This window comes from Tamandua tetradactyla, chromosome 4 (assembly GCF_023851605.1).
Source record: "Tamandua tetradactyla isolate mTamTet1 chromosome 4, mTamTet1.pri, whole genome shotgun sequence".
Lineage (NCBI taxonomy): Eukaryota > Metazoa > Chordata > Mammalia > Pilosa > Myrmecophagidae > Tamandua > Tamandua tetradactyla.
In genome coordinates this window covers 62,722,071-62,866,249 of record NC_135330.1, presented here as the reverse complement: position 1 = coordinate 62,866,249, position 144,179 = coordinate 62,722,071, and the positions used below count along the sequence as shown (strand labels likewise).

The 144,179-nt window shown below is 38.6% G+C and overlaps 1 protein-coding gene, 1 non-coding gene and 1 pseudogene across 7 annotated transcripts; 1 reads left to right on the top strand and 2 right to left on the bottom strand.

Annotated features, from left to right (window-relative positions):
* The first annotated feature begins 50,410 nt into the window (after positions 1–50,410).
* Positions 50,411–110,989, top strand: LOC143680933 (voltage-gated delayed rectifier potassium channel KCNH1-like). Of its 6 annotated transcripts, XR_013174257.1 has the most exons (7): positions 50,411–59,626; positions 61,664–61,765; positions 84,101–84,224; positions 87,768–87,860; positions 87,956–88,051; positions 91,010–91,157; positions 110,479–110,989. XR_013174257.1 is itself a non-coding variant. In XM_077157539.1 (6 exons), the coding sequence occupies exons 2-6, from the start codon at positions 59,614–59,616 to the stop codon at positions 110,643–110,645; spliced, it is 513 nt and encodes a 170-aa protein (XP_077013654.1). In that variant the 5' UTR covers positions 50,411–50,974; positions 51,159–59,613; the 3' UTR covers positions 110,646–110,989. The 6 variants fall into 6 exon arrangements, 5 of the variants coding, with proteins under 5 accessions (XP_077013654.1, XP_077013655.1, XP_077013653.1 ...); XM_077157539.1 differs by lacking the exons at positions 87,956–88,051; positions 91,010–91,157 and having other exon boundaries at positions 50,411–50,974; positions 51,159–59,626; positions 87,768–87,874; XM_077157540.1 differs by lacking the exons at positions 87,956–88,051; positions 91,010–91,157 and having other exon boundaries at positions 50,411–51,269; positions 52,520–59,626; positions 87,768–87,874.
* Positions 104,256–105,096, bottom strand: LOC143679192 (large ribosomal subunit protein uL18 pseudogene; annotated as a pseudogene).
* A 12,338-nt stretch (positions 110,990–123,327) lies between the features above and the next one.
* LOC143681796 (U6 spliceosomal RNA) lies at positions 123,328–123,434 on the bottom strand. Its single transcript, XR_013174855.1, has one exon. It is a non-coding gene; the product is annotated as a U6 spliceosomal RNA (small nuclear RNA).
* Between the last annotated feature and the right edge of the window lie 20,745 nt (positions 123,435–144,179).

Sequence of the window (144,179 nt, the reverse complement as noted above, 5' to 3'; positions counted from 1 at the left end):
GCAGTAAAAAGAAATAAAACAGTAACAGAAAAAGAAAGATTATACATAGCATACCCCTTACCCTTCACTTTCATTTATCACTAGGATTTCAAACTATATTTATTTTAGCATTTGTTCCCCCTATTATTTATTTTTATTCCATATGTTCTACTCATTTCTTGACAAGGTAGATATAAGGAGCATCAGACAGAAGGTTTTCACAATCACACAGTCACATTGTGAAAGCTATGTCATTATACAGTCATCTTTAAGAAACATGGCTACTGGAGCACAGCTCTACATTTTCTGACAGTTCCCTCCAGCCTCTCCACTATGTCTTGAATAAGAAGGTGATATCTACTTAATGTGCAAGAATAATCTCCAGGATAACCTCTTGACTCTGGTTGGAATCTCTCAGCCATTGACACTTTATTTTTTCTCATTTCTCTCTTCCCCCTTTTGGTCAAGAAAGTTTTCTCAATCCCCTGATGCTGAGTCTCAGCTCATTCTAGGATTTCTGTCCCATGTTGCCAGGAAGGTCCACACCCGCGGGAATCATGTCCCACGTAGACAGTGGGAGGGCTGTGAGTTTGCTTGTTGTGTCGGCTGAGATAGAGAAGCCACATCTGAGCAACAAAAAAGGTTCTCTTGCAGGTGACTCTTAGGCCTAATTTTGAGTAGGCTTAGCCTATCCTTTGAGGGGTTAAATTTCATATGAATAACCCCCCAAATTGAGGGCTCAGCCTATTGCTTTGGTTGTCCCCACTGAGAAGCTGCATTCTAAACCAATAAACAGTACTGCCTCAAAAACATGGTGGAAGAACTTTATCACTTGCTTTGAGCAGACTGGATAGGGCTCCAGCCCTGTATATATAAAATAGTTTGCTCAGATACCAAACTTGGATATTTCAGTACATGCTTTATATAAGTGAAAATTTAAGGGAACTCCTGAAATCAGCTATTTCTTCACCACCTCTGACTCAAAACTAGGATTCTAAATTATCAAAGATATGATCTTTTCTTACCTTTGTTGAATAAACGACTAAAGCAAGAATATCCTAAATTGATGTTCATAGAAATAGTAACCTTTTGTCTTTGAAGTTGAGTTAGAGAACTGTTAGTAAAAAGTGTGCCTGTTATTGAGCTGTAAGATCATTTTCAGAAGATTGGATGGCTGTTGGATGGATCTGGCTGTGAGCAGCCTGGCATGCTGCCATCTCTGTTGTTTCAGGTCTCTCAGGCAGCTGCAGAGCTTCAGCAGTACTGCGTGCAGAATACCTGTAAGTATGGCCTGCTGGTTGGGGGGCCAGCCAAGAGCAACCCCTTCTGAGAGCCCAGATCCTGTGCTTTACTCTGAAAATTGGTAAGTGACAACCCATGCCATCTTGAGGCCATCACAAGTCTTCCTATAGGATTTGGGAAACTGACTTGAACATCTGCTCACTTGGGCAATTGTTGGCTCACTTGTTGTTAATTAAAATTAACAAAACAAAGCAACAAAATGTACAACTCTCCCAGAAAAGCCCCTTTTCTATAATTACCTTGCCTGTAGAACATAACCTAATCAGGAGAGGCTCAATTCTCTTTGGCACTAACTCATGAGATGTTTATACCTAACTCATTGTGGTTGAGCTCTTTACCTGAGCTGGCTGGCTGTAATTTCTTGACTTTAATCTCAACTTCTGAATCCGGATACTGAATCAGAATTGATTTGCTACTTGGTGCTATCAACTAGTCTTGGGACTAAAGATTTCTCAGACAGGCCTCGAGACTTGTTTCCACTACCAGCTGTGATTTTTTTTTTTTATCAAAGCCTTTCAGAATATAACTTTGTGTTTTAATGGAAGAAGAAATGTAGCTACTTGGGGGAAAGTCAGAATAGGGTTAAAAACCTTTAAAAATTGATTATTGAAATGAAAATGCATTTTGATGGCATGTTAGAAATTTTAAGGGTTAAAATGCCTTGTATTGGAGTCACATTCACATTTTTGCTATTTTTTTTAAAGGGGACATAGGAATAGATTATTGAACTCTTTGGGGGCCAACATATTTCAAATTGAGTATATAGTACATCATCATGTTAGGTTCCTTGTCACATAGTTTTCAAAGGAAACTGTTCATATTAAAAAGAAAAGAAATAATCCTACTATTAGGTACTATTGTAACTTTTAATGGAAAATGTCCACATTTATGGTACTAAAATAATGTTTTTATGTTGGCATATCACTTTTCATTTTATAAAGCACTTTCATGGATGTGGTGTGGATGTTTTGTGTATTAATCTATCACTTTCTACTCTGAGACTACTAAAGTACTCTATGAAATGATGCATAGTAAATTTTATGACTAAATCTTACTAAAGTTAAAATCTCCCAAAGTAGAAGTAGAAGAAGTTCATGGAGGAATGCCTTCAAGCACAAAGTGAGTGGCTGTCTCCAAGTTTCAAGAAAACTCTTTTCCTGTGGCCTGGTCCTATAGCCACAATTCTACAAAAACTGATATGTTTCTGCTCAAATAAGGAAAGTGGGTGAAAGGCTGGATCCTTTAAATAATAATGACCTGGTTCTTTTGGTAAAGTGCTTTATACTTAAACAAAAATCCTACCACCAAATATACCAAAGTACATCTCTTTCCTAAGTGTTTCTATACCTGGAATACCATATATATTTTATTTACTGGATGTTTACATTTTAGGAAGGAAAACATTTTTGTTTTTAAAAATTGAATAATTGTAATTTGTTGTTCCTAAAATATTTATACTGTAATAAAATTTATCTCATAAATTTAGTTTCTACATGAAGATAAGCAACTATGAACTTGAGGGGAAGAATAGGCTTTACTAATCAAATGGTGTCTTGACTTCTAAATGAGAAGACTGTTTTATTTTTAATCTCTCTCTCTTTTTCGGGGGAGGGTGCATGGTCTGGGAATCAAACCCGGATCTCCTGCATAGAAGGCAAGCATTCTACCACTGAATCACCTTTGCACCCAAGACAGTTTTATTTTTAAACACTAAACATGGAGCTGTTTCAGCAAACTTTTTTTGGAAAGATTAGTATTGTGTTATGTATGAAGTTGCCCCATCCTGTGCATAAAGCAGATTTGCTCTTTGTCTTCTTAAGCTCCTCTCTTTTATAATTGTGCTTTAACAAATACTACATTATTTCATGTCTTTAATAAATATTTAAAATGTAACCTACATTCAAATGGTTAAAAACAAAGTATTGCGAAAATATAGACTCAAATAATTCTTAATGTTACAGTGTTTTATTTTGATGATGTGCCTTTCAGTTTTATTGGGACACTTTTTAAAAGGATACTTTATTTGGTATGTAATAATCTCTGAAGAGCTTGGAAATAAAATTTCTGCTTACTTCATCATTATCTGCACAGGGAAATTTTGTCTTAAGGCTTCATGGATTTTTGTTTGCTTGTGAGAATTGAGTGCTGGAAATGGGGAGTGAAATTTTTGTTTTTTAAGTTCTGGTAGAATTGTGTAATGCCATTGATGGTATAATGTGGATGGATTGTATGGTGTGTGACTGTATCTCAATATGATTGCATTTAGAATCAAAACAAAAACTAGATGCATGTATAACATACAGAAATGCCTCAAAAAGAATGAAGTCAAACCAACCAACTTCAGGCCCCTAAACTTGCATGTCAGGAAGCAGAATGACAGTTTTCCCCAGGAGAGCATGCTCTTAAGTGGTCTAGGAGAAAAATGGATAAGGAAGGTCTTCTAGCAGACAGGGCTGGCGTGTCATAGAGAGCAGTGGGTCTGGGTTTCTTCCAGAGACTAGAATCAGTACTTTATCAAGGGACCTCCCCTGACCCCAGGGGCATACATCTGCACAGCTGCATGGCTGAATTTCAGAATAACTATAGACCAATGACTGCTGTCTGTCTCTCATCCTTTCCTTTTCTGAATGGGAGTGTGTTTATTGAGGTTATGTCCTTGCTCTACTCTTGTGGACCCTATGTTTATATGGTCTGGGTGGGAGAAATGGAAATAGATGGCTAAAAATTCATAGATCACTAGGCTGAGGAGCTGCATCTAGGCCTGAGGAGAAAAATAAGCATTACCTGGTAATCCTGGGCTTTGAGTTGATGGAATTTGGGTTTGTCTCTCTTGAGGTAGGAGTAAGTGTGTTCTGTTCTGTGGATGAATGAAATTGGATATTTGGTGACCAGATGGTCCATTGTGACAGAGATTCTTTCTCTTCACCAAACCTCATTTCTCCTTTGATCTTTCTCCCAGTCTTTAGGGATGTTTGGACTGTGCCCATTCTAACTTTTTCATGTTGAAAAGGGGTATCACCAGTATAGAATGGGGGATGGAACGAGCGGATGTTCTTGGAGAGTCTGGCCCCTCTGGGTTTCTGGATGTATCTGGCCTAAGAACCATCTGGAGGTTATAGGTTTCTGGAGAGTAAACTAAGTGCATGTAACTTTTTTAGAATCTCAGATAGTGCCTCAGGTGTTCTTTAGGGTTAATGGGAATGGTTTTGGTTGGGGTTTGGCAAACTGTGGCAACTAGCAATATGTAGCTGAAGTTTCAGTAAGAGTAGCCTCCAAAGTAGTCTCTCAACTCTATTTGAACTCTTAGCCATTGATACCTTATTTTGTTACATTCCTTTTCCCCCTTTTGGTCAGGAAGGTATTATATATATATATATCACATTTTGTTTCTCTGTTTATCTATTGTTGGACACTGTGCTATTTTGAAACTGTTATGTACTCCAGAAAAGCCATGTTCTTTTCCTAATTCATCTTGTGGGCCCAAACCTGTTGTTTAGGGTGGAAACCTTTGATTAGATTGTTTCCATGGAGACATTACAGAGAAGAAACAAAAATAGTGAATAAACATTTGAAACAATATTCAACCTCAGTATTTAAGCAAAAGTTTTTTCCCCTATCAGACTGGAAAAATTTTTGAAAATCCATAGTGCTTAGTGTTGGCATATTGAAGAAAAAGACACCTTCCTATATTGTTGTACATCTTTTTTTAGATATATTATAGATTTACAGAAAAATTATGCAGGATATGGAGTTCTTATTTACCTCATATACCCTCCTCCCATGTACAATTGTCCCTTTTGTTAACACTTTTCATTAATGTGATGCTTTTGTTACAATTGATGACACAATATTATTATTATTATACAATTATCCATAGTTCATAGTTTACCTTAGGGTTCACTGTATTATACAGTTTCATGGTCTTAAAAAATTTTTGTTCTGGTAACTTATATACAACCTAAAATTTCACCCTTTTAACCCCTTTCAGATATAAAATTCTCTGATGTTAACTGCATTCTCAGTTACTTGCCATAATGCTCTACTTCCATCAGACATCCTCTCTCTCTCTCTCTCTCTCTCTCTCTCTCTCTCTCTCTCCCCCCCCTCCCTCCCTTCTCTCTTCTCTCACATACACACACACACACAAAGGGAGGATTCCAATCATAAGATGGGAATACTAGTTCAGTACTTTTTCTAAGGTATACATATCAGGATCTCTTTCTCTCTCCTAGGAGATTTTGATTTCCATTATATGTTACCAGGATATTAGAAATCTGTTCTTTTGAAAGTTACTCAGGAGATTCTGGTGATACACCAGGTTTAGGAACTGCCCACTGAACAATATGGACTTCAGGACACCCACACCACTGACCTATGACCTCTGAGAATCCCTGCATCCTCTGAGAGCCATTCAAAGGCATCAACTGCAGTTGCTTGCATGTGTTTTCTTTCTGTCATTATTTCAGCTTCAGTGGAGGCGAGCAGGACACATCTGCTTACAGGCATAGCTGCTAGGTTGACAGAGCTGCAACTTCTTTTTTTTTTTTAACATGGGCAGGCACCGGGAATCGAACCTGGGTCCTCTGGCATGGCAGGCAAGCATTCTTACCTGCTGAGCCACCATGGCTTGCCCGAGCTGCAACTTCTTTGCAGGGAAACCAAGAAGGTAAGATGAACAGGGAAGGGAAATTGAATACAGTAAAATTCTATTCTTCTTTTAAGAACTGGAACCACATTTCCTCATTCACATACACTAGGTATAAGGAGTGGAAGTGCAAGTTGACAACTGATTATGGAAATCTTACCAAGAAGTGTTTGAGTTTCTGTAGAATTTATAGCCAGACTGATATGTTTTAATTTCCAGGCAGGCACTAATTCTTATGGCTACTGCAGGCCCTGCTCACTCTTTCCTGTGATAATGGAATAATAATAGCTACTATTTATTGGCAGCTGCTGTGTGCTGAGCACAACTTCAGCACTTTCTCTACTGAAAGTGTTTCTGTCTTATTTATTCTTCTTGACAACTCTAAGACCTGTTTTCCTCATGTTACAGAAGAAACTGAGGTTCAGAGAGATTAAATAACTTACTCGAGGCTAGACACCAAATAAATTACAGTGCTAAGATTGAGACCCAGGCTTTATGACTCTAAAACGTATCCTGAAGGCAATACAGAGTATAAACTCAGCCCACCTACCTGGCTCAACTCCCAGCTGTGCATCCTTGGTCAAATTGTTTAACCTCTCTGCATCTCAGTTCTCTCATCTGAAATAGGTGGTTGTTGAGAGGATTCAATGATAAATATAAAGAAGAAAACTTAGAATGATGCCTGCACATGGTGAGTTCTGAGTAACTGTTAACAATGGTAATAATAATATTATTATTATAATTATCTCTTTTGCTTCCTTTAGGTGTTCCATACATTTGTCTTATTGTACATTGGGAAGCTTGAACTTTTGGGTAAATAATGTAAACTTTCTGTGTCTCCATTTCTTCCTTTATAAAATGGGGATAGTTGTACTTATCTCTTGGGTTGTTGTGAAGATTTAGTGAGATAATACATAGAAAGGTTCAGAACAGTGCATGGCATGAAATAAGAATGCACCAGTTATCAGTTACTGCTATTACTTCCATTCTTCAGATTTCCTTGGAATCCTGCTCAAATGAACCACCTAATTGTTCTTTATTTCCTTTGCCTCTTCCCCATTCAGTCCCAAAGCTCCTTGAATATCTTTCAATTCAGAATCTCTCATCTTAGTATAAGGCACAGCACATTGCAGTTGCTCAATATCCATTGACTAGATGAATGGACAGCGTTATAGACTAAAACCTGAACACAGTGCTTCATTCACAATGAGTTGTTTAAAATTCGACATTGTAAAAGCATTTAATTTGTAGGTCTTACATTCGCTATGAATGATAGGTATCAGACTTGCTTTTCTGTGGTACCACTCCTTTACTATCTAATGTGTGTTGGACTCTTCTTTTAGTTTCTTGGGTCATTCTAATAATTGGACACTTTTTCTATAATGCTGCAGTGAATTTCAGCCATGTGATCATCTCCGTGATCTTAGGCTCATAGCTCTGGTGTTTGACTTTAAGTTTGAAAGATACCCTCTCTAGTATATTAACTTCCCTCATCAAAAAGATTATCTGTAATTTAAGTTTACTCTCTGACAGGAATTCTAGATTTAGAATAACCTATAATTCTCTGGACAAGATAAGTCCTGAAACCTAGAGAGCTCAGCCTCTCCAGAACATCAGTTAGATCTACCTCCCTACCCCTTATTTTTGACATCCCTTTCCAACATGAAAAAGTTAGAATGGGCATACCACAAATACCCCCAAGGAGTGGGAGAGAGATCAAAGGTGATAGTGGAGTTATATAGAGAAGTTAGGGTTTAACAAGCAAGTATGGTTGCTGAACCATTATATTGCTATTTCTTTTAGGCTCCAGCATCTTAGAGCAGTTAGAAGTAAAAACCTAAAATTGTGGAATTATAACCCATACCAAACTCTGAAATCTGTTCTCTAACTAATTGTTGTGATGTACTTTGAAATTTATTGCTTTTCTGTATATACATTATTTTTTACAAAAAAGGAAAAGAAAAGTTGATTGTGATGATAAAAAAATATTATTCCTTCTAGCCTCCAATGTTCTGGAGCAGCTAGAAGGAAAAATCTGAGATGATGGTATGGTAGTTCATTACAGACTCTGGGATCTGTCCTGTAATTGCTTGTTGAAGAGTGTTTTGAAACTATTGCTATTTTTCTTTTTGCTTTGTATATATGCTACATTATACAATTTAAAAGTTGAAAAAAATGACATATAATGTTTTGGGTGTGAATTTCTTTTGCTAGGATGGTGTTAATGGATTGAATTGTATCCTCCCAAAAGTTATTTTGAAGTCCTAATTCCCAGAATCTCAGAATGAGAACTTATTTAGAAATAGGGCCATTACAGATGGAATTAGATAAATTAAAATGAGATCATACTGGAGTATGGCAGACCCTTAATCCAATATGACTTATGTCCTTATAAGAAGGAGAGAGGTGACACAGATGGACACAGAAAGAGGAGAGAGCACCATCAAATGACTGAGGAAAAGATTGAAGCCCAAAGATTGCTGGCAACCTACCAGAAGCTTGGAATAGACAAGGAAGGATTCTCCCCTACAGATTTCAGACTTTTAGCCTCCAAAACTGTGATATAATAAATTTCCACTGATTTAAGCTACCCAGTTAGTGGTTCATTGTTACAGCAGCTATGGGAAACTAAGACAAATTGTATGTATTTATGAATGGTGATTTGGAGCTATCCTGGAAAAAAAAAAACAACCATGTTCTTAAACATAATCCGTTCCTGCTGATGTGAACCATTGGAAGTAGGACCTTCTAATGAGTTTACTTCCGGTAACGTGTGGCTCAGGATGGATCTTAGTCCTATTATTGAAGGCCTTATAGGGAAGGTCACAGAGAGAAAAGAGACATGGAAGGAGCAGCCAGAAGTTAAAGTCAGAGGGACCCAGAAGAGAAAGGAGAGGCTGCCATGTGCATGCCATGTGACAGAGAAGCCAAGGACCAAAGATCACCTGTAGCCCATCCCAGAACACCAGTCTTCAAGGAGAAATCATTGCCTTGATGATGCCTTGATTTCGACTTCTCCTATCCTCAGAACCATGAGCCAGTAAATCCCCATTGTTTAAGTGAAAGCATTGCTTGGTGTTGGCTTTAGCAATGAGGAAACTAAAACGTGTATCTATGTATATGAAAGGTATGCATTCTTTCGGGTTTCTTTATGAATTCTATGAATATTTATTTAAAATGTATAGACACTGAATGTTCTCAAAACAGACAGATTCACTTTTTTATCAGGACATAAAAAGTCAAGTGTTTAGATATAGTTCTAAGTAAGGTAGAACCAAAAAGACACTGTTTTAACAACAACAAAAATGTATTGCCTTGCATTTTTAGATGAGATAATTATGATTACTATTAATTCATGATAATTGAGAGCAAGTTATTTCAAACTAAAGAAATCTAGGGGAAATGTATATAGAGGATATGCTGTTACTATTAGTAATTATTCTCAGGCTGGAAAACACATGTATACTTTTTTACAAATAAATTCCAAATCATATTTTATTGACTGGCCATACTGATTTATGGATCCTAAAGGTTTTCAAGCATGAATCTTAATCTTTCCAGGTGCGTTGGAGAATGCATTTTGCTTTTCAAGTTTGATGGTGTGTAATCAAATCCTATTACTCTACTATTTAAAACCCATCAATGATTTTCTGTTGCTCTTTGATAGAATAAACCTTTAACATGGCTAGCAAGACCTAACATGATCACCCAGTTAACCTCTCCCAACACATCTCTATCCAGGTCTCTTCTCACACTTAAGACTAAGTTGCAACACCTCTTGGCTTTCCATTTCCTTAGCCTGTAATACACCCCTTACAGAATGACCCTGATAAACTGGTAGTCCCTTCAGGTCTCAATTTAATTCTCAGTTCTTTCTCCCATCCCAGCATTTCTGTTATTAATCTTCTCACCCATTCTTCTAATTCTGTATCATAAAAGATCTGGAAACTATGATGGCAAAGCACAGACTCCCTTGGTCTTTCTCAGGTTGCAAGGGAGTGGAGGGGCAGGAAGCAGCACATGGAAGGGACAGTCGTGCATTAACAAATTTGGTTCGTTCCATCACGTAAACGACTGGGAACTCTGCTCCAGTTAAAAACAAAGCTGTTTGTTTCTCTTCCTGAATACTTTAGCTAGTGTCATGTTTCCTGCAATGGGCGCATGCAAGAGTCTCTGGGTTTGGTAGATTGAATTATGTACCCCAGCAAAGGCATGTTCTTCAACTTAATCCATATTCCTGTATAAACAGGACCTTTTGAAGATGTTATTTTCAGTTAAGTTGTGACCAAATGAATTGGGAATGGATCTTAATCCATGTTCCTGGAGGCCCTATAAGAAGAAGAAACCGGAAGCCAGAAGTCGGAGAAAGCCACAGGTAGGATCTGGAAGCTGGAAATCAGTGGAAACCAGAAGAGCAAATACATGGAAAAAGAAATCGCCATGTGACAAGGAGGCAAAGATGCAAGCCAAGAAACCCCAAGAATTGTGGCAACCCAACACCAGAACTCTATAGTAATTTCAGGGAGAAAGCATGGGCTTGTTAACTGAGTTGATTTTGTACTTTTAGCCTCTGAAATTGTGAAAGAATAAACTCCTGTTGTTAAGCCATTTTGTGATAACAGCTCTAGGACACTGGGTCTAAGAATCTAGTTTTTTCTCTTGGATGAGCTATTTTTCTGTTCTTAGACATGGTTGTAATGTTTCAAAATATCTGAGCCCAAGTGGCGCTAAGAATTAATGAGAAATCTTAAAGTAATTGAAAAGACAACTGAATGATTGCCATCTATGAATTTATGATCATTCCTAAGGCACTGCAATCAGAGGTGTGCTGGGAAATATGTAACAATCAGCCCTCTTGGGGAGAAGAAGAAGCCTTTATTTACAGTGTTTACAATTTCTGTGCTATAAATACTTCCACCATAACCAATTTCATGTGCTGTAACACAGCAATATGTAGCATTTCCTCTAGACAGTTAAAGTAGATGCAAATAATCTCAAGACTATAAATAATAGCAATGTGTAGTAAAATAATTAGGAAGTGAAAAGTTTTTAGTATTTAATATATTTTTTTAAATATAATTTGTTTTATTATAATTTTTTTTTCTAATTTTTATTATTTTTTTTATTAATTAAAAAAATTAACTAACACAACAATAGAAATCAATCCATTCTACATATGCAATCAGTAATTCTTAATATCATCACATAGGTGTATGGTCATCATTTCTCAGTACATATGCATCGATTTAGAGAAAGAAATAGCACTACAACAGAAAAAGAAATAAAGTGATAACACAGAGAGAAAACACAAATAAAAATAAAAAGTACAAAAATATATGAGAAAAAAAAACAAAACAAACAAAAAAAAAACTATAGATCAGATGCAGCTTCATTCAGCGTTCCAAGATAATTACATTACAATTAGGCAGTATTGTGCTGACCATTTTTTTTTTTTAGACGTCATACCATTCTACATATGCAATCAGTAATTCTTAACATCATCACATAGATGCATGATCATCGTTTCTTAGTACATTTGCATCGGTTTAGAAGAACTAGCATTATAACAGAAAAAGATATAGAATGTTAATATAGAGAAAAAAAATAAAAGTAATAATAATAAGAACAAAACAAACAAAACAAAACAAAACAAAAACCTATTGCTCGGATGCAGCTTCGTTCAGTATTTTAACATGATTACTTTACAATTAGGTATTATTGTACTGTCCATTTTTGAGTTTTTGTATCTAGTCCTATTGCACCGTCTGTATTCCATCAGCTCCGATTACCCATTATCTTACCCTTTTTCTAACTCCTGCTGAACTCTGTTACCAATGACATATTCCAAGTTTATTCTCGAGTGTCGATTCACATCATTGGGACCATACAGTATTTGTCTTTTAGCTTTTGGCTAGACTCACTCAGCATAATGTTTTCTAGGTCCATCCATGTTAATACATGCTTCATAAGTTTATCCTGTCTTAACGCTGCATAATATTCCATCGTACGTATATACCACAGTTTGTTTAGCCACTCGTCTGTTGATGGACATTTTGGCTGTTTCCATCTCTTTGCAATTGTAAATAACGCTGCTATAAACATTGGTGTGCAAATGTCTGTTTGAGTTTTTGCCCTTAATTCCTTTGAGTAGATTCCCAGCAATGGTATTGCTGGATCGTATGGCAACTCTATATTCAGCTTTTTGAGGAACCGCCAAACTGCTTTCCACAGTGGTTGCACCATTTGACATTCCCACCAACAGTGGATAAGTGTGCCTCTTTCTCCGCATCCTCTCCAGCACTTGTCATTTTCTGTTTTGTTGATAATGGCCATTCTGGTGGGTGTGAGATGATATCTCATTGTGGTTTTGATTTGCATTTCTCTAATGGCCAGGGACATTGAGCATCTCTTCATGTGTCTTTTGGCCATTTGTATTTCCTCCTCTGAGAGGTGTCTATTCAAGTCTTTTTCCCATTTTGTAATTGGGTTGGCTATCTTTTTGTTGTTGAGTTGAACAATCTCATTATAAATTCTGGATACTAGACCTTTATCTGATATGTCGTTTCCAAATATTGATTCCCATTGTGTAGGCTGTCTTTCTACTTTCTTGATGAAGTTCTTTGATGCACAAAAGTGTTTAATTTTGAGGAGTTCCCATTTATTTATTTCCTTCTTCAGTGCTCTTGCTTTAGGTGTAAGGTCCATAAAACCGCCTCCAATTGTAAGATTCATAAGATATCTCCCTACATTTTCCTCTAACTGTTCTATGGTCTTAGACCTAATGTTTAGATCTTTGATCCATTTTGAGTTAACTTTTGTGTAGGGTGTGAGATATGGGTCTTCTTTCATTCTTTTGCATATGGATATCCAGTTCTCTAGGCACCATTTATTGAAGAGACTGTTCTGTCCCAGGTGAGTTGGCTTGACTCCCTTATCAAAGATTAAATGACCATAGATGAGAGGGTCTATATCTGAGCACTCTATTCGATTCCATTTGTCGATATATCTATCTTTATGCCAATACCATGCTGTTTTGACCACTGTGGCTTCATAATATGCCTTAAAGTCTGGCAGCGCAAGACCTCCAGCTTCGTTTTTTTTCCTCAAGATGTTTTTAGCAATTCGGGGCACCCTGCCCTTCCAGATAAATTTGCTTATTGGTTTTTCTATTTCTGAAAAATAAGTTGTTGGGATTTTGATTGGTATTGCATTGAATCTGTAAATCAATTTAGGTAGGATTGACATCTTAACTATATTTAGTCTTCCAATCCATGAACACGGTATGCCCTTCCATCTGTTTAGGTCTTCTGTGATTTCTTTTAGCAGTTTTTTGTAGTTTTCTTTGTATAGGTCTTTTGTCTCTTTAGTTAAATTTATTCCTAGGTATTTTATTCTTTTAGTTGCAATTGTAAATGGGATTCGTTTCTCGATTTCCCCCTCCGCTTGTTCATTGCTAGTGTATAGAAATGCTACAGATTTTTGAGTGTTGATCTTGTAACCTGCTACTTTGCTGTACTCATTTATTAGCTCTAGTAGTTTTGTTGTGGATTTTTCCGGGTTTTCGACGTATAGTATCATATCGTCTGCAAACAGTGATAGTTTTACTTCTTCCTTTCCAATTTTGATGCCTGGTATTTCTTTTTCTTGTCTAATTGCTCTGGCTAGAACCTCCAACACAATGTTGAATAATAGTGGTGATAGTGGACATCCTTGTCTTGTTCCTGATCTTAGGGGGAACGTTTTCAATTTTTCCCCATTAAGGATGATATTAGCTGTGGGTTTTTCATATATTCCCTCTATCATTTTAAGGAAGTTCCCTTGTATTCCTATCCTTTGAAGTGTTTTCAACAGGAAAGGATGTTGAATCTTGTCAAATGCCTTCTCTGCATCAATTGAGATGATCATGTGATTTTTCTGCTTTAATTTGTTGATATGGTGTATTACATTAATTGATTTTCTTATGTTGAACCATCCTTGCATACCTGGGATGAATCCTACTTGGTCATGATGAATAATTCTTTTAATGTGTTGTTGGATACGATTTGCTAGAATTTTATTGAGGATTTTTGCATCAATATTCATTAGAGAGATCGGCCTGTAGTTTTCTTTTTTTGTAATATCTTTGCCTGGTTTTGGTATGAGGGTAATGTTGGCTTCATAGAATGAGTTAGGTAGTTTTCCCTCCACTTCGATTTTTTTGAAGAGTTTGAGGAGAGTTGGTACTAATTCTTTCTGGAATGTTTGATAGAATTCACATGTGAAGCCGTCTGGTCCTGGACTTTTCTTTTTAGGAAGCTTTTGAATGACTGCTTCGATTTCTTTACTTGTGATTGGTTTGTTGAGATCATCTATCTCTTCTTGAGTCAAAGTTGGTTGTTCATGTCTTTCCAGGAACCCGTCCATTTCCTCTAAATTGTTGTATTTATTAGCGTAAAGTTGTTCATAGTATCCTGTTATTACCTCCTTTATTTCTGTGAGGTCAGTAGTTATGTCTCCTCTTCCATTTCTGATCTTATTTATTTGCATCCTCTCTCTTCTTCTTTTTGTCAATCTTGCTAAGGGCCCATCAATCTTATTGATTTTCTCATAGAACCAACTTCTGGCCTTATTGATTTTCTCTATTGTTTTCATGTTTTCAATTTCATTTATTTGTGCTCTAATCTTTGTTATTTCTTTCCTTTTGCTTGCTTTGGGGTTAGCTTGCTGTTCTTTCTCCAGTTCTTCCAAATGGATAGTTAATTCCTGAATTTTTGCCTTTTCTTCTTTTCTGATATAGGCATTTAGAGCAATAAATTTCCCTCTTAGCACTGCCTTTGCTGCGTCCCATAAGTTTTGATATGTTGTGTTTTCATTTTCATTCGCCTCGAGGTATTTGCTAATTTCTCTAGCAATTTCTTCTTTGACCCACTCGTTGTTTAAGAGTGTGTTGTTGAGCCTCCACGTATTTGTGAATTTTCTGGCACTCTGCCTATTATTGATTTCCAACATCATTCCTTTATGGTCCGAGAAAGTGTTGTGTAAGATTTCAATCTTTTTAAATTTGTTAAGACTTGCTTTGTGACCCAGCATATGGTCTATTTTTGAGAATGATCCATGAGCACTTGAGAAAAAGGTGTATCCTGCTGTTGTGGGATGTAATGTCCTATAAATGTCTATTAAGTCTAGTTCATTTATAGTAATATTCAGATTCTCTATTTCTTTGTTGATCTTCTGTCTAGATGTTCTGTCCCTTGATGAGAGTGGTGAGTTGAAGTCTCCAACTATTATAGTATATGAGTCTATTTCCCTTTTCAGTGTTTGCAGTGTATTCCTCACGTATTTTGGGGCATTCTGGTTCGGTGCGTAAATATTTATGATTGCTATGTCTTCTTGTTTAATTGTTCCTTTTATTAGTATATAGTGTCCTTCTTTGTCTCTTTTAACTGCTTTACATTTGAAGTCTAATTTGTTGGATATTAGTATAGCCACTCCTGCTCTTTTCTGGTTGTTATTTGCATGAAATATCTTTTCCCAACCTTTCACTTTCAACCTATGTTTATCTTTGGGTCTAAGATGTGTTTCCTGTAGACAGCATATAGAAGGATCCTGTTTTTTAATCCATTCTGCCAATCTATGTCTTTTGATTGGGGAATTCAGTCCATTGACATTTAGTGTTATTACTGTTTGGATAATATTTTCCTCTAACATTTTGCCTTTTGTATTATATATATCATATCTGATTTTCCTTCTTTCTACACTCTTTTCCATATCTCTCTCTTCTGTCTTTTTGTATCTGACTCTAATGCTCCCTTTAGTATTTCTTGCAGAGCTGGTCTCTTGGTCACGAATTCTTTCAGTGACTTTTTGTCTGAGAATGTTTTAATTTCTCCCTCATTTTTGAAGGATAATTTTGCTGGATATAGGAGTCTTGGTTGGCAGTTTTTCTCTTTTAGTATTTTAAATATATCATCCCACTGTCTTCTAGCTTCCATGGTTTCTGCTGAGAAATCTACACATAGTCTTATTGGGTTTCCCTTGTATGTGATGGATTGTTTTTCTCTTGCTGCTTTCAAGATCCTCTCTTTCTCATTGACCTCTGACATTCTAACTAGTAAGTGTCTTTGAGAACGCCTATTTGGGTCTAATCTCTTTGGGGTGCGCTGCACTTCTTGGATCTGTAATTTTAGGTCTCTCATAAGAGTTGGGAAATTTTCAGTGAAAATTTCTTCCATTAGTTTTTCTCCTCCTTTTCCCTTCTCTTCTCCTTCTGGGACACCCACAACACGTATATTTGTGAGGTTCATATTATCCTTGAGTTCCCTGATACCCTGTTCAAATTTCTCCATTCTTTTCCCTATAGTTTCTGTTTCTTTTTGGAATTCAGATGTTCCATCCTCCAATTCACTAATTCTATCTTCTGTCTCTTTAAATCTATCATTGTAACTATCCATTATTTTTTCTATGTTTGCTACTTTATCCTTCACTTCCATAAGTTCTGCGATTTGTTTTTTCAGTTTTTCTATTTCTTCTTTATGTTCAGCCCATGTCCTCTTCATGTCCTCCCTCAATTTATCGATTTCATTTTTGAAGAGGTTTTCCATTTCTGTTCGTATATTCAGGATTAGTTGTCTCAGCTCTTGTGTCTCATTTGAGCTATTGGTTTGTTCCTTTGACTGGGCCATATTCTCAATCTTTTGAGCGTGGACAGTTATCTTCTGCTGCTGGCGTCTGGGCATTTATTCAGGTTCCTCTGGGTGTTGGACCCAGCAAGGTTGTAAGATTTTTCTGTGAAATCTCTGGGATCTGTTTTTCTTATCTTGCCCAGTACGTGGCGCACGTGGCACATGTTTGTCTCAAGTGTTTGGAATGGGTCTCCCCCAGTCACCGATCTCCGTGGCCTGGGGCTTTCGGATCCAAATCTCTCCGTTGGTTCAGGGGCCGCGCGTGGTGGGGGCGTCAGCTGCCGCGGCTTGAGGGGACCCTGTGGCTGGTTGCGGGCCGCAGCAGGCCTGGGGGATTCCCCACCGGACCAGGAAGCCTCCCGTGGTGGGGGGGGCTTCCGCGGCTTGGATAGCCCTCCTATCTGAGACTCGTATCCGCGGACTCGAAGCAGAGACTCGAAGCCGCCCGCAAAAGAGGGGTGCCACCTGCCTCGGCTTGGGAAACTTGCTTCTCCAATACTCTCAGCCGGCCCGGAAAGGGGGGAGGGAGTAGCTCGGACCCCCGCAGCTGCCGCTGATCGGGAGATCGCACGCCGCTCGGGGGTCTCACTGCAGCCGAGTCTCGCAGTCAGTCTAGCCAGCCCAGACTTTGGATAGCCCTCTGATCCGGGACTCGTAGCCGCGGACTTAACGCCGAGACTCGAAGCCGCCCGCAAAAGAAGGGCGCCGCCTGCCTCGGCTTGGGGAACTTACTTCTCCGATACTCTCAGCCGGCCCGGGAAGGAGGGAGGGATTAGCTCGGACCGCCGCAGCTGCGGCCGCTCGGGGGTCTCGTCGCAGCCAAGACTCGGAATCAGACTTGCCAGCTCAGACTTTGGATAGCCCTCTGATCTGAGACTTGTAGTCGCGGACTCGAAGCCGCCCGCAAAAGTGTGGCGCCGGCCGCCTTGGCTGGGAAGCTTGTCTCTCCGAGTCTCTCAGCCAGCCCCGGAAGGAGGGAGGGATTAGCTCGGACCGCTGCAGCTGCGGCTGCTCGGGAAATCGCCCGCCGCTCGGGGATCTCACTCACCGCAGCTGAGTTTCGCAGTCAGACTAGCCAGCCCAGTCTTGGTTACGCTGTGTGTCCATTCCCTGCTGTAGCCCCGGGAGTTGTTTTGTACTGTTTCTGTTCACCTATTAGTTGATTTGGAGTCGGAGGAACTAAGACGTATGTACCTTACTAAGACGCCATCTTGGATCTCCACCATTTGTTTTATTATAATTTAACTTAATTTGGAATAATGGCTATATTTAACAACTGGCTTGAAAAATTCATAAAAGTTTAACAATCAACTCTCATAAGCTGGTATGAACCATCTTCAGCACACCGCTGAATACCATTTTCTCCCATTAGCATGAAACTTATATTCACATTGAAATTCAGCTAACATGAAACTCATTCTCCTAAATGCATCTTTAGGAAATTAATTTGTATGTAAAGGTAAAGTTGCCAGTTAGGAACTATAGCTATTGCATAAAAGTTTAAAAGATTGAGAGATATTACACTGATTCTTTTCTCACCGTCAGACTATTTTTTGTTTGTTTCAGTTTGTTTTTCCCTGTGAAAGGAATACATACTCGCTTAATCACTTATGGAAGCATATATGTAATTGTTGACAGTCCTGTTATTCCAAGTGCCCCACAGCATCATCATTATTATCTGGGAGCTTATTAGAAATGCAGAATTAACCTTCTGAATCAGATTCTGCATTCTAACATGATCCCCAGATGATCTAAATGTATAATAAGTTTTAAGAAGCACTGACTTAGAATGAGTGTAAGATTAAAGTCAGCCAAATATGGCTCTAGAACAACACTCTCTAACAGAATATTTTGCAATATTGGAAATGTTCCATATCACTCCTGTCCCAAATATTAGTCATTAACCACATATGGCTATTGAGCATTTGGAATGTAGCTAGTGCCACTGAGGAGGGTGCCCCTTGAGTATTCAGCAGAGTACTGCTTGGCACATGTGTATGAGAAATTACCCAGGTTGGAGAAAGAACCACCCAAGAGGATTAGAGAGAATGGTACATGGCAGTAGCACAGACCCAGAAATAGCATTTGTTCTATAAGGCAAATTACAAAATTTCATAATTCAGAGGCACTGGTAGGGTACTCAGAAGGATCTTGCTTTAGTGGTGGAAAATAATTAGCTCTAGACTATGTGATACTCTGTTCCCACCTAACAGGCCTTAAAAGCAAGACCCAAAAGGATGAAATAATTTCCAAGTAATTTACCTGCATCCTAGAAAAAGTGTAAGAATATTTATAGAATATAAAATTATCCAACACCCAAGAAGCTAAAGTTGACAATGTCTTGTATCCAGTCAAAGATTATTAGGTATGCAAAGAAGCAGGAAAGTACTATTCATACTGAAGATATAAAGTAAATCAATCATAATGACCCAGAACTGGACACAGATATTAGAATTAGCAGGCAAGATGTTAAAAGTTACTTTAAAGTCTTTCCACATGTTCAAAAAGTTAAATAGAGTTATGGAAGATATTTTAAAAGACTCAAACCAACCTGTGAGAAAAAACTATATTGATAGAAATAATTGAATGAATAGAAAAATGAGGAGAAAGGAAAATTCTTCCTTACAGTAGAATTCGTTAATAAATGTAGAAAGAATTATGGAAGTAGAAAATCTTACTACATACCACAGTGGTAAGTGTTTCAAGTAGCATCAGTGACTTATACAGTCTCAGAGTATCTCCCCATGATATACTTACTAATTACAAAGAGAAAAATAAGCGGAAAACTACCCTGGATGGGATTAACAATAGATTGTACATTAGAGAGGAAAGGATTAGTGAATTTAAGATAGCAATAGAAAACATTCAAAATGAAACAGAGAAAAAAGAATTGAAAAATGCAAAAAGGGCAATGAGCTGTGGGGCAATTTCAAGTGGCCTAATATACATGTAATTGGATTGTCTACAGAAGGAGAAGGGAGAGAAACTGTTTGAAGAAATAATGGCCAAATATTTTTGAAATTTGATGAAAGTTATATAGCCACAGGTCCAAGAAGATAAATGAATCTAAAACCTGAAGAAGATGATATCAAGGTATAGCATAATCAAATATCTCAAAACCAGTGATACGCCTCTGTAGTCTCCTTTAAGCTGAACAGTTGCTTAGTCTGTCTTTGCCTTTCATAATCTTGATACTTTTGAAGAATATTGGTCAGTTATTTTATAGAACGTTCCTCAATTTAGTTTTGTCTGAGGTTTCTTCATTATTAAATTGGGATTATGCATTTCAGCAAAAATACTACAGTAGTGATGGTGTGCTCTTCTCCCTGTACCATATCAGTAGATATACTTATTACTGGTGATGGTAACTTTCATCATATAGTTTAAGGTAGAGTCATCCTTCTGGTTTCTCTGCTGTAAAATTATTATTTTTCTCCTTGTAATTAATAAGTATATTATGGGGAGATACTCTGAGACTGTATAAGTCACTGATGTTACTTGAAACACCACTGTGGTGTGTACTAAGATTTTCTATTTCCATAATTCTTTCTACATTTATTAACAAATTCTACTGTAAGGAAGAATTTTCCTTTCTCCTCATCTTCTTATTTGTTCAATTATTTCTATTAATCTAGACTCAAGGATATTTGCCTTATTGTATGACTTATATTCTGTTACTATCATTATTTGTTTTATTGCTCAGCCTATTTTTTGTCTTTTAAATTTGTGTCTTGTGTCTTTTGAATTTCATATCATGTCTGTGTATTAGATATTTTAAAAAATGCAGTTAAATAAAAGTCATGCCACAGCAACAAAAAACTAGTGATAAAGAGAAAATCTGAAAAACAGCTAGAGAAAAAAGATACACAGAGAAACAAAGATAAATAACATCCGATTTCTCTTTGCAAACAGTGGAAATAAGACAGCGGAGTCTAAATTATCTGAAAGAGAAAAAAATCTTTACTGAAAGAAAAAAGTCCCATCACCTAGAATGCTATACCCGATAGAAATATTTTTCAAAAATGAGACAAAACAAAGGCCTTATCAGATATACAAAAGTTTAAAGTATTCATCAACAGCAGACCTTCACTACAAGACGTGTTAAAGAACATCTTTCTTACAGAAGGAAAATGACATCAAATGAAAGACAGATCTAGATAAAGGAATGATGAGCATGAGAAATAGTAACCTCATGGGTAAATACATAAGATTTTCTATTATTATTTTAATCTTTTTAAAAGATAACTCGGAGGGGTGTGCGAGGGTAGTTCAGTGGTAGAATTCTCACCTGCCATGCAGGAGACCTGGGTTCGATTCCTGGTGCATGCGCTTCCCCCAAAGCAAAACAAGCAAGCAAAACAAACAAAAATTCAACAAATGGTGCTGCAATAATGGGATACTCGCATAGAAGAATAATGAAATGTGACCCCACCATACAGCATACAAAAAAAAAACCCAAAACAATAACTGCTGTTTAAGCAAAAACAATGTGTTGTGGGGTTTATAACATGTAAATGTATATATATGTAAAATGTATGACAATAAGAAGAAATAATATCAATTCTACATAAATTCTTCCACAAATTTACAGAGAAAGGAATGTTTTCCAATTAATGTTATAAGGCTAGCTTTACTCTGATACTAAAACCAAAGGCATTATAAGACAATAAAACTACAGATCTCTTGTGTACAGAGAAACAACATTTCTAAAATCTCTCATCAATACTCTTATTCCTATTCCATTGTCATATCTTTTGCCTGCACTGATATTAGGGTCTTCTAGTTGGTCTTTCTCTGCCTCTCCTCTTCTCTCTCCTATTCATTCTACATACCCTTGCCAGCTCAATCTCCCTGAAACATATTTTGATCATGCCCTGGCTCTATAGAAAAATCTCCAATGGATTCATACATACTAAATATGTATGAAGTGGAAGAATTGTTACAATATAAACAGAGAAAATCTCCCTACTACCAGGCTACTTAGGCAAAGTGTCCAAAGGTGACATGTCATTGCTGTGAGCTTCTCCCACCTATTAAGGGTCATAAGAATACTTCTGGCCCTTAATATCCAACTTATCTTCTCTGATATCAGGTTGGTCTGTAATAACATGAAAATAACAATAGCTAACATTTACTGATGATGCTCTCTGTGCCAACAATTGATTAAATACTTTGCATGAATTAACGCATCTGTAAAATTGGGATAATAGTACTTGCCTCAGAGTGTTATGAGGATTCAGTGAGCTGCTTTATATAAAGTGCTGTATACAGTGTGGCAAATGTTAAGTGCTATATAAGTCATAGCTATTACATTACTGTAATTATTATTATTAAATTACTGTTGCAGCTTAATCCTTGTAATTCTTTTAACGAAGTAATTGTCTCCCTTTTATATATGAAAAAAGAGGCACAGAGAGGTTAGTAACTTGCCCAAGATCATACAACGAGTACGGTTTAGAGCTGGACCTCAAATTGGATTCTGTATTTATTCTATAGATATTCTCTGCCACTGTGCTGACCAGACTCCAAAAGGAGATTATTTTTTTTTGCCATTATACTGCAATACTGAACTACTTTTAAATCAACTGAGTTTGTCATAGTGTCCTGATATATGTTGATCTCCAAAAAAAGTGCTTTTGATTAAGAAAAATGGTCTTTCCATGAACCATTTTGGGAAAATGTCGATGTTCCCTAGGAATTATTCACACATCATTTCCCATTTTTCCCTGCTCTAATGCTAAAGTATGATTTCTTAAATTCTGACGATATGTGAGAAGCTAATTTTAGACTTCCCCTCTATGCTACAAACGAGAAGCTTGAAACAATGAATCAGTGATCCAACAGCTGCATGGCCTTATCCCTATTACAAAATCCCTATTGCTTTCTTTCCTGGGTCTTATCAGTTTATTATTAATGTCCCCATGCAAAATAATTTTTCCCATCCATAAAATAAGATGCTCTATAATTTGCCATTCTTCTGCTGTTGCTCCCCCATCCCTGACTCAGCATGCCATTCTCCTTCAAGTCATTTCCTAATTTCCAGTCATGGATATATTGCCAACTAGCTACCTCAGCAGCTCTCCATCATCTTCAAGGCCAAATTGAAACTGTTTATGCAGTGTTATGTAATCTGCTGTCAGCTGTAGATCCATTACCCATTGAGCTTTAAATAAGATCATCTCAGATATTAGGAAATCTGAGGGCCTTGCCAAGATTTCTGTCCCTGGAGGGAGCATCTTTTGCATTGGCACCCCTTCTTCTGGGCTCTGGTTTTATTGGGTAATATCCCTTCATCAAGTCAGAGATGTAATTCTGCCCCTTCTTAAGTTCTTTGAACAATGAAAGAATCCCCTAGAATCTGCCCATAAAATTAGCTGACACAGAACTAATTTTGAGTGGTCCACATTTAACAAATTCAAGTGACATCACACTGAGTATTGAGTCCCTGTTTTGAAATGTATTTTCAGCCACCCCAACATTAAAAATTCTAGCTGGTCCTTGAACTTCCCCTGGTCTCCAACTACATAGCATATTCCCTTTTCTCTTCTTCCCCTCCTATTCCAGGAGCTAAAAAACAAAAGACTTTGTTTCAGGAAGATCATTTTAGCTGTCCCCCAAAATGTTTACATTGGCCTCTGCTGACATCCATGCTCTGTGGTCTATCACCAAGTAACATTACAATTATTGTCTCAAAAAATTATTGTGACCTCCATAAGAGGAAATACATTTTTCACCTTCATTACATCACCAAGCTCATTTTGACCTAACTTTTACCTATCCTTCCAGCCTCATCTCCCCATTATTCCATGAGCTTCTTCTGCTACCAACATACTGTGCTTTTGTTATTGCTATATTTCTAAAACATGCCATTGCTCCATCCATCTGGAAGCCTCTCTTACACTCTAATTAAAGGATATATACATATAAATGGGATTATCATGACTCTTGTACAAATATAAAATGAACACATGCCAAAGATTCTATTTAACTCTATTAATGAGGGAATAGGAAAAATGTTACAACTGGTTCAACAGAGAATCCAAAGAGCATATATATCTATATCTGTCATCTATCTATCTATCTATCTATCTATCTATCTATCTATCTATCTATCTATCTATCTATCTATCATCTATCTATCTATCTATCTCTTATCAGGAACACTGAAATGAATTTTCTGCATAGATGGAAAACTGGCTCTTACACAGTAAAGGGAGAGAAATCAATTGAATCTCCATCAGAAAAATTCATTTGCATGTCTCTGAACAATAATAATTTATATCTACAACTTACAGAATTGTAAATAGCTCAAGGACAATGAAAGGCACAAAGACCGCATAGAATCAAATAACCTGGAAGGGAAATAGACGCTGCTTATTATTTTTTTTAACTTTTTTATTGTATAGTTTAACATATACAAAGCAAAGAAATAAAAAAGCAGTAGTTTTCAAAGAACTCTTCAACAAGTAAGTTACAAGACAGATCCCAGAGTTTGTCATGGGCTACCATACCATCCTCTCATATTTTTCCTTCTAGCTGCTCCAGAATATAGGAGGGTAGAGGGTTTAAATATTTTTTCGTTGTCACAATTGACTTTTTCTCCTTGTTCTTTTTGTGAAAAATAACATATATACAAAAAAGCTATAAATTTCAAAGCCCAGCACCACAGTTAGTTGTAGAACGTATTTCAGAGTTTGATATGGGTTACAATTCCACAATTTTAGGTGTTTACTTCCAGCTGCTCTAAAATACTGGAGACTAAAAGAGATATCAATTTAATCATTCAGCATTCATATTCATTTGTTAAATTCTGTCTTCTCTAACTCCACCATTACCTTTGATCTTTCCATTCCTCTCTTTAGGGGAGTTTGGGTTATGGCCATTCTAAATTTTTCATATTGGAAGGGCCTGTTACTAATATAGGGTAGGGAGATGGAACTATCTGATGTTCTGGAGAGGCTGGGCTAGCTTTCAGGACTTATCTGGACCAGGAGGTTATAGGTTCTGGAAAGTTACTCTAGTGCCTGGAACCCTTGTGGAATCTTATATATTGCCCTAGATGTTTAGGATTGGCTGGAATGGCCCTGGTTGGGGATTGGCTGGTTATGATAGGTAGCAAGGTCTAACTGAAGCTTGCATCAGAGCAACCTCCAGAGTAGCCTCTTGACTGCATTTGAACTCTCTCTGCCACTGATACTTTTATTAATTACACTTCTTTTCCCAATTTTGGTCAGGATGGAGTTGTTGATCCCACAGTGACAGGTCTGGATTCATCCTTTGGAGTCATCTCCCACGTCACCAGGGAACTTTCATCCCTGAACGTCATGTCCCACATAGGGGGGAGGGCAATTATTTCACTTGCAGAGTTGGGCTTAGAGAGATGAGGCCACATCTGAGCAATAACAGAGGTCCTCCAGAAGTAACTCTTAGGCATGCCTATAGGTAGTCTAAGCTTCTCTGCTACATACATAAGCTTCACAAAAGTAAGCCTCATGATCAAGGGCATGGCCTATTGATTTGGATGTCCCTAAGGATGTCCACAGTATCAGTAGATTCCCTCATGGTAAAGTTTAATAGTTCCATATTCTTTCTCTCATCCCTCAGGGGACTTTGCCAATACTTTTTGATTATCTGCTCAATATACTCTAGGATATATCCAAGCATTAAAATAATCTATACAGGATTAAAGGAACTCTTTCTTATTCTATGCTCCCTGTGTTTCAATTATTCAAATGGGCTGTATCGATAGGTTGAATCAGATTATGCTCTACAGAAAATTTCAGTTCCAGACCAAATAAAACCTTCTTCCATTGTTCTCAAAGAGCATGTGTGGTTCTAAAATATAGACACTATCTTTCTTACCGCTATGTTCTGAATTACTTTAACCCCAACTCTTCAGCTTCGTTGTTATCTCTAATATCAGGTTATATATATAAAACAGCCTCTCAAAATCCAGAAATAATAATTATCACTCCAGACTTAAAGTGTCTGCTCTAAAAGCTTGCAATCTAGGCCCCTGTTTTCTTATAAGCATTTTCTAAAGGTGACCATACCATTCTCATTCTTTTGTTTCTGACTTATTTTGTCTCACCAAATGTCCCACATGTTCATTCACATCGTTGCAAGCCTCCCGACTTTGTTCTTTTTTGTAGCTGCACAACCTTCGTCCATAAGTATACACCGTCATTCGCCAATCTACTTCTCCGTCAGTGCATCCTTCAGCCACCTGCATTCATCGGGCGTCATGTAGAGGGCCCAAAGTCCACAGTCCATCAATATTCTCAATTTTAGATAATTTCTTTGTTCCCAAGAGAAAGCAAACCAATAAACACGCCCTCACCAAATAGGAAATCGAAACTTCCTCTTAACTTTTGTCCCTTATGCCATTATTTACTTCTGCTGCTGCTGTGGTAGTGCTGTAGTTTCCTTTTGAATATAGCTCATAGCATGCAAGAGCAGTTTTCCCCCATACCCTGGACTTAAACATTCTCTGTACAAGGATCATATCTTTGAAGTAATTCTTGCAAGAACTAATTCATATTTCTAGTGTGAGTCAGTGAGACATGTAGGTCTATACAACCCCTTTCAATCTTGTTCTTCTTCAGTATGGTGCTATTACTTAATGACTACTAGAGAGCTACCTTCACTCCTATCTATTCCCTTACATTGGAATTCAACCTCATTAGCTAACGGTTCACCCATCTCTAGCTTCTATGTATCTCTAAGTCCCCTATATTCTGTATTATAAGCCTCTGATTATACCTTTATGCTGGTCATAAAAGTGGAATCATACAGATTCTCTCCCTTTGTGTCTGGCTAATTTCACTCACCATTATGTTCTCAAGGCTCATTCATCTCGTCATGCACTTCAGGTCGTCATTTTGTCTTACTGCTGCATAATATTCCATCATATGTATAGACCACATTTTGTTGATTCACTCATTTGTTGATGGGCATTTGTTTTGTTCCATCTTTTGGCAATTGTGAATAATGCTGCCATGAAAATTGGTGTGCAAATGTCTGTTTGTGTCATTGCTTTAATCTTTTCTGGGTATATACCAAGTAGTGCTATTGCTGGGTCATAGGGCAACTCGATATTTAGTTTCCTAAGGAACTGTGAAACAGTCTTCCATAGTGGCTGCACCATTATAACATTCCCACCAGCAGTGCATAAGTGTCCCAGTTTCTCCACATCCTCTCCAACATTTATAGTTTCCTGTTTAATAGCAGCCATTCTTATAGGTGTGAGGTGGTATCTCATTGTAGTCTTGATCTGCATTTCCCTTATAGCCAAATAAAATGAGCATCTCTTCATGTCCTTTTGAGCCATCTGTGTTTGTGCTTCAGAAAAATGCCTATTCATATTTTTAGCCCATTTTATAATTGGGTTTGTTGCTCTTTTGTTGTTGAGTTGTATGATTTCTTTGTATATACAGGAAATCAAACCTTTGTCCAATATGTTATTTGTAAATATTTTCTCTCATTGAGTTGGCTGCCTCTTCCTTTTTTTGACAAAGTCTTTTGAGGTGGAGAAGGATTTGACTTTGAGGAGTTCCCATTTATCTATTTTTTCTTTTGTTGCTTGTGCTTTGGGTGTAAAGTTTAGGAAGCAACCTCTTATTACTAGGTCTTGAAGGTGTTTCCCTATATTTTCTTCTAGAAGTTTTATGGTGCTAGTGCTTACATTTAGGTGTTTTATGCACTTTGAGTTACTTTTTCATAGGGTGTAAGATAGGGGTCCTCTTTCATTCTCTTGGCTATTGATACCCAGTTCTCCCATGCCCAATAATTGAAAAGACTCTTTGTCCCAGTTCAGAGGATTTGGGGGGCCTTGTCAAAAGACCCCCACAGATTTGTGGTCTATTTCTGCACTCTCAATTAAATTCCATTGGTCAATGCTTCTGTCTTTGTGCTAATACCATGCTGTTTTGATCACTGTGGCTTTATAATAAGTTTTAAAGTCAGAAAGTGTTAATCCTCCCACTTTGTTCTTCTATTTTAAGATGCTTTTAGCATTTGAATTTGGTAGTGAGCTTTTCCAAATCTTCAAAGTAGGTTGTTAGAATTTTGCTTGGTACTGTGTTGAATCTGTAGATCAATTTGGGGAGAATTGACATCTTGACTATATTTAGCCTTCCTATCCATGAGCAGGGAATGTCTTTCCACCTATTAAGATCTCCTTTGATTTCTTTTAGCAATGTTATACAATTTTCTGTGTACAAGTCCTTTATGTCTCTAGTTAACTTCATTCCTAAGTACTTGATTCTTTTACTTGCTTTTTTGAATGGAATTTTTTCCTTAACTGACTCCTCAGCCAGGTCATTGCTTGTATATAGGACTGTTACTAATTTTTGCACATTAATTTTATATCCCACCACCTTGCTGGATTTGTTTATTACCTCAAGTAACTTTGCTGTAGATTTCTCAGGATCTTCCAAGTATATTCATATCATCTGCAAATAACGAGAGTTTTACTTCTTCCTTTCCAATTTGAATGCCTTTTATTTCTTTGTCCTGCCTGATTGCTCTAGCTAAATCTTCTATCACAATGTTGAATAACAGTGGTGACAGTGGGCATCCTTGTCTTGTTCCTGATATTAGGGGGAAAGCTTTCAGTCTCTTTCCATTGAGTACGATGCTGGCTATCAGTTTTTCATATATTCCCTTTATCATATTGAGGCAGTTACCTTTGATTCCTATCTTTTGGAGTGTTTTTATCAGAAAAGGATGCTGAATTTTGTCAAATTTGTTTTCAGCATCAGTCAAGGTGGTCATGTGATTTTTCCCGTTCATTTTGTTAATGTGCTGTATTACATTAATTGAGTTCCTTTCTCCTCAATTTTTTTGAAAAGTTTGAGGAGGATTGGTGTTAGTTCTTTCAGGAATGTTTGATAAAATTCCCCTTTGAAGTCATCTGGTCCTGGGCTTTTCTTTGTAGGAAGATTTTTGATGACTGATTGAATCTCTTTGCTTGCGATTGGTTTGTTGAGATCTTCTCTTTCTTCCTGAGTCAATGTAGCTTGTTTGTGTGTCTCATGAATTTTTCCATTTCATCTTAGTTGTCTAGTTTGTTGGTGTTGAGTTGTTCATAGTATCCTCCTATGATTCTTTTATTTCTTCAGGGTCTGTGGTAATGCACCCCTTCTCATTTCTAATTTTGCTTATTTGCATCCTCCTTCTTTTTTTCTTTGTCAGTCTTGCTAGTGGCCCATCAATTTTATTGATTTTCTCAAAGAACCAACTTTTAGTTTTGTTGATTCTATTGTTCTTTTTTTCTCCCATTCATTTATCTCTGCTTTAATCTTTGTTATTTCTCTTCTATTTGCTTTGGGGTTAGTTTGCTGTTCTTTCTCAAGTTCCCCCAGGTGAGCAGTTAAGTTCTCGATTTTTGCTCTTTCTTGTTTTTTAATATAGGCATTTAGGGCAATAAAATTTCTTCTCAGTTCTGATAAGTTGTATTCTCATGTCCATTCACCTCCAGATAGCTACTGATTTCTCTAGCAATTTTTTCTTTGACCCACTGGTTGTTTAAGAGTGAGTTAGTTAATCTCCATGTATTTGTGAATGTTCTCCTTCTTTGGTGGTTATTGAGATCCAGTGTCGTCCCATTGTGATCAGAGAAAGTTCTATAAATAATTTCAGTGTTTTTAAATTTATGAAGAACTGCTTTGTGCCCCAGCATATGATCTATCCTAGAGAATGTTCCTTGAGCACTAGAGAAGAATGTATATCCTTGTGCTTTGGGGTGCAGTGACCTATATATATGTGTTAGTTCTAATTCATTTATCAGGTTATTTAACTTCTCTATTTCCTTGGTGATCTTCTGTCTGGTTGTTCTCTCTATAGAGCAGAGTGGTATATTGAAATCTCCTATTATTATTGTTGAAACATCTATTGCTCCCTTCAGTTTTACCAATGCCTGTCTCATGTACTTTGGAGCTTAAATATTTACGATTGTTATATCTTCTTGGTGAAGTGACCCTTTAATTAGTATATAGTGTCCTTCTTTGTCTCTTTTGATGTCTTTACCTTTAAAGTCTATTTTGTCTGATATTAGCATAGCTACTCCTGCTTTCTTATGGCTGCAATTTACATGGGAAATCTTTTTCCATCCTTTCACTTTCAATCTATTTGTATCCTTGTGTCTAAGATGAGTCTCTTGTAAGCAGCATATAGCTGGATTATGTTTCTTAATCCATTCTGCCAATCTGTATCTTCTAATTGGTAAGTTTAGTCTATTAACATTCAAGGTTATTACTGAAAAGGAGGTTATTACTGAAAATCTTATTTTTAAATTTTATTTGTCATATCTATATATTCTTTTCCCTCTTTCTCTTTATATTCTTTAAATTACCATTAGTGGTACTCTTCAATTCTGTGCCCTCCTCCAGACCTCCCTCTACTGTCTTTTTTCTTCAGCTGGCAGAACTCCTTTTAGTAGTTCTTGTATGGCTGGTCTCTTGTTGACAAATTCTTTCAGGACTTCTTTGTCTGTGAAAACTTTAATCTCTCCCTCAGTTTTATTTATTTATATATTTATTTGCGTGGGCAGGCACTGGGTCTCCTTCAGTTTTTTTCTTCTTCTTCATCTGTTCCCTCAGTTTTGAAGGACAGTTTGGCTGGGTACAGAATTCTTGACTGGAAATCTTTCCCCTTCAGTGTTTTGAATATATCATACCTCTGCCTTCTCGATTTCCCTTGTGTGTAATAGATTGTTTTCCTCTTACCACTTTCAGGATTTTCTGCTTCTCTTCAACAGTTGACAAACTGATTAGTATGTGCCCTGGGGAAGGCCTATTTGGTTTTAATCTGTTTTGAGTCACTGGCCTTCTTTGACTTGTACATTTATGTCCTTTATGAGGGTTGGGAAGTTTTCCCCCATTATATCTTCAACTACTCTTCCTAGCCCTTTACTCCTCTCTTCTTCTGGCCCACCAGTGATTCTTATGTTTGCATGCTTTGTTTTGTCTATCATGTCCCTGAGATCCAGTTCAATTTTTTCCATCTTATTTACTATTTGCTGTTTTGAGTCTTCACAGTCAATTATTCTGTCCTCTAGATCATTGATTCTTTCTTCTGCCTTTTCAAATCTGGTGTTGTGTGCCTCTAGTATGTTTTTTATTTGGTCAACAGAGTCTTTAATCTCTGTGATTTCCAATGTTTTTCTATTTATTCTTTCAAATTCCTCTTTATGCTCTTCTACTTTTTTCTTGACCTCCTTTATGTCATTTGCCATCCCACTCACTTTATTACATAGAGTTTTATGAACATCTTTGATTAGTTATTCCAATGTCTGTGTTTCCTCTGGTGGTTTAATTTGCTCATTAAGCGGGGTTATATCTGTCTGCATTGTGATATGCTTATTGATCTTCTGCTGACTTCACGTCATGTAAATATCTTGATTGATTTACTTTGGGAGTTGATTTCTTTCAGTAGTCTAAGGCCTTGTGTTTGTGGGATGGTTGTACAGCAGGTACAGCGGGTATGGGGTGGAGCACTCAGTGCAGTGATTTGTTTCAGGGCAGGTATAGGCACAGGTTGGGGATGTTACACTGATACTTGTGAATGTGGGCACCCAGTGGCCAGGGAGGATGTAGCTGTGCAGATGCACCAGTCTGGGGGGCATAACCCTGGTGTGCTCTGGTCTATAACAAGTAGTTATAGAACAGATTATAAGTTTGGTGTGGATTATAGTTCCACAATTTTTATTTTTTCTTCTAGCTGCACCAAGATACTGGAGACCAAAATAGATATCAATATAATGATTCAGCAGTCACACTTATTTGTTAAATTATATCTTCTCTGTTACACTCCTCTTTTTTATGAAAAATAATATATTTATTAATTATATTATTTAATTATAAATAAAATATAATTAATATATATATATAAAAAGGAAAAAATTTCAAAGCACATTGCACAATTAGTTGTAGAACAGATCTCAGATTTTGGTATGGGTTACAATTCTACAATTTTAGCTTTTTACTTCTAGCTGTTCTAAGGTACTAGAGCGTAAAAAGAAAGTCAATATAATGATTCAGCACTCACACTCATTTATTAAATCCTACCTTCTCTGTATAACTCCATCATCATCTTTGATCTTTCTCCCACTCTTTAGGGGTATTTGGACTATGCCCATTCTAATTTTTTCATGTTCTAAGGGGCTGCTGATAATATGGAATGGGGAATGGAACTAGTTGATATTCTGGAAAGGCTGGCCCCTCTGAATTTCAGGACCCATCTGGAGATTGTAGGCTTCTGGAAAATTATCTTAGCACATAGAACCTTTGTATAATCTTATATAATGCCCTAGGTATTCTTTAGGATTGGCAGGATTGGTTTTTGTTGGGGTCTGGCAAATTATGGTAGGTGGCAATGTCTAAATGAAGCTTGCAAAAGGGTGACCTCCAGAGTAGCCTCTCAACTCTATTTGAAATCTCTCAGCTACTGATACCTTATTTGTTACACTTCTTTTTTCCCTTTTGGTCAGGATGTCATTGTTGATCCCATGGTGCCAGGGTTAGGCTCATCACTGGAAGTCATCACCCACACTGCCAGGGAGACTTTCATGCCTGGATGTCATAGCCCATGTAGGGGGGACAGCAATGGTTTCACTTGCAGAGTTGGACTTAGAGAGAGAGGCCACATCTGAGCAGCAAAAGAGGTCCTCTGGAGGTGTTTCTTAGACATACCTATGGGTAGGCTAAGCTTCTCTGCTACATATATAAGTTTCACAAGAGAAAGCCTCATGATCAAGGCCTTGGCCTATTGATTTGGGTGTTCTAGTTTGCTAGCTGCTGGCATACCAGAAACAGAATGGCTTTTTAAAAGGGAAATTTAATAAGCTTCTAGTTTACAGTTCTAAGTCCAAGAAAATGTCCCAATTAAAGCAAGTCTATAGAAATTTCCAATCAAAGGCATCCAGAAAAGATACCTTGATTAAAAGAAGACCAATGAAATTCAGGTTTCTATCTCAAGTGGAAAAGCACATGGTGAACTTGGCTAGGGATTCTCTCTTGTCTGGAAAGGCACGTGGTGAACATGGCATCATTTGCTAGCTTTCTTTCCTGGCTTCCTGTTTCATGAAGCTCCCCAGGAGGCATTTTCCTTTTTCATTTCCAAAAGTTGTAGGCTGATAGACTCTCTGCTTCTCATGGCTACATTGTTCTGCTCTCTCAGAATCTCCTGCTTTCTCCAAAATGTTTCCTCTTTTATAGGATTCTAGTAAAGTAATCAAGACCCACCTAGAATGGGTGGAGACATGTCTCTGCCTAATCCAATTTCACAACCACTCTTGATTAAATCACATTTCTAGGAAGATAATCTAATTAAAGCTTCAAATATACAGTACTGAATAGGGATTAGAAGAAATGGCTGCCTTTACACAGTGGGATTAGGATTAAAACGGCTTTTCTAGGGTACATACATCCTTTCAAACTGGCACAGGTGTCCCTAATGTTTGACACAGTATCAGGGGTTTCATCAGTGGTAAAGTTTAATAGTTCCATATTTTTTCTCCCATCCCTCAATGGACTTTGGCAATACTTTTTGAATATCTGCTTAATATACTCTGGGATGTTTCCAGGCACATTGAGATGTACAGGATTAAAGGCTCTCATTCTTATTCTGGGCTCCCTTTGTCTGGATTGTTCAAATGATCTATCCAGACAGGTTGAGTTAGATTATGTGCTACAGAAAATTTAGGTTCTGTACAAAATAAACCTTTCTTCCTTTGGTCTCCAAGTGTAGATTTTGAGGGTCTGTTTTATATATGTTTTTAACCTGGTATTTAGAGATAAGAACGAGAAATAACAATTACCACTCTGGACTAAATGTGACTACTATATAAGTTTACAATCTAAGCCCCAATTTTCTTATAAGTATTTTCTAAATGATATTATACAACATTTGCTCTTTTGTTTCTGTCCTTATTTTGCCTCACTAGGTGTCCCACAAGTTTATTCACATCGCTGCATGCCTCACAACTGCCTTTCTTTTTTTTAAATTTGTTTTTATTATTAAACCAAAACAACAGACACACATGAACATTCTTAACATACAAACGTTCCGTGCATGGTGTACAATCAGTGGCTCACAGTATCATCACATAGCAATATATTCAACACCATATCATTTTTTAGAACATTTGCATCACTCCAGAAAAAGAGATGAAAAGAAAGAAGAAAATGTTCATACATGCCATACCCCTTTCCCCTCCCTCTCATTGACCACTAGTATTTCCATCTATCTAATATTTTAACCTTTGTTTCCCCTATTTTTTTTCTATACCCCTTACTACTCCCTTTCATTGTTCACTAGCATTTCAGTCTACTCAATTTATTTTAACATTTGTTCCCCTATTATTTATTTATTTTTAATCCATATTTTTTTACTCAACTGTAATACTGTAGATAAAAGCATTAGACACAAGGTTTTCATACTTACATAGTCACATTGTGAAAAATGTATCATTATATATTCATCTTCAAGAAACCTGGCTACTGGAATATAGCTCTACATTTTCAGGCACTTCCCTCTAGGCTCTCTAATACACCTAGTTTAAAAAGGGAATATCTATAAAATGCATAAGAATAACCTCCAGGGTAATCTTTTGACTCCATTTGAAATCTCTCAGCCACTGACACTTTATTTTATCTCATTTCTCTCTTTCCCCTTTCAGCTAAGAAGGTTTTCTCAATCCCTTGATGTTGAGTCCCAGCTAATTTTAGGATTTCTGTCCCAAATAGAGAGGGGGAGGGTGGTAAGTTTGCTTGCTGTGTTGGCTGAGAGAGAGATAAGCCACATTTGAGCAACAAAAAGTTTTCTGGGGGTGATTCTTAGGCCTAATTTTAAGTAGGCTTAGTCTACCCTTTGCGGGGATAAGTTTCATATGAACAATCCCCAAAATTGAGGGTTCAACCTATTGATTAGGTTGCCCCACTACTTGCAGGAATATCAGGAATTCTCCAAATGGGGAAATTGAATTTTCCCCTTTTCGAGCCATTCCCCCAAGGGGGCTTTGTAAATGCTTTTTTATTCACCGTTCAAATCAATTGTCTATCTTTCCCTCTGGTTTCATTTGTGCCCCCAGCCCTCCTCCCTCTATCATTCTCACATTCAGCTTCATTGAGCGTACTAACATTATTGTGCCACAATCAGGCAGTATTGTGCTATCCATTTCTGAATTTTTACAATCGGTCCTGTTGCACAATCTGTATCCCTTCAGCTCTGATTACCCAAAATCTACCCTATTTCTATCCCCTGATGGCCTCTGTTCTTACTGAAATTCTCCAAGTTCATTTATTAATGCTAGTTCATATCAGTGAGACCATACAGTATTTGTCCTTTTGTTTCAGGCTAATCTCACTCAGCATAATGTCCCCAAGGTCCATCTGCATTGTTACATGCTTCATGACTTTATTCTGTACTACAGCTGAGTAATATTCCATTGTATGTATATACCACAGCTTGTTTAGCCACTTGTCTGTTGATGGACATTTGGGCTGTTTCCACCTTTTGGCAATTGTAAATGATGCTGCCATAAACACTGGTGTGCAAATGTCGGTCGTGTCCTTGCCCTCATGTCCTCTGAATAGATACCTAGCAATGGTATTTGCCAGATCATATGGCAGTTCTATATTTAGCTTCCTGAGGAACTGCCAAACTGCCTTCCATAGCAGTTGTACCATTTGACATTCCCACCAACAATGGATAAGTGTGTCTCTTTCTCCACATCCTCTCTAACACTTGTCATTTTCTGTTTTACTGATAATGGCCATTCTGGTGGGTGTAAGATAATATTTCATTGTGGTTTTGATTTGCATTTCCCTAATAGCTGGTGAAGTTGAGCACCTTTTCATATGCCTTTTAGTCATTTGTAATTCCGTTCATGTCTTGCCCGTTTTGTAATTGGGTTGTTTTTTTTGTTTTTGAGTTGAACAATCTCTTTATATATTCTGAAAACTAGACCCTTATCTGATATATTGTTTCCAAATATTGTCTTCCATGGTGTAGGCTGCTTTTTACTTTCTTTTTTTTTTTTTTTTTTTTTTTAAGAGAGAGGGAGGAAGGGAAGGAAAGACAGAGAAGGAAGGAAGGATAGAAGGAAGGGAAACATCTTTAAACATTTTCTTGTTTTTTTTTATTATATTTTGTTTGTTTGTTTGTTTTTTACATGGGCTGGGGCCGGGAATCGAACCGGGGTCCTCCGGCATAGCAGGCAAGCACTCTTGCCCGCTGAGCCACCGCGGCCCGCCCAGCTTTTTACTTTCTTGACAGAGTTCTTTGATGCACAAAAGTGTTTAATTTTGAGGAGTTCCCATTTATCTCTTTCTTCAATGCTCGTGCTTTGGGTGTAAGGTCTAGGAACCACCTCCTATTATAAGATTTATAAGATATTTCCTTACATTTTTTTCTAAAAGTTATATGGCTTTAGATCTAATGTTTAGGTCTTTGATCCATTTTGAGTTAATTTTTGTATAGGATGTGAGATATGGATCCTCTTTCATTCTTTTGCGCGTGGATATCCATTCTCCAAGCACCATTTATTGAAGAGGCTGTTCTATCCCAGGTGAGTTGGCTTGACTGCCTTATCAAAGACCAATTGTCCATAGATGAGAAGGTCTATAGCTGAACACTCTATTCTATTCCATTGGTCAGTATATCTATCTCTATGCCAGTACCATGCTGTTTTGACCACTGTAGCTTAGTAATACATTTTAAAGTCAGGCTGTGAGATCTCTGACTTCATGTTTCTTTCTCAGGATATTTTTAGCTATTTGGGGCACTCTGCCCTTCCAGATATATTTGATTATTGGTTTTTCTTTTTCTGAAAAAGTAAGTTGTTGGGATTTTAGTTGGTATTGCATTGAATTTATAAATCAATTTAGGTGAGAATTGACATCTTAACTATATTTAGTCTTCCAATTCATGAACACGGTATGTCCTGCCATTTATTTAGGTCTTCTGTGATTTCTTTTTAGCAATTTCTTGTAGTTTTCTTTGAATAAGTCTTTTTGTATCCTCAGTTAAATTTATTCCTAAATATTTTATTCTTTTGGTTGCAATTATAAATGGATTTTTTTTCTTGATTTCCTCTCAGATTGCTCATTACCAGTGTATAGAAACACTACAGGTTTTTAAGTGTTGATCTTGTAACTTGCCTCTTTGCTGTACTCATTTATTAACTCTGGTAGTTTTGTTGTAAATTTTTCAGGGCTTTCAATGTATATCGTCATATCATCTGCAAACAGTGAGCATTTTACTTCTTCCTTTCCAATTCTGATGCCTTGTATTTCTTTTTCTTCTCTAATTTCCCTGACCAGAATTTCCAACACAATGTTGAATAACAATGGTGATAGTGGACATCCTTGTCTTGTTCCTGATCTTAGAGGGAAAGTTTTCAGTTTTTCCCCATTGAGGAAGATGTTAGCTGTGGGTTCTTCATATATTCCCTTTATCATGTTGAGGAAGTCCCCTTCTATTTATATCCTTTAAAATGTTTTCAACAAGAAAGGATGTTGAATTTTGTCAAATACCTTTACTTATCACTTGAGGTGATCATGTGGTTTTTCTGCATTGATTTGTTGATGTGGTGTATTGCATTAATTGATTTTCTCTTGTTGAACCCTCCTTGCATACCTGGGATGAATCCTACTTGGTCATAGAGTATAATTCTTTTAATGTGTTGCTGAGTTTGATTTGCAAGAGTTTTGTTGAGAATTATTGTATCTATATTCATTAGAGAGATTGGTCTGTAATTTTCTTTCCTTGTAATATCTTTGCCTGGTTTTGGTATGTGGGTGATGTTGGCTTTATAGAATGAATTAGGTAGCTGTCCCTCCCCTTCCATTTTTTTGAAGAGTTCGAGTAGGATTGGTACTAATTCTTTCTTGAATATTTGGTAGAATTCACATGTGAAGCCATCTGGTCCTGACTTTTCTTTTTTGGGAGCTTCTTAATGACTAATTCATTTCTGTATTTGTGATTGGTTTGTTGAGGTCATCTGTTTCTCCTCGAGTCAATGTTGGTTGTTCATGCCTTTCTAGGAAGTTGTTCACTTAATCTACATTGTCTAGTTTATTAGCATAAAGTTGTTTACAGTATCCTCTCATTAACTCCTTTATTTCTTTGGAGTCAGTGGTTATGTTTCCTCTTCCATTTCTGATTTTATTTATTTGTATCCTCTCTCTTCTTTTTTTTGTCAGCCTTGCTAAGGGTCCATCAATCTTATTGATTTTCTCATAGAACCAATGTCTGTTTCTGTTGATTTTCTCGATTGTTTTCATGTTCTCAATTTCATTTATTTCTGCTCTAATATTCATTATTTCTTTCCTTTTGCTTGCTTTGGGGTTCGTTTGCTGTTTTTTCTCTAGTTCTTCCAAGTGAACAGTTAATTCCTGGATTATAGCTCTTTCTTCTTTTTTGATATAGGCATTTATGGCAATAAATTTCCTTCTTCTCACTGCCTTTCCTGCATACCATAAATTTTGATATGTTGTGTTTTCATTTTCATTTTCCTCAAGATATTTACTGATTTCTCTTGTAATTTCTTCCTTGACCCCCAGTTGTTTAAGAGTGTGTTATTGAGCCTCCATGTGTTTGTGAATTTTCTGGTCCTCTGCCTCTTGTTGATTTCCAGCTTCATTTCTTTATGATCTGAGAAAGTGTTTTGTATGATTTCAATCTTTTCAAATTTATTGAGACTTGCTTTGTGACCCAGCTTATGGTCTATCCTTGAGAATGATCCATGAGCACTTGAGGAAAAGGTATATCCTGCTGTTGTGGGGTGTAATGTTCTACAAATATTTGTTAAGTCTAGTTCATTTATTGTATTATCCAAATTCTTTTATTGTTTCTTTATTTCTTTATTGATCCTCTTTCTAGGTGTTCTGTCCATTAATGAGATCAGGGAATAGTTTCCAGCTATTATGGTAGATGTGTCTATTTCTCTTTTCAGTGTTTGCCTCATTTATTTTGGAGCACTCTGGCTTAGAGTATAAATATTTACGTTTGTTGTGTCTTCTTGTTGAATTGTTCCTTTTATTAGTACATAGTGTCCTTCTTTGTCTCTTTTAACTGGTATACATTTGAAGTTTAATTTGTTCGATATTAATATAGCCACTCCTGCTGTTTTCTGATTATTGTTTGTAGGAAATACTTTTCCTAACCTTTCACTTTCAACCTATGTTTATACTTAGGTCTAAGATGTGTTTCCTGTAGACAGCACATAGATGGGTCCTGTTTTTTAATCCATTCTGCCAGTCTATGTCGTTTGATTGGGAAGTTTAATCCATTAACATTTAGTGTTATTACTGTATGGGCAGTACATTCTTCTACCATTTTGCCTTTTGGATTTTATATGTCATATCTAATTTTTCTTCCTTTTACCTTTATTGATAGTCTTCATTTCTACACTCTTCTCCACACCTCTCTCTCCTGTCTTTTCCTATCTGTCTCTGGTGCTCTCTTTAGTATTTCTTGCAGAGCTGATCTCTTGGTCACAAATTCTCTCAGTGATTTTTTTTGTCCAAAAAAGTTTTAATTTCATCATCATTTTTGAAGGACAGTTTTGCTGGATATAGAACTCTTGGTTGGCAGTTTTTCTCTTTTAGAGTCTTAAATATATCATGCCACTGTCTTCTCACCTCCATGGTTTCTGCTGTGAAATCTACACATAGTCTTATTGGGCTTCCCTTGTATGTGATGGATTGCTTTTCTCTTGCTGCTTTGAAAATTCTCTCCCTCTCTTTGACATCTGACATTCCGATTAGTAAGTGTCTTGGAGTATGTCTGTTTGGATCTATTCTGTTTGGGGTATGCTGCACTTCTTTGATCTGTAATTTTAAATCATTCATGAGAGTTGGAAAATTTCAGTGATAATTTCCTCCATTAGTTTTTCTCCTCCTTTTCCCTTCTCTTCTCCTTCTGGGACAACACGTATATTCATGTGCTTCATGTTATCATTCAATTCCCTGAGTCCATGCTCATATTTTTCCATTCTTTTCCCTATATTTTCTTTTGCTTGTTGGATTTCAGATGTCCCATCCTCTAGTTCACTAATCTTATCTTCTGCCTTCTGAAATCTAACCTTGTACATTTCCATTGTTTTTTTTTCCATCTCTTCTACTGTGCCTTTCATTCCCATAAGTTCTGTGATTTGTTTTTTCAGACTTTTGATTTCTTCTTTTGGTTCATTCCTTGCCTTCTTTATATCCTCCCTCAATTAATTGATTTGATTTTTGATGAGGTTTTCCATGTCTGTTCGAACATCCTGAATTAATTGTTTCAACTCCTGTATCTCATTTGAATTGTTGGTTTGTTCCTTTGACTGGGCCATATCTTCACTTTTCCTAGTTTGATTCATTATTTTTTGCTGGCATCTAGATATTTAATTTCCTTAATTAATTTATTCTGGAGATTGTTTTCACTTTGTTTACCTAGGGTTTTCTTGCTGGATGACTTTGTTGTCCATCTGCTCTTTGACATTCAATTCAGCTTATTCTAGACCTCTAGTTAAGGTTTTGTTTAACAGAGGAGAATTTTTCAGTTTTTGTTTTCTTGTTTCTTACCCTGCCTGTATGGTGCCTTTCCCCCTCTACCCCCCATGAGGGTCTACTTAGGTATTATAGACCCCATTCAGATTTTCCCAGACTGAACTTGTCTCCTTTCAGGAGGAAAGAGTCACCTGAGTCAGTTTTCCCTAAGGGTGAGACCCAGCAGGTTGAAGGACTTTCCTGTGAAGCCGCTAAACTCTGTGCTTTTCCTATCCTGCCCAGTATGTGGTGCTTGTCTGCCTGTGGGTCCCACCAGCATAAAGTGATGCGGTGTCTGTAACTTCAACAGATTCTCCCTACTGGGATGTGGTTGAGACAGAGGAGAGGTTATAGGTTGGCTTTAATCGCTTCAGTTTTCCAGACCCTGGGGTCTGAATTCCTTGAGGGAGGGATTCTACCTGAGCTGGGCCCCACCCCTCACCAGCGGAAGGTACAGCCTCCAGACAAACTCTCAGACAAGCTTAATTCCACCCTTGCCTGGGGCGGTTGGAGCCTGAGAAGGTGCATGCAAAGAGCAGTCAAGCTGTAGAAACACAGCCACAAAAAAGAAAAGAAAAAAAAAATCCTATTCAAAGGAGAACCGCCCATTTCTCAGGTTTGCCAATCAAGAGCTTTAAGTTGTTAGGTTGCTCTGTGTATCTCTAGGTCCTATGCGCCCCCTCCTTTCCTTCAGGGCCCAGACCCTTTTGAGTATTTTGTGCTGTCCAATCCAAAAAACACCTGTTTTGCTTTTTCCCCCTCTTTTTTTTTTTTTTTTTTTTTAAAGAGAGAGGGAGGAAGGGAAGGAAAGACAGAGAGAAGGAAGGAAGGATGGAAGGAAGGAAGGAAGAAAGAAAAACATCTTTAAACATTTTCTTGTTTTATTGTATTTTGTTTGTTTGTTTGTTTTTTTACATGGGCTGGGGCCGGGAATCGAACCGAGGTCCTCCGGCATGGCAGGCAAGCACTTTGCCCGCTGAGCCACCGCGGCCCGCCCCCCCTCTTTTTATATTATCCCTGCCTCCTCTGTGCTGAGGCAAAACCCAGCAATCACACCTTTTACTTGAGGTTCAACTGAGCTGGGGGCCTATTTTCAGTAGTCAGAATTTGTTAATTAATTCCATAATTGGAGCTTGGTTGAGCTCAGCCCCTGCTGTTAGTAATGCCTCATTCCTTTCCCCTCTGGGAAGCAGCCTATGGGGTAGGGGTGCCGGCCTCAGCAGCGTGGGGCACTCACGGTTCTGGGTGGGATCAGAACTGGTCCCGCTTATTCAGACTGGGTTACGCTGTGTGTCTGGGTCACTGACGTGGCCCCAGCAGTTGTTCTGTACTGTTCCTGGCTATTTACTAGCTGCTCTGGATGACGAACTAAATTCTACACCTCACTAAGCTACCATCTTGGACCCATCTCTACAACTGCATTCCTTTTTGCAGCAGCACAATATGTGATCATATGTATTCACCATCGTTTGCCAATCCGCTTCTCAGTCAGTGCATCCTTCAGCCACCTCCATCTACTGGGACTCATGTTTAACATCCAAGTCAACAGCCTGTCAATTGTCTCAATTTTAGATAATTTTATTGTTCTGAAGAGAAAGATAGCCAATAAACACACCCTTACCAAATAGAAAATCCAAACCTCCCCCTAACTCTTGTCCCTCCCACCATTATGTACCCTTGATATTGCTTTGGTACTGTTGATGTTCTATTAAATATAGCCCATAGAATGCAATAGCATTTCCCCCCATACCCTGAAATTATGAACTCTTTGTACAAGATTCATACCTTTGTGGTAGTTCATGCAAGAACTTATTTGTCTTTGTAGTGTTAATCAGCAGGACACATGAGTCTATAATACCCTTTTCAAGCATGTTCACCTTCAATATGGTAATATTACTTACAGACCCACTAGTGAACTGCCTTCACTTTTGTCTGTTCCCTTACAATTAAGTTCAACATCATTAGCTAACTGTTCACCCATCTCAAGCTTCTGTGTATCTCTAGGTCCCCTATATTCTGTATTATAAGCCTCTAATTTTACCCTTACCAGGATCATAAAAGTGAAACCATATAGTATCTATCCTTTTGTGTCTGGCTTATTTCACTCAGCATTATATCCTCAAGGCTTATCCATCTTGTTGTGTGGTTCAGGATGTCATTTCGTCTTACTGCTGCACAATATTCCATCGTATTCCACATTTTGTTAATCCACTCATGTGTTAATGGGCACCTGGATTGTTTCCATCTTTCGGCGATTGTGAGTAATGCTTCTATGAACATGGTGTGCAAATGTCTGTTTGCGTCACTGCTTTCAGCTCATCTGGGTATATACCGAGTAGTGGTATTGCCAGGTCATAGGGCAACACAATATTTAGTTTCCTAAGGAACTGCCAAACAGTCTTCCATAGTGACTGCACTACTATACATTCCCACCAACAGTGCATAAGTGTCCTAGTTTCTCCACCTCCTTTCCATTTGTAGTTTCCTGTTTGTTTAATAGCAACCATTCTTATAGGTGTGAGGTGGTATCTCATAGTCTTGATCTGCATTTCCCTTGTAGCTAATGAAAAGGAGTATCTCTTCATGTTTTAGCCATCTGTATTTGCTCTACAGAAAAATGTCTATTCATATGTTTAGCCCACTTTATAATTGGGAATCTCTTTCTATTTTCAATCAATCAGCATTGCTGAGTGATTCGCCCAAGTGAGATTCTTTTAAAGCACCACAAGCTGAGAAATTTAATAATCACCTACAAGTTTCCTTTAATTAGCAAAGTTAAAACACTTGCATTTATTGTTTTAACTGATATATTTGGGTTTGTTCCTGTCATTTTTTTGTTTCTGCCACTTTTAATTTGTTTTTATCTACTATATTTATTTGTTGCATGCTTTTCTCTCTTTTCATGGTATAGTTTGGTTTCATTGTATTTTAAACATTCTTATTTATAATGTATAGGCTTGAAAGCTATACATTTTGTAAAAAAAGTCTACAATTTGGCAATATTGCTATTTGAAGACAAGGAAATACTTCAATTTACATCACTTATTTTATTGTTGGCAAGTGCTTTAGGGTCATTGTTATTTTAAACACCCTCCAAATTTATCTATTGGCATTGTCACTGATTTTTAGAGTTAATGTTAATTCACCAAATGATTTTTGTGAGTTTCTTGGTTCCTTATTGCATCTTGACTTTCACCTCTCCCTTCTAAGTTTATTTTCTTACATAATTCTTTCAGCACATGTATATGGGTTGTAAGCTTTTCTAGTCCTTTTATGTCTGAAAATGTCTTTATTTCATCCTCTTTCTTGAATAATAGTTTAGATGGAAAAAATTTCAAACATACAGAAATTTGAAGGAATTGTCCATTGAAGACCTATATACTGACAACGTAGTTTCTACCATTGTTAGCATTTTGCTGTATTTGTTTTATCACACACATCTATTCATCTAATCATCCATCTTACTTTGATGCATTCCAAAATAAGTTGCAGACATCCATACATACTTAGCCTGCATATCATTAACTAGGGTTCAATATTTGTTTGGAGTTCTTTTACTGAGATAAAATTTACATTAGGCATAGAATTTAAATGTAAAACAATGTATTTCAACAAATGCCTACAACTGTACAAACTACACTCTTATCAATTCTCATATAGAATTCTACCACCATCCCAGAAAGTTCAGTCAATCCTCGCTACTCTCCTTGAGAGGTAAACACTGTTGATTTCTTTTTCACCTTGGCTTAGTTTGCTTGTTCTAGAACTTCATATAAGTGGAATCATCTACTGTGTATTCTTTCATCTAAGGATTTTTCACTCAGTATAATATTTTTCAGATTCATTCATGTTATTTACATTATCTGTAGTTTGTTTTATCACTGAATAGTATTCTGCTGTATGAGTATACCACGGTTTACTTGTTCATTCTACTGGTGATAGACCCCATTGCTGTTTTTAGTTTTTTGGCTATTATGAATGAAGTTAATATGAAAAATATTCTCGAACAAGTCTTTTTTGTGGACATATGTGGAATTTACGGGTCATAGGGCAGGTGAATATTCAGTTTTATAAGAAACTGCTAGGTTATTTTCCTAAGTGGTTTTTGTCATTTTACATTCCCACAGCAATGTATAAGGGTTCTGATGGTGCTACATCCTTGTCAACATTTTGTGCTGTCAGTCTTTTTAATTGTAGCCATCCTGGTGGGGTTTTTGTGAACTCGTGTGTTCCATTGTTTTCTGACACTGCTGTTCCCTGGTGAAATTTCTGATGTATATTTGTTTGTAGTTTTTCCTCTGGTATATTATAAGATTTTTCCCTTTTTTTTTCCATGTTCACAATGTGCTATCCTCACCACCAGCCATTTCCCAAACTTTTCCTTTTATGTTCTGAAGTTTCGCTGCACATGTCTAGCTCTGGATTTATTTGTTTTTATTTAGTCTAGATGTTCACATTTAGACCTAATATATTTCTCCAATTCTGAAAAATTCTTATTCATTATCTCTTTAAATAGTGCCTCTTTCCCATCCTATGTTTTTCTCCTTAGGGAATTCCTTTTCGGTGTATGCCTCTCAGTCCATCTACTGTGTTTTTTTATCATTTACATTTTCTATCTGTCTAAGTCTTTGTGCTAAATTCAAGTTCTGTGTAATTTATTTTCCAGTTTACCGATTATCTCTTTAATTGGGTCTAGATTACAGTTTTAACATACCTGCTGAATTTTTTTATTTCCATCAATATTTTTTTCCATTCCTTCAATTTCTTTCTTTCTTTATTTTTTTAAATCAGACTGTTCTTTTGTCATAATGTCTTCTTCTCACCCTAAGGATTTTATTTTTCCTTAATCTGAGTATTTTCAAATATATCTTAAAGTCTCTTTCAGATTGCTCCAGTATACACTGTTCACCTTTTGTCATTTTCTCCAATTTCTTATTTACTCTCCTTTATGGTGTTGAATTATTTGTCTATTTTGTAATTATGCCTTTATGGTCACTATTGGGGTGAATTTTCATCATTTGGGGCATTATGGTGTACTGGTTGGTGTAGGTTTTTTGGTGGGGGTGTGCAGTTTTCTATTGGCTTCTGATAGGGCTATTAGAGATTTAAAAATATATATTTTTATTATAAACAATGAACAAACATACAAACATTCTTGACCTGGTTATAATCAGTGGCGCCACAATATCATCACATAGTTGTGTATTCATCACCATGATCATTTTTTTAACATTTGCATCTCTCTAGCAAAAGAAAGAAAAAAGAGAGAACTCATACATGCCTTACTCCTTACCACTCCCTTTCATTGACGTCTAGTATTTCAATCTACGCAATTTGTTTTAACCTTTATTCCCCCTACTATTTGTTTATTTCTTATCCATATTTTTGCTACTATGAGAGATTTCTACATAAATTTCTTAGCACAGGGTTCCTACACTGTGAGGGTAGCTGGAGGGATTCAGTATATGGGCAAGGTTTGGTCTAGAGGTTCTGATTTAATCAGTTTGTTTCCACTCATACCAGAATAGCTGCAGATTTTGTGCTGAGAGCTAGGACTGGTAGGTGCAATTTTTCTAGGCTCCTGTTTCCACGAAGGGATCCAGTTCAGTTTCCCTGCCATGCATGGGGTCTGTGTCCTCAGCTCATGTCATCTCACAAATACTGAAACTTCAGCTGCTGAGGTACATTTGTTCTTGGGTTGCCCCCGCCCCCACCCGCATCCATGAACTCCTACTAACTGCTGTGTGTTCCTTCTTTTTTCTGACACCTGACATTTCCCCTTTTTTTGCTTTTGAGCTTGAGCAATGTATTAAAAATATTTTTTCTGGCATTTCTGTGTGTTTGGAGTAGAAAGGGAGTGTTTATTGCACCTTAGCTTAGTCTATCTTCTTGACTGTATGTTTCTACTTGTTGTAATTTGATTTCTTCGCCACGCTTCCATTGAAATGTAACATTTCAATGTAACATTGAAAATGTTTCTGCCACGGTTTCAAACCGCCAGCTAATCATTAGACCCAGTGACATTTTTCAGTATTTATATTGTATAGCATATGATGCTGGTTTTATTCTTCCTATTTAAAGGTTCATCCCCTCTGGGCTTCTACTAAACTGTTTTTCCTCACTTCTAAGCTGCTCTTTCTCAGGCTCCTTTGGAGGCTGTGAGCTGGTGATTTCCACTCTCTGGCTCCACCCAGGTGTTTCTCTGGGGCTCTAGGTCTGTGTGTCCAATTGCTGACTTGATATTTTCCCTGCAATGTCTCTCAGGCGGCCTTAATCTTTACAAGACTGAGTACAATTTTCTTCAAATCTATTTTAAGAAATGAAGAGGAATACAGTGATATCATATTGACCATGAACTTCAATGGAGGAGAAATTTTACATGAACATAGAATAGAGGTTAGGTTGTGCCAGTGAAGAACCAGGCAAATTCTCATCTCAACTGTAAGCTTCTATGTATATGGAGAGGGATCTAAGGGACTCCAGTACCTCAGAGGAGAGCCTCATCTCCTTTAAAGAGAGGCAGAAAAGTCTTCAGCGAAGAGATCAAGCAGAACTGTAGCTTATTTACAAAGAAACCAAAATTCTAGACTATACACAATTTTGACAAGAAAAGAATCACAAAGAAGATATGCACTCAGTAAATGTTGGTTGAGATTCTTGAGGGTAGGGGCCAATCTTAACCTCTTTTCATCCTCAGAACCTGTCCCAGTGTCTAGTATAGGCAGACTCTGAGCAAATGTTTGTTACAGAAAAATGAGACTGTTTTAAATGACTTTTAAATCATCTGCTGTGAGCAGTGTGCAGTAAAAGATATTTGCATCTTTTGATAAAAGGAAATGAGAAAGGAGGATAAGAGCTTTGGGCAACTTGGAAGAATATAACCCAGTTCTACAAACATTTAAAAATGCCACGGATGAGTGTGACACCCACATTGCTGCGTCCTTCTCCGCCCGCCCCTCCGTCCATTGGCTTCATGGGCTATGCTTCTTATTGAGAGAGATTCTCTCTCTCAGCACTCTGGGGAATTTCCATAATACAGAACAAATCTTTCCTATTGATATGGTCTTGCCCACCTCTCTTCCAGTAGTTGATTAGAGAAGAAGTTTTGTTAACAGAAATTGTAGTCATTGGGTTATAGAAGCTGAAATTTCCCATGTTGCAAGTGCTCCCTCTTTTATATATGTCATGCATGGTGGCTGAGAAACTGTAGGTTCAGTTTCTCCTGGGTTTATGTTGCTGATAATGCAGCATCCCTGGCCTGCCCCTTCCTGCTCCCGGGCCTTCCAAGACTCACAGGCAACTCTCCTATGTCTGAGAGGGTCTTGCTTCCTGAAATGTGCCACGTATTCCTTGTGGTTTTAGTGAAAGGAAAAATGCAGCTCCTGTTTTCATATGATGCCATTTGTCCCCTCTCATGTGTGGCATTGCATTCCTCTTCATTTGATGGATATTTTTGTTGGGCAAAGAGATATTTCTGCTGTCTCCTGGATTATCATGACTCAAGTAATCTGCAGACCTTCATTTTCATGTTCTCTTTATAGTGTGATGCCTCTATCACCATCTTTTCCTTTGATGAGCTCATTAATGAGAGCCTGGCTTAATTACAATTACAAGAACACAAGGATTGTTAAAGACTGTCTTTGTTTCAAGGAGCTCGTAATCTATTGTGTGATACAGACATAAACAAGTGTTATCACTGAGGGGTAAACACAATGCTGAGGGAGTATAGATGAGAACCACTGAGGAGGAAGGGAAAGCTATAAATACTGGAGTAAAATTTGAGTTGCTTTTTTTTTTTTCAGATGCTGTGTATCTTTCTAGGCAACTGCAGCACATTTTCTGCAGGTACTGACACAGGCAGTTTGATTGGAACTCTGGCCACAGATTAGTGTTTCCCCTTTAAATAAAATGTGCTTTACCTGGTATGTGAAAATACAGAGTCATCAACTGGCTTGCCATGACACTTTGGTGTACAGTGAATCCTTCATAAATATTACACTAAAGTTTGATAAATATGTGCAATTAAATTTTTTTCTGAGGATTCCTGCATTATGGTAATATATTTCAGACAGAAGTTTAAGCAAAGCAGGTCCTGGAACTGAATGTAGAGTGGAGAACAGAAAGTGACAAGTAAGAGGTAATAGGCATAGCATGCAGCCTTTGCCTGTAAATATTACAGAGACCATAAATAGGGCAGAAAACAATTCTTCCACAGTCAGTGTTGAAGGTCAGCCAAGAGAGTGGAGGAATGGCTGGGTGCTGTCTGAGACATTGGGAGACACTGTCCTGTCACACTGAGTTGTGACAGTAGTTAATGATGATTGACTTTTTAAGCATAGTTCTAGGTTTTTAATGCCTTCAAATGTGCACTAAAATTATAGTATTCAAAAAGGACACACACACACACACATAAACACACACAATGTGTACTGAGAACCACTGTATATCTAAAACCTAAAATGGAAGATTTCTCCTTGTAACGTTTTCTTATCAGGTAGCCTACCAGGGCTTTGACATGTCACATTTCAAATGAATAGCATCTGTTTCCTTTTTATCTAAACCACGGAACATGAGAACTCATTAAAAGCTGAGAAATTTTATTAACTTTCTATGGCAGTTTTTCCCCAGTTCTTTTCTTTATCTTCCTTTCACAAGCAGGGTTATGAGGTTGCTTGTTGGGTTTTCAACATTGTCAGAATCTCTCGTTGGGTACATTTGTACAGTAGATAGCGCAGCCATAACAGCCTTATTCAAATGAATGAGGGAAGTGTGCAGACACCAAACTGGCTCAGTACCAGCTACATTTAGAGTAAATGCTGTTCAATCACCATTTGCTGTCTTATTTGTTATAGAACACATAACCACTAGACGGAGCTAGGGTTTAAGAAATCATAGCTCTAAATTGTGTAACTGTTGGCATGGGTAGAATGTTATCTTATGGGAGAAGTATATCATGACTTTTATTTCAAAGCCTAGGCAAGCCTTATCTAACTCTCTGCTAACAGCAGTCATCTGTTTACTTTGTGTCTACATGAGCAAAGGGTGATCTTTGTAATGGCTCAATTTATTTAGGCACCCTAATGTTGGTATCCAACCTTGGCATAGGACTTGACAATTTAGAGTGGTGGGTATAAATTAGTGTCTTTATTTTGCGGGGGGGTGGTGTGTGTCATGATCCAGGAATTGAACCCAGGTCTCCTGCATGCATGGAAGGTGCACATTCTACCACTGAACCACAGTTCCTTTATTTTTGAGATTAATCACTGAGATAGGGGGTGTTGTAATATATTAGGATGTCCCTCATTTCCAGACAAATGAGGTTCCAGGGTTAGTTTTTTCCCCTTATATTTTTGTATTTAGTATTTGCTATTGACCCAGCCTGAATTAACTAGAAAACTATCAACTCATTCCTTTTATGAGGCCTAGGCTTACTCTCTGGTGACAACTTACTAGGGATATATAATAAAAAGACAGTATAGGATATATGCAGGTAGAATGGCCCTAAAATATGTGAACAAATATAACCCTCTTCCTTTGATTGTACTTGCTTTAGGTTGGAACCCCTAGGACCTCTGAGCTTCTTGGAACACCTTCCTGCCTTCCCAAAGGTCTTCTCAGCCCGATTTGTGAAAATTGCCCCACCCTTGATATGAAGCCATCAGTTTACCTATCAATAATGAAGTTGTATTTTAAAGCGATCAGACTTGCGGAGTGATTGATTCTGCTCCAGAGGAGGCGGAATGTCTTTGCTTCTGCGCAGAAACCTTCAGGATATATGATCCTTCATTATACCATGCAGTTATCATGCTAGCACCTTATCCTGAGCACACGGCCCCATTATTTTTCAGCCAAGACTCTGGTCTATTAGCGAATGCTGAGTTTGGTTTGGGAGTCTCCCAGGTATTTGCCCCAGAGACAAGTCCACTCTTCTGAAGCTTGTCAGGAGTTGGTTCCTCTTTTCTAACCTTACACACTGATCATAGGCGGTTATGTTTCAGCTTAAAGAGCATTAATTATATACACATATAATTTCTTGGCTTTTTGATAAAACGCTTACTGAATAAGAGTAGAACTCAGGTCAGTCAGCCAGCAAATTTATCAAAAGCTGGAGCATGTATTTGTGCCTATGGTTATCTTTAAAAACATTGTAAGGCGCCTCTTCTGGAGTGGAATCAATCACTCTGCAAGTCTGATTGCTTTAAAATACAACTTCATTATTGATAGGTAAACTGATGGCTTCATATCAAGGGTGGGGCAATTTTCACAAATCGGGCTGAGAAGACCTTTGGGAAGGCAGGAAGGTGTTCCAAGAAGCTCAGAGGTCCTAGGGGTTCCAACCTAAAGCAAGTACAATCAAAGGAAGAGGGTTACGTCATCACGGTCCCCCAGCACTCGTATTGTGGTGACCCTGTCAGGGTGAATCTACTCCTGTTGGAGATTGACCCCAGGAAGCTACCTTCCTCTCCACTTAAGCCAAAGCTCATCCTGAACACATTTCTCGGCTGTGCCCAGATGATGGCGCTACCATCCCAGCTTTGGCCCAAGGTTGCCGGCTGCCACCCTGACCACCCGCCTACCCGCGGCTCGTCTCCCACAGGCTAGCTGGAGGGACGAGCCCGGCAGGGGGCGCCGCCGGCCAACGTGAGGCCGCTCCCTCCGCCCACCCGGAGGCGGCTGCTGCCAGCCCAGCCCAGCGCGAGTACACTGCGAGGCGGGCCGCAGGGAGTGAGGCGCGAAGAGGACGCGAGGGTGGCAGCCGGAAAGAGCCGATGTAGCTGCAGCCCCTGCCGGCCAGTGGCGCCGCGGGGCGCGTGGGACGCTTCGAGACGGGAAGCGCCCAGCCTCCTGCTGCCGTGAGAAACCGCGCCGGGACGTCCCCCAGACCCTGAACTGACGGGAGGATGACCATGGCCGGAGGTAGGAGGGGGCTGGTGGCCCCCCAAAACACATTCCTGGAGAATATTGTCCGGCGGTCCAATGGTAAGAGGTGCATTCACATTTCACTTACTCAGGCTTTTTACTCGGGCTTTCTTGCAGACATCTCCAGCCGCTCCGAGCCTGCGGATGCTGCAGAACCCCGGAGCCCTGCAAGGAGCGGCGGCGCGGGCGGACTCCCGGGGTGCCTCCAGGAGCACCCGCCTGGGAAAGGTGGGCAGGGCTAGGCAGGGTCTGATGGATCCCCCATTCCAAGAGGAGAACTCTCCTGGGGACGCCTTTTGGGTCTTTCTCACACCTCGGCCTCATCTCCGGAGAGTGTCACAGCTAATGAGCAAAGTCCTGGGAAAGAGATGAGAAGCTGGACGCAGCAGGAGCGGCAGCGCATTGCTCATCAGTACCTCCGCGAAGGCTCTCCTTGCTCTGGGGCTGCTCCCGGAGATGCCGCCTCTCACCAGGGAGGGCCCACAGTAGAGACCCGCAACTCTGAGTTCCGGTCCCCGCGGGTTGGGAGGATCCGGATGCCTCTACCTTCCATCCCTACAGCTTGGAAGTCGGAGGTGTTGGGATGTGGGGACCTGGGGACGTGCTTGCAGCTGCCTGCGTCCACCCCTTCATCCCCCACCTTCATCCCCCGTTCGAGGTTAAGGCTCTTGAGGGGCAGATGGTTTCCCTGGACTCAGGTGAGAAGTGGAGGGCACAGGTGGAGAGCTAGTCACAGGTGTGAGCCTGTCATAGTTCCTCTCTTCCAATCCCACAACGGTGTTTTATGCCACCCTTACATCTTCCCTCGCTATTGAATCGCCATACTCACCAACCCTATAAATCTATCCAATACTCAATAAACGATTACACAGCACTCGTCTGTTTCCCTGTGGCATTAAGAAGGACAGCAGCAGCACGAAGCGCTGGGAGGCGAGGATCCTAGCAGCAGAATGGAAAGGGTACAATTTCAAACGCCTTTCGGACCCACAGGGGAGCGACCCTGTCTCAAGCTTTTGCAGATCAAATAGGATCCGTGGCAGTTAGAAGGTGCAGTGCACGCCCGTTCATCAGATGGCTGAAATGAAAGGAAGCCAAGCCCGAAGAGGCAATTTGCTGGCTCCTGGGCTCCCTCTCCTTGTAGAGACAGATGCCGTTCTTTGTTTCAGGAGGACTCAGAAAACGGTTTTCAAAAATGTGTAAATATCACGGTTTTGGAGCCTTAAGGAGCTTGTGTTTAAAACTCTGAGCTTCTGTTTGGACTTAGTCTGGGATTCAGGGGAAGGACATTAAAAGTAACAAATGCTACTAATTAATACTCTAATTAAAAAGTGATTTGTTTATCTTGTAATCAAAACTGGGATAGCAAAATATCCTGTGTTATTTAAGTACTGTCTTAGAAATTATCTTTTCTTTAGAGTGTCCTTTAGAATAAGCGTACTGAGGTTTTAGAATAAGAGTTCTGGTTTGTCTCCTTTCAGGTAAAGGTCTTCCTGGCTCCAAATGATATGGCTTTTTAGAGCAAAGGTTGCCATCATCGCCTAGGGGTGCAAGGGGATTGGCAATTGCTCTGTGCAAAGCTGAAGTGAACATCTCTGCCATGACAAAAGCTGTAGGTGTTCATGCATTTTTAAACAAAATCAGTAGGAGTGATTTGGGTGTTATTGCTTTTAGCTTGTTAGGGGGTATCAAGACAGTGTTGCAGATTTGGGGATGCTATTGCCAGTGACATCAAGTTTCTCATATTCTTTAATGACAATTCCATTTTTTGGTGAAGGGGCAGTGTCCTTTAAGTTAGAGGGGAAAACCTGTATCTAAGGTTTTTTTTTTTTTTCACATGGGCAGGCACCGGGAATCGAACCTGGGTCCTTGGGCATGGCAGGCAAGCATATTTGCCTGCTGAGCCACCGTGCCCCACCCTGTATCTAAGGTTTTTGACTGGAGAGAACAGTAAGAGAATCTTTTATGTTACTGTCACGAAGTTCCTGGGGTTTGTAGGAAGATCTAAGAATGCTGGCACTGAGAGGGGAGACCACCTCCTAGTTTAATTGGTCTTCTTAGAGTCACATCCTCTCTGCAAAGATATGTAGAATGTCAGTGACATAAGTACCTGGGGATATTTTTAGCAATGGCATTTTAATTTCAGCACCAATTCCAACAGCTTGATTTCAGTTATCCAACTAACCAGCCAACCAAACAACATCAACAATAAAAACAAAACTTCATGGTAGAGCTGGATGAACTTTAAAAATTATCTATTATTTCAGGAGAAAAGGTTCTAATATTGAAATGTGAGATCTAAGTTTTTAGTGGTCCTTTTCATACTATTTCCTGTACACAAATGGAAACAAGTGTGGACCCTCAGAAATATCAATATATCTGCATGCATTACATTATTTTACTGTGATGGAACATGTCTATTTAAAAATATTGATTATCTCCTCCTTAAATCTGTCAGTCTCTTTTTGGACATTAGAGTATTTAAATAGCATTCTACCTTTTAATAGCAATACTTTATAATTATTTTATTAGATATTTCCCCTCAGTCATTACTGTTCCTTTTTTACAGATCAGAAAACTGAATCCTAGGAATATTAAGGGACTTATTTAAAGTGATAGAGTACACAGTATCCGAGGCAAGTGTTCTTTAGAGTATACATTACATCCTTCCTAGTAGCATCTTTGTTTCTTCAGGACTTCTGACTTAGGCTTTGGAGCTAGTTTCATCGTCCTTAAAAGACAGCATTCATATATATGCTAATGGGTACTAGAATGGGCATTTGTTGGGGTTGGGAATTATTTTATCTGGTTTCTGGAGTATCACTGAACTGTAAGATGAGACAGACTTTAGATAATGTCTATTCTATCTCCCCTTCCCCACCACTGTGCAGATGAAGGAATTGGAGCAAGCAGCCTTTCGCAGATATTGAGAATAGAATTGATGAGACCCCAAGCCATTTGACTCCAGTATTATGTTCTGTTAGGGACACCGTGTAACCACCTTCCTTGAATTGTCATTGTTTTCTCTTGAGAAGTCTAATTTCCCAGCAGAGATTAAATAAAGTGTTGTATCAACAAGAACGTCTATTTTGGCTAACAGCCAGGCTGCCACGTCCAAGCAGCCTAACAGGACAAAGGAGAAGTTCATTATATTTCAAGGAAGGGCAGTCATTTTACCTTTGTCAGTGGTTTAGTAGAAGGCATAAGATGGGATAACAGATACTTACATTTGTGTGGCCCATTATAAAGGACCAGGTCACTTTTCATAGAGTATCACCTTTGATCCCCATAAACCAGCAGAGGAGGGACAATGTCTCTATTTCAGGTTTAAGAAAATAAGGCTCCTCAAGCTAAGTGATTTACCTCTACAGTTACTAAGAGGCTAAGTTAGAAAAAGTTGGTTTGTAGGAGATCGGGGACTAGTCAGCAGTTGTCACTTTTTTATTCGTTCCACAAAGATTCAATGAGTGTATTTATTGAACAGTGGGGATATAGTGGAGAACAAAAATACATCCTTACCTTAGTAGATTACGCTGTAATGAATTCTGGTCCAAGGTGCTTAATCCTCTTCCACAATGTTTCTTGACTGTTATTTAGGCCTGTCATATTTAAAATTGTTTTCAAGGTGTTTACTTGTCTATGGCACTGAAATCTAATTTAACTTTATTTCATACAGTCTGAATACCACTTGAAGGATAGATTTGGTAATTCTCTGTTTTTTGGATTGTTGCAAGGAGTTGGCAAAAATAATGAAGACCCCAGATTCGATTTGCTTTTGCTTATGGACATGACACTGCCCATTCAGATCATCATGAATCCTTCTATTGATTTTGTGGCCACATAGGCAAAGCCAGCCCCTTTCTCTTTGCATCTTTATATCTGTGGTTGGAAAGGGTTGTTCTAGCGTATTTTTTGATGGGTGCTTATATCTGCAGGCACTCACTGTCAGAATGTTCACTGAAGCACATAGGAGATCTGTCTGAAGAAGGCTGGCAGAACGTGGTGCCAAAAAAGTACAAAAAATTTACTCTGAATGGTTCCATTTTAGGCAAAACATACGTTTTAGTGTTCAGGAACCTATATCAAACAATTGTAGGTGCCAATAAGAATCCACGCAGGTTAGCAGGAGTAAAATGTAGCACATTTTGGTACAGATTTATGTACATGTATAATTTACAGATTGCTAAATCAGCTGTGTTTTTATATAGTGTTAAGTTGGTTCAGGTTGTTGATATAATTAGTTAGCAAACAGGTTGAGAGCTGCGGGGAGTGTTGTGTCTCCTTAGAGATGTGTTGAGCCATGGTAATATTTATAAAATAGAAAACTGGTTAAAATCCATTGTTGCTCTGAGAAGGGAATGCATGATAATCTGGATTATTACTAGCTCAACAGACCTTGTTTTTTCTTGTACTATGTTCTAAGATAACTTTCAGCCAAGACCCAGCTGTCTTTTGTTGAAAGTGTAAAAAAGTCGAATCTACTGATTGATATTAGATGGAGGAATTGAGAGGATGAACTATCATTCTTGGTGTTTCTTAAAATACCAGGAACAGAACTTTACTAGTATTGCAGAAGCCCCCCGGTGACCCCTCCTGATCCCAGTGCCCTTCACTCCTCCCAAAGGAAGACATCAGATTTTATGGTCATCTCTCTGTGACTTCTCTTCATTATTTTACCATCTAGGTTTGCATTTCTGAACAGTTAAGTTTATTTCGTCTGTTTTTGAGGTTTGTATACACGAATCGTATAGCATGCATTCTCTCATCAGTTGCAGACTCATCGTGTCATTACATGTGCCTGTCACTTCCTTTTCACTGCTGTGTATTACTCGATGGTATGATCATAACATGCATTTTCTGTTGATAGACATGTGGGTTGTTTCTAGCTTTTTGTTATTAGCAATGCTGGTAGAAACATCCTTGCACATGCCTTTTGGGGCATGGGAACCCATGTTTCCCTTGGATATATGTAGGATGCCTATGTGTAATTGTGGTAGATGCTCCCAAATATTTTCCCAAAGGGTTTGTATGACTTTACACTCCTCTAGCAGTGTATGAGAGTTCCCATCATTCCACATCCTTGCCAACTTTTGGTATTTTCTTTCTTTTTCTTTAATAGTAACATTGCTCAGATAGTCTAGTATAATAAAACAAGGTCATTTAGGGTTATGTTAGTAATGAGCACATGCTCAAAATGAAATGAAGACAAAACTTGCTTCATGTCCTTTTGGAGGCCTCAGTAATATACTGAGTGCTTAAACCCTCTGGTGAGGCTCCTCACCCAGCGAGCCCTGGCCAGGGCCTGGATCATCAAGGTGGGAAATGATGGGCAAGACTTGCACAGTTAGAATTATGTGCAGGGGTAGCTTTTTGTTTGTTTCGTCTTTAGGAAATTCACATTCCTAAATTGGGTTGTCATAAATCCTGAGACAGAGATTATGTAAGAATTACAGCTGGAAGTGAGAAGAAACTATGAAGTGATTTATGTTTGTTTCAGTGAAAGAAATAAAACAAAATGACTTTTAAAGCAATTAATAGCAGTGGATTATATATTCGAATGTGGTTAAAAGGGGAAATTTTAGGCCGTATGTATGTTAAAAGAATAATCTAAAAACAAATCCATGGAACTGCACTATACAAACAGTGAGCCCCAAGCTAAACCGGGGACTATAGTTAATAGTACAACTATGAAAATATGCTTTCATCAATTGTAACAAATGTACCACAACAATGCAAGGTGTTAATAATAGGGTAGTTTTGTGGTTTGAAGCTGTGTGTACCCCAGAAAAATATGTTGTTAAATCTGATTCATTCCTGTGGGTTTGACGCTGTTGTAAAAAGGACCTTTTGATAAGTTTACTTCAGTTAAGGTGTGGCCCACCTCAATCAGGATGGGTCTTAAACCTATTACTGGAAACCTGTATAAGTGCAATGAGATTCAGACAGAGAGATAAAGCCACGGCAGGAACAGCCAGAAGCTGACATCAGCAGAACCCCGAAGAGAAGGGAGACCCAGAGATGCCACCATGTGCCTTGCCGTGTGACAAATCACCAGCAACCAGCTCCAGAATGCCACAGTCTTTAAGGAGAAAGCATTGCCTTGATGACGTCTTGATTTGGACTTTCTCTGACCCTCACAACTGTAAGATAATAAATTCCCATTGCTGAAGTGGACCCATTTCAAGGTATTTACTTAAGCAGCCAAGGAAACTAAAAGAGGTAGTATACGGGATCCTGTATTTTATGCATGATTGTTCTGTAAATCCACAACTTCTGCAGTAAACAACAACAACAAAAGAAAACAAACAGAAACCAAAATGATTTAAGGAAGGGCACAGATTTAGTAGAGGAATCAAAATAAAAGAAAATGAAGACAAAAAGCAAAGGCCAGCTTGTGGCTCAATATTATAAACTTAGTGGGCATATTATGTGCCAGATACTGTGCTAAAGACTGGGAGTGCCATAATGAGTGAGATTTTTGTCATGTTGGTTCTCACTTAGGAATCCATGTTGAAGATCAACACCTCTGTAAATCTCCTCAAAGATTTAAAAGATAGTGTACTGATCAATCCTTATCACACATTTCACCCTTATAAACATCCCACCCCAAATTATTCTTAGATTTTGTAACTATTTATTTTTTGTGTGTGAGGTTGTATGTAGAATAACCAAATCCCCTAAGTCAATTTAAAGAAGATCCCATAACATGTGAAACTTTGTTTTGATGTGATTTAAGTTTCCTTAAAAAAGTCTCTTGGGCTGCTCTCACCCATTGTTGTGAATTTTCAGCACATCCTGGATGCTGGCATTTGCTTGATGCTCTGGTTATTCTCCATGCAAGCGTAGTCTTGCTGAACAGATTATGGTTTGGACAAATTCGACAGCTCCTTCAGTTCCCTTGATGTCTGCCCTAACAGTCATGCACTCCTGTTAATAACAAAATTTTTTTTTTTTAAATTGTGAAAAATGACATATAGATATAAAAAGCAATAAATTTCAAAGCACACTGCAACAATTAGTTATAGAACAAATTTCAGAGTTTAGTATGGGTTACAGTTCCAGAATTTTGGGTTTTCCCTTCTAGCTGCTTCAAGGCACTGGCAACTGAAAGAAATATCAATATCATGATTCAGCAGTCATACTCATTTGTTAAATCCTATCTTCTCTGTTGTAACTCCTCCTTCTCCTTTGATCTTTCTCCCCATCTTTACGGGTATTTGGGCTATGCCCATTCTAACTTTTTCATGTTGGAAAGAGCTGTCAATAATATGTAATAGGAGGATGGAACAGGTTGATGTTCTGGAGAGGCTGGCCCCTCTGAGTTTTAGGACTTGTCTGGCCTAGGAGCCCATCTGGAGGTTGTAGCTTTCTGGAAAGTGATCACATACATGGAAACTTTTAGAATCTCAGATAAAACCTTAAGTGTTCTTTAGGGTTTGCAGGAATGGTTTTGGTTGGAGTTTGGTGAACCATGATAAATAGCGATATCTAGCTGAAGATTGTATAAGAGTAGCCTCCAGAGTAGCCTCTATTTGAACTTTCTCAGCCACTGATAACTTGTTATAATTCTTTTCCCCCTTTTGGTCAGAAAGGTATCGTCAATTCCATGGTGCCAGGGCCAGGCTCATTCCTGGGAGTCATATCCCACATTGCTAGGGAGACTTTCACCTCTGGATGTCATGTCTCACATAGTGGGGAGGGTCATGATTTTATTTGCAGAGTTGGGTTTAGAAAGAGAGAGGCCACATCTGAGCAACAAAAGAGGTTCTCTGGAAGTAACTCCCAGGCCTAATATAGGTAGGCTCAGCTTCTCTACTACATACATAGTATGTAGTAGACTCTTTTGTGTCCATTCCATCTTATAATTATTAATGTAATTAATAATCACGTTAATAATTATATTATTAATATATAATTCACAAGAGCAAGCCTCAAGATCAAATGCTTGGCCTATTGATTTGGGAGTCCCTAATGATTGAGATAGTATCAGGGATTTCCCTGGTGGTAATCCCTCAAGGGACTTTGCCAATACTTTAAAAAATATTTTTATTGAGAAATCTTCACACACATACTGTCAGTACTTTTTTTTTTTTTTTTTACATGGGCAGGCACCGGGAATCTAACCCAGGTCCTTGGGCATGGCAGGCAAGCACTCTTACCTGCTGAGCCACCATGGTCCGCCCCTGTCAATACTTTTTAATTATGTGCTGAACATGTTCTGGGATATATGTGGGCATTACATTAAGCTATACAGAATTACAAACTCTCCTTCCCATTCTGAGCTCCATGTGTTTAGGTTGTTTACATGATCTATCCAGACAGGTTGAGTTAGATTATGTGCTAAGAAAATTTAGGTTTTGGACAAATAAACCTCTCTTCCTTTGCTCTTATATAGTAGGTGAAATTCTAAAATACGATGTCCTCCTTGGTCCTGTATTATGATTTACCTTAGTCCCAACCCTATCGCTTTGTTCTTATCCCTAATTGAAGTCTGATCTCTTTTTCAATTTCTTTTACAGTTGTTGTATGTGGCAACACTGACCTTCAGACTTACAGAATCCCTGTTCTGAGTTTTATGTGTCACACAGGTACCTAAAGTTCCAGGGAAATACCGGGTTATACATACATAGCACAGCCTCTCAGAACCTAGAAATAACAATTACAGCTCTGGACTAAATGTGACTGCTATCTGAGCTGACAATCTAGTCCTAAATTTTCTAATAAGTATTTTCTAAATGAGAACATATGATAATTGTTCTTTTGTTTCTGACTTATTTTGTATCACATTGTGTCCCACAGGCTCATTCACAACGCATAAATGGCAAAATTCTTTAGAACTCTTCTGGTTGGATATTGTAGAGTTATGCCAATAGTCAGTTTGCTTACTCATACTAACATTATTCATAATGTAAACAAAAATTACCACTCTTTTGTGTCCATTCCATCCTATAATTATTAATGTAATCATTAACTGAGAAGGGCCCCTAAATCATTGCTTCTTATAGTAAAAGTTCTACAATGGCATCACGTGTCTCTGTAAGGAAGAGACATGCTTCTTCCCTTAAGGCAATGGCATAGGCATCCTCCATTGGCTTCTCTAAGGGTCGAACTCAGCATTTGAAAGATGATACTATACTGGCAATTTTATCAGTGTGTGTCTCCCCCCATCTTTGTTTTCTACTGATTGAATTTGGAAAAGATGGAATTAATTTGAGTGATAAAACTATATTTCAATTGAAAGTGGACTTTTAAGTTTTTATTTTATTTTCCATGTTATCATTATTGACACTGAATTGATTAGAGTTCTGTGCTGCTATCATTAAGTTTGTGATGTGAGTCTCTGTGTGGGCCGGTACCCTGCATACTTTCTGCTTGTCTCCCCAGAGTCACTCTTCTTCCTTCTCCCCCTTCCCTGTGTGCCAGCAGGCTGATGTGTATGGACACGTCTATGGGATGCCTCGTTTACTGCCTCCTAGCTGGGTTCAGCCTGTGGAGTGCATCACCAGGAGATGGGAGGGAGGGTTGGAAGCGAGGTTGTGTCTGCAGTCTCTCAGTTCCCTCCCTGCAGGATTAGCTTAGCCTGGCTTTTTTCCTTGATCAGAGATGACTGCTACAACTCACTCTCTCTGGGTTTGGGTAGGGACAGGAGGCTTCAAGTTTCCAGCTGTTACTAATGTGGGGTACTGCACTATACATTGAGGTTTTTCTCAGTGTTGTGCTGGAGTAGGCTGTGGAGCTGGCTGGTATTAGCCCTCCAGACCAGATTATGTACATTTCTTCTCTACTCCTAGCTCAGGAACTTCACCTTGGTGGCTTGAAATCTACCACGGTGGGAGTATTTACATGACAGAAATTAGCAAATGCTACAAATCAGGATATTTTCTCCCCTGGAAAGTTGGTTTACCAGTACACCACTGTGTGTAACCCTCCCACATCTCTGTAAATGGACCTTTTATTAAACACTCCTCAATTGCCAATTTGAGTGTGCAAAATTTTCCCACTGGGACCCTGACTGATAAAGCCATTACCCATTCTCCGGATGAAGTTCTTCCTCAGCCTTTCATCTGGACTAGCATCAGTTGAGGGGGTAAACCTAGTAAATGGATGTGCACTGCTGTACTCTTTTATATAAAAGCAACTTATGCTCTGCGTGATAAAGCATATGCCTAGCCTTGTTGTTTTGCTCAGTGAGTTGGTCACCTGCAGGCTTGATGAACTACTTTCATGTCCCTCTTCCATCTTTTTGTAGTTTCATAATGTCAGAAGTTTCTTTTTTAAGAGCCTAAATAAACTGAAAGGTTATAAGAGACATCAGCAGCCAGCTAAGATTAGTTACAAATGCCAGTTGTAAATATTGGTTCTAATCATAACCTTGAGCAAATTAAATAGACTTTCTGACTTGTATTCCTGGCAGTGTACCCGAGGTTTTATATGCATCAGCTCCTCTAATCTTCACTGTAGCTCTATTTAGTGGGTTTATCATTCATCCCATTTTATAACTGCAGACACAGAGATTTTTTAAAAATTAAGTAAATTACCTTAGGCTAATCTCTAGTACTTGAATCTCTAGTTATAGGATTCTGTAAAATTCCTTAATTGTTTTTTCTTTTGAATCCCTCTTTCAGGGAGGCAATACAGTAGGAAAGAGGTTAAGAACAGTGGCTTTGGAAACAGGAAGACCTGGGTCACAATTTTAGCACTGCTTCTTAGTAGCTCGAAAATCTTGGGTGAGTTAAATAGCTTGTCTGACCCCAATTTCCCTGTGTGTAAAATAAGATAATAATTTGTATTAAATTGAGTCTTTATAAGGATTAAATGAGATAAGGCATATTAATTTACTTTGCATACTCCCTGTCACAGGTTAACTCTGGGTTAGCTGTTATTATTATCACACCACCTCTAAGAAAGATTTTTATAGTAAACCTATACGGTGTTTTATTTTTTAAGCCATTAGGCCTGTTGTGTTCTGTAGTTCTCCAGACTGTTAGGGAGGATAATATTTTTTACTATGTTTCCTCCAACTTTATAGTGTTGACTTTTTTTTTTTTTTTGCATGGGCAGGCTCCGGGAATTGAACCTGTGTCTCTGGCATGGCAGGCGAGAACTCTGCCACTGAGCCACCATGGCACCGCCCTACAGTATTGACTTTTGACATAAAAAATTTCTGGAAAATCAAAGTACTAAGATTAAAAACAAAGCAATAGTAATTATAATAATAATTGTTATTATTGATAGTTCATTTACCTTTATTCCCCTTCCTTCTTCTAATATAGTTATATCACTATATGTAATTCAACTATAGGTTATCTTTGTATTAGGTTACCATATAAAATTGCCCACATAAGACCTACAAAATGTCAATTTTGTATGATTCAACCTAATAACTTAAACTAATTTACCTTTAGTTCTTGTTCTCTCAATTAGAGATAAAAATATCTATGTTTCTAACACATTTCATGTATATTCTGATTTCCTTCCATACTGCTTGTGAAACTGATTCATCTCTCTTTATTGTTTCAAAATTCTTAATTTGTTGCTGAATGAAAATGGAGGTCATGTTTTTGAGATAATGTACTTAGGGGTAACTACACAGTAAGAAGTATTTGAGTTTGCTTTTGCAATTGAAATCTCCCAATTGTGATATACTGACTTAATAAAAAATATATTTCTGTAGGATATTAAAATCATAGACAAAGCAAATAATGATGGAATCTCTTGGGAGTTCAGTTTCTTTTGTGCAAAGTTAGGGCCCTTGATAATTTAGGAGAGTCAGTCTATGGAATTTTATTGTTGAAAAACATAGTAGATCCACAAAAATAACTTTTGCAGATACTAAGATTTTAGTTGTTTTACTTAGATGTATCATACTGACTTAACTTCTTTTTCTCATTACATCTTCATTTCCTCAAATATTACCAAATCTTGATCTGTTTTTATTTAAAATAATCTCTGGTATGGGTTATTTAGGTTCAGGTAAATAAAACTATTCTTTCCTGATCTTTATCTAGTGCTTATACACATCCCTCTTGTTCCCATCATTTACCTTAATCATTATCTCTCTATTGTTTTATTGTTCTAAAACAAAAATAATTTTATTCAAACTTGTATTTTGCAAAAGCGTCGATAACCTTAATAATCTACAGTGTTGCAAAGTGTCAGAAAGATGTGTTGTCTTCCAAGTAAAATTTCTCCAGTTATTAGAAGTATATTATAAAATGTTTACTGTAGCCCTCTAAATAACCAGTGTTGGCAGAGAATGATAAATTTGTGTGAACTGCTTGCTGAATGTAGCTTTTATCTGCGTAATTGCCCAAACTGAGTCACTTTTCTAAGTCATTGCTTTAGTTAGTTTCTCCTTTGTTATTTGTGGTAATTATGATGAAAAGCAATTTTCTAATAATTTCTTTTTAGAATATCTCTGTGTAATGTTTTATGGGCAAATGGTAGGTTTGGAATGGTTTTGACATCTTTGGCTACTGCAGTGTGGTTTGGCTCAAGCCCCATCAGCTGAAGAAATTTTACACAGTGGGGGAGGGGGAATCTTTTAAATATTTAGAGGATGTTTGTTTTATTCTTTGAACCAAAGGAAAACTGTGTGTGGGCTGAAGAAGGTTGAATTTAGGAAACCTTACATTTAATTGCATTCGCTCTTGCAGCTACGGACCCTCAGGGGGTAAAAAGACATCAGAGGCAGGCAGTGGAATCTGATTAATTTGCATCAGAGACCTGGAGATAGGCACATAGAGTAGATCCATTTCACTCTGAGGTATCTACTGATAGCTTGGATCAATCTGACTGAGAAGGTATAAATGAAGGAGATGAAGAGAGAGGCCTTCAAACTGTTTGCTCCAACATTGCCTAAATACTTCCAGGGGTGGAGACCCCTGCCACTAAGGTGTGGAAAGGTTAGTGTTGCCTTCAAAAAAACTCTTTATCAGAATAGAGACTTTTAAAGATTATTCTCTAAACCTGGAGTCCTGGAGGACTACAGAGAACTTAGAAGAAGTTGTAGAATGTATGAGCTATGGTTCTGCTGATTGGGTTACAGATTATTGCAGAATGTTAATATTATACAGATAAGAGCATTGGCTTTGGTGTTAGATGGACCCAGCACTGTTAGATGTGTGACCTAGGAAAAGTCCTTTTGATTTGTTAAGCTTTTTTCTAGTTTGCTAGCTGCTGGAATGCAACACACCAGAGATGGATTGGCTTTTAATAAAAGGGGATTTATTTAGTTAGTTCTGCAGAGTAAAGGCAGCTAAGTTTCAACTGAGGTTCTTTCTTAGCGGGAAGGCACAGGGTGATCTCTACTAGCCTTCTCTCCAGGCCTCTGGGTTCCAACAACCTTACCAGGGTGATTTCTTTCTGCATCTCCAAAGGCCTGGGCTGAGCTTCGAGTGCTGAGATGAGGTATGCTGAGCTACTTGGGCTGTGCTACTTTGTGCTCTCTCATTTAAGCACCAGCCAATTAACTCAAACATCATTCATTGTAGCAGGCATGCCTCTTAGCTGACTGCAGATGTAATGAGCAATAGATGAGGTTCACGTACCATTGGCTCATGTCCACAGCAACAGAACTAGGTACCTTCACCTGACCAAGATGACAACTGAATTTAACTACCACAAGCCTTGTTTCAATATCTACAAAAATGGGTTAATCCTAGTGCTTACCTCATGGGTAATGACCCAGCAAGTATAATCACTGTGGTCTGAATGAAGATAATGGTTCCCCTCTTCATAGGAAAGGATGACAAGTATCATAACATTTTTCAGTTTAAATTCTTCAAATCTCTTGTGTCCAGATCAGGCCAATTCTGATCCACTCTTGGGAGATTTTGTTTTTAGAATGCTTTCTTCAAACAGTGGATAAATTTCATAATTAATGTGAAAAATGGTAAATAATCCCAGAATCATTTATATTTGAATGTGGAACACATGTCTGTGAATTTGGCTAGCAAATCTTTGTTGCTTTCTTATTTTCTGGAACTTTCTTATTTTACCTTTTCAACCTTTGGGAATATAGCCAACCACCTGGAAGAATTAAGAAGCTTTGACTAAGCGAAGTTGGTGTTGTAGAATATTTACATGAGAATTTATGTGCTTTACTACAGAGATTCCCATTTTGGTGGCATGTCTATTCCGATGGGAGACATAATCCTGGAGCGTGACAGCAAATTTACTCACACACCTAGGTTTATTTCTTTATTTTATTTAACAAATCTAAGTTTCCTCACAAGCTCTGACCCACTTAAGGGGAGAGAGGTTGGAGTGGGGGAGTCCCAAAACTTCCCAGTGTGTGGTATCTCAAGCTCTCCCAGTTTAAGTTGTCTTTTTAGATTACTCAGTTCCTCTTGGCTCAGATTCCAACTCAGCCATCCCATTTCTTCTCTCTGCAATGGTGTCTAGAGTGGAGGCAAGCAGCAGTTGTGTGACCTCTGGGGCCTCAGATCCCCACATACAAGGTCTTATTTTCCCTTCAAGTTCCTTGGGTCTCTGGCAATGGCCCCTAGTCTCCTGGTCACATGGTTCCCAGCTGATCTGTGGGGTTGATTCCTAAGCTAGGAAACTTATGTTCTATTCACTTGGATTGACCAGAACTTGGAGATCCTTTTCTACAACACCTACTCCATCTCTTTCTGCTTGTTGGGTGCATGTACACATGTGACTTGATCAAATCTAGCTGGCTCTGCCGCTCATATCTGACATTTTCCTGAACCTCCCAGTTGATTCTAGGCTTGTGGAGTTTGACATGGAACCTTCAGCTTTAGGGTCACCTCATGCCACTGTGATAACCATCCCCTCATGCTACTTCAGCAAGCAAGGAGCTGTTGGGAGCATCTGGATCCTTTCTAGGACCCATGGGAGCCGAGGAAGGCTTAGATTGTTCTGCAGCAACTTTGGCCTCTAGTGCTTAAAATGGGGAGCTGGGCACAAAGTCCATACCCAACCTTCCTTCTCCTCTCCCTGCTGTCCTCCTCCTCTTCTATCATTGTGTGGAAGAAGGATTGTTAGAGACATAGATTGACTGTGGAGTAGACTGCTGTACTGTGTATTGTGGACCACAGGCTCATATACAACAGAAGCTCTCAGCAAATGACTGATTTATTACTTACATAGCACAAAGGAACCAGAAGAGAAAAGGAAAAGATCTTACTGTGGCAGGTTCCCTGGGGAGAACAATTGCTGAAGTCAGGGTTGGTGGATGGCAGCTCTGCATGCCCTGTATCACATGGGATATGGGGAGCCACTTGTGGCTGGTCTCCCAAGGAGGCCATTTGCATAACAGTGCTGCACTGCTCACTTCATGAGGGACACCTACACTGACTGAGTGATGGGCTTTTATGTACTCCAGGGGGAGGGGGTCCTGCCAATGAGCTACTGTTGTTCCCTGGCAGGCAGCTGAGGCTGGTCAAGATTTAACATCTCCCCAGGCTTAGCCTGCAGTTTCTTGTGAAATGGAAACATAACAAACACCTGCATGCAAACAATGAGAAGAGTAAAGGAGGGGTGTAGGTGAGGGCTGGGAGATGGCTGCTGAGTGTGTCTGTAACTTCATCATTAGCACGTTAAATTTCAAGAAGAATTCATAGTTGGCAAGCTAGGGAAGAGCCAAACATTTAAAAGATAGACAGGAGAACCCAAGCATTTAGAGGAGGAACAATTAGTTCTATACATGTTAATATTTTCTGAGGGCATCGTTGTATATTGCCAGATAGAATAAAATGAAATATAGAATAATAGAAATAATGAAATGAATAAAGACATGATGATGATGTCGACTTATCAATAAGTCCCATTATACTTAGTATTTTTATAAGAAGGCAGGTAACTCTAATGTGTTACAAAGATTTTCACAGAAATGGTTAGTAATAGTACTTAATGGAATAAGGACACTAGCCAATATAAAGATTAAAAGCATGGATTTTAAGGTTAAATAGTCCCAGGTTCAAAATCCAGTTGGATCCTAGTATAATTGTTTGTGCATCCTAAGAGACACAATTTCCTCTTGAGTAAAATGGTGAAATCTGTGACACTTCAGTAAAGAAATACTTCTCACTAGGAATGCCTTAGTGATTTAAAAAAAACCTTAATATAAGGCACGATATTTAGTATGGTGCCTGGCACAGAGTCAACATCAGTAAATAGTACCCATTTTCATTTGGAAAGTCACTTATCTGGAATCCTTTAGTCCCTGATGATATAAGTAGTGTTATGGTATTTGTATGGATAGCCTCCAACTTATAAACAGGTTTTATTCTGAAACTTAGTTAATCTGTGCAATTATTTGTAGCTTAGATTTAGAAGAGGATCCAGAAGGTACCTATTTATCCAGCCAACCATTGCAGGATTTATATGTGTGTTGAGGACAGAGGTGGGAAGGGGGTCAGAATTTCTTTACTCTTGGAAGCAAATGACTTTTTTCTGGAACTAGAATTCTTTACTCCATTCACTCCAGACCACTGATTAAAGAGAAACTTTACAGAACTTCTGTTACACAGTGGCAAGGGAATCTATAGAGACAATCCTCTGAGTGGCTGATCAATAGGCTTATGATCCTATTCTTACTTTACTTCCTGTTTTTCTGTTTCTTCACTGGAATCAAAGAAGATGCTAGTGCACTTGCTTTTTTCTCAGGTAAGGTTGCAGTATCCAATAAGGGACAGTGGGAATTGTTGAGGAATGACGAATACCTTTAAAAGAAGACCAGAATATCTTTATGAGGAATTGCAGTGATATTTGGAGCTTGAGATGTATACTATCATTTTTTTTTAATTTAAACTTTCAAACTTATAGGTCAGTCACAAAAATAATATAAACCCTATACAGAGAAGTCCAATGTACCCTTATCCCTCCAAATACCCAGATATACCAATTTTAACATTCTGACACATTTTTTATATCATTCCATCAAACTGTCAATCCATCTATCTTTCTTTACATCTGTCTGTCTATTTATCAACCCATACTGCCATATACATTACCTAATAATAAAGGTATACACTTATGTATCCATCTTAAGTGCAATTATTAAACTTAAGAAATTGACATATAGCTTATAATCTATATTCCAACTTTTCCATGCATCTCAATATTGTTCTTTTGAGCCTTTTCTTCTTCCTTGTTAGATTCCATCCAGGGTCATGTACTGTCTTTAGTGTATGATCATGTATGGTCTCTTCAGTTGCTCTTCTTAAAAATTTTAAACACGTATGAAGCATAAATTTTCCTAGCTCAACCACTCCCAAACATAAACCATCCTGTGAGATTAACCATATATACTGTATTGTGATACCATTGCCACTTCCCCTTACTAAAATTTTCCGTTTTCCCAAACAGAAACTCTACAACCATTTTGCCTTAACTACCCTTTCCCCCATCCCCCACTTCTGGCAACCTGTAATCTAATTTCTGTCTCTGAGTTTGCATGTTCCCCAATACTTTCTTTATAAGTTACCATAGGAGTTAAATTTAACATCCTCAGTCTGTCACAGTCTTGTTTGCTTTGACACCAACTTAACTTCATTAGTATATATAATCTATGTTCCTATACCTCTTTATCCCTCTCACTTTTATGTAGATCTTGTCACAATTACATGCTTATTCACTGAGTCCAAAACCATTGATTTATTATTACATTTCATGTATTTGCCTTTTAGATCCTGTAAGAAGTTAAAAGTGGAGTTCAAATGAAAAATACAACAGTACTGACATTTACATTCCATCCTTACTGGAGATCCTTATTTCTTCACGTGGCTTCAGTCAATTGCTACTGTCCTTTCCTTTCAAACCACATATTTTGTAGGGCTAGTCTAGTGGTGACAGACTCCCTCAGCTTTTGTTTTTCTGGGAATATCTTTATTTTTCCTTTGTTTCTGAAAGACAGCTCTGCCAGTATAGAATTCTTGGTTGGAAAATTTTGCATTTTTTTTTTTTATTAATGGAAAGAAAGAAAAAAAAAACACAACATTTAGAAATCATACCGTTCTACATATGCACTCAGTAATTCTTAACATCATCACATAGATGCATGATCATCATTTCTTAGTACATTTGCATCGGTTTAGAGGAACTAGCAACACAACAGAAAAAGATATAAAATGTTAATATAGAGAAAAGAAATAAAAGTAGTACTAATAGTAAAAAACAAAAACAAAAAAAACCTTATAGCTCAGATGCAGCTTCATTCAGTGTTTTAACATGATTACTTTACAATTAGGTATTATTGTGCTGTCCATTTTTGAGTTTTTGTATCTAGTCCTGTTGCACAGTCTGTATCTCTTCCGCTCCAATTACCCATTATCTTACCCTATTTCTAACTCCTGCTGGACTCTGTTACCAATGACATATTTCAAGTTTATTCTTGAATGTCCGTTCACATCAGTGGGACCATACAGTATTTGTCCTTTAGTTTTTGGCTGGACTCACTCAGCATAATATTCTCTAGGTCCATCCATGTTATTACATGCTTCATAAGTTTGTCTTGTCTTAAAGCTGCATAATATTCCATCGTATGTATATACCACAGTTTGTTTAGCCATTCTTCTGTTGATGGACATTTTGGCTGTTTCCATCTCTTTGCAATTGTAAATAACGCTGCTATAAACATTGGTGTGCAAATGTCCGTTTGTGTCTTTGCCCTTAAGTCCTTTGAGTAGATACCTAGCAATGGTATTGCTGGGTCGTATGGCAATTCTATATTCAGCTTTTTGAGGAACCGCCAAACTGCCTTCCACAGTGGTTGCACCATTTGACATTCCCACCAGCAGTGGATAAGTGTGCCTCTTTCTCCGCATCCTCTCCAGCACTTGTCATTTTCTGTTTTGTTGATAATGGCCATTCTGGTGGGTGTGAGATGATATCTCATTGTGGTTTTGATTTGCATTTCTCTAATGGCCAGGGACGTTGAGCATCTCTTCATGTGCCTCTTGGCCATCTGTATTTCCTCTTCTTGTAGGTGTCTGTTCAAGTCTTTTTCCCATTTTGTAATTGGGTTGGCTGTCTTTTTGTTGTTGAGTTGAACAATCTCTTTATATATTCTGGATACTAGACCTTTATCTGATATATCATTTCCAAATATTGTCTCCCATTGTGTAGGCTGTCTTTCTACTTTCTTGATGAAGTTCTTTGATGCACAAAAGTGTTTAATTTTGAGGAGCTCCCATTTATTTATTTCTTTCTTCAGTGCTCTTGCTTTAGGTTTAAGGTCCATAAAACCACCTCTAGTTGTAAGATTCATAAGATATCTCCCTACATTTTCCTCTAACTGTTTTATGGTCTTAGACCTAATGTTTAGATCTTTGATCCATTTTGAGTTAACTTTTGTATAAGGTGTGAGATGCGGGTCTTCTTTCATTCTTTTACATATGGATATCCAGTTCTCTAGGCACCATTTATTGAAGAGACTGTTCTGTCACAGGTGAGTTGGCTTGACTGCCTTATCAAAGATCAAATGTCCATAGATGAGAGGGTCTATATCTGAGCACTCTATTCGATTCCATTGGTCGATATATCTATCTTTATGCCAATACCATGCTGTTTTGACCACTGTGGCTTCATAATATGCCTTAAAGTCCGGCATCACGAGACCTCCAGCTTCGTTTTTTTTCCTCAAGATGTTTTTAGCAATTTGGGGCACCCTGCCCTTCCAGATAAATTTGCTTATTGGTTTTTCTAATTCTGAAAAATAAGTTGTTGGGATTTTGATTGGTATTGCATTGAATCTGTAAATCAGTTTAGGTAGGATTGACATCTTAATTATGTTTAGTCTTCCAATCCATGAACACGGTATGCCCTTCCATCTATTTAGGTCTTCTGTGATTTCTTTTAGCAGTTTTTTGTAGTTTTCTTTATATAGGTTTTTTGTCTCTTTGGTTAAATTTATTCCTAGGTATTTTATTCTTTTAGTTGCGATTGTAAATGGGATTCGTTTCTTGATTTCCCCCTCAGCTTGTTCATTACTAGTGTATAGAAAAGCTACAGATTTTTGAATGTTGATCTTGTAGCCTGCTATTTTGCTGTACTCATTTATTAGCTCTAGTAGTTTTGTTGTGGATTTTTCCGGGTTTTCGACGTATAGTATCATATCGTCTGCAAACAGTGATAGTTTTACTTCTTCCTTTCCAATTTTGATGCCTTGTATTTCTTTTTCTTGTCTAATTGCTTTGGCTAGAACTTCCAACACAATGTTGAATAATAGTGGTGATAGTGGACATCCTTGTCTTGTTCCTGATCTTAGGGGGAAAGTTTTCAATTTTTCCCCATTGAGGATGATATTAGCTGTGGGTTTTTCATATATTTCCTCTATCATTTTAAGGAAGTTCCCTTGTATTCCTATATTTTGAAGTGTTTTCAACAGGAAAGGATGTTGAATCTTGTCAAATGCCTTCTCTGCATCAATTGAGATGATCATGTGATTTTTCTGCTTTGATTTGTTGATGTGGTGTATTACATTAATTGATTTTCTTATGTTGAACCATCCTTGCATACCTGGGATGAATCCTACTTGGTCATGATGTATAATTCTTTTAATGTGTTGTTGGATACAATTTGCTAGAATTTTATTGAGGATTTTTGCATCTATATTCATTAGAGAGATTGGTCTGTAGTTTTCTTTTTTTGTAATATCTTTGTCTGGTTTTGGTATGAGGGTGATGTTGGCTTCATAGAATGAATTAGGTAGTTTTCCCTCCACTTCGATTATTTTGAAGAGTTTGAGGAGAGTTGGTACTAATTCTTTCTGGAATGTTTGATAGAATTCACATGTGAAGCTGTCTGGTCCTGGACTTTTCTTTTTAGGGAGCTTTTGAATGAATAATTCAATCTCTTTATTTGTGATTGGTTTGTCGAGGTCATCTATTTCTTCTTGAGTCAAAGTTGGTTGTTCATGTCTTTCCAGGAACCCGTCCATTTCATCTAAATTGTTGTATTTATTAGCGTAAAGTTGTTCATAGTATCCTGTTATTACCTCCTTTATTTCTGTGAGGTCAGTAGTTATGTCTCCTCTTCCATTTCTGATCTTATTTATTTGCATCCTCTCTCTTCTTCTTTTTGTCAATCTTGCTAAGGGCCCATCAATCTTATTGATTTTCTCATAGAACCAACTTCTGGTCTTATTGATTTTCTCTATTGTTTTCATGTTTTCAATTTCATTTATTTCTGCTCTAATCTTTGTTATTTCTTTCCTTTTGCTTGCTTTGGGATTAGTTTGCTGTTCTTTCTCCAGTTCTTCCAAGTGGACAGTTAATTCCTGCATTTTTGCCTTTTCTTCTTTTCTGATATAGGCATTTAAGGCAATAAATTTCCCTCTTAGCACTGCCTTTGCTGCGTCCCATAAGTTTTGATATGTTGTGTTTTCATTTTCATTCACCTCGAGGTATTTGCTAAGTTCTCTTGCAATTTCTTCTTTGACCCACTTGTTGTTTAAGAGTGTGTTGTTGAGCCTGCACGTATTTGTGAATTTTCTGGCACTCCGCCTATTATTGATTTCCAACTTCATTCCTTTATGATCGAAGAAAGTGTTGTGTATGATTTCAATCTTTTTAAATTTGTTAAGACTTGCTTTGTGACCCAGCATATGGTCTATCTTTGAGAATGATCCATGAGCACTTGAGAAAAAGGTGTATCCTGCTGTTGTGGGATGTAATGTCCTATAAATGTCTGTTAAGTCTAGCTCATTTATAGTAATATTCAGATTCTCTATTTCTTTATTGATCCTCTGTCTAGATGTTCTGTCCATTGATGAGAGTGGTGAATTGAAGTCTCCAACTATTATGGTATATGTGTCTATTTCCCTTTTCAGTGTTTGCAGTGTATTCCTCATGTATTTTGGGGCATTCTGGTTCGGTGCATAAATATTTATGATTGTTATGTCTTCTTGTTTAATTGTTCCTTTTATTAGTATATAGTGCCGTTCTTTGTCTCTTTTAACTGTTTTACATTTGAAGTCTAATTTGTTGGATATTAGTATAGCCACTCCTGCTCTTTTCTGGTTGTTATTTGCATGAAATATCTTTTCCCAACCTTTCACTTTCAACCTATTTGTTTATCTTTGGGCCTAAGATGTGTTTCCTGTAGACAGCATATAGAAGGATCCTGTTTTTTAATCCATTCTGCCAGTCTATGTCTTTTGATTGGGAAATTCAGTCCATTAACATTTAGTGTTATTACTGTTTGGATAATATTTTCCTCTACCATTTTGCCTTTGTATTATATATATCATATCTGACTTTCCTTCTTTCTACACTCTTCTCCATGTCTCTCTCTTCTGTCTTTTTGTATCTGACTCTAGTGCTCCCTTTAGTATTTCTTGCAGAGCTGGTCTCTTGGTCACAAATTCTCTCAGTGACTTTTTGTCTGAGAATATTTTAATTTCCCCCTCATTTTTGAAGGACAATTTTGCTGGATATAGGAGTCTTGGTTGGCAGTTTTTCTCTTTTAGTAACTTAAATATATCATCCCACTGTCTTCTAGCTTCCATGGTTTCTGCTGAGAAATCTACACATAGTCTTATTGGGTTTCCCTTGTATGTGATGGATTGCTTCTCTCTCGCTGCTTTCAAGATCCTCTTTCTCTTTGACCTCTGACATTCTAACTAATAATTGTCTTGGGGAACGCCTATTTGGGTCTAATCTCTTTGGGGTGTGCTGCACTTCTTGGATCTGTAATTTTAGGTCTTTCATAAGAGTTGGGAAATTTTCAGTGATAATTTCTTCCATTAGTTTTTCTCCTCCTTTTCCCTTCTCTTCTCCTTCTGGGACACCCACAACACGTATATTTGTGCGGTTCATATTGTCCTTGAGTTCCCTCATACCCTGTTCGAATTTTTCCATTCTTTTCCGGATAGTTTCTGTTTCATTTTGGAATTCCGATGTTCCATCCTCTAAATCACTAATTCTATCTTCTGTCTCTTTAAATCTATCATTGTAGGTATCCATTGTTTTTTCCATCTTTTCTACTTTATCCTTCACTTCCATAAGCTCTGTGATTTGTTTTTTCAGTTTTTCTGTTTCTTCTTTTTGATCAGCCCATGTCTTCTTCATGTCCTCCCTCAATTTATCCCTATCGTTTTTGAAGAGGTTTTCCATTCCTGTTCGTATATTCAGCATTAGTTGTTTCAGCTCCTGTATCTCATTTGAACTATTGGTTTGTTCCTTTGACTGGGCCATATTTTCAATTTTCTGAGCGTGATCCGTTATCTTCTGCTGGCGTCTGGGCATTTAGTCAGATTTCCCTGAGTGTTGGACCCCACAGGTTGAAAGATTTTTCTGTGAAATCTCTGGGTTCTGTTTTTCTTATCCTGCCCAGTAGGTGGCGCTCGTGGCACACGTTTGTCTACGGGATCCACCAGTAATAGTTGCTGTGGGTCCTTTAACTCTGGAAAACTCTCGCTGTAAGGGAGGTTCGGCAGCCGAAGCGTCTTGGAAGAGTGCCAACCGGCCTGGGGGTCTGAACGCGGGGAGGGTCGCCGGCCGCTGCAGCACGTGAGAGCGCCCGACCGAATTTCCTAGTCGGCCCGGGGCGCCAAGCGTGGCGGAAGGGCGCCAGCTGTCGCAGCCCGGGAGAGTGCACTGTTCCCAGCCGGACCGGGGAGTCACGTATTTGGAAGGGACCCCTGGTCACCGTTCTCCGCAGTGTGGGGATTTCCGACCCAACTCTCTCAGTTGGTCTGGGGGGCCTCGCATGGTGGGGATGCCAGCTGCCGCGGCCCAAGGGGACTGCCTGCCCAATTGTGCCAGCTGGCCTGGGAAGGAGGAAGGGAGGGACTCCGGCCGCTTGCCGTCCCACCCAGGAAAGCCCGCGTCCCTCGGTGATCTCATCGGAGCTGGTTCTCCCAGACAGTCAGGCGTTCCAGGATGGGGTACACTGTCCCTTTGATCTCCGTCGTGGCTCCGGGAGCTGCTCTGTATTGTCTCCACTCCCCCAGTAGCTGTTCTGGAGGAGGAAAGGTGAGGGTGGCAAGGCTGTTTAGGCTGGTGGCGGAGGAGCCGGTGAAGGTGGAAGAGGGCACCGTGGTGGTTGGAGAGCCGCCGGAGCAGGAGGGGGAAGAGGGGAGAGGAGGGCGGGCGGGTCGGCTGCTGCGGGGTGTGGGCGCCGCGCGGTGGGCCGGCGGACAAAGAGGGGAGAGGAGGGCGGGCGGGTCGGCTGCTGTGGGGCGTGGGCGCCGCGTGGCGGGCCGGCGGACAAAGAGGGGAGAGGAGGGCGGGCCAAAATTTTGCATTTTAAATATTTCTTCCCACTTCCTTCTTCATTCTGTGGTTTCTGTTGATAAATCAGCCCTTAATCTTATTGAAACTCCCTTGTACGTGACATGTTTATTCTCCTTTGTGGCTTTCAGAATTTTCTCATAATGACAAACTTTGACATTTGCCAATTTGATTATAATATGCCATGGCATGGGTCTATTTGAGCTTATTATGTTTGGAGTTTGTTGAGTATCTTGGATGTGTATATTCATGCTTTTCTTTAAATTTGAGAAGTTTTAGTCATTATTTCTTTCATTATTCTCTCTGCCCTTTATGTATCTCCTTCTGGGACTCCCACAATGCATATAATGGTATGCTTGATGGTGTCCCACAGATTCCTCAGGTTCTATACACTTTTCTTCATTCTTTCATCCTTCTGCTCCTCAGACTGGATGATTTCAGTGTTTTATGTTCAAGTTCACTGGTTCTTTCTTCTGCTTTCTCCAATCTGCTGCTAATCACTCTTGAGAATTTTTAATTTTTCTTATTGTGCCCTTCAGCCCTGTTTGTTTCCTTTTCATAATTTCTGTCTCTCTCTGATATTCTGTTTGTGTTCATTTATCATCTTCCCAATATCCTTTAGGTCTTTGTCCATGTTTTCCTTTAGTTCTAGCATATTTAGGATCTTTATTTCAGTCTTTGTCTAATGTGTCCCACGTCTGCTTCTCCTCACTGATGGTTTCTAATGCTTTAATCTTCTCCTTTTCCTGGGCTATCACTTCTGGTTTCTTTGTATGTTTTTAAATCTTTTGTTGACATCTGGATATTTTGATATGTTATTGTTGGAATTTAGACTCTGAGATGTCCCTTAAGTTTTTATCTAGCTAGTATTATTGCAGAGGTTTTCTTGAATGCAGGAGCTAATAAAAAAATAAAAAGAATTTAGAAAAAGGAAGGAGAAGCATAAAAGAAAATGCCTTTCCCAGTCTTTGTAGATTGAGCTGTGTGTATATTCTCCTTTAGGGAATAAACTCTCATACAAAGAGTTTAGAGAATAGTTTGAAACCAAAGTGTAGGGGCTGCTCTAACCCTTTCTGAGCTTGTGTTTGTTTTGTCTTATCTTGGGCATGAGCATGTGGCCCTAGGAATCCCCCATTTACATAGTTCTGAATGTCTCCTCTTCCCTAAGGGACAGCCAGCAATCCCTTCCCCTAGACAGCCACTTTACTGATCTCACACTATATTCTTTAGGAGTGCTTGGTGAACTGCCTTCTACATGCAGGGCAAGTTCTGGGGTGGTGAATCCCTCAGGCTACTACTAAAGAGATTGGGCCAGGCATACATGCTTCCAGTGTGAGATGAGGGTTATTTGCTCTTTCTGGAACCCAGATCAGGAATCCCCAATGGGAGTACAGACTGGTTCTGTGCTGAGCTGAAAATGTGTGGGGCCAGCCATGGTGCCAAGAGAGCCTACCACTTTTAAGAAGCTTTTTCATGATGCAGTTCTTATTCTTTTACTGCAGTCCTTTAACTTTTTTCCTGGAGCTTAGAGAAAGATGCTTCTGGAGCCCTTGCTGGTTCTTCAAAGATTCTTTGGGAGGATGCTTCTTGATTAGGGTAAGACTATCTCATCTTTTCTTACTAAATGAAAAATTCAATCAATATATTAGTCTTTTCTGATTAAATTAATAAAAAATTAAGTATACATGTTATTTTTATAACAAATATATGCTAATTGTTAAAAATCATATTGAAGAGCTTATAAAGAAAAGCAATCATCTTATGACTATGTCTGTTCCTCCATCCTGCTCCTCAGAGACACACCTTCTAATTTTAGCTTCTTATAGTTTCTTCCATATCTCTAACATGCATCACAACTATTTCCAAATTTATCAATTTTAGATATTATCTGTTGACTTCTGTTAATTTGTTTGAGTTTTTATCTCTATGTATTCTCTATTGCCATTCTCCTAATATAATCATATTACTTTTTCATTGGTCATCTTTGAAACTTTAAGTAATATGTTTATACCTTTCTTTTTTAGGTACCATCTCATGATTTCTCTCTTTATCTCTTAACTTTTATCACCTGTATTTTTATAGTGTTGGAATAGATGAAGTTACAGTCAGATATTGTGATCATTTAAATATTCCATGCTTTGACTATAAATTTGTTAAAAAAATTGGAAATTGTCTACATTATTATGGCAATTATGTGACATAGTGTGATTTTGTTTTCTTTCTTGTACATTTTTTTTTGTTTTCTTTTATGTTTCTAATTCCTTTCCCCGCCCCACTTCCTAAATTATATATCTTTGTAGCCTTTATATGTTGAATAGCAACAATATCATCAGACTATCTACCTACTTTACCTCTGGATAGCTGTCCTCTGAAACTTTTCTTCTCTGAATCATCTGTTAGATGCTTTATATTAGCTTTCTTCTCTACTTTCTAAATTTGGAGCCATTTTTTTTTCCTAGTTCCCATGTTATGGTCTTTCTTTCTTTACTCCCTCATTTTGCTGGTACACATCCTAAGAAGAATATGCAAGAAATAAATTCCCTGAGTCTGAAAATATCTTTATTCACCACTCACACTTGTTTGTTTTAATTATTTAAAAAAAATATCTTCTGGCCTTTTCTTGTGTTGTTTTCTGTTACCATTAAGATGCATATTGTTCCACATGAATTGATCCTCCATGTATTATATTTCTTATGTTTCTTGTCTTTTTCTCTTTCTGTGAGATTTTACTTAATCTTCCAGTATTTATGTGGAATTTTTCATGGTCACTCATTTTTTAATTGGAAAGGGAGGAACATCTTAATAACCTTCTCAGATAATTGTGGATGTCATTCTTTATCTCTGAACCAAAACTCAACCAGCGGTAGTTTCTTTTTTTTAGTGCAGTTTTTATTTTATTTTATTTTTATATGCTGTATGGTGGGGGTCACATTTCATTCTTTTTCCATGTTAGTATCCCTTTATTGCAGTACCATCTGTTGAATCCTTGTTTTCTTGTTTGTTGTTTGCTTGCTTGTTTGGTTTTTTGGGAAGGGCATGGGCTAGGAATTGAACCTGGGTCTCCAGCATGGCAGGCGAAAATTCTACCACTGAACTACCCTTATGCCCCTGAATTAATGCAGTTTTTTTTCCGATATATTGAGACAGCATACAATCATCCAAAGTATACAGTCGAAGGCATCACATAGTTCATCTACGTATTCAAATTTTTTATCATCATATAGATGTGTATTCATCACCATGATCATTTTTAGAACATTCGCATTACCCCGGAAAAAGAAATAAAAAGAAAATGCCCATATATCCCATACCCTTTACACTTCCTTCTCATTGACCACTAGTATTGTAATCTATCTATTTTTTTTTACCTTTAATCATACCTTATTATTTAATTAGTTTTTATCCTTAGTTTTTAACTTATCTGTCCATACCCTGGATAAATGGACAGTCAGCCACGGTCACATTGTAAAAGCTATATCGTTATATAATCGTCTTCAAGAATCATGGCTATTGAAATACAATTCAACAGTTTCAGGTACTTCCCTCCAGCAACTCCAGTACACCATAAAGTAGAAAGGGATATTTATACAATGTATAGGAATAAACTTCAGAATAACCTCTTGACTCTGTTTGAAATCTCTCAGCCACTGAAGCTTTATCTCATCTCATTTCTTTTTTTCCACCTTTGGTCAAGAAGCCTTTCTCAATCCCATGGTCATCCCTGGAGTCCTGTCCCATGTTGCCAGGGACATTTACACCCATGAAAGTCGTGTGCCACAGAGTGGGGAGGGCAGTGATTTTAACTGTTGTGTTGGCTTAGAAAGAGAGCCCACATAGGAGCAATAAAAGAGGTTCTCTGGCTGTGATTCTTAAGCATAATTACAAGTAGATTTACCTTCTCCTTTGCAGAAATATGTTTCACAGGGGCGAGCCCTAAGATAAAGGGGTTGGCCTAGTAAATTGATTGTCCCCAGTGCTTGGGAGAATAACAGGAAATTTCCCAGGTAGGGGAGTTTAATATTTCCTTCTTTCTCCCCAGTTTCCTGAGGGGACTTTGAAAATACCTTTTTATTCTCTGCCCAAATTTCTCTGGGATGTGTTGGAGCATCACACTAACCTGTATACAAGATCTCACTCCCTATTCCAGATACCATGTAATTATGGCGTTTGAATAAATTGATCATACAAGTTAAATTAGATAGTGTGTTACCAAAAATATAAATTCTGCATCTGATAAATATCTCATCCTTTGGTCTCATATTAAAGTTTAAGTTTTAAAATATAGATCATATCATCCTTTACCCTGTATTCTGATTTACCTTAGTCCTATCCAGATCAGCTTCATTCATATCACTAGCTGAGGTCTGATCACTTTTTGAACTTTTTAAACAGTTGCTGTATGGAATAATGGTTACTTTCTTAGTTTCAGAGTTTCAGAGCTCTGAGTCTCAGGTGTCACGCAAATACTTGAAGTTCCTTGGAATGACCAGATTATACACAAATAGCTCAGCATCTCAGAATTTAGAAATACAGTTACAATTCTGGAGTAGATGTGACTGCTATAAGAGCTTACAATCTAGGAAACTTTACAATAGGCCCCAACCTGATAACCCATGCACTTGACTTCTGTTGTCTAAGTTTGTGTGTCATACTTAGTACATATGAGTGAAACATGATAATATTTGTCTTTTTGTTTCTGACATTTTACTCAACATACTGTCTTCAAAGTTTTTGTCACTCATTTTTAACTTACATGTGCTCTGACTTATTCTTTCTCTCTCTCTTTATCCCCCTAGAGCTTTGTACTCTTGTTTAACGAATGTATTACCTTCTTGAATTTCTCCAAGGATACTAATTAGGGATTTGAAAAAATTCTTCTCAGTTTTCTATGTTGTTTCTGTCTTTCATAGTCATTTTTCTTTTCAACTTGCGTTTTACCCAATTCTAATTTTCTTGTGGAGTTTTACCTTTTTTTTTTTTTTTTTTTTTGTATGAGCAGGTAACGGGAATCAAACCTGGGTCTCTGCCATGGCAGGTGAGAACTTTGCCTGCTGAGCTACCATGGCCCCATTTTACTTTTTAAATTCATATACTTTTATCTTATTGTGGGGTCTAGGATATGAAGGGAAGTAAACACATGTAGCCAAATCATCATCTATAAGTTCCTATTATGAAAAATGCAATCCGTTTCCTCTCTTGCTATAGGTGGTTCAAGGGAAATTAACTGCTGTTTCAAGGAATTAACAAGAGAGATGTTTAAGCTGACTTGACTTCATATATACTCAGGGGTAATTTATTGTACTTTGTACTTATTTTAAGGCTTAGTAGCTCAGTTTAAGAAATGTGAGTTTATTTGTGGAGAGAAGATCAAGATGCGGGTTTTATTTTGCTTTCAGAATAAAGTCAGTGCTCTTTGATACTCAAAGGTCTTTGAGCTGATCTCCTGCCATCCTTCCTGCTTGCTCTCTGTTCCATCTGCACAAGTCCACTTTGCGTTCCCTGCTGTCATACCTTTGGTCATATTGTTTCCTCTGACTCGAATGTACCCTTCCTTCTAAAAACCTCTTGAGCTTACCAAAGGCAGGGATCATGCTTTCATTTCTTTATCTATTGTTTTTGCACACACACACCGACCCCCCCTTGCTGGTTGTATCTTGGCCATTCAAATGTTTAAATGAACTTTACTCATCCTTCTAGACTGGAGCATGTTCTGACATTACCCCTTTGTGATGCAGTCCCTAACCTCCTTCAAACAGAGTTAATTATTTTCTTATCTGTTTGTTTAGTTAGTTGTCACATGTCTATTTCCCCTGAAAAATTGTAATTTCCTTGAGTGCAGGGACCATATTGCATCAATCTGGACATTCCTGGCATCTTGCATTGTGCTTCATACCTAGTTTGCACTTAAGGGGGAGGGGAGGACTGGTTGCAGATTTTCATTAAAAGAAGACTTATACTAACCTAATTACAAAATGGGAAAAAGACTTGAACAGACACCTACCAGAAGAGGAAATACAAATGGCCAAAAGGCACAAGAAGAGATCCTCAATGTCCCTAGCCATTAGAGAAATGCGAATCAAAACCACAATGAGATATCATCTCACACCCACCAGAATGGCCATTATCAACAAAACAGAAAATGACAAGTGCTGGAGAGGATGCGGAGAAAGAGGCACACTTATCCACTGTTGGTGGGAATGTCAAATGGTGCAACCACTGTGGAAGGCAGTTTGGCGGTTCCTCAAAAAGCTGAATATAGAATTGCCATACGACCCAGCAATACCATTGCTGGGTATCTACTCAAAGGACTTAAGGGCAAAGACACAAACGGACATTTGCACACCAATGTTTATAGCAGCGTTATTTACAATTGCAAAGAGATGGAAACAGCCAAAATGTCCATCAACAGAAGAGTGGCTGAACAAACTGTGGTATATACATACGATGGAATATTATGCAGCTTTAAGACAGAATAAACTTATGAAGCATGTAATAACATGGATGGACCTAGAGAACATTATGCTGAGTGAGTCTAGCCAAAAAATAAAGGACAAATACTGTATGGTCCCACTGATGTGAACCGACATTAGAGAATAAACTTGAAATATGTCATTGGTAACAGAGACCAGCAGGAGTTAGAAACAGGGTAAGATAATGGGTAATTGGAGCTGAAGGGATACAGACTGTGCAACAGGACTAGATACAAAAACTCAAAAATGGACAGCACAATAATACCTAATTGTAAAGTAATCATGTTAAAACACTGAATGAAGCTGCATCTGAGCTATAGTTTGTTTGTTTTTGTTTGTTCGTTTTTTTTCACTATTATTATTACTTTTGTTTCTTTTCTCTATATTAACATTCTATATCTTTGTCTGGTGTGTCGCTAGTTCTTCTAAACCGATGCAAATGTACTAAGAAACGATGATCATGCATCTATGTGATGATGTTAAGAATTACTGATTGCATATGTAGAATGGTATGATTTCTAAATGTTGGGTTAATTTCTTTTTTTTTTTTCCGTTAATTAATAAAAAAAAAAAAGAAGACTTATAAATTAGCAGGTGTTTTGGTTTGCTAGCCTGAATGCAATATACCAGAAATGGATTAGTTTTTACAAAGGGGATTTATTAAGTTACAAATTTATAGTTCTAACGCCATGAAAATGTCCAAATTAAGGCATCAACAAGAGGATACCTTCACTCAAGAAATGCCAATTGTGTCTTGGGTTTCTCTGTCACATGGGAAGGCACTTGGAGATGTATGCTGGCCCTTCTCTCCTGGGTTGGTTTCAAAATGGCTCTCTCAGCTCCTGTGTATCTTTCTGGCTTATTCTGGGGCATTTTTCTTCAAGCATCTGTGGGTCCTCCCTTAGCTTCTCCCAAGCAAACTCTAGATTTTGTCTCTTAGCTTGGAATCTCCCAGGACATTTTCTTTCTCCAAGCATCTGTGCTTTCTCCAAAATATCTCCCTCTTAAAGGACTTCAGTAAGCAGGTTAAGACTCACTTTGAATGGGCAGGGTCACAGCTTCATGGAAACAACCTAATCGAGAGGTCCTACCCAATAGTAGGTCGCGCCCACAAGATTGGATTAAAAGAACATGTTTTTTTTCTGGGTGCATAACATATTCAAACTAGCACAACAGGTTTACAGTTTCACTTCATAAAAGTTGTATCTATTTTCCTTTTAAGTAGGTTAAATCATTATCAAGACAAGATTACTGTATTTAGTTATTCTTTCTCTACCCCCATTCCTCTATGCGTCCCCATAGAGATGAGACTGGACAATTACCCATATTGTGAATAAATAGTAAATGTTGTATTCGAATTAAATAAACCTCCCAGCTAAATGAGGAAATTATATAACACCATTATTTCACTCTACCTATACAACGTACCCCTGTAAGTTTATAACAACCTACGGTGTGTGTATGTTCTTTTTTTATCAGTGGGTGGAGGTATTTGTGGAGAAGAGGTAGTCAAGCTAAAGTACCACGTTTAAGTTCTGGATGTTGTTTGCTTAGTCGAAGTTCTTGACAGTGAAAGAGGGAGAGCTGATTTCCTGAGTACCAAAAAATATTTTTTTGATCTTTTTGATTCAAATTTTGAAGACTTTTGATCTTCAAAGTTATGGGAAGTAGTGAGAAGACACTAAGCCATATATGGCTTAATTAAAACTCACGTCAAAGTGAGTAGTAAGTTGGTGCTTGTGAAAGAGCTTGAAATGCAGTGTCTGGCTGTGAGCAGGTTTTGTCATTGCAAACATTTGGCTCATCCTCTATGAAGCATTAGTATTTGGTGTCAGGGCTGGATCAGCATTTCTTACGAAGGCAATGGTTATCTATGGTATGTGTGTGTTCCATGGGCCGTGCACAGTCTCCTTTCCTCTGCCTCTCTAAAACCTTCTCCCCCATGGTGGGCTCATGCTGGAGCCAAGAAGGCAGATCTGTCGCTCTGGCCAAAAGACTAAAATGCCAGGTGAAGCCCAGAAGAAATTACTTTTGGATTCTCTTTTGCTCTGTATTATCAGTGTACTTTCACTGGGAAGATAAATTGGGGATTGAATATGACTCATGGCAATCCACTGGATTTCTGCATTGTTTGTTGCTTGCTTGATTGCTAACTTCTTGATGTGTGGTGACCTTATCATGTGTATTCAAAAGATTCAGTTGTAAAGCACGGTTCTTTTGTATTCCTCACTATTCTTTTGTTATTTTCCTGATCAAGAGGCTCTATATTTTGGAGGGAATCACAAATACCCCGATTGGTTGGCATTACTTTATGACCTCAGAGAATCTCAACTAAGGTCTTGTCTCATGTGCCTTTTTCTTTTCTTCTCTCTCTTTTTTTTTTAAACAGATACTAAATTTGTGCTAGGGAATGCCCAGATAGTGGACTGGCCTATCGTATATAGCAATGATGGATTTTGCAAGCTGTCTGGCTACCATAGGGCAGAAGTGATACAAAAAAGCAGTACCTGCAGGTATTTATGTTTGGGGTTGTTCTGATGAACAATCTATCATGGTATTTTTGGAAAAAGGAAATGGCTTAGATTGGAAATTTCCTTTATCCATTTGGTGTTCAGTCAGGATATTTATTGCAATATCATTTCTAGGTCAGCCACTGCATTAGAAAAATCAAAGAAGACTTAAGATACAGTCCCTAGCCTTGGTGAACTTGTAGTCAGCAAGATGGGGGGAGAAAAAATTCAGAAAAACCATTTTTTCTATAAAGTGTGAACTTAAAAGTTGATAAAACTTTAGATTAAATATGTAAATTAGAAAATTAAATTAAATGACTTTTGGAAGATTAATTTTTTAAAAGTTATGAAAATTTTAGAATCAAAATAATATTGGAAACAAGGGCCTTGGTCATAGAGCTTTTCCTCAGCCAAAATTCTTTACATCAGAAAAAAAGAGGAGAGAACTGCTATTTTGTAATGCTCTAATGCAAGCTGTTACGATTCTTTCTGATCTCTACCTTAAAGGCAGAAGCAAGTTGTGCTAACAGCGTAGCCTGTGTATTTAACAGGATTACTAACCAAGCAGCACCCTGGACCTGGCATTAGGAAGCTGTTTCAAAGTGTTCTCTTATGTTGAGCCAGGCATGTAGCCTGGATCCTGACTTCCTCCTGCAGAGCCCTCACCCCTCACCCCTTGCCTTCTTCACAGTCTTCTGTCTGCAGGGGTATCTGCATGAAGAGGAATCATTTTCTCAAAGCAGCCGACTCAGGAAATAAGCTCATCTAAGAAGACAGATAGTTTTTCTCTTTTCAAAAGTTACATTTTCATGGTATTAAATCTGTAAATACCTGTAGTTTGGTGAAAAATATTGATTGTTTTGAAAATATTTTGATTTTTCTTAACTTTTACATTTTGGGGACTAGGAAATGGAAAATTTTCGTAACTTTTTTCCTCCACTGCTCAAAGATTCAGAAATTAGAGCTCGCAAGTAATGCAGCTGAATTCTTTTATTTTCCTGGAGTGCTGTTATCCTCTTAAACATCTTCATCTTTATCTCTATATCTATCTACTCTACCTATATATCATCTTGTCTATCTTCTACATATATGTCTGTATACACACATATAAAATCAGAACAAATCTTGGGTGTGAGCTTTGCTTTTTAGTGTGATTTGAGCAGCCTCTTCTTTCCTTTTCTTGCTTCTAATCTGCTATAATTAGACACTTCAAGGAAATCAGATAAAGTAACTGGGTAATTTAGACAACTTTTCTTTTATGCATAATTCTAAGCAACTTATTTAATTATATGAGGGTAGATAAGTCCCTCTCTAAGAATGAAGTAAAAATACCTTTGTGTTAACTATATTCCTAATAGCTCAGGAGCCTCCGTTACTTATTTCTTGTATTGCAGGCATTTAAAATTTGATGTCTAGGTGAAAGAAACTTACACTTACCAAAAAACTACTGCTTGAAAAAATACTGATAAAAGCTGGGTATAATTATTTATTTGAAGCCTTATTTATTTGAAGACAACTTTACAGGGATTTGTTTTACCTTGTGAAGCATATTAACCATCACTTCACTGAAATAGAGGTCACTTATCCAGCAAATTAACTCAGACAGAGAAAGTGGGAGGAAGCTAAAATCTGGCTAAATAAAATGATAGCAGAGCTTAAGTTTTTAACTCCTTGGAGAAATGCTCTTGTTCTCAGGCAGGGCTGATTTACTCTTGCCCTATTGTTCTTTCTAAAGATAATTTCTAAAGCTTGGTTATCTGCTTTCCTCATTTATTGGTAAAGGCACAACCCAAAAGCAGAGTGCTACATGTAATAGGCACAGTGACAGCCACAGATAACAGCATCTCTTTTTGGGTTGGGAAGGGACATAAAGTAACAGAAGTGACTGAGAATTCATAAAATCAACAGCTAGGGCTTTTTTCTTAAAGGGGGCTGGTGTTTTGAAGCCTGCAGCAAGTCTAAGGCAATTCCTATGTCAAGCTAAGCATGCCAATTGACTTGGTTCAGTTTTTGGATCAGGAATTGCACTGGATAAGCTGCAAGGCTCTTTTTTAACGTTGAAGTTCTATGCATGACTCAAGTCTTGAAGAAAAAGTTAGACTACATTAGTTATGCTCAGGTATAGAAGGTTGGAAGAACGCATGTCACTGTTCCTACATTACTGGACACTTAATGAGTGAGTGTTTTGTCTTTCCTGAGGGGTTGGGCATGGGAAAGGCCTGCTGGAGCCATGGGCCATCTTGTCAGGGGACTTGGACCTCTCAGCTCCCTTGCGGGATGGCTTTTCTCCTCACATATTTTGTCCTCCAGTGCCACAGTTCACTTAGTTGGGGTGTATCTTGTTCCCAGAGGGACAAATCTTAACCTTTAGACCATTCCTTTAATTCAATAACTGACTCAGGATAATGCACAGTTTAGTAGGTAGGAGCCTCTACTATCCTGAGGTTGTCTATTTCTTTTTAATGCTGCTTATTTACCTCCTTAGTCTACTTTTCTCTAAGTTTGAGCAGCAAAGAGGAGTATTTATAGGATCGAGAGAATACTGCAAGTATTTACTCTCTTACAGAGAGTAAAACTTTGTAGGATTTTATCATCTCACTTTTTTTAAAACTATGTGTTTGTTTTTTTAGCTCAATGTTGTTTTTTGCTTGGGGTGGGGGTGGAGGACAAGGGAAGAGAGTTGCACAGATGGCGACTGAATCATCTTTTTCTTTCCTTACCTGTTTCTTGATGTGTAGAGCATTACATTGCACCCTTTTCCTTGGTTGGTGAACAAATTTATGTGATTTTTTTCTATTCCTTGTTTATTTTGTTTGGAAATCAGAAGAAGAAAAATCTGTGACCCAAATTTACTCTGCCTTCTTTATCAGAAAGTCTCCCAGAGTTTACAAGATGCAAACATGATTATGTTACTTTTTTTGTTCAAAATCCTCCAGTATCTCCTCATTGCTTTTGGGATAAAGTTTAAATTACTTTATATGACTTACAGTGCCATAGTCTCCTCCATGATCTGCCCTCTACTTACCTCTCTGTATTATCTCTTGCAAAATTTTCTCTCATAGTCTACATTCCAGCCATACTAACTAAAGGACTTTCGGATTCCGGAGTGAATCACACTCACCTCTGTGTCTTTGCATATGCTCATCTATTGTCTGGAATGTTCTTTTCCCAGCTTATTTTCCACCTGCTCTTTATATCTCATGTCATTACCCCTGGGAAGCTTTCTCTGACGATCTAAATAAATGTTCTGTGTGCTCTGTAGTACCTGGAGGGTGCTCCCATCATAGCACCTATCAGACTGTTTTCTAATTGCTAGGGCACATCTCTTGTCAGACTGTTAATTTTCTGGGAGAAGGAATGGAATCTTGTTCACAGTTGAATCAGTAAATTTTTTTTGAATTAATGAATGTTTCCATTGTGTGTGTGTGTATGTATATGTGTTCCACAATGCACAGCACAGTACTGGACATAGAACAGAGCTTTAACAAAACTTACAGATTGATAAATACTTGTTGATCTTACTTGAGTTCTTTGGTTGATTTGCAGTTTTATGTATGGGGAGCTGACCGATAAAGACACAATTGAAAAGGTACGGCAGACGTTTGAGAACTACGAGATGAATTCCTTTGAAATTTTGAGGTACAGGAAGAACAGTGAGTATTCTGACTAATCTGAACTATTTCATTATGTGGTTGGAATAGTAAAACATCTTCTTTCTCTCTATTGCTGTTTAGATTTTTCTTCTTCTCATCAGTTGAGTGTTGTTACTTGAAGCAACCCTCAAGAAGGTTTAAAATCTACAAGTGCATTTAGCCAGCAGCTTACCATAAGTAAGTCAATAGGAAAAACACTAACTCTTGGCAGAAAGAGAGATCAGGAAATCTTGATTTAGTTAGTAACAAGAACCTTATCAAATATTCATGAGAGGAGCAATTTAACTGATCAGTTCATACTGTTTTCCCCAACTTACACAATTGCTTCAAATTGCACATGGAGAGGGCAACAGTGGAGAGAGACCCAAAGCTACTTCTCACACTTTCAGGTGCATAGGAAATCACCTGTGAGTCAGAATGCATGTTTCTATTCAGTAGGGAAAAGGCCTGAGATTCTGCTCCCCATGGATGCCCATGATACTGGTCCATACAGCACACTGTGAGTAGCAAGACAAAAAGCAACTGTCATGAAGACTGACTTCCATGAGGACAGGGAGTATGTCTGTCTTTCATGACTGTATCCCCTAGACCCAACACAGTGCCTGACACTTGGAAATTGCTCAACCAAAGCTTATGGAGTAATTAAATATATAAATAAATGAGTGGTAACTGATAAACTAAAGAAGTTAGGAATGATCAGTAACATAGCCATGTTAAAGACTTTAGAATTTGTCTTAGCAGTGTTGGTGGGGATTGAGGATGGTGGAAAGGGGTGCTGTGGCTTTTAAACTTTAACTTATTTTATTAGAGAAGTTGTAGGTTTACAGAAAAATTATGCAGAAAGAACAGAGTTCCCATATATCCCCTCTTACACACAGTTTTCCTTATTTTATTAACACTTTGCATTAGTGCAGTACTTTTGTTACAATGAATGAAACAATATTATTATATCATACTATTAACTATAGTCCATCGTAGAGTTTATGGTTTATGTTGTGGCAGTTCTATGGTTTTAAAAAATTTTATTCTGGTAAAATATATGCAATCTAAAATTTCCCATTTTAACCGCATTCAAATATACAACTCAGTGGTGTTAACTACTTTCACAGCCTTGTGTGTTGTAGGGTTTTAAATAGGGTAATCATATATTCAGATTGGCATTTTAGGAAGATGCCTTTGGCTTCAGCGTTGAGATGGGAGCCGGACAGTTAGGAATCATCCGGGTAACAAGGTGATTGTGGCATGGCCAGGAGAAGAGGCAGGTGAAATGGAAAGATGCCCACACGTGGGATGTTTAGAGAGACTCAAAGGCAGAAATGGGAAGAGGCTGAGCACGAGGACGCTGTGAGACATGCCCATGGATTGGCTGTGCCCAGAGCGCCAGACGGCCCCGGAAGTAGGAAGCATTTCCGGTCACAGTCTCCTCAGTCGCCGGAAGCCGAAATGTTTTCTGCAGGTGCCCGCCGGCCCAAGGAGGCGCTCTGTGAATGTTTGTGGAGGGACTTTGGAAGGAACTTGATAGTTACCCAGAACAGATGAGTGAAAGGAAATTATGTGAGTCAAACTGAGGGCATCGAGCTGGAGTGAGCAAAGCGTGGGGCTGCCAGAGGGGCAGACTATGGACGGGAATTGACGGGAGAAGGGGAGGGAGGATGTCAGGTTTCTGTCAGCCCTCAGCGGAGGTACAGATTGCCTCTGCTATCAAATGTGTGGTTCAGTACAGTGAAACGTCCAACCTTTTAAGGCAGCATGGAGTCTCAAGAGAGAAATGTAACCCCTGTTGGAATTTAAAAGAATGAACTGTCGTTATCTAAATGAACTTGAACTTTATTTTCTGGTTTTCAGATGAATGCATTTTTATTATGGAGAGTGCATGAGGGTATGAACAAGAAAAAAAATCCAAGACTCAGACAAATACTATAAACTTTTGATGTGTTTCCTTCTAGTTTTTGTCTCTGCACATTTTATATAGACGATTGAAATTTTGACATATATACAATTTTTAGTGATATTTTGAAAATCTTTTATTATAAAATATCTCTCATTGAAATTCCTCAAGAATATACTTTAGAAAGTATTTTATTAACTCGACATTTCTGTACTGTTGGGTATTTGTGAGGTTCTGAATTTTCTGAGGGAAGTATCGTTGTGCACAAAATATTGTCAACATTTTGAGCTATTTTCTAGAAGTTGAGAATTGCTGTTATCGAAGAATGTGAATTAAGATTCCTGAGACATTTTACCAAGCAGTGTTCCAGAGGAATTTAACCCACTTCTAGGTTCACATGTAGAATGTGAGAATGTCTGACTCACTGCACCTCACCGGCAGTGAATAGTATAATTAAAGGAATTAAAAAAAAAATTATTAAATTATCAAATTCCTTTTTTCCTTTTTGTACGTTTATAATTCAGTATCAGAATATTTAGGAGATTAAACCATTTGGAATTTATTTTTATATATTATGTGAAATAGCAATTTTCTGTATTGCTTATTCAATTGTACCAGCACTATTGATGAAATACTCCAGCTCTTCCCTTTTGATTTGAAATGCCCTCTTTTTCATATGCTAAATTCCCACATTTTGACAGACTTGTTTCTGTCCAATTCTTTTCCCAAAATCCTTTTGCAACTTATTAGTTATGTGAGCTTGGTTAAGATGCTTTCTACTCAGTTTCCTCATCTTTAAAATGGGAATAATATCATAGTACCATTCCACCTCAGAGAGTTGTTGTGAGACAACTGGCCCATTTGTTGGCACTCAATAAATGATACTGTTATTTCCATTATTGTCCTTTGTTTTGGGGCCAGCACCAGTAACTCTTAATTACTGTAGTTTCATAGGTAGTCCCTGTTATGATTTGTCTTTTTGAAAAATTTTAAAGTTTCTTGGCCATTCTTATACCTGTTTTTTATTTGAACTGAATTCGACTTACCAAGTTCCAAGGAAAAAAAAAGGAATAATTGAAATTCTGATTGATATTCCTAAGTTTATATATAGATGGTTTGAAATCTTTATAAAATTGAATTTCCTCGTCTACAAATAATGTAACTCTCTCCATTTATTTTAGATTTTTGTTTTATGCCTTTCAAGAAAGCTGTAGTTTTGTTGAGGTATAAGCATTGATTTTTTTCAGCTTTCCCTTTGTTATGATTGAGACTGGCCCTCATCTCTCAGAACGATTGGAGATAACTTCAGAGTTTCATTAAACACCTTGAGATACATCCTCTTTTTAAATCATCTAAACATCCCTGTGAGTGAGATTCATTATTTCAGTCTTCCAGGTGAGAAATTTAAAGGTAGAAAGAAGGAAGAAAGGAAAGTAATAGTTTTAAACATCTGTGACCTGTGTAACAGACGTGTACATTTTTACTCAATCCAAAGTAGGTCTGTTATCTCCATTTTATAGATGAGAAACTGATTTTGAGAAGAGTTAAAGTGATGTGGCCAAGACACAGAATGAATAGAGAGATAGGGCTCAAACCCAGGTAATGGGCTTCCATATCAGATGTCCTGCTAGCCAGTGCCTACCACTCCCTCCTGCTATCTCATCCTCTCTGCATTTGTCGTTTCTCTATAAAGTTGACCCTAGACCAACCAGTCTGTTTTCTTGTGAAGATGAACATTCCCTCCTCTAGTTTGTGGAAGTATCGGAATGGCCTAGTCCTTCCCAAGAGCCAGTGCACAGTAGCTATTAATCAGTTCTGTTGCTATAACTGTGGTCTGGATGCCCAGTTGACTAATTACATCAAGACCCGGGGTGAGGGAAGATTTATGGAGGGCCAAGATTTTTTCGTACACCTGAGTCTTGCTGTTTTATTACCTGGATATCAGGGTTGAGGAACCCCAAAGTCAAGTTAGGTTTTTAGGTTCATTGCAACATGACCCAAAGGAGCTCCATAGGGGATAAGAATCACAGGTGGCCAGAAAAGCAGAAGTCTACCCTGGAACTGCCCTCCCAGTGGACATCCTCAGCCAAGAAAGAGCCTCTCTTTGAGAAATAGCCTTTGCTATCTCTTGGATAGTCAGATGCTGTGTTTTTCTTGGGGTTGTTATCAATTTTCCTTTAACAGAGGATCTATCATTGACCTTGTATCCTTTTCACAGACACTGGATATCAAATGCTTTCTTTTCTACAGTAGCCATGTGGATAAGGAGGCGAAGTTTATCCTTCTCTTTCTGATTGTGTATGTGTTTGTGACTGACCATTCATGCATACATTTTTTCCTTTGTACCTTTTTTTTTTAACTTTTTAAATTGTGTAGTGTAACATATATACAAAGCAAAGAAATAAAAAAGCAGTAGTTTTCAAAGCACTCTTCAACAGGTAGTTATAGGACATATCCCAGAGTTTGTCGTGGGCTACCATACGATCCTCTCATATTTTTTCCTTCTAGCTGCTCCAGAATATAAGAGGCTAGAGGGCTTAAATGCTTTTTTTCATTACCATTGACTTTTTTTTCCTTCTTTTTTTGTGAACAATAACATATATACAAAAAACTATAAATTTCAAAGCACAGCACCACATTTAGTTGTAGAACATATTTCAGACTCTGACATGGGTTACAATTTCACAATTTTAGGTTTTTACTTCTAGCTCCTCTAAAATACTGGCAACTAAAAGAGATATCAATTTAATCATTCAGCAGTCATATTCATATGTTAAGTCCTATCTTCTATATATAATTCCACCATCACCTTTGACTTTCCATACCTCTCTTTGGGGTTGTTTGGACTATGGCAATTCTAAATTTTTGCTGTTTGAAGGGTCTGTCACTAATATGGGGTAGTGAGATGGAACTATCTGATGTTCTGGAGAGGCTGGACTAGGTTTCAGGACTTATCTTGATCCTGGACACATCTGGAGGTTGTAGGTTTCTGGAAAGTTACTCTAGTGCCTTGAACCCTGGTGGAATCTTTTAAATTGCCCTTGGTGTTCTTTAGGATTGGCTGGAATGGTCCTGGTTGGGGGTTGACAGGTTATGACAAGTATTAAGGTCTACCCAAAGCTTGCATAAGAGCAACTTCCAGAGTCACCTCTCAACTCTATTTGAACTCTCTCTGCCACTGATACTTTATTGATTACACTTCTTTCCCCCCTTTTGGTCAGGATGGAATTGTTGATCCCATGGTGCCAGGTGTGGATTCATCCCTGCGAGTCCTCTCCCACGTCCCCAGGGAGACCTTCACCTCTGAATGTCATGTCCCAGGTGGGGGGAAGGGCAGTGATTTCACTTGCAGAATTGGGCTTATAGAGACTGCGGCCACATCTGAGCAACAACAGAGGTCCTTCAGAGGTAATTTAGGGATGCCTATTGGTAGTCTAAACTTCTCTGCTACCTACAAAAGCTTAACAAGAGTAAGCCTCATGATAGAGGGCATGGCCTATTGATTTGGGTATCCCTAAAGTTTGACACAGTATCAGGGGATTCCCTGATGGTAAGGTGTAATAGTTTCCTAGTCTTTCTCCTCTCCCTCAGGGGACTTTGCCAGTACCTTTTGGTTATCTGCTTAATATACTCTAGGATGTTTCCACACATTACAATAATCTATACAGGATTAAAGGACCTCTTTCTTATTCTGTGTTTCCTGTGTTTCAGTTGTTCAATGAGCTATACGGATAGGTTGAATTAGATTATCACTACAGAAAATTTCAGTTCTAGATCAAAGAAACCTTTCTTGCCTTGGTCTCAAAGAGTATGTGTGGTTTTAAAATATAGACACTGTCTTCCTTACCCCTGTGTTCTGAATTACTTTAACCCCAATGTTCAACTTCGTTCTTACCTCTAAATATCAGGTTATATATATAAAACAGGCTCTCAAATTCCAGAAATAATAATTATCACTCCAGACTTAATGTGTCTGCTCTAAAAGCTTACAGTATAGGTCCCTGTTATCTTATAAGCATTTTCTAAAGGTGATCATACCATTGTTGTTTTTTTGCTCCTGGCTTATTTTGTCTCACCAGATGTCCCACATATTCATTCACATCGTTGCATGCCTCACGACATTGTTCCTTTTTGTAGCAGCAGAACCTTCATTCATCATATAGAGGGCCCAAAGTCCACAGTCCATCAACATTCTCAATTTTAGATAATTTCATTGTTCCCAAGGGTCAGAAAACTAATAAACACACCCTGATCAAATAGGAAATCTAAACCTCTGTTGTTGCTGTGGTAGTGCTGATGGTTTCCTTTTGAACATAGCTCATAGCATGCAATAGCAGTTTTCTCCCGTACCCTGAACTTAAACACTCTTTATACAAGGATCATATCTTTGAAGTAATTCTTATGAGAACTCATTCATATTTCTAATGTGAGTCACTGGGCCACTGTCATGGTCAGGTTCATGTGTCAACTTGGCCAAGTGGTGGTACCCGTTATTCTGATTGGGCAAGTGCTGGCCTGTCTGTTGCAATGAGGACGTTTCATAGAATTAAAATCATGATCATGTCAGCTGTATCCACAGCTGGTTCCATTTGTAATCAGCCAAGGGGAGTATCTTCTGCAATGGCAGATGCTTAATCTAATCACTAGAAGCCTTTTAAGGATGATTCAGAAGAGCAGGCTCTCTTCCTGCTTCGGCTGGTGTACCTCTCCTGTGGAGTTCATCCAGAACCTCCATTGGAATCGCCAGCTTCACAGCCTGCCCTACGGATTTTGGACTCTGTGTTTCCATGGTCATGTGAGACAGTTTTATAAATGTTATATTTGCAAGTGTTCCCTGTTGATTCTGTTTCTCTAGAGAACCCTAACTAATACAGCCACGGAGGTCTGTACAACCCCTTTCAATCTTGTTCATCTTCAATATGGTAATATTACTTCTAGACCAACTAGAGAATCACATTTGCTCCTATCTACTCCCTTACATTGGAATTCAACTTCATTAGCTAATGGTTCACCCATCTCTAGCTTCTGTGTCTCTCTAAGTCCCCTATATTCTGAGTTATAAGCCTCTGATTATACCTTTATGCGGGTCATAAAAGTGGAATCATACAGTATCTGTCCCTATGTGTCTGGCTATTTTCGCTCACCCTTATGTCCTCAAGGCTCATCCATCTTGTCATGTGCTTCAGAATGTCATTTTGTCTTACTGCTGCATAATATTCCATCATATGTATATACCACATTTTGTTGATCCACTCTTCTGTTGATGGGCATTTGGTTTGTTTCCATCTCTTGGCAATTGTGAAAAATGCTGCTGTGAACATCGGTCTGAAAATGTCTGTTTGTATCATTGCTTTCAGCTCTTCTGGGTATATATCAAGTAGTGTTATTGCTGGGTCATAGGGCAACTCAATATTTAGTTTCCTAAGGAACCGCTAAATAGCTTTCCATAGTGGTTGCACCATTATACATTCCCAGCAGCAGTGCATAAGTGTCCCAGTTTCTCTACATCCTCTCCAACATTTATAGTTTCCTGTTTTTTTAATAGCCATTCGTATAGGTGTGAGGTGGTGTCTAATTGTAATCTTGATCTGCATTTCCCTTATAGCCAGTGAAAACGAGCATCTCTTCATGTGCTTTTTTTTTTTTTTTTTTTTTTTTTTAAAGAGGGAGGAAGGGAAGGAAAGACAGAGAGAAGGAAGGAAGGAAGAAAGGGAAACATCTTCTTGTTTTATTGTATTTTGTTTGTTTGTTTGTTTTTTACATGGGCTGGGGCCGGGAATCGAACCGAGGTCCTCCGGCATGGCAGGCAAGCACTTTGCCCGCTGAGCCACCGCGGCCCGCCCTCTTCATGTGCTTTTGAGCCATCTGTATTTGCTCTTCAGAAAAATGCCTATTCATATTTTTAGCCCATTTTAAAATTGGGTTGTTTGTTCTTTTATTGTTGAGTTTTATGATTTCTTTCTATATACAGGAAATCAAACCTTTGTCTGATATGTGATTTCCAAATATTTTCTCCCATTGAGTTGGCTGCCTCTTCACCCTTTGACAGAGTCTTTTGAGGCGCATGTTCTAGTTTGCTAGCTGCTGGAATGCAATATACCAGAAACGGAATGGCTCTTAAAAAGGGGAATTTAATAAGTTGCTAGTTTACAGTTCTAAGGCCTAGAAAATGTCCCAGTTAAAGCATGTCTATAGAAATGTCCAATTTAAGGCATCCAGGGAAAGATACCTTGGTTCAAGAAGGCTGGTGAAGTTCAGGGTTTCTCTCTCAAGTAGAAGGGCACATGGTGAACACAGAGTTTCTCTCTCATCTGGAAAGGCACATGGTGAACACAGTCAGGGTTCCTCTCTCATCTGGAAAGGCACATGGCGAACACAGCATCATCTACTAGCTTCTTCTCCTGGCTTCCTGTTTCATGAAGTTCCCCAGGAGGCATTTTCCTTCTTCATCTTCAAAGGTCACTGGCTGGTAGACTCTGCTTCTTGTGGCTGTGTCATTCTGCTCTGCTCTCTCTGAATCTCCTTCATTCTCCAAAATGTTTCCTCTTTTATAGGACTCCAGAAACTTATCAAGACCCACCTATATGGGTGGAGACATGTTGTCACCTCATCCAGCTTAACAGCCACTCTTGATTAAATCACATCTTCAGGGAGATGATCTCATTACAGTTTCAAATATGCAGTATTGAATAGGGATTATTCGCCTTTATGAAATGGGATTTTGATTGAAACATGGCTTTTCTAGGGGACATTTATCCTTTCAAACCAACATAGTGCAGAAGCATTTGATTTTGAGGAGTTCCCATTTATCTATTTTTTCTTTTGTTGCTTGTGCTTTGGGTGTAAACTTTAGGAAGGTACCTCCTATTACTAGGTCTTGAAGATATTTCCCTGCATTTTCTTCTAGAAGCTTTATGGTGCTAGTTCTTATATTTAGGTGTTTGATCCACTTTAAGTTAATTTTTGTGTAGGGTGTAAGACAGGTGTCCACTTTCATTCTCTTGTCTATTGATATCCAGTTCTTCCATGCCCGATAATTGAAGACTCTATTTTGTTCCAGATCAGAGGATTTGGGTGCTTTGACTGCAAATTTGGTGGTCTCTTTCTGCACTCTCGATTCAATTCTTCTGGTCAATGCTTTTGTCTTTGTGCCAGTTCCATGCTGTTTTTTTTTTTTTTTTTGGCTTTTAAAAGGAGGAATTTATTAACTTGCTAGCTTACAGTTCTAAAGCCATGGAAATGCCCCAATTAAAGCAAATCTGTAAAAATGTCCAAATTAAGGCACCAATAAGAGGTTACCTTCACTAAAGAAAGGCCAATGAAGTTCACAGTTTCTCTTTCAACTGAAAGGCACATGGTGAACATGGTGACGTCTGCTAGCTTTCTCTCCAGGCTTGTTTCATGAAGGCTCCCTGGGGGCATTCTGCTACATGGGCTCTCATGGTTCTCGTGTTCTCTCTCAAGGGTCTCTCATTCTCTCCAAAAAATGTTTCCTGTTTTAAAGGATTCCACTAAACGAATCAAGACCCACCTGGAATGGGTGGAGTCACATCTCCATATAATTAAGGTTAAAACACACTTTTGGGTGAGCCACATGTCTGTGGAGATAATCTAATCAACTTTCCAACCTAAAGTGCTGAATAAGATTTAAAAAAACAGCTGTTTCCACAAGATTGAATCACGATTAAAACATGGCTTTTCTAGGGTACATCACATCATCCCTTCAAACCATCACAAGAAGCTTCTTAAACAAAGAGAGAAGAAAAACGAATAATGCAACCTGTTCAATGTGATTAATAGAATATACATTGTCCCTGGGAATAGTTTCTATTATGCCATCTGTATACTGAAAGACATAGCTCTCAGGTCTCCCTTATTCTGACCGTAGTTAATAGAAATTTAGATTTGCCAAATAGGGCTTTATGCTGTATCTTCACATCACGTGTAGAGGGGTTCATCCTCATCAGTTGACCTTACATGGACAACTCCTTAGTAAGTATTGATTTGTTTTGATTTTTCTTACCCAGGTAAATTAAATTACAATTTAATTCAATTGTTATTTTTAGGCATCTTCCTTCAAAATAATAAAGTGTTGAACTTTACCATTTAGTCCAGTTAATGGCAACTTTGATAATTCTTTGAGTTAATCTTTGCTTTAGCTAGATGCAAGGCAGTGGTCTATGGCTACAGGAAACTGGTTCTACTATCTGCTTCCAGTCTGCTTACAAAAACTGACTTCATGGCCAGTTTTACCACTTTTGATGAAGAGAACAATTAAGATTCATTCCTCATTCTGTTTTCTTACTGTGGCAGAAAAATCTCCATGGAATAAAATTCCATGCCCTAGTATATGTTGGTTTCTTCATGGTGCAAAACAGCAATTTTTAGGAAACTTGATCCTTTCTCCCAAATGGGAATCTGACAGCTTAGCCTTATCTCATTGCACTTAGTTCAGTTTAGTAAATCCTTGTAGGCTTTTTTTTTTAATTAATTAAAGAAAAAAAAAATTAACACAACATTTAGAAATCATTCCATTCTACATATGCAATCAGTAATTCTTAACATCATCACATAGATGTATGATCATCATTTCTTAGTACATTTGCATCGATTTAGGAAAAGAACTAGCAAAACAACAGAAAAAGATATAGAATGTTAATATAGAGAAAAAAATAAAAATAAAAAGACACAAACAAACAAACAAACAAAAAACTATAGCTCAAATGCAGGTTCATTCAGTGTTTTAACATAATTACATTACAATTAGGTATTATTGTGCTGTCCATTTTTGAGTTTTTGTATCTAGTCCTGTTGCACAGTCTGTATCCCTTCAGCTCCAGTTACCCATTATCTTACCCTGTTTCTAACTCCTGCTGGTCTCTGTTACCAATGATATATTCCAAGTTTATTCTCGAATGTCGGTTCACATCAGTGGGACCATACAGTATTTGTCTTTTAGTTTTTGGCTAGACTCACTCAGCATAATGTTCTCTAGGTCCATCCATGTTATTACATGCTTCATAAGTTTATTCTGTCTTAAAGCTGCATAATATTCCATCGTATATATATACCACAGTTTGTTTAGCCACTCGTCTGTTGATGGACATTTTGGCTGTTTCCATCTCTTTGCAATTGTAAATAACGCTGCTATAAACATTGGTGTGCAAATGTCCGTTTGTGTCTTTGCCCTTAAGTCCTTTGAGTAGATACCCAGCAATGGTATTGCTGGGTCGTATGGCAATTCTATATTCAGTTTTTTGAGGAACCGCCAAATTGCCTTCCACAGTGGTTGCACCATTTGACATTCCCACCAGCAGTGGATAAGTGTGCCTCTTTCTCCGCATCCTCTCCAGCACTTGTCATTTTCTGTTTTGTTGATAATGGCCATTCTGGTGGGTGTGAGATGATATCTCATTGTGGTTTTGATTTGCATTTCTCTAATGGCCAGGGACATTGAGCATCTCTTCATGTGCCTTTTGGCCATTTTTATTTCCTCTTCTGATAGGTGTCTGTTCAAGTCTTTTTCCCATTTTGTAATTGGGCTGGCTGTCTTTTTGTTGTTGAGTTGAACAATCTCTTTATAAATTCTGGATACTAGACTTTTATCTGATATGTCATTTCCAAATATTGTCTCCCATTGTGTAGGCTGTCTTTCTTGATGAAGTTCTTTGATGCACAAAAGTGTTTAATTTTGAGGAGCTCCCATTTATTTATTTCCTTCTTCAGTGCTCTTGCTTTAGGTTTAAGGTCCATAAAACTGCCTCCAATTGTAAGTTTCATAAGATATTTCCCTACATTTTCCTCTAACTGTTTTATGGTCTTAGACCTAATGTTTAGATCTTTGATCCATTTTGAGTTAACTTTTGTATAGGGTGTGAGATACGGGTCTTCTTTCATTCTTTTGCATATGGATATCCAGTTCTCTAGGCACCATTTATTGAAGAGACTGTTCTGTCCCAGGTGAGTTGGCTTGACTGCCTTATCAAAGATCAAATGTCTATAGATGAGAGGGTCTATATCTGAGCACTCTATTCGATTCCATTGGTCGATATATCTATCTTTATGCCAATACCATGCTGTTTTGACCACTGTGGCTTCATAATATGCCTTAAAGTCAGGCAGCACGAGACCTCCAATTTCGTTTTTTTTCTTCAAGATGTTTTTAGCAATTTGGGGCACCCTGCCCTTCCAGATAAATTTGCTTATTGGTTTTTCTAATTCTGAAAAATAAGTTGTTGGGATTTTGATTGGTATTACATTGAATCTGTAAATCAATTTAGGTAGGATCGACATCTTAACTATATTTAGTCTTCCAATCCATGAACACAGTATGCCCTTCCATCTATTTAGGTCTTCTGTGATTTCTTTTAGCAGTTTTTTGTAGTTTTCTTTATATAGGTTTTTTGTCTCTTTGGTTAAATTTATTCCTAGGTATTTTATTCTTTTAGTTGCAATTGTAAATGGGATTCATTTCTTGATTTCCCCCTCAGCTTGTTCATTACTAGTGTATAGAAATGCTACAGATTTTTGAATGTTGATCTTGTAACCTGCTACTTTGCTGTACTCATTTATTAGCTCTAGTAGTTTTGTTGTGGATTTTTCCGGGTTTTCGACGTATAGTATCATATCGTCTGCAAACAGTGATAGTTTTACTTCTTCCTTTCCAATTTTGATGCCTTGTATTTCTTTTTCTTGTCTAATTGCTCTGGCTAGAACCTCCAACACAATGTTGAATAATAGTGGTGATAATGGACATCCTTGTCTTGTTCCTGATCTCAGGGGGAAAGTTTTCAATTTTTCCCCATTGAGGATGACATTAGCTGTGGGTTTTTCATATATTCCCTCTGTCATTTTAAGGAAGTTCCCTTGTATTCCTATATTTTGAAGTGTTTTCAACAGGAAAGGATGTTGAATCTTGTCAAATGCCTTCTCTGCATCAATTGAGATGATCATGTGATTTTTCTGCTTTGATTTGTTGATGTGGTGTATTACATTAATTGATTTTCTTATGTTGAACCATCCTTGCATACCTGGGATGAATCCTACTTGGTCATGATGTATAATTCTTTTAATGTGTTGTTGGATACAATTTGCTAGAATTTTATTGAGGATTTTTGCATCTATATTCATTAGAGAGATTGGTCTGTAGTTTTCTTTTTTTGTAATATCTTTGTCTGGTTTTGGTATGAGGGTGATGTTGGCTTCATAGAATGAATTAGGTAGTTTTCCCTCCACTTCGATTATTTTGAAGAGTTTGAGGAGAGTTGGTACTAATTCTTTCTGGAATGTTTGATAGAATTCACATGTGAAGCTGTCTGGTCCTGGACTTTTCTTTTTAGGGAGCTTTTGAATGAATAATTCAATCTCTTTATTTGTGATTGGTTTGTCGAGGTCATCTATTTCTTCTTGAGCCAAAGTTGGTTGTTCATGTCTTTCCAGGAACCCGTCCATTTCATCTAAATTGTTGTATTTATTAGCGTAAAGTTGTTCATAGCATCCTGTTATTACCTCCTTTATTTCTGTGAGGTCAGTAGTTATGTCTCCTCTTCCATTTCTGATCTTATTTATTTGCATTCTCTCTCTTCTTCTTTTTGTCAATCTTGCTAAGGGCCCATCAATCTTATTGATTTTCTCATAGAACCAACTTCTGGTCTTATTGATTTTCTCTATTGTTTTCATGTTTTCAATTTCATTTATTTCTGCTCTAATCTTTGTTATTTCTTTCCTTTTGCTTGCTTTGGGATTAGTTTGCTGTTCTTTCTCCAGTTCTTCCAAGTGGACAGTTAATTCCTGCATTTTTGCCTTTTCTTCTTTTCTGATATAGGCATTTAAGGCAATAAATTTCCCTCTTAGCACTGCCTTTGCTGCGTCCCATAAGTTTTGATATGTTGTGTTTTCATTTTCATTCGCCTCGAGGTATTTGCTAATTTCTCTTGCAATTTCTTCTTTGACCCAGTTGTTGTTTAAGAGTGTGTTTTTGAGCCTCCACGTATTTGTGAATTTTCTGGCACTCCGCCTATTATTGATTTCCAACTTCATTCCTTTATGATCGGAGAAAGTGTTGTGTATGATTTCAATCTTTTTAAATTTGTTAAGACTTGCTTTATGACCCAGCATATGGTCTATCTTTGAGAATGATCCATGAGCACTTGAGAAAAAGGTGTATCCTGCTGTTGTGGGATGTAATGTCCTATAAATGTCTGTTAAGTCTAGCTCATTTATAGTAATATTCAGATTCTCTATTTCTTTATTGATCCTCTGTCTAGATGTTCTGTCCATTGATGAGAGTGGTGAATTGAAGTCTCCAACTATTAGGGTATATGTGTCTATTTCCCTTTTCAGTGTTTGCAGTGTATTCCTCACGTATTTTGGGGCATTCTGGTTCGGTGCGTAAATATTTATGATTGTTATGTCTTCTTGTTTAATTGTTCCTTTTATTAGTATATAGTGCCGTTCTTTGTCTCTTTTAACTGTTTTACATTTGAAGTCTAATTTGTTGGATATTAGTATAGCTACTCCTGCTCTTTTCTGGTTGTTATTTGCATGAAATATCTTTTCCCAACCTTTCACTTTCAACCTATATTTATCTTTGGGTCTAAGATGTGTTTCCTGTAGACAGCATATAGAAGGATCCTGTTTTTTAATCCATTCTGCCAATCTATGTCTTTTGATTGGGGAATTCAGTCCATTGACATTTAGTGTTATTACTGTTTGGATAATATTTTCCTCTACCATTTTGCCTTTTGTATTATATATATCATATCTGACTTTCCTTCTTTCTACACTCTTCTCCATGCCTCTCTCTTCTGTCTTTTCGTATCTGACTCTAGTGCTCCCTTTAGTATTTCTTGCAGAGCTGGTCTCTTGGTCACAAATTCTCTCAGTGACTTTTTGTCTGAGAATGTTTTAATTTCCCCCTCATTTTTGAAGGACAATTTTGCTGGATATAGGAGTCTTGGTTGGCAGTTTTTCTCTTTTAGTAATTTAAATATATCATCCCACTGTCTTCTAGCTTCCATGGTGTCTGCTGAGAAATCTACACACAGTCTTATGGGTTTCCCTTGTATGTGATGGATTGTTTTTCTCTTGCTGCTTTCAAGATCCTCTCTTTATCTTTGACCTCTGACATTCTAACTAGTAAGTGTCTTTGAGAACGCCTATTTGGGTCTATTCTCTTTGGGGTGCGCTGCACTTCTTGGATCTGTAATTTTAGGTCTTTCATAAGAGTTGGGAAATTTTCAGTGATAATTTCTTCCATTAGTTTTTCTCCTCCTTTTCCCTTCTCTTCTCCTTCTGAGACACCCACAACACGTATATTTGTGCGGTTCATATTGTCCTTCAGTTCCCTGATCCCCTGTTCATAATTTTCCATTCTTTTCCCTATAGTTTCTGTTTCTTTTTGGAATTCCGATGTTCCATCCTCCAAATCACTAATTCTATCTTCTGTCTCTTTAAATCTATCATTGTAGGTATCCATTGTTTTTTCCATCTTTTCTACTTTATCCTTCACTTCCATAAGTTCTGTGATTTGTTTTTTCATTTTTTTCTATTTCTTCTTTTTGTTCAGCCCATGTCTTCTTCATGTCCTCCCTCAGTTTATTGATTTCATTTTTGAAGAGGTTTTCCATTTCTGTTCGTATATTCAGCATTAGTTGTCTCAGCTCCTGTATCTCATTTGAACTATTGGTTTGTTCCTTTGACTGGGCCATATTTTCAATTTTCTGAGCGTGATCCGTTATCTTCTGCTGGCGTCTGGGCATTTAGTCAGATTTCCCTGGGTGTTGGACCCAACAGGTTGAAAGATTTTTCTGTGAAATCTCTGGGTTCTGTTTTTCTTATCCTGCCCAGTAGGTGGTGCTCGTGGCACACGTTTCTCTGCGGGTCCCACCAGTAAAAGGTGTGTGGGTCCTTTAACTTTGGAAAGCTCTCACCGTGGGGGACGTTCGCCAGCCGAAGCGGCTTGGAAGAGTGCCAGCCGGCCCGGGGATCCGAACGCGGGGAGGGTTGCTGGCCGCCGCAGCCCAGGAGATCGCCCGTCCGAATCTCCTAGTCAACCCGGGGCGCCAAGCGTGGTGGGAGGGCACCAGCCGCCGCGGCCCGGGAGAGTGCACCGTTCCCAGCCGGACCGGGAAGTCACGTGTTTGGAAGGGACCCCGGTCACCGTTCTCCGCGGTCTGGGGATCTCCGATCTCCGATCCAAATCTCCCAGTTGGTCCGGGGGGCTGCGCATGGGCAGCGCGCCAGCCACCGCGGCTTGAGGGGACCGCCTGCCCAGTTCTCCCAGCTGGCCCAGGAAGGAGGAAGGGAGGGACTCCGTCTGCTTGCCGCCCTGGCCTGGGGAAGCCCGCGCCCCTCGGCGATCTCACCAGAGCGGGTTCTCCCAGCCAGTCAGCCATTCCAAGATGGGGTACACTGTCTTTTTGATCTCTGTCGTGGCTCCGGGAGCTGTTCTGTATCATTTCCACTCCCCTAGTAGGTGTTCTGGAGGAGGAACTAAGATCTGCGCGTCTTACTGAGCCGCCATCTTCTCCGGAAGTCCCACCTCTTCTTTTTAACCTCTTTCTTAGGCTTTTTCTCATAGGCTGTGTTCTCTTGAATAGTAGCATGGGCTTTCTTGAACATCTCCTCCATCATGTCTGGAGTTATGATATTCTTTATGTATTGAGAGAATTGTTTCTTCTAAGCATCTTCATCTTCCTCTGTTAGGTAACGCATTTAATCTGCAGCATTCTGACACATGATGTGCTTCCGATGTACTTCTGCATTGAATTCCTTGCTTTCTGAATCATAACCAGGAAATTGTTTGTTACTGTGACGAATAGACAAGCCTCCATCCACAGCTCCCTTCAGAGCCCAAAAAGCTTTATTTCCAGTGATAGTTCTGGCAAGCCCTGCATCCAAATAGCAGGTAAAGGCACCAGGTTGACCATCAATACTTTCCACATTTTATGCATCTCCTTTCACCTCCACTTGGCCTTCATAGATTTTATCCATGCCAAACTTATTGAGAAGCCTGTGGGCCAGCAATAGGCCAGTACAATATGCAGCAGCATAATGTGTCAGGCCAACGTTCACACCATACTTTGGAAGTTCGTGAGCATAAACTGCAGATTATCATATCCCCTTCTATACAGGCATAAGCAATCTGACGAATGATATCCCTGTTAGTTACATGAACTATCACCCTGTATTGGGGTGTGTTGTACTTATTTTTAGCCTGGATTACCCAGCGTTTCCTAACATAGTAATCGATTTTACCCTCTTGTCTTCTTCTAAATTTCATTTGGCATCTCTTCAAATAGGCCTGATTCTTGACAACTTTAACAAACCCCATCCTGCAGAACGGAGACCAGCATCTGCAGCTTGCCACAGACCTGCAGGCTGTTATGTTTTTGATTATTTATATATGGATAGGGAAACGGTCTTGGGAGGAAGACTTGAGGACACTTAGACAGTAGTCCACCCTGACTTCCCATCTTGTCACTGTGTCCACTGTTCCCTATTCGATGTTTATGACTCCACATCTCAGGACAAGACTGGCCTCACAGTTTCTCCACTAGGGGGAGGATATTATACAAGAGTCTGCTGTGACCTCTAAGTGACTGGGCATACTTTCCCAGTGAGCAGGCCTGCAGACTGTCTTTATCTGGTATCCCTGGACTTAGAGGAGCTAGAATTCTAACTTATCACAGAACCATCTGTTCTGGCTTAGAGAGAATACAGGGCTGTGTAAGCTAAAGCAGTCTGGTGTGTGAGTGTGTGTGTGTATGTTTGTGTGTGGTGTCACTCCAGTTGACATCTGGCAGTCCTTGTGGGGTCAAGGAAGGGGGAAGCAATTGTCTTTACAGAGAGTAGAGAAAGGATCAAAACTACTTTTAGCTGATTGGTAAATGGTACATTGTAACTCTCTGTTGTGTTCCCCTCCTTTTGCCCTTCTTTTCCTTCTTCTCCTACTTACCCCTCTTGGTTTTCCTGATGAGTAATGCTTTTGTTCTTCCCATGGCTCAGGAAGCCCTGTCTTTGCCTACCTTGCTGGTGACGTTTGTGACAGAACTCACAGACCCGTGGAGGTCTCTCCATTTGAGCTTATTTCAGTGTAGAACTTCCAGATGTGATATAGCTCATGACTGGCAAAAGAAACAGGCACAGAAATATCTCTTAAAACTTAACAGTCAGTGTATTAGTTAGGGTTCTCTAGAGAAACAGAATCAACAGGGAACACTTGCAAATATAAAATTTATGAAAGTGTCTCACGTGACCGTAGGAACGCAGAGTCCAAAATCCACAGGGCAGGCTGCGAAGCCGATGACTCCAATGGATGGCCTGGATGAACTCCACAGGAGAGGCTCACCAGCCAAAGCAGGAATGCAACCTGTCTCCTCTGAGTCCTCCTTAAAAGGCTTCCCATGATTGGATTTAGCATCACTAATTGCAGAAGACACTCCCCTTTGGCTGATTACAAATGGAATCAGCTGTGGATGTAGCTGACGTGATCATGACCTAATCCTATGAAATGTCCTCATTGCAACAGACAGGCCAGCGCTTGCCCAATCAGATGAACAGGTACCACAACTTGGCCAAGTTGACACCTGTCCCTAACCATGACAGTCAGAATTTATGAGATGAGCAGCTTTTCTTCTGGGACTTTGTTTCTGTTGGAAAACCAGATAGAAGGGCATTGAGAGAGGAGAATGTTTGTTTCCATCCACATTTATTCAACACATGTTCATAGGGTAGGTTTTGGGTGTTTGGCCTTATGCTAAGTGTTGAACATAAGGAAATTTCTGAGATGCACCCCCTGCTCTTTAGATGTCCATTGGTGGTGGTGGTGGTTGGACAGACAGGTAAAAAATAACAATAAGGCATAAATAATCTTCTAATAGATGTCTGCCTGAGGCACAGTGGGGGCACACAGGAGGGAGTGAGCAGTTCAGCTGGGGGTAGGTAGTATTGGGAAAGGGCTTCCTTGAAGGAGGAGGGTACGCTAGCTACCTTGTTTTTATGTGGAAGATGACCATCAGGCTTCCCCTAGGGAGGTCATCTTGAGCTAGGTTCTTATTGGATTGTCCCTTCCCATTTGGCCCTTTTGAAAACAGGACATTCACTTTTTTCTAGGGAGGTTTCCTTCATAGATAGCCCTGAAATAAAGGACAATTTTGGTCCAGATATATTATTGTCCACCAAGACCATTTATTTCTCTTCCTGTGCTTTTAATCTCAGTGAATGGCAGGTCTGCCCAGTCACCCAAATCAAGAACCCGCCTGGATTGGCTCTTCTTTCTCTCTGTAGCTATTATTCACCAACTCTTATTGATTCTTACTCTAGCTGCCCTCCTTGTCTACAGCATCAGTCCAGGCTGTGACACTGCAGCAGTCTTCTAACTCATATTACTGGCTTTTATCTGTCTACCTTATATTTTTAGTCCACTAACTACACTGCAGTTCTGTCCTTCTAAAATGAAAATAGCCTTATGTGTCTCTCTCCTCACCATATTTAAACTCTTTCACTGGTTCCCCTGGGCCTCAGGGTAAAGCTCAAAGCTCTTAACTTATTACTGAGTTCTTAGGGACCTGGTTCCTGATAGCCTCTTTAGTGTTACCTCTGGTCACTCTCTGTATCCTCCTCCCCACTCCCCCACAAGCCAGGTGCCATTTTTTCAGTCATTTAGAATGTCTTGTTCTTCACCGACATGTTTCCATTTTATAATTTCCTGCCTTTGTGGGTACTTTCCTTCTGTGAGAATATCCTTCCTTTCCTTCTTAGGTTCAGCTAACTTCTATTTATCTTTCAGAAATTTTCTCAAGTATTACCTCTTTGGGGAAGCCTTCCTTGATTTCCCAGCCTGAATTAGTCATGTCCAGATTTCTGGACAGTCATGGCCATAGCATCCTGTAGTTTTCTCTGCTAAGAACTTAGCCCACTGTACCGTCCATGATTTTTAATTTACTTGTTGGTCTTCCCTACTAGAGAGCCTGCTCTCTGAGGCCAGGGACTGTGTCCTTTTTTTAATCTCTGATACATAGCACTGTGTCTGGTGTATAGTAGTCATGTTTATAGAATGAACAAATAAATGAATGAATATATTCTTTCTTCTGGTGTCTTAGTTTCCTAGAGCTGCTATAATGAAGTATCACAAACTGGGTGGCTTAAAACAGAAATTTATTCTCTCACAGTTCTGGTGGCCACATTTATAGGATGTCAGCTGGGCCATGCTTCTTCTGAAACCTGTAGGGGAAAATCTGTTCCATGCCTCTCTCTTAGCTTCAGGAAGTGACTTGTTGTCAGCAATCCATGGGGCTCTTTCCCTCACCTGTCTCATGGCATTCTCCCCTCTGTCTGTCTGTCTGTGTCTGATTTTCTTTTCTTGTAAGGACACCAGTCATATTGAATTAGGCTGTATCCAATTCCAATTTTGCTTCTTCTTAAATAATAACAAATTTAAAGATCATATTTCTAAATAAGGTTGCATTCATTGGACCAGACATTAGAATTTGAATATACCTCTTTGGAGGCGGACACAATTAATTTCATAACACCTAGCTAGACATGATTCCTATGAAAAAGTGTTTTAGAATCCAGAAAGAAAAATATGGTGGTGGAAACTTGGTAAACAAGTTTTTACCTTCCTTCAGGATAGTTAGAGTCTGGTCATCTTGGTGTGATGGGGGATTTCACAGTGCCTGCCCACCTTCACTCACCTTCCCATGCCCTTTACTCAGTCACCTGAGAGTCAGCTCCTTGAAGGGCCACGTTCTGGGTAAGAGAATCAGAGCAAATCTGGGAAATTCTAAGGATCCCCTTTTTCATCCTTTTATGCTGTATCGCTTGATGAACTAGGGCTCTGAACTCCCTGCCAGGCAGGGCTTGGGGTGTCTGCCCCTCCTCCTCACCAGTGCTGGGTTGAATGGGTTGGAGAGATGGTGGTGGAGATCTGATGCAGAGACCTTGGTGATGTTTGCATGTGCTACTGTTTTCTAACTGAAAAATATACTTTCTGCTTTTATTGATAAGCTTTGGAGAATTCAATTCCAGCTTTGTTTTGAGCTGAAGAAGTGTCTGATTCTGAAAGAGACTTTAAAAAAATTCTAGGCCATGGTTCTATAAAACGATTCCACTGAGCATGTTCATGAATAGCACATTTGCGGGAGTTGCCAGAGAACCCTGCAGAATCTGTGCTGTCCCCTTCTGTTAACATTAATGAATTCTCCATGGCCAGACCACCACACAGTTCCTTTCAAGCCAATCTCAGCAGTCCGTTTCTCTGCTTAATGGCATTGGGATGGATGAAAGCACCACTACCTTTTACAAAAGCCCAGAAAAATGAATGAGATTTTTAAAAAAGAATGAAAAAAAAGAACTCATTTTCTGTCCTTGCTGTGTTGACAAAAATTTACCCAGATTCATGAGTAGCCTGTGTAAAAAACCATTCTTTGCTTAACTCTTTTGTCCTTTGAATTCTAAGTCTGTCTTGGAAAGGTGCTCCAGGGTAAAATTTGGCAGATGAGATTTCTGCTACAAGGCTCTGAGTACTTCTAAACTCTAAAGGACAAGAAATAAAATTGTCTAGTCCTACTTCTAGCTGTCATGTAAAAATTGTGCTCTTCTTATTTACCATACAAACCCAGAATCCATGTCTTTGAACTCCTGAACCCTATACTCTGTTTAGAGAGCCCCAACAGGCTATTATAGGTCTCATGTGGCAACTGCAATTGTCATAACCTTGATGCATATGGGTTGTTGGTTATCAGAATGGATGAGTGCCTTTGGTGGCCTTTAAGAGCAGTAAAGATCATGCATCCATCTTGGATTCTGGGGTTAGGGATGAGTGGATGGGAAAAAGATTAGTGTTATACTTTTCCTGGAGGAACTAGTCCAGTGGGTGGAGAAGCCTCAAGGCAGCCTCTCAGCTTTAGCTGACTGCCTAAGCAGATAGCATATTTTAATTTCCATTTTTCAGGTGATATCTGAGCCCAGAACACTTAACTTGTTGTCGATCACAAACCAAGCTGGAAGCAGAAATGGGATTTGTATGTAGATTCCTGTACTCCAAGTTTAGTACCAGGCTCTTAGAGTTTCCTGTTCAAAGAGGACCTGTTCACCAACTATACTATTCCCCATTCTGGAGCAGACTAAGATTTTTTGGTGCTTTCTCCCCACCATACCTGGGGTTTGAATTGATTTATTATTCCATTGACCTTGGAGAATGTAATGCTTGGTGTGGTTATTTGACAAACTTGTCCATTTAAAACCCAGAACCAACTTGATCTCTGCAAGATGGAACAGCATGGGAATGGGGAACAACTTAAGCTAAGTCAGGAAGTCAGAGAAATGTTTTGATTGCTTGGTATTATTTGGCAGAAAAGCTTTGGGCCAGTGTGACCCAGAGCAATCTGATCCTAGACCCTTTCTAATTGTCTAGGCTCTATATTCCTCAGATTTCCTTTTTGTAAAATGGTACTAATATCTGCCCTATGTACTTAACACTATAGTTAGGATAATGTGCACTACATGGGAAAAGTAAATTGCGACATATATCTGATTGAATCAATGTGTGTTTCTGAGTAGTGGGTCTTGATTGTTGGGATGTAGAGTGAATAATAGGAGCTCAGGAGGACCAAGAGGATGTCTGTTTTGGATACTGTAATTTGCGATGTAAATGTCCGTTCTCATTTGGGATGTGGTTGAACCTGCCTTTTCTCTTTTCCATATGCTCCAGGCTTGGGCAAGTTTGCTCGGCTGACCAGAGCACTGACAAGCAGCAGGGGTATCCTGCAGCAGCTGGCTCCCAGTGTGCAAAAAGGCGAGAATGTTCACAAGCACTCCTGTCTGGCAGAGGTAAGGGCAGGGAACACGCTTACCTTAAGACTCACTTCTTTGGGGTAAATTGGCTGAGAAAATGGTGCAAAGCTAGTGTGTCAATCCAGAGCAGATCTTCAGGACCTCCTATCTTATACACTAAGCTGAGCTACACACCAGTATATGTGAGTTTGAGTAAGTGACCTAACTCCTTAGAGCTTTGTACTTTATCATTTGAAAAGGGGGCTTGAAACAGCTCAACCAACTTGATGGAGTTTATAGATGTAGATTTACTTTTCTGGGGGGATAAAAATGCCACATACTTGAAGGAATTTTTCCCATGTACACTTTTGTTATTGGACCAATAAATACAATTTTAAGAAAAGAAGATCTAGGAAGCCAAAAAGAAGAACATAATCATCTATAATCTCACCAACCTGATAGCATTGATATAATTTTTTTATTCCTACCTCTTTTCTTTGCAGATATCCAATTTCCTCAAGCCTGAGTTACACATTTTTTCACTTGCTAATGTTTATGAAGTTGAGACACATTTAATAATTCCTGTGTACATTTAATGTGGTTGTGTGGTCTTTTCTTTAATACTTAATATTTCAGAGGCATAATATTCCATTGTATGTATATATTACAACTTATTTAGCCACCCTTCTGTTGATGGACATCTTGGCTGTTTCCATCTTTTGGCAGTTGCAAATATGCTGTGAGAAACGTTGGTGTGAAAATGTCCATTTGTGTCCTTGCCTCATGTCTTCTGAATACATACCTAGCAATAGCATTGTCAGATCATATGACAATTCTATCCTTAGCTTCCTGAGGAATTGCCAAACTGCCTCCTATAGTGGTTGAACCATTTTACATTCCCACCAACAGTGGCTAAGTGTGCCGCTTTCTCTCCAGCACGTGTCGTTTTTTGTTTTATTGATAATGGCCATTCTGGTGGGTATGAGATGATATCTCATTGTGGTTTTGGTTTGCATTTCCCTAATAGCCAGGGAAGTTGAGCATCTTTTCTTGTGCCTTTTAAACATTTGTATTTCCTCTTCTGAGAAGTGTGTATTCACGTCTTTTGCCCATGTTGTAATTGGGTTGTTTGTCTTTATGTTGTTGAGTTGAACAATCTCTTTGTATATTCTGGATGCTAGACCCTTATCTGATATGTTGTTTCCAAATATTGTCTCCCATTGTGTACGCTGATTTTTTATTTTCATGATAAAGGTCTTTGAAGTACAAAAAGTGTTTAATTTTCAGGTAATTCCATTTATCTGTTTCTTTCTTCAATGTGTGTGCTTTGGGTGTTAAATCTAGGAAACTACCTCCTATTGCAAGTTTTATAAGATATTTCCCTACATTTTCTTCTAACAGCTTTATGGTCTTAGATCTAATGTTTAGGCCTTTGATCCATTTTGAGTTAATTTTTGTATAGGGTGTGAGATATGGAACCTCTTTCATTCTTTTGCATGTGGATATCCAGTTCTCCAGGCACCATTTATTGAAAAGACCGTTCTGTCCCAGGTGTGTTGGCTTGACTGCCTTATCAGAGATCAGTTGTCCATAGATGAGAGGTAGATATCTGAACCTATATAAATATATAGATAAGTCTGTATCTGAACACTCTATTTGATTCCATTGGTCAGTATATCTGTCTTTATGCCAGTACCATGCTGTTTTGACCATTGTAGCTTTGTAATATGCCTTAAAGTCAGGTAGTGTGAGACTTCCCATTTCATTTTTCTTTCTCAGGATATTTTTAACTGTTCAGGGCATCCTGTCTTTCCAGATAAATTTGATTATTGGTTTTTCTATTTCTGCAAAGTAAGTTTTTGTGATTTTAATTGGTATTGCATTGAATCTGTATATCAATTTAGGTAGAGTTGACATCTTAACTATATTTAGTCTTCCAATCCATGAACACCGTATGCTCTTCTATTTATTTAGGTCTTCTGTGATTTCTTTTAGCAATTTCTTATAGTTTCCTGTACATAGGTCTTTTGTATCCTTAGTTAAATTTATTCCTAAATATTTTATTCTTTTGGTTGCAATTGTAAATGGAATTTTTTTCTTGATTTCCTCCTCAGATTGCTCATTACCAGCGTATAGAAACACTACAGATTTTTGAACGTTGATATTAAAACCTGCCACTTTGCTCTAGTAGTTTTGCTGTGAATCTTTCAGGGTTTTTGGCATAAAGTATCATATCATCTGAAGATGGCGAGAGTTTTATTTCTTCCTTTCAAATTTTGATGCTGTGTATTTCTTTTTCTTGTCAAATTCCTCCAGATAGAACTTCCAACACAATGTTGAATAGCAATGGTGACAGTGGGCATCCTTGCCTTGTTCCTGATCTTAGGGGGAAAGCTTTCAGTCTTTCCCCACTGAGGATGATGTTAGCTGTGAGTTTTTCAAATATTCCTTTTATCATGTTGAGGAAATTCCCTTCTATTCCTATCCTTTGAAGTGTTTTCAACAAGAAATGTTAAATTTTGTCAAATGCCTTTTCTGCATCTATCGAGCTGATCATGTGGATTTTCTGCTTTGATTTGTTGATATGGTATATTACATGAATGGATTTTCTTATGTTGAACCATCCTTGCATTCCTCGGATAAATCCTACTTGGTCATGGTGTATAATTCTTTTAATGTTCTACTGGATTCAATTTGCAAGAATTTTGTTGAGGATTTTATATTTATATAATATTTATATAATCTGTATTCATTAGAGAGATTGATCTGTAATTTTCTTTTCTTTTAGTACCTTTGTCTGGCTTTGGTATGAGGGTGATGTTGACTTCATAGAATGAGTTAGGTAGCCTTCCCTCCTCTTCAGTTTTTTTGAAGAGTTTGAGCAGGATTGTTACTAATTCTTTCTTGAATGCTTGGTAGAATTCACATGTGAAGCCATCTGGTCCTGGACTTTTCTTTTTTGGGAGCTTCTTAATGACTAATTCGATTTCTTTAGTTGTGATTAGTTTATGGAGGTCGTCTGTTTCTTCTCAAGTCAACGTTGGTTGTTCATGCCTTTCTAGAAAGTTGTCCATTTCATCTACATTGTCTAGTTTATTAGCCTAAAGTTGTTCATAATATCTTCTCATTACCTCCTTTACTTCTGCATGGTCAGTGGTTACGTTTCCTCTTCCATTTCTGATTTTATTTATTTGTATCCTCTCTGTTTTTCTTTTTGTTGATCTGCTAGGTGAGGGTCCATCAATCTTATTGATTTCCTCATAGAACCAACTTCTGGTTTTGTTGATTTTCTTGATTATTTTCATGTTCTCAATTTCATTTATTTCCTCTCTAATCTTTGTTATTTCTTTCCTTTTGCTTGCTTTGGGGTTAGCTTGCTGATTTTTCTCTAGTTCTTCCAAGTGAACAATTAATTCCTTGATTTTTGCTCTTTCTTCTTTTTTTGATATAGGCGTTTAGGGCAATAAATTTCCCTCTTAGCACTGCCTTTGCTGCCTCCCATAAATTTAATATGTTGTGTTTTTATTTTCATTTGCTTCAAGATATATACCGAATTCTCTTGTAATTTCTTCCTTGACCGCCTGGTTGTTTAAGAGTGTATTGTTGAGCCTCCATATGTTTGTAAATTTTCTGGCCCTCTGCCTGTTATTGACTTCAAACTTCATTCCTTTATGATCCAAGAAAGTGCTTTGCATGATTTCAATCTTTTAAAATTTATTAGGACTTGCTTTGGTCTATCCTTGAGAATGATCCATGAGAAAAAGGGATATCCTGCTGTGTGGGGTGTAATGTTCTATAGATACCTGTTAAGTATAGTTTATTTATTGTATTATTCAAATTCTCTGTTTCTTTATTGATCCTCTGTCTAGATGTTCCATCCATTGATGAGAGTGGAGAATCTCCAACTATTATGGTAGAGGTGTCTATTTCTTTTTTCAGTGTTTGCCTCATGTATTTTGGAGCACTCTATCTATGTGCCTAAATATTTATGATTATTGTGTCTTCTTGTTGAATTGTTCCTTTTATTAATACATAGTGTCCTTCTTTGTCTCTTTTGATTGTTTTATATTTGAAGTCTAAGTTTTTGGATATTAATATAGCTACTCCTGCTCTTTTCTGATTGTTGTTTGCAGGAAATATCTTTTCCCGACCTTTCATTTTCAATCTGTGTTTGTTGTTAGGTCTAAAATGTGTCTCCTGTAGATGAGCATATAGATCAATCCTGTTTTTTAATCCATTCTGTCAGTCTGTGTCTTTGATTGAGGATTTTAATCCATTAACATTTAGTGTTATAACTGAAAGGGCTGTACTTCTACCATTTTGTCTTTTCGATTTTATATGCCATATCTAACTTTTTTCTCCTTTTACGTTTACTGATAGTCTTCATTTCTACACTCTTCTCCACACCTCTCTCTCCTACCTTTTCCTGTCTTCCTCTAGTGCTCCTATTAGTATTTCTTGCAGACCTGATCACTTGGTCACAAATTCTCTCAGTGATTATTTTGTCTGAAAGTGTTTTAATTTCCCCCGCTTTTTTGTGTGTGTGTGTCTTTTTTTTTTTTTTTTCACCATCAAAATTGAAGGATGATTTTGCTGGATATAAAATTCTTGGTTGGTAGTTTTTCTCTTTTAGAATCTTAAATATATCATACCACTGTCTTCTTGCCTTTATGTTTCTGCTGAGAAATCTAAACATAGTCTTATTGGGCTTCCCTTGTATGTGATGGATTACTTTTCTCTTGCTGCTTTCAGTTCTCTTTCTCTTTGACATCTGACATTCTGATTCATAAGTGTCTTGGAGTATGTTTATTTGGATCTGTTCTGTTTGGGGTACGCTGCACTTCTTGAATCTGTAATTTTAAGTCTTTCATAAGAGTTGGGGAATTTTCAGTGATAATCTCCTCCATAATTTTTTCTCCTCCTTTTCCCTTCTCTTCTCCTTCAGGGACACCCACAACATGTATATTCATGCACTTCATGTTGTCATTCGATTCCCCAAGTCCTGCTCATATTTTTCCATTCTTTTCCTTATCTTTTCTTTAGCTTGTTGGATTTCAGATGTCCTGTCCACCATTTCGCTAATCTTCTCTTCTGCCTCTTTAAATCTAGCATAGCATATTCCCGTTTTTTTTTCCATCTCTTCTGCTGTGCCTTTCATACCCATTAGTTCTGTGATTTGTTCTTTCACAAACTTTTCAGAAACTTTTGATTTCTTCTTTTTGTTTGCCCATTGTCTTCCTTATATCCTCCCTCAGTTCATTGATTTGATTTTTGATGAGATTTTCAAAGTCTGTTTGAACATCCTGAAGTAGTTGTTTCAGCTCCTGTATCTCATTTGAACTGGTGTTTTGTTCCTTTGGGTCATATCTTCAATTTTCCCAGTATGATTTGTTATTTTTTACTAGTGTCTAGGCATTTGATTTCCTTAATTAGTTTATTGTGGAGATTGTTTTCACTCTTTTACCTAGGATTTTTTTGCTGGATGACTTTGTTTTCTGTTTGTTCTTTGACATTCAGTTCAGTTTATTCTAGACCTCTAGCATAAGTTTTGTTTAACGGATCAGAATTTTTCAATTCTTGTTTTCTTGTTTCTTGAACTGCCTTTATGGAGCCCCCTTTTTTGTCTTAGGAGGGTCTACTTAGATATTGTAGACCCCAGTCAGATATTCCCAGGCCAGACTGGCCTCTTCTCAGAAGGAATGAGTCACTTTCATCAGTTTTCCCTGAGGGTGAGACCCAGCAGGTTGAAAGACTTTCCTATGAAGCCTCTAGACTCTGTGTTTTTCCTGTCCTGCCCAGTATGTGGTGCTTTTCTGCCTTTGGGTCTCACCAGCATAAGGTGATGTGGTACCTTTAACTTCAGCGACTCTTCCTGCTGGGAGCATGGTTGAGACAGAAGAGAGGTTGTAGGCTGGCTTTAATTGCTTCAGTTTTTCAGTTTCTGGGGTCTGAATTCCTTGAGGGAGGGATTCCACCTGAGTTGGGCCTCACCCCTGTCCCCAGGAAGGCACAACCTACAGGGAATTATCTCCTTTCACTTGACCAGGCTCTCTGTCTCTCAGGTAAGCTTAATTCTGCCCTTGTCTGGGGCAGTTGGAGCCTGAGAAGCCTTGCAGTTGTATCTAATGAGCTGTTAAGCAGTAGAAACAAAGCAAAAAAAAATATCCTTTTCAGAGCAGGACCCCTATTTCTCAGGTTTTTTGATCAAGAGCTTTAGTTGGTATGTTGCTCTATGTATCCCCAGGTCCTATGTGTCCCCGCCCCCGTTTTTTAGGGTCCAGACCTTTTCACATATTTTGTGCTGTCTAGTGGAGAAGCCATAAAATATTGCCAACATGGCTGCTGTGGCTGATGCAGGGCAGCACAAAATGGCTGCCGAAAGTGCTAGCCTTAAATCTGCCTCCTACCCTAGCAACAACGGTGACCAATCCCCATCCGACATGTGTCCCTGCGTGCTCCCAGCCTATATAAGCCTGTGCACTTCCTCAATAAAGCGGACGCCTTCCACTCACCCCTGAGGGTTGTCTCCTGAGTCGTGTGCCATGTGCTGTGTGTCTGTGTGACTGACTCAGTATGGCCACTTACCCCCAGCCATCAGCTAACCAGCCATCAGCTACCCAACAAGTGGCGCCCAACATGGGGCCACCCCTCCCCCTTTGGTGGTTCTCTGTGACAGCCACCCCCGTCTCAGTGATAGTCACCCCCTTTGGTCGTTCTCAGTGACAGCCACCCCCATCTCAGAAAGTGGCCCCCTTGGCGGTTTCTCTGTGCATACCGCCCCCTCTAAATTCTCCTTATCATGGGCAACACTCCCTCCTCTGATTTCATGGCTTAGGCTCGAGCCATCCACGCCTTATTGGCCGCAAGGCGGGTCAAAATCCCTGAGAAAACCTTACATGAGTACTGGGAAGTCCTTAAGCGATCCAACACCTGGCTCGAAACTGCCTCGATATGGGACCCAAATACTTGGTCCAAACTCCTTCAGCGCGTTCGCACCGCTGAGGAACACGAGGGAAAAACCTTTCCTCTAGGTCTTGTTCCCACCCTCCTTGCGATACATGCATGCCTCATGGGAGCCCCTTCTGAAGTGCTTTCACTTTCGCCTGCCACACCAGCTTCAACCTCCCCACACCCCACCTCCGCACCCGATCCTCTGCCTGCTTCCGAACCCAAACCTCCCCTTTCCGAACCCGAGCCTCCCCTGCCTCCATATCCTCTCTTATCCCCACCCTCCTGTTTCATCAATTCCCGCTAAATCGTTTGCTTAAGATTCATTGCAGGAGTGGCTAAAAGAAGATTAAACGCTGGAGAAGTTTATCGCGAGCTGAAACACACGTTGCCAAGAACCCCCTGACCTACCTCCCCTCACATACACTCCCACCTCATACACTCCCGCATACACTCCCAACTCATGCAACCAACACCACCATTGTCTGGGTTTTGGCTTTGTCATAAAGTTGCATCACCTACATCTCCACGGTCTCCATACTAGCCAGCCTAAGCTGCACATCTCAGTCCTCCTGTGTGATGATCAGCAGGCAGCCAATGATGGGTAAGACCTCCCGGGGAGGCAACCTAAGACAGGCGCTGCTGCCGCTCGCTTCCAGTGGCTTAGCTGATAGCCAAAGATGGGTAAGACCTCCGGAGGAGGCAACCTAAGATAGGCACAGTTACCCGGAAAGCTAAAAAACAAAAAAGGAGGAATTGATGGAGAAGCCATAAAATATTGCCAACATGGTTGCCGTGGCTGATGCAGGGCAGCACAAAATGGCCTCCAAAAGTGCTAACCTTAAATCTGCCTTCCTCCCTAGCATCAACGGTGACCAGTCCCAGCCCAACACGTAAATTTGCCCTCCGCCCTAGCAACAGCGGCCACCAATCCCCATCAGACACGTGTCCCTGCATGCTCCCAGCCTATATAAGCCTGTGCACTTCCTCAATAAAGCGGATGCCTTCCACTCACCCCTGAGGGTTGTCTCCTGAGCTGCGTGCTGTGTGCTGTGTGCTGTGTATCTGTGTAACTGACTCAGTACGGCTACTTACCCCCAGCCATCAGCTAGCCAGCCATCAGCTACCCAACAGTCTGATCTCAAAAAACCTCTGTTTTTTTGCCCTGTCATCCCTGCCCCTTTTGTGCCGGGGGAAAAATTAGTACCTTTAACTTTTATTTGGTGTTTATCTGAGCTGGGGGCTCAGTAGTCAGAATTTGTTCATTACTTCCATAGTTGGAGCTTGGTTGAGTTCAGCCCCTGCTGCTAGTAAAGTCTCTTTCCTTTCCTCTCCAGGAACCAGCCCGTGGGGTAGGGGTGCCACCCTCCATGGCTTTGGGATTTACAGTTCTGGGTGGGATTGCAGCTGATTCACCTTGTCCAGACTGGTATATGCTGTGTGTCTGGTCACTGATGTGTCCCCAGCAATTGTTCTGTACTGTTCCTGGCTATTTATTAGCTGCGCTGGAGGATGAACAAAATTCCACACCTCACTTAGCTGCCAGGAACCTGGCTAGTCAGTTTTAAAAATCTGGTCTCTGGCCATAGCCTATATCTGATATTCTGCTTAGTTTCCTCATTATTAGATGCCATTGGTCGAATTAAGATTGAATGAGTTAGGATACCTCAGTCAAATTTCTTCAATGTTCACAGAAACAAGTGGCACAAAGCACATGTGGAGTGGGGATAGCAGCTGTTGTTTTCAAAGTGGGCTTTTCTCCCTGTTAGGCTGCCGATATCCTCTAAGCAGTGATCTAGTTAGGAGCAATTTGGCTTTAGACTTCACCATATTCTCCTCGTGGACTAATTCTAGAAAAGGAAGCACTTACTGCATGCAGATTCTGTGCTTCCCATCTTCTCTCCCTCAGTTTTGAAGGACCATTTGGCTGGTTACAGAATTCTTGGTTGAAAGACTTTATCTTTCAGGATTTAAATATATAATACCACTGACATTTTGCCTCCGTAGTGCTAGTTGAGTAGTCGAACTCTGTCTTATACAAGTGGTTTCCCTTGTATGTAGTAGGTTGTTTTTCTCTTGCTGCTTTCAGGATTTTCTGCCTCTCTTCAACATTTGACAGACTGATTAATATGTGTCTTGGGGAAGGCCTATTTGAATTTCTTCTGTTTGGAATTTGTTGAACTTCTTTGACTTGTATATTTATATCCTTTATAAGGGTTGGGAAGTTTTCCCGCATTATATCCTCAACTAATCTTCCCAGCCTTTTAATCTTCTTCTCCTTCTAGGACACTCCTTCTAGGATTCTCATATTTGGGTGCTTTGTTTTGTCCATCGTTTCCCTGCCATCTAATTCAATTTTTTCCATCTTTTTTGCCACTTGCTGTTTTGAGTATTTGAAATCAGTTGTTCTGTTCTCTGGTTCACTTATTCTCTCTTCTGCCTCTTCAAATCTGCTTTTGTGTGTCTCTAGTATGTTTTTTATTTTGTCTACAGCATCTTTCATTTCTGTGATATCACTCTTTTTCTAATTATTCTTTCAAATTCTTCTTTATGCCCTTCTAATGTCTTCTTGATCTCTTTTACATCATTAACCATCCCATTATTTTATTTAGTGAGTTACATGAACAGCTTTGATTAGTTGTTCCAGTGTCTGTGTCTCCTCTGGTATTTTATTTTGGTCATTAGGCTGCACTTTATCTGTCTGCATCATGGTATGCTTGGTGATCTTCTCCTGTCTTTGTGGCATGTAAATATCTTGATTGACTTACTTTGGAAATTGATTTCCTTCAGTAGTGTAAAGCCTTATTTTTGTGCGATTGATATGGAGCAGGATGCAGGGCATGGGGCAGGGTATGACAGTGTGGTGATGTTTTGCAGCACAGGTATAAGCACAGGTTGGGGATGCTGCTCTGGTGTCTGTAAGTGTGGGCATGCAGTGATGAGGAGCTTGGGGCTGTGCAGGTGCATGGGTCTGGTGGGGTGGCTCTAGTGTGTGCTGGTCTAGGGTGCAGGGCCCTTTGTGCACATGCCCAGAGCTCAGGGCAGTGGGTTGGTGTTGTGACTTCATGGGCTGGGGGCAGATGTGGCCTGGCTGAGCAGGTCAGTGCTTGCCCAGAGCTTGGGACAGTACTGTGGGCATGTGCATGCACAGATGAGGAAGGGCTATAAACTGATAATACACGTGTGCAGAGCTCAGGGTGGGTGGGATGGGGTTGTGCAACTGTATGGGCTGGGAGTACGTGTAGCCTGAGTATGGAGTTAGGGGTCCGCAGCATTTATGTTGGGGCAACTGCCTGCAGGGGGCAGGAATGGGCAGGTAGGGCTTGGGAGGGGCAGGGTGAGACTGCATTTTTGCAGGAGATCTGAGTTGGACTGAGGCAGGTGTGTGCATGCTTGGGGTAGGGGTATGGGACAAGTACACACGTGGAGAGGGTTATGGCAGGGCAGGGGTGCTTGGAGTGTGGGGCAGGGGTGGATGGATGGGCAACAGGGTTCAGGTACATGGGGTGTAGGGTGAGTTGTGGGTCACCAGGCTGTACTGGTGAGGGTAGCACACTCAAGGTGGCTTGACTTACATCCTGGTCCCTGTCTCCCTGTCTCCCCAATTCGTGTGTTCATGAGGGCTCTGGGCTTCCGCATTACACTGTTTGCACCAGCCAGATGGTCTCCAGTTCTCTGCCTCTCAGTTCCTCAGCTTTTGCAACCAGGATCCCCCTTTCAAGGAGGAGTCTTTAATTCCACAGAAGAACACCTTCCACCACCTCACGCTCTGTCTTTATAAGGTGGTAGAGAAAAAAATGAGTATTTAATTTTAAGTTGAAAGTTATCTTTTTAGTTTTTACCTGTTTATTGAGTAATCTTTTTGCATGTTTGTTTTGTTTTCAGTGTCTGCCTTTTTCATTTCTAGAAAGTCTATCTGGTTCATTTTGAAATATTTCTATTCATTTAAAATAGTTTCTTACTCATGTCTGCTAGTATCTCTTCCCTTTTTTTTATTGCTTTAAAAATATAGGCATACTCTAAATCATCTCTCATGGTGTTTAATTTCCTCTTGTGTGAGCTTATCTATTGTTGGAGTTTTTTGGGGCGAGTCCCTTTGGTCCCTAGTTGATGAAACATCTTCAGTGTGGTGGTTTTGAGTTTGCCTGTGGCATGTACCATAAAGTTTCATATGGTTCAGACTAGTTTTAGCCCTAGGACTCCCAGCTGTGGGTGCAGTGTGAGGTAATCCAGGCTTTATTACAGTGTGTAGCATAGACTTGGGGTTCTGATTTCTCATAGATAACCTTTTTTCTACCCAAATGTCCAGACAGACTGACAGTTTCCCTTTTATGTCTCTGAGATGTGGTAGAGAGGTATTCTGGACCCTGTTTCTCAGCATGGTAGTCCTTCGTCACCCCAGCAAGAGCATGTGGGTTCCCCTGCTGACCCGTATATCATATGTTGAATTCTGATAATCCATGGTTCTGAAAACTCCTGGGTCGTTTGGTTTCAGCTCTGTTTTTGAGTTCCTGTTGTGTTTCTGGTACATGAGGTTTTAAGCTTTAAAATTTATTTTTTAATGTTTGTTTTAATCTTTAAACAGTGTTGCAGTGTGTTTGGTATAAATAGACAAGTTTAAATAAATAAAAATAAATAAATAATACTATCCATTCTGCTTAGTCCACTGTACTGACTGTTAGCCTTCTGAGTACTTAGGCTAGTATGAATCTGATAGATTGCTACAAGTGGAATTAGGGAGACAGGGCATTAACATTTAAAACTGGGTAGAAACTGCTGAAGTTCACATGTCAAGGCTGTTCCAGTTTATACTACCTTTTTGATCACATTCTTCCCTCACCATTATCAGTGTTCATTGTTTTCAGTTGTTTTACTCAATTTTAACTTTTTAATCAATTTTAAAAGGAAAAACATCTATTTTTAATAACTTTATGGATTTGGGCTGATAAATATAGAAGAAGCCTTGCTGACATGCATGAGAGTGTTGCTTGCAACTATCTGTCAGTAAGAACTTGCATGAACATGAGGCAGCCTGAACCAGCCACCTAGGAAAACAGCTGGACATATATGCAGAGAACTGGAGTTTCCATGAAGTTCACACCTCGAATGCATGCATAGCCAGGTTTGCTGTCCACATTCTCTGAGAGTGAGTGTGCTGTCGACTGCTGAGGGGAAAGGGATGTGGGTTTGTCCTGGGCTGAGTCTGCACCAGCGTCCTTAGTGTTATGGTCCTACAGGCCAGAATCACTGGTAGAGGCTGCCAGGATTTACATGAACATAGATGTTATTTTTTTTTCCCCCTAGAAGCGGGCTTTATTTTCCCTGAAATTCAGATTTCTTGATTTTTTTTATTTTTGCTTTTTTGGTATTGAATTCATTTGGCTCTTCAGACTAATGGAAAGTGATAATACTCAAATGGTTCCTTTCTGTGTGGACCTTTTGGAAAATGAAGCATCTTTGACAGTGGGAATTTCTTCCCTAAGTACTTGGGTTTTGAGCTCATTTTGCCTCTTATAAATTGTCTTTTTAAATATACAGAACTGTCTCAAATGTAATAGGCCATGCCTGTAGGTAGGAGGTTGCTGTTATAGGAGGTTTTAAATGGTGGTACTTTGAAGTCAGCTTGGAAAGTATGACTTGGACAAATGAGCTTCCCATTGTCTTCCAGCCCCAGGGCCTGTGCCTGAGCCTTGCTGCTTTCTGTTTCACATGAAGGCTAGAGGGTTTCATCTCATCAACTCTTCTTTGTCTGGGGTCTTGGGTCTTATGGGAAGATTCTCTGTTTTTTTCTAGAAGAACATTTTGTGTATGTGTTTATTAGATTTTATTTATTTAGTTTTTAAAAATGGAATGCTTCACGAATTTGCATGTCATCCTTGCGCAGGGGCTATGCTGATCTTCTCTGTATCGTTCTAATTTTAGTATATGTGCTGCTGAAGCAAGCACATTTATTTTAATAAACTTTGTTTACTCAAGGCAGGCAGGGGGGAACTGCAATGTTCAATGATGCCAGGGATCAATTCTATACTTGATTTTGGTGAAAAAGTTATAAATGATCAATGGAAATAAAGTTTAGTGTAGTTTTTTTCCTTAGAGACAGTATGATGTAATGGAAAGAAAAGGAGATATGAAGTCAGACTGACCTGAATCCTCCAAAACTCCACCACGTTCCAGTTGTGTGACTGTAAAAATTACTTGCCTTCATTTATCATTTCTCATCCTCATGATAAAAGGATAGTACCTACTCTAGAGGGTTGTTGTGAGGACTTGTGATGTTTTAAAAGACAAGTCTGGTCTTATTACTCTCTGCTTTAAAAACCTTTAATGTTTTCTTGGTATTCTTCGGATAAATTTAAAATTTACATCGTGACTTAAAAGACAAAACTCACCTTTCCAGCCAGCCTCAGTCAGCAACTTCCTACTCACCCTTAGCTTCACACTTTTCAAACTCTCTTTCCCTAGGTCTTGGAACATGCCCTTCCATCTGCCTGGAAGAAATTGCTCCAAAACTTGGCTAGCTTAGTTCCTACTCATTCTTCAGGTCTCAAAGTATGTATCACACCTCTTCTTCAAGGTCTTCCCAACTGCCCCTGCCTCATTCCAGGCTGTTAGGCCTCCTGTTCAGAAGCTCTCCTAACCATGTACAGTTTCCACTTTGAGCATTCATAACATTGGGAATACTTTTGCTCAATGTTTACCTCTTCTAGATGTAAGGTTCCCAAAGGAAGGGGCAGTGTCTTTCTTAATTACTCTGTATCTCTACCATTGAACACAATGCTGACACAGTCAGTGCTTGATAAATGTCCACCAAATGAATGAAGGAAGAAGGGAAGCAAGCACCTAGTCCAGTGCCTGACTCTTAGTAGGTCCTCATTAAATGTTGAGTTTCTTTCACATTAATCTCTTCCTCTTCTCATGACAATTGTCTGCCTTCATCATGGATAATGGAAAACTGTTTGTAATTGATTTGATAATGATGGCAATGTTTATATGATTCAGTCTCAACCACCAATTCTTAACTATCTTGATTTTTAAAAATAGAGCTTAAGATTTCAAAATAAAAAGCTAAAAAAAAAATACAGCTGAAGTACTTCTCAACATCATAGGAAGAAAATAGAGTTTATTGCTCAATTGCATTTCAATACAGGATTATATTTGTGAAGGTGTCATAATGTTGATACTCAACCATAATATAAATTCCAGAAATGTTAATAATTTTAATTGCTTTTCACTTCTTGTGTCTCATCTATTAAAGAACAAATGCATCATGGAAAAAGTCCTAAAAATAATGCCTGCCTGGTTTATTAAGAAGGATGTTCATGTCATGAGTTAAGCAGCTATTTAGTTCGGGATGTTTGAAGCCCCAAATCAAGCTTTATTTTGTGACTACGTCTCCACTCACAGCCTTGTTAACATCAAGATCTCCCTTTCCCTCTGAATGTGGTTCTTCTGGTGGGGACTGAGTTTGTCCTCACCTTGCAGTCATAAAGACACAAGTCATTTCTAAATAACTATACTTGGGGAAAGAAACACACATAGAGTATAGCCAGAGTGACTTTCAGTGAAAGGTTTAGAGAACCAGGCTGTCTCTGTACCACCTGGGAGGGTTGTTTGATGCTGGTGTTGGTGTATGTGTTTGATGCTCTCTCTGGCTCCTTAAGAAACCAGCTAAGCCATTCTAGTAAGTGCAGTGGTGAGTATCTTAGGACCACTTTCAAAGAGGAAGTTCTCAATGTTTGACTCCAGTTTTTTATGCTGTCACCATCCTGGGAGATGATGGTTGAGAACCCCATGTGATGCTAATTTGCATTTCTCTTACCTTGAATTTTATGATGGTCTCATAGTAGGCCTCTCTGTGGCCAGACCTGGCTCTTTTGGCCCTTCTTCCACTTTGCCGCCAACTTAATTTAACAGATTATGAATCTTACTTAAAATTCTTACCTTTGCATAAAGGACACATCAAGTCTTGTCCCTCCCCCCTTTATATTCAGCTTCATTTCCCAATATTGACCTCTCTAGATCCCTATCCCCCCAAAAACAAGACAACAGAAACAACAACTGAAAAAATCCCATGCTTCAGCCATACCAGGCTCTTCCCGCACTGAACTTTTACCTGACCTTTTAATCACAAGCCTTTTCATATACTGTTTGTCTGCCAAAAATGCCCTTCCTGACTTTTATCTGTCTTTGGCTTATAATTCATATAAGATACTGACACTCACCTGACACTAAATCTTTCATGACAACTTAAGTTACTGAAGGCCAGTTCCTCGTATGTGCTCTGAACCTCATCCTTCTCCCATGTGCTGGTTTGAATCTATTGTGTACCCCAGAAAAGCCATGTCCTTTAATCCTCATTCAGTATTGCTCAATGAAATCATTTTTATTGTTTCTACGAAGATATGACTCACCCAATTATGGGTGGTAACCTTAATTAATGTGGTAACCTTATTATGGGTGGTAAAATCTCAAGGTGAGATTGCTTACTGGAGCCCTTTAAGAGGGAACCATTTTGGAAAAAGTTAGAGAGCCATGAGAGCCATCAGAACCTAAAGAGCCAACAGAACATAAAGAGCACTGGGGAAGCCATTGAAGTGAAAGCTAGCAGATCTCACCATGTGCCTTTCCAGCTGAGAGAAAAGCTCTGAACATCATCAGCCTTCTTGAACCAAGGTATTTTTTCCTGGATGCCTTAGATTGTACATTTTGCTTTAATTTGGATATTTTCACATCCATAAAACTATAAACTTGCAACTTAATAAATTCTCCTTTTTAAAAGCTATTCTGTTTCTGGTATATTACTTTCCAGCACCTTGCACACTAAAGCATCCCACTTCCTTAAATACTTTGCCTCCCCAATTATTACCTCTCTTTCCTTCCCATCAGCCTCTCCTTGGACACAGGATGATTCCATTATCATCTGTAAACATCAGTCAGCTCCCCTCTCACTACCACTTCTTTTGCTGTTTCCCTTTATAACCAGACATTTTTAAAGAGTAAACACAATGTCTCTAGTTTTTCCCTTCTAGTAACCCTCAACACACCCTAATCCACTTCCACTCTAATGAATATATGTTATCAGGGTCACCAACAGTCTCAGTGTTGTTGAATCCTGTGAATTCATCCATCTTGTTCGAGCTTACCCTCTCAGCAGCATTTGACAGATTCAGCACCTTCTCCTTGCTTGGTTCTCTTAGTGCAACTCTCCCGGTGTGGTACCAAAAATGTGCCCCACTCAGATCTCTCTTTAAGTAGAGAAACTACTGTGAGATGACCATCAGCCCCCAGCTGTACTCCTTACACGATGGTACTCACACTGAGGTCCTGCTTCCTCTGCTTGTTCCCAAACAATGAGTCAACATAGTGAAGGTCTTGAGCTAGACTATTCCTGCCCAATGCAGAACTTCTCAAATCGGCATCATTTGCCCAGAGACTCTCCATTTACTTGACCAAGATTTTCTCATAACTTCACTGCAGTCTGAAACTCTGTTTACCCATTCCTCCTTCCTTCCTTTCTCCTTTCACAGATACCAGACCTTCATGGTGGCTAGAAGTCTTTCGGCACCTACTCTTGCTTCCTTCCCCTTTATCCTTGCCAGGCATTTTCCTCATTGCATTTCTTACATGTCTAATTCTGTTTAAAGGGAAAATGGGAATGAGGTAGATGGGTGAGGATATAGGCTGATTTTTAGATATGTGGCCATTGGAAGATGCAGAAACCTCTCTCTGGTTCTGTTTTTTCAGTGATTCACAAGGCAAAAACATGAGCTAAGAATGAGGCATAACAAAGAAAAGAATTTAAGAGCTAAGAGTAAGATACAATTTCTCATCGCCTCAGCAAAAATTACTTTGCATAGTGATATTCATTTGACAAAGAAGAGTTTCAGGTAAATGTAGTTTGGTTCTGCTTCTTTCTTAATCTAGTTAGGTATGGTTTGGGGACTGGAGGAGTTACTCTTAGGGGAGACAGGCTATGACCAGTGTGGCTCGTTTGGGAATTTAATTGGGAAAGCCCTGGAGAAGGTCCACAGTGGGAGATGTTTTTGTAAGATGACAGAATGACAAATTACAATCATTGAGGCCCTATAGAAAGTGTAGTTTATCAAGAGTCAGTGTACAATAGAACAGAAACTTTGGACTAGGAAACTGGACTTGAGTTTAAGGTTCTGTTTTTCCATCTGCAATCTGGTTTTGAGCAAATTATTCGCCTTATGGGTCTATTTTCCCAAACTGTAAAATGAAAAGCCTTCTTATCTCATGGTGTTGGTATAAGATGTGCTGCTTGTTAGTGTGCTATGAAAAATTTTTCAGACTGTAAAATGGATTAGTGAAAAGACTTAGCAACTCGGGGCTGAAAGTCTGGCTTGTACTCTCAGGTTCTCTGCTTACTCATCCCTTGTATGATTCAGGATGAGTCACTTTACCTCCCTGAGCCTCCATTTTACCATCTGCAGAACCTCTTCACAGGGTGATTATAAGGATTAAAAAATACAGTAGAGGACTTTGGAAGTGAAAATACTAGGGAAATGGTTAGATTCGTCAGTCTGATTTTCCTGTTTTTTATATAGGGAAAAACCCTAACTCTGTTTTACTTCAGAATCAGTTTCAAGATGAACATTCTTTGACCCTATCAATAATGGCCTGCAGTGAGCACTGCTTGTTGGCAGAGCCTGGTGCTGGGTATTGTTGAGGGAGAGGTGGAGAGAGAGTGAACTAGTGATATTACACTAGATTGGGTATCTACCTTTGGTGGATCCCAGACCAACTGGGGACTAGGACACACACACAAACACATTCTTACTAAGTGCATTCTGAAAGGGCTGCCAGCTCTCTACCCTTGGAAGCTTCCGTTGTTAACAGTACTAATCAAATGGAGGAAAATAGAAGCACAGGCTCATACCAATAAGCACATTAAGGAGAGGTGGGAGAGAGAAGAGAACTGGGTTGTGGTCACCAGGGCCACTATACCAGGTCATTCTCCAGGAACATCTGCGCTCCATGCCTGGTGAAGCTCAGTTTCTCCACAAAACTCTTTTTATTTTTAATCAGAAACATTACCATATGTATTAAAAATTACAATCTATTCACCAATAGCAAAATAGCTGAATTATGGGCTGTTCACATGACAGGATATTATACAACCATGAGTCATTAGAGAAAAATGTTATATGCACTATATAAGCATTTTGGGATGGAGGACATGTTCAGCGAGGAAAGGATACAAAATTACTTTGTTGTCAACTGCGAGTTAAAACATTATATGACAATTATATAAATCCATGTAATTTTTTTTATTATTAATTAAAAAAAATTAACTAACACAACATTTAGAAATCATTCCATTCTACATATGCAATCAGTAATTCTTAATATCATCACATAGATGTATGATCATCATTTCTTAGTACATTTGCATCGATTTAGGAAAAGAACTAGCAAAACAACAGAAAAAGATATAGAATGATAATACAGAGAAAAAAATAAAAATAATAATAAAAATAAAAAATAAAAAAAGGAAAAAGAAAAAAAAACAAAAAACACAAACAAACAAACAAACAAAAAACTATAGCTCAGATGCAGCTTCATTCAGTGTTTCAACATAATTACATTACAATTAGGTAGTATTGTGCTGTCCATTTTTGAGTTTTTGTATCTAGTCCTGTTGCACAGTCTGTATCCCTTCAGCTCCAATTACCCATTATCTTACCCTGTTTCTAACTCCTGCTGGTCTCTTACCAATGACATATTCCAAGTTTATTCTCAAATGTCCGTTCACATTGTTGGGACCATACAGTATTTGTCCTTTAGTTTTTGGCTAGACTCACTCAGCATAATGTTCTCTAGATCCATCCATGTTATTACATGCTTCATAAGTTTATCCTGTCTTAAAGCTGCATAATATTCCATTGTATGTATATACCACAGTTTGTTTAGCCACTCGTCTGTTGATGGACATTTTGGCTGTTTCCATCTCTTTGCAATTGTAAATAATGCTGCTATAAACATTGGTGTGCAAATGTCCGTTTGTGTCTTTGCCCTTAAGTCCTTTGAGTAGATACCTAGCAATGGTATTGCTGGGTCGTATGGCAATTCTATATTCAGTTTTTTGAGGAACCGCCAAACTACCTTCCACAGTGGTTGCACCATTTGACATTCCCACCAACAGTGGATAAGTGTGCCTCTTTCTCCGCATCCTCTCCAGCACTTGTCATTTTCTGTTTTGTTGATAATGGCCATTCTGGTGGGTGTGAGATGATATCTCATTGTGGTTTTGATTTGCATTTCTCTAATGGCCAGGGACATTGAGCATCTCTTCATGTGCCTTTTGGCCATTTTTATTTCCTCTTCTGATAGGTGTCTATTCAAGTCTTTTTCCCATTTTGTAATTGGGTTGGCTGTCTTTTTGTTGTTGAGTTGAACAATCTCTTTATAAATTCTGGATACTAGACCTTTATCTGATATGTCATTTCCAAATATTGTCTCCCATTGTGTAGGCTGTCTTTCTACTTTCTTGATGAAATATAATTATGGTGTTCAAGTAAACCAACCATAGATAATTTACCACCCAAAATATAAGTTTTGCACCAAATAAACATCTGTCCCTTTGGTCTCACACAGAAGTTGGAGTTTGAACATATGGGCCAGTATTCTGATGTACCTCAGTTCAATCTGGATCAGTTTCATTCTTATCTTTGCTGGAAGTCTGATCAATTTTTCAGCTTTTTTAACAGTTTCCAAATGGAGTAATGCTGACTTTCATAGCTTCTGTGCTCTAATTCTGAGTCTTAGGTGTCACATAAATACCCAGAGTTTAGGAAACGACTGGGTTTATATAGAAATAGCTCAACATCTCAGAATTTAGAAATAACAGTTACAACTCCTAAATATATGTGACTGCTGTAAGAGCTTACAATCTAGGAATCTTTGCAGTAGGCCCCAACCTGATAACCCATGCTCTTGACTTCATTCTCCAAATTTGTATATTATAGTTAGTCCGTATGAGTGAGGCATGATAACATTTGTCTTTTTGTTTCTGACATTTCACTCAACATACTGTCCTTAATGTTCATTCACCTAGTTGCTGCAAAGCTCTTGAAGTGTCACTGAGTATCTAACATATGGCAGACGTCTTAAAGTTGGAAGAGGTCTTTTCCCATCTGTTTTGACTCTGCTCCCACAGACTCCCTCCCTTTTGAGGATACTAATGTCTTTCCTGATATAATTGAAACTGAATGACCCTGAGCAAGGTTTTTCTTGAGGGTGGCAGTTGAGGAGCTCATCATAGTGATGCATTTACTCTTTTTAATTTCTAGCTTGAATCTGTACCCACACACACTTCAAGGAGGAAGGTGGGTTAACCTCATGGGAATCTTTCTGACGAACAGGAATAATTTGTCATTTGTCACTGTACTCTGAAAAGACTGTTGGAGCCAGATATCTGGATGCAAAAATACTCTTTTGGTTAGGGAATTTTTCTTAAGGATATGGTTTTCTGTAATAAAGAACTCACTCTGTGAAATTTCTGTCTTCTATTTTCTATGGTATCATGATAACTGCTAAAGTGTTAATGTGTAGGATCTTAAGTTGGATTATAAAAGCACAGCCTTTAGTATAAAGACTTGAAAAGAGAATGTGTCACGTTAATCTCCTCAGATGTCCTAGCATCAAAACTCCTTCCATAATGCTAAAACCCTATGGTTTAAATGTAAAAGGCTCTATCCCTCAGATGGGAAGAGAGAAATTGAATACAAATCCCCAACAACTCTTGCTCTCTAGTCTAATGTCTCTGTCAACCCCATTTGAACACAAAAAGAAATAGTAGCAGGTGAGTCTGTGGTCAACTTGATATTTTGGGGAGATTTAAAGACACTACTGACTCAGACCTCACTCTGGCAGGGTCCTGGAAAGCATCAGGATGGGAAATTCACTTAGAAATGATTATACTTTCTTTTATCAACTATGACTGGAATGGCCATTTTTCTTTGAAAAAGCATTTCCTCCTGAGCGGTTGTTATCATGAACAGGTGGCTCTGGTTTGCAATCAGCAGGTGGCTGCTTATTTGTTGATTCTATTGAGTTATTTTTGGTAAATAGTCTTATCAACCAGACTGTATCTTGCAAACAATGCAGTAAAACCCCAAATAAATAATTTCCTTTTCCCGTTGTTTTTTCCTTAGCCGAGTGTGCAGGAGTACATCCTCACAGATGTTCATAAATTATCTACATTCTGTTGAATTTTTAAAATTAAACTTTTAATTCTGAGATAATTGTAGATTCACATGCAGTTGTAACAAATAATACAAACACATTGCACATACCCTTTACCCAGTGGTAACATCCTACAAAGCTAGTGTAGTATTACAACCAGGATATTGACATCAATACAGTCAAGGTGGATAACATTTCCATCACCACAAGGATTCTTCATGTTGCTCTTTTATAGCCACATCCACTTCCCTCCTTCCCACATCCCCTCTTTAAGCTCTGACAACCACAAATGTGTTCTTCATGGCCATAGTTTTATCATTTCAAGAATGTTATATAAATGAAATCAAACAATACGTAACCTTTTGGGATTAAATTTTTTAATCTCTGAAGATTCGTCTAGGTTGTTGTGTTCATCAGTAGTTCATATCTTTTTATTGCTGAGTATATTAGTCCAGGTTTTCTAGAGAAACAGAACCAAGAGGAGATAATCTGCAAATATGAGATTTATAAAGGTTTTTCATGTATCTGTGGGAATGGAAGAATCCAAAATCCATAGGACAGGCTCTGAAGTTGGCAGCTTTGATGAAGGGTCTTGACCAATGAATGCCGCAGGAGAGACTCGCTGGCTGAAGAAGCAGTGAAAGAGTCTCTCATCTCCCTTATTAGTTGTCAGCTGATTGGATTATCCCCTATGTGAATGACATGCCCTTAGTGGATCATTGATTTAGTCAGTTGCAGATGTAATCAGCTTAGTGATGATTTAATAAACCAGACTTCTGTCTTATCAACCAGCCATGAAATATCCTTGCAGCAACAGTCGGGCCAGTGCTTACCTAAGCAGACAACTGAGCACATCACCTGGCCAAGTTGACACCAGAACTCAACCATCACACTGAGTAATATTCTACCAGTGTGTTTCATCTGTTAAAGTACATCTGGACTGTTCCTAGTTTCTGGCTATTATGCATACATCTCCTATAAATATTCATATACAGGTTTTTGTATGAATTTAGTTTAGTCTTCATTTCTCTGGGATAAATGCCCAGGAGTAGAATTGCTAGGTCATGTGGTAGTTCATGGGTGGTTGTTTGAGTCACTGCCAAGCAGTTTTTTTCAGAGTAGCTGCACCAGCTTACATTCTCACAAGCAGTATATGAGTGATCTAGTTTATCTGCATCCTCACTAGCATCTGGTGTTATCCCTGTTTTTTATTTTAGCCATTCTGATAGGTAGGCACTGATAGTTTATAGTGATGTGAATTTCCTTAAAGCTAATGATATTAAATATTTTTTCATGTGCTTATTTACCATCTATATATCCTCTTGGGTGAAATGTCTGTTTATATCTTTTGCCCATTTTCTAAATGGATTGCTTTATTATTTATTGTTAAGTTTTGAGAGTTCTTTATATGGTTTAAGTACTAGTCCATTGTTTAATATGTTGTTTGCAAATATTTTCCCTAGTAGTAACTTATTTTGCCTTTCCTTTAACAAAGTCACAGAGCAAAAGTTTTTTAATCTTGATGAAGTCCAATATATTAATTTTTTCATTTACAGATTGTGCTTTGGTGTCAGCTCTAAAAACACTCTCCTTAGCCCTAGAGCCTAAGGACTTTTCTTCTATTTTTTTTCTAAAAGTTTTATAATTTTACATTTTACATTTCAGCCTATGATCCTTTTGAGTTAATTTTTATATATGATGTGAGACTGAGGTTCTTTTTTATTTCCCTACAGATACCCACTTTCTTCAGCACCATTTGTTGTTGAAGATACTATCTTTTCTTTACTAAATTGCTTTTGCACTGTTGTCAGAAACCATTGGGAATGTTTTGTGTGGGTCTAGTTCTCATTTCTGTATTCTGGTCTCTTTATCTATGTACTATCTTCCCATCAATACCATACAGTTTTAATTACTAAGGCTAGATTGATTCCTCCAACTTTATTCTTCCTACTCAAAAATTTTCGGCTATTCTAAACCCTTTGCATTTCCATATGAATTTTAGAATAATCTTGTTTATATATACCAAAAAACTTGCCAGAATTTTGAGAGGAAATGTGCTAAACCTGAATATCAGTTTGGAGAGAATTGACATCTTTAGTATGTTGTTTTCCAGTTTATGAACATGGTATGTCTTTCCATTTATTTCATATTTTCTTTAATCTTTCATCAGCATTTTGTTGCTTTTAACATACAATTCTTGTAGATTGTTATATTTACACCTAAGTATTTTATTTTTTTAGTGCTTATAAATAGCACTGCATAATTTGGGTGTTCATTACTAGTATATAGATACAATCATTTTTTCATGTTTTATTGTATTGTTTGACCTTGCTGTTTTTTTGTTGATGTTTTGAGATGTTTTATGTCATCTTAAAATAGGACTAGTTTTCTTTCTTTCTGATCTGGATGTTTTTTGTTTTTTAACTTTTTTTATTATGAAATATAACATATACAAAAAAGTGATAATTCAAAGTACATTTTAATAAATAGTTTTAGAACAAATTTCAAACTATGGTGTGGTTGCAGTGCCACAATTTCAGATGTTTCCTTCTAGCTGCTCTAAGACACTGGAGTCTAAAAAGAAATATCAATATAATGATGCAGTAGTCATACTCATTTGTTAAATCTTTTTTTCTCTGTTACAAGTCCGCCTCCTTTGATCCTTCCCAGTCTTTAGGGATAGTTGAGCAATGACAATTCTAACTTCTTCATTATGCGGTAGGGAGATACAACTAGTTGATGCTCTTGGAAAGACTGGTAACTCTGGGTTTCAGGGATTATCTGGCTAGGAACCATCTGGAGGTTTTAGGTTTCTGAAGAATAAACTTAGTGAGTCAAATCTTTATAGAGTCTCAGACAGAGCTCTGGGTACTCTAGGGTTTTCAGAAATATCATTGGTTGTGGCTTAGCATATCATGGCAATTAGCAGTATGTAGCTGAAGCTTGCATAAGAGGAACCTCCAGAGTAGCTTCTTGACTCTATTTAAAATCTCTTAGCCACCGATACCATATTTTATTACATTTTTTCCCCCTTTTGGTCAGGTAGGCATTGTCAATCTCAAGATGCCGGGACCAGGCTCATCTCTGGGAGTCATGTCCCACATTGCCAGAGAGGCTTATACCCCTGGACATGGTATCCTATTTAGGGGGGAGGGTAATGATTTTTATTGCAGAGTTGGACTTAGAGGGAGAGAGTGAGCCCACATCTGAGCTACAAAAGAGGTTCTCTGGATGTGGCTATTGGGCATGATTATAGGTAGGCTTAATTTCTACATTACAGAAATTAAATTTCATAAGAGCAAGTCTCAAGATCGTGGGATTGGTCTATTAATTTGGGAGTTCTTAATGTTTGAGAGAGTATCAGGGATTTCCCAGGTGGTAAAGTTTAATAGTTGCATATTTTTTCTCCAGTCCTTCAATGGGTTTTGCCATTGCTTTTTAATTCTCTGCCCAACATACAAGGATTGCAAGACTTTGTTCCCAATTGTAGGCTCCATGTGTTTAGGTTATTTAACTGAATGGTCCAGTTAAGTTAGATTGTGTGCTATAGAAAATTTAGGTTTTGGGCAAAATAAACCTCTCTCCCTTTGGTCCTGTATATTATGTGAATTCTGAAGTACGTACAATATCATCCTTTACCCTGTATTCCGATTTACCTTAGTCTAAACCAGGTAAATTTTGTTATCTCTAACTGAGGCCTTGATCTGGGTATCTTTTATTTCTTTTCCTTGCCTTATTGCAATGACTAGAACCTCCAGTGCTATGCTGAATAAGAATGATGAGAACTGATATCTTGCCTTGTTTTTGATCTTAGCAGAAAAGCATTTAGTCTTTCACCATTAGGCACAATCTTAGCTGTATGTATTTTGTAGACTCTCTTTGTCAAGTTCAGAAAGTTTCTCTGCATTCTTGTTTTACTGAGAGTTTTTATCATGAATGAGTGTTGAATTTTGTCAAATGCTTTTTCTGCATTAATTGATATGACCATGTGATTTTTCTTCTTTTGCCTATTAATATGATGGATTATATCAATTGATTTTCAAATATTGAACCCACTTTGTATCTCTGGAATAAACTTCACTTGGTCTTCATGTTTAATTCTTTTTATGTATTGTTTTTAGTAGAGATCTTTACATCTGTATTCATGAGGGATATTAGTCTGTAGTTTTCTGTTTTGTACTATCTTTGTCTGGTTTTGGAATCAGAGTAATATTAGTTTCACAAAGAATTGGAAAGTGTTTCCTTTGCTTTTGTTTTCTGGAAGAAGTGTAGAATAGGTGTTAACTTTTCAAATTTTGGTACAGTTTTCCAGTGAAAGCAGCTGGTCCTGGAGATTTCTTTTTTGGGAGTTTTAAATTATGAATTTAATTTCCTTAATAGTTATGGAGTTATTCAAATTATCTGTTTCAGTTTGAATGTATAATGATAGTTTATGTTTTTTGATGTCCATTTCATATAAGTTGTCAAATTTATGTTTGTAGAGTTGTTCATAGCATGCCCATATTATCCTTTGATGTCTCTAGTGTTTGTAATGATATTCTGTTTCATTCCTAATATTTATAATTTGAATCTTCTCAGTTCTTTTGCAGTTTTGCTATGTTTGTCAATTTTATTGATATTTTCAGAGAATCAGCTTGTTTCACTGATTTTCTCTATTTTTTTTTTCTGTTTTCTAATTCATTGATTTCTACTCTCATCTTTATTATTTCCTTCCTTCTGCTTGCTTTGAGTACGCTCTGCTCTTTTCTTGTTAGGTTCTTGGGGTGGGAGCTTAGAGTATTGATTTGATTCTTTTCCTCTTTTAGTCACAAAATTTAAAATTTAGTTATAAATTTTGCTTTCAGTACTGCCTTATTTTCATTTAGTTAAATGTATTTTTAAATTTCTCCTGAGACTTCCTCTTTGACCCATGGACTATTTAGATATGTATTGTTTAGTTTCTAAGTGTTTGGAGATTTTCCTGTTCCTTTTTTATTATCAGCTTCTAGGTGATTCCATTATGGTCAGAGAATACACTTTATATGATTTCAATTCTGTTAATTTGTTGAAGTTTGTTTTATGGCTCAGGATATGCTCTACCTTGGTAAATATTTTGTGGACACTTGTAAAGAATGTTTTCTGCTCTTGTTGAGCATAGTTTTCTTTGACTTAGACCCTGTTGTTTGATGGTGCTGTTGATTCTCTACCATGACTAGCTTTCTGTGTAGTTGCTTTATCACTTGTTCAAAGGGAATGTGGTGAATTTGTCTGTTTCTCCCCTTCAGTTCTATCAGTTTTGCTTCACATATTTTGCAGCTCTGTTATTTGGTACATACATATGAGGATTGCTGTGTCTCATTGGTGGGTTGACTTTTTTTATCATTATACAACGTGCTTTGTCTCTTTCGTTCAGATTAGGGCATTTCTATTGCTTTATCATCAAGTTCACTTTCCTCTATTTCTTCCATTCTGCTATTGATCCTTTCTATTGAATTTTTATTTTTTCTATTTTTCAGGTCCAGAACTTCCTTTTGATTCTTCATTATGTCTTCTGTTTATTTGCTGAGACTTTCTATTTCTTTAGTGAGAAATAAAAAGCATTTGTTTTAAGCATGTTCATAATTTCTTATAAGGTATTTTTACAATGGCTGCTTTAAAATCATTGCCAGATATTTCTGACATTTCTGTCATCTTGGTGTTGGCGTATATTGATTGTCTTTTTTTATTCAATTTGAAATTCTTGTGATTTTTTATTGAAGCCTGGACATGTTAGGTATTATGTTATGAGACATAATTTAGATTTTATCTAAACCTTTAATTTTAGGTAGCTTCCTTTGACACCACTCTGACTGAGGAAGGGGAGTACCTCCTCATCACTGCCAGGTGGGGGTACAAGTCTAGGTAACCTGTCAGCCTCCATTGACACCAAGGTGTGGCTTCTCATTACTGTTGGGGTGTAGTTAGAAGTTCTAGCTCCTCATTAGGTCTCCACTGATGTCTCCCTGGCTGGGAGGGGGATGGGGACCACATTACTTACTGCTGCCCACTTGGTCTCTGCAGATACCTGGAATGGGGGTGGGTGGCCTCATTACTTCTGGGCAGTGTTGAAAGTCCTGACTCTCCACTAGGTCTCTTCTGACACTGCCACACCAGGGAGAGGGAGGAGTGCCCCAGTGCTGCTCACATGGCTCCCTACTAGGTTTTCTCTGGCATTGTCCTTAGGAAGGGAAAGGAGAGTGTGGGGTGCTTACTTACAGTCTTGAGGGGATAGAAGCCTTGGCTTCCTACTCGACCTTTGCTGTACTGAGTAAGGGTGGGGTCACATACTTTATCTTTGGTGTTTGACCATAATAGAGCAGTTATTATCTAAAAGTTTTCTGACTCTCAAGGATATCTCTTACCCAGTTTTTTGGCTAGGGAGACCAGGTGTTTGTTGGTGCTTTATTTTATCTGAACACATTGGCATTTCCAGATTGCCAGTTTCTTCAGCTCCACATCTGGGCTATATGTGGCAAAAAGAAAAAAGAAAACCCAGTGAACTCACTCTCATTTCTAGTTAGTTTGCCTTTTTTCTCCCACCTTTCAGAGTCTTCTTATGTTTGTTTTATGTATGTATATAATATCCAGGGTTTTTAGTTAGACATAGAAGGAAGAATAGGGAAAGGTACATCTCCCCTTCTCCCCAGAAGTGGAACTCCCAATGCCAGTTGATTTTATTTGCTTTTTTCTTAGAGGCCATGCCCTTTTCCTACCTCAGATCACAGGGCCCAAATGCCAATCACACTTAGTTAAGTTCCTTTTCATAAGGAGAAAATTAAAACTCCAATCGTAGAAGAGCTCTGTGCATTGATGGGAAGGGTAGAAACCTTTTTGTTCCCCAAAGATGCACTCTGGTCACTCTGTGTGGATTTTTAGCTTTCCTTTACCCACCTTCAGCCATAGGAGGGTTTAGAGATGTGCAGCTTATTTTATATTCATTATAAATATATTATATTCATTTTATATTTATTTTATAGTCTTGTGCTTCTAGAAGATAAAAGAAGTAACTTCTAGAAGGAAGGAGAGGGCATTTAACCCAGATTTATAAGCTTCCCTGATTCTGTTCTTTCCTCTAATGATTTTCACTGATTCACTATCTACAAAAATTCACTCTTCCCCAGACCCACTAGGTCCTGTGGGTTTTGGTCTCTGCTCTTCTCTGAGCCCATCTAGCACATCTCTCTCTGTCACTCATGTACTTCAGCCACACTGGTTGCCTTTCTCTTCCTGAAGATATCAAGATTATTCTACTTCAGGGTTGTTACACCAGTTATGCCTTCTGCGTAGAATAATTTTTTCCACAGAAATTTGAATGGGTGGTTCTGTTTTGCCATTCATGTTTCAATTCAAACAGTCTCCTGCCTCTACTCCTCAAGTTACACTCTATCGGATCACTGTGCCCCCCTGCATATTTAGCTCTTATCACTATTCAAAATTATCTTGATTATTTAGCTACTATGAGAGCAAGAGTCTTGCTGTTTCTTTTATTGCTGTATATACAATGCCTAGAACAGTTTTTGGCTAGAGCAATGAATATTTGTTAAATAAAATTGCTTAACACCCTTTTCCTCAGTTTCTTACTTTCATCATTGTATAATAATTGCTAATAAGACAATGTTTTGTTTAGAATTAAGTGAGATAATAAATGTATGTGAAGAACTTAGTGTTGTGCTTTGCTCACAGTAAGCCAAAGAATAATTTGTTGTTGTTTCATCATGTTTATGTTTTCACTGTTATTTCTACTATAATGTTCTCTTCCATTCTCCCATACTCCTCTGTACCTGTTATAGTGCCTAATGGTCTATCAGAAATGTCGTATTTGTTAGTGACAGATGCTGACTGGTTAGATGCTTGCAATTAAGTTCTAATTTAGAACTGGGTGATCCAGGGAAGATTGGTTTTGCTGATCAGATTCCACCACCACTGGAGGGGAGAGAGAGTCAGGAACATCCCTCAAATCTTAGACCTTATTGTCTAGTCTTTAAAGCTGAATTAAATGTGGGTCAACAGAAGAGTAATTAAATGGGTGGGAACTAGCATGACTAATGTATACAAGGGAAGGAGCATGCTTGCTAGATATCCTCTCCTTGCTGTTCCTGTTTGTTCTTTGGAGGTTCCAAGGCAATGCATGTCAGTGAAGAAGTGTGGAAGACCAAAGGCTTCCCCACTGTTCACATGGGGTTCAAGAGAACCAAGAAGCTGAGTGGGGGTAGGGGAGAGGGAGGCAGTCCACTGGCTCAGGATCATTGGGACTTTAGAAGCAGACATGCATTGCCACTGCACTGGTGAACCTTTCACTCAGAATATGATTGCTGAATGTCTACCAATTGGTGATTCAAATTGTGGGGGATTTCCTGTCATCTGCTGCTAACTTTTGGCTGATTCATAGCTAATTAACTCTTGGCAACAGGTATGCCATTTATATCCAAGTTTGCTTTTTTTGATAAATGTTGGGAGGAAATGAATTGTTTCTTTGCTAAATACGTTTGAAGGTGACCAGTGGCTTTCGGTTGTCCATACTCTTCCTTGCCTGGATTTGCTAAGGCATCGGATGCCTATTTGTAGTTTAGAGAACTAGTGGTTATTATTGGATTGCACTGTATTAGATTGTTAGCCCAAGCGCTATGTAAGGAACTAAAAGAAGATAAATGCCCTATAAATGTGTTGCAGTCAGGGCATGTCCAAACAGGCATTGTCTGAATGCGTGCCTAACACATGTTGCAGCAGGAAGGGGCCATTGGGCTGTTAAAATGATTTTCTTCTTTGAGAAGGCAAGGATGTCATGCCATTGCAAATGTGAATGTCAAATTCTTATCCAGCTTTTATGTTCTATGGGAATTGTAACTCCTTTTTTTCTATCTTGGATTAAGATAAGGCAGTTCATCTGGCAAGTCTTCAACCTCATTTGGCAATAGAATCCTTATTGTCTCATATTACAGAGAGTTTCAGATGTCTCTGTCTGACTGAACTAGGTAGGTAATCCAGGAAGCCATCTGGAGGTTGAGTCATGACAAGACATTTTCTCAGGGCTAAATGGCTCATGGGACTCAGCCTTGAGAAAGTTGTGAGAAATAGTGTGCTCCCTCCCAGGGAAACAAGGCTTCACCAATGGCTTCAGATCTTACTGATAGCATAATTATGGCTTTTTGTCTTTAAATAGGATAGGAGGATAGTGAGAGCTAGCCCCTTCCTCTGAGAGAACCAAGCTACCTACCACTTCTCTCTCTGGTGAAGAGTAGCTCTTTCTACAGAATGCTGCTAAGTGCACAGCTGGAGGGAGAGAGAGTAGATGTTCAGATGCTTTAGCCTTGGAGCAACCTCTGCTTTTTTCTGTGTGATGTATTTTAATATTGTACTGGTTTGAAAGGATGTATGTACCCTTGAAAAGCCATGTTTTAATCAAAATCCAATTTCATAAAGGCAGAATAATCACTATTCAATATTGTATGTAATTAGATCATCTCCCTGGAGATGTAATCAAATCAGGAGTGGTTGTTAAGCTGGATTAGGGGAGATGTGTCTCCATCCATGTGGGTGGGTTTTGATTAGTTTCTGGAGTCCTATAAAAGAGGGAACATTTTGGAGATGAAAGAGATTCAGAGAGAGCAGAGAAGAGTGACATAACCACAAGAAGCAGGGAGCCTACAAGCCAGTGACCTTTGGAGATGGAGAAGGAAAATGCCTCCTGGGGAGCTTAATGAAACAGGAAGCCAGGAGGGAAAGCTAGCAGATGATGCTATGTTCGCCACATGCCTTTCCATATGAGAGAGAAACCCTGACTGTGTTCACCATGTGCCTTCTCCCTTGAGAGAGAGAGACCCTGAACTTCATTGGTCTTCTTGAACCAAGATATCTTTCCCTGGATGCCTTAGGTTGGACGTTTCTATAGACTTGTTTTAACTGGGACATTTTCTTGGCCATAGAGCTGTAAACTAGCAACTTATTAAATTCCGCTTTTTAAAAGTCATTCTGTTTCTGGTATATTGCATTCCAACAGCTAGCAAACTAGAACAAATATACTTTAAAATCCCAAGGACTAATTCTCTGGGTAACTTGTATGAATTTTGTAAGTGGATTAAATGAGTTGAGACTGAACATTTACAGGAACAGGGTCATCCCTAAAGTGATTCTTAAATGTAAATTTCAGTGCATGTTGGGCATGATATTTTTTCTCTGTGAGCACATTTCTAGAAAATTGTATGTTATTAAGGAAAATATGATCATTTTGGTTTAGGTAATTCAAATGAATTATCTCAGTCTAAGAGAGCTTCTTATACGCATATGGGAAATTAAATTTAACTTAAAAAATACTTGGCTTTTAAAAATAAACGATTTGCTACTTATAGCAATGGCACTGAAATTTTGTAAATAAGTAGAACAATTCTTCAGCTTCCAAGGTTTCTTATTAAAAAAATCTATAAACCCATAGGTAAATGTGTCAAGATTACCTTTTAGGTTAGCCAAATGGAGAGCTTCTCCCCAACTACTGTGTATGTTGGGTTGCAATTCCTTTGTCGTTAACTGTGAGTAGCCCTCACATGGTTTCTGATTTCTAAATTCATGAAATAGATGGGTAGATATGAAAAACTCCAGTTTTCTGTAACTGTCTAGTTGGCAAAGAGTTGTGTATTAAAGGTCTTACTACTGTTTCTTAATAAAAAGTAATATACAAGGAGACAGGGAAGGATGGAAATGAAGGGAGGTATGGGATTTAGTTAGTCCTCTATGGTGGCTAGTGAATAACTAGGAACTGACTGGATCAATTGTTTAGGGGACTTACATGACTGGACACAGATTGTATACCAGTGTGGAATGGGTGGAAGGGCAAAGATCACTGCACAGAACTGTAAGTTTCCTTAACTGTGGAGGCTGGCACCCATCCCCCACTGGCATAGCAGGTTGCTTTGGAGTTACTTGCCCATGGGAAAAAGAAGCAGATTCTAGTAGGAGCAAAGGAAGACAGCTCATTCAAGTTTCAATTGTGGAATTAATGAATAAATTTAGACATGTGAAATACAAGCTCTGAGCACAGATAAACCTGAGCAAGCATTAAAGGAACTTGGAGGTTTTTCCCCAGCAGAGAGGAAGCAGAGAGGAAGTGGGGAAAATGGGCACATAGAGCTAGATACCAATTCAAGCTCTTGACTGACAAACCCAGGGGGCTGGTGTCTGCTCTGAAAAGGATTCCTTTTTTTTTCTTCAGTTTTTAACAGCCTATTAAAATAAATCTGCAGGCATTCTCAGGTTTCAGAACTTCCCCAGGCAAGGGTGGATTTAAGGTATGTCTGAGAGATAAAATAAGGTGAAAGAAATAATTCCTAAGGGTGTATTTTCCCCAAGAGTGTGGGTGGGAGACAGGACCCATCACAATTGGCAACTCTCATTTAGAGAATTCAGCCCTCAGGGATTGGGTAATATAAACAGTTTAGGCCCACCTTTTGCCTCCAACTGTATCTCAGCCAGACTCCTGGCAGGGACAGGGTCTGTTAAGAATTAAAGTCACCATACCACTTTATACCAGTGGGGACCTGTGGGCTGAGAAGCATCACCTGCTGGGAAGGATAGGAAAAGCATCAGGGTCTCACAGGAAAGACTGGCATCCTGCTGGGTCTCATCCTCAGGGGACCTTAATACTGATTATACCTTATTGCTGAGTCCTGGGCCTGTCTTGTCTGGGAAAACCTGATTGGGGTTGATCCTATGTGGTAGGACAAGGACCAGAAAAACAAGAGCTGAAAAATTCTGATCAGTTAAACAGAAGCTATGTAAGAAGTCTAGAATGAGTTGAAGTGAATGTCAAAGAACAGATAGAGAATAAAGCTGACAATAAGAAAACCCTAGGTAAAAGAGAAATATCCTCCAGAATAAACTAGTCAAGGCAATCAGATGCCGACACATCAGCAAAAAATCATGTCATACTAGGAAGAACAAAGATACAGTCCAAAGGAACAAATTAACACTTCAAATGAGATACAGGAGTTGAAACCACTCATTAAAGATCTCCAAACAAATCTTCTAAATCAAATAAAAAATCAAATCAATGAGTTGAAAGAAAATATGACAAAAAGGATGAAGGATATAAAGAAGCCACTGTGTGACCATACAGAAGAACTCAAAAACTAGAAGCAAATTTGAGGAGGCAGAAGAATGGATCAGTGAACTAGAAAACAGAACATCTGAAATCCTGCACACAAATGAACAGATTTTTTTTTTCTGGAAAAGAATGGAAAAATACAAGCATTAATACCCACAATTGGGTGAGCCATGTCTCCATGGAGCTTATCCAATCAAGTTTCTAACCTACAGTACTGGATAGGGATTAAAAAGAAACAGGGGTACAAAGGTAGTTCAGTGGTAGAATTCTCACCAGCCATGTGGGAGACCCAGATTCAATTCCCAGTCCATGCACTTCCCCCTTTCAAACCAGCACAGCATATAAAAGTCCTAAAGACAAATGGTAGAAGC

What these genes read in the sequence shown, in the direction of transcription:
- LOC143680933 (XM_077157539.1), top strand. An exon ending in TAGTAGCTCGAAAATCTTGG is followed by an intron (nt 61,766 to 84,100) that starts GTGAGTTAAATA and finishes TTTTTTAAACAG; the next exon opens with ATACTAAATTTGTGCTAGGG. An exon ending in TTTGAGGTACAGGAAGAACA is followed by an intron (nt 87,875 to 110,478) that starts GTGAGTATTCTG and finishes CATATGCTCCAG; the next exon opens with GCTTGGGCAAGTTTGCTCGG.